The following is a 144,179-nucleotide window of genomic DNA, read 5'->3' as shown; positions in this document are numbered from 1 at the left end:
TATATAGGGTATATGGTGTGTTATAGAGGGTATATGGTGTGTTATATAGCGTATTTGGTGTATTAATGGGTATATGGTGTGTTATAGAGGGTATATGGTGTATTATAAAGGGTATATGGTGTGTTATATAGGGTATATGGTGTGTTATATCGGGTATGTGGTGTGTTATAGAGGGTATATGGTGTGTTATAAAGGGTATATGGTGTGTTATAGAGGGTATATGGTGTGTTATAGAGGTTATATGGTGTGTTATATAGGGCATATGGTGTGTTATAGAGGGTATATGGTGTGATATATATAGGGTATATGGTGTGTTATAAAGGGTATATGGTGTGTTATAGAGGGTATATGGTGTGTTATATAGGGTATGTGGTGTGTTATATAGGGTATATGGTGTGTTATAGAGGGTATGTGGTGTGTTATAGACGGTATGTGGTGTGTTATAGAGGGTATATGGTGTGTTATATAGGGCATATGGTGTGTTATAGAGGGTATATGGTGTGTTATAAAGGGTATATGGTGTGTTATATAGGGTATTTGGTGTGTTATATAGGGTATATGGTGTGTTATACACGGTATATGGTGTGTTATAGAGGGTATGTGGTGTGTTATAGAGGGTATATGGTGTGTTATAGAGGGTATATGGTGTGTTATATAGGGTATGTGGTGTGTTATAGAGGGTATGTGGTGTGTTATAAAGGGTATATGGTGCGTTATATAGGGTATATGGTGTGATATATATAGGGTATATGGTGTGTTATAGAGGGTATGTGGTGTGTTATAGAGGGTATATGGTGTGTTATAGAGGGTATATGGTGTGTTATAGAGGGTATATGGTGTGTTATAGAGGGTATATGGTGTGATATATATAGGGTATATGGTGTGTTATAGAGGGTATGTGGTGTGTTATAGAGGGTATATGGTGTGTTATAGAGGGTATATGGTGTGTTATAGAGGGTATATGGTGTGTTATAGAGGGTATATGGTGTGTTATATAGGGTATATGGTGTGTTATAGAGGGTATATGGTGTGTTATATAAGGGTATATGGTGTGATATATATAGGGTATATGGTGTGTTATAGAGGGTATACGGTGTGTATAGAGGTATATGGTGTGTTATAGAGGGTATATGGTGTGTTAGAAAGGGTAAATGGTGTGTTATAGGGTATATGGTGTGTTATAGAGGGTATATGGTGTGATATATATAGGGGTATATGGTGTGTTATAGAGGGTATATGGTGTGTTATAGAGGGTATATGGTGTGTTATATAGGGTATATGGTGTGTTATAGAGGGTATATGGTGTGTTATATAGGGTATGTGGTGTGTTATAGAGGGTATATGGTGTGTTATATAGGGTATGTGGCGTGTTATATAGGGTATATGGTGTGTTATAGAGGGTATATGGTGTGTTATATAGGGTATTTGGTGTATTAAATGGTATATGGTGTGTTGTATAGGGTATATGATGTGATATATATATATATAGGGTATATGGTGTGTTATATAGGGTATTTGGTGTATTAATGGGTATATGGTGTGTTAAAAAGGGTATATGGTGTATTAATGGGTATATGGTGTGTTAAAAAGGGTATATGGTGTGTTATATAGGGTATGTGGTGTGTTATATAGGGTATATGGTGTGTTATATAGGGTATTTGGTGTATTAATTGGTATATGGTGTGTTATATAGGGTATTTGGTGTATTAATGGGTATATGGTGTGTTAAAAAGGGTATATGGTGTGTTATATAGGGTATGTGGTGTGTTTTTAGGGTATATGGTGTGTTATAGAGGGTATATGGTGTGTTATATAGGGTATTTGGTGTATTAATGGGTATATGGTGTGTTGTATAGGGTATATGATGTGATATACAGGGTATATGGTGTGTTATAGAGGGTATATGGTGTGTTATATAGGGTATTTGGTGTATTAATGGGTATATGGTGTGTTGTATAGGGTATATGGTGTGTTACAAAGGGTATATGGTGTGTTATATAGGGTATATGTTGTGTTATAGAGGTATATGGTGTGTTATATCGGGTATTTGGTGTATTAATGGGTATATGGTGTGTTATATAGGGTATATGGTGTGTTATAGAGGGTATATGGTGTGTTATATAGGGTATTTGGTGTATTAATGGGTATATGGTGTGTTATATCGGGTATGTGGTGTGTTACAAAGGGTATATGGTGTGTTATAGAGGGTATTTGGTGTGTTATAGAGGGTATATGGTGTGTTATATAGGGTATTTGGTGTATTAATGGGCATATGGTGTGTTATATCGGGTATATGGTGTGTTATATAGGGTATATGGTGTGTTATAGAGGGTATATGGTGTGTTATATCGGGTATTTGGTGTATTAATGGGTATATGGTGTGTTATATAGGGTATATGGTGTGTTATAGAGGGTATATGGTGTGTTATATAGGGTATTTGGTGTATTAATGGGTATATGGTGTGTTATAGAGGGTATTTGGTGTATTAATGGGTATATGGTGTGTATATAGGGTATATGGTGTGTTATAGAGGGTATATGGTGTGTTATATAGGGTATTTGGTGTATTAATGGGTATATGGTGTGTTATATAGGGTATATGGTGGTTATAGAGGGTATATGGTGTGTATATAGGGTATTTGGTGTATTAATGGGTATATGGTGTGTTATAGAGGGTATATGGTGTATTATAAAGGGTATATGGTGTGTTATATAGGGTATATGGTGTGTTATATCGGGTATGTGGTGTGTTATAGAGGGTATATGGTGTGTTATAAAGGGTATATGGTGTGTTATAGAGGTATATGGTGTGTTATATAGGGCATATGGTGTGTTATAGAGGGTATATGGTGTGATATATATAGGGTATATGGTGTGTTATAAAGGGTATATGGTGTGTTATAGAGGGTATATGGTGTGTTATATAGGGTATGTGGTGTGTTATATAGGGTATATGGTGTGTTATAGAGGGTATGTGGTGTGTTATAGAGGTATGTGGTGTGTTATAGAGGGTATATGGTGTGTTATATAGGGCATATGGTGTGTTATAGAGGGTATATGGTGTGTTATAAAGGGTATATGGTGTGTTATATAGGGTATTTGGTGTGTTATATAGGGTATATGGTGTGTTATACAGGGTATATGGTGTGTTATAGAGGGTATGTGGTGTGTTATAGAGGGTATATGGTGTGTTATAGAGGGTATATGGTGTGTTATATAGGGTATGGTGTGTTATAAAGGGTATATGGTGTAGTATACAGGGTATATGGTGTGTTATAGAGGGTATGTGGTGTGTTATAAAGGGTATATGGTGTGTTATAGAGGTATATGGTGTGTTATAAGGGTATATGGTGTGTTATAGAGGGTATATGGTGTGATATATATAGGGTATATGGTGTGTTATAGAGGGTATGTGGTGTGTTATAGAGGGTATATGGTGTGTTATAGAGGGTATATGGTGTGTTATAGAGGGTATATGGTGTGTTATAGAGGGTATATGGTGTGTTTATATAGGGTATATGGTGTGTTATAGAGGGTATGTGGTGTGTTATAGAGGGTATATGGTGTGTTATAGAGGGTATATGGTGTGTTATAAAGGGTATATGGTGTGTTATAGAGGGTATATGGTGTGTTATAGAGGGTATATGGTGTGTTATATAGGGTATAGTGGTGTGTTATAGAGGGTATATGGTGTGTTATAAATGGGTATATGGTGTGTTATAGAGGGTATATGGTGTGATTATATAGGGTATATGGTGTGTTATAGAGGGTATATGGTGTGTTATAGAGGGTATATGGTGTGTTATAGAGGGTATAATGGTGTGTTATAAAGGGTATATGGTGTGTTATATAGGGTATATGGTGTGTTATAGAGGGTATATGGTGTGATATATATAGGGTATATGGTGTGTTATAGAGGGTATGTGGTGTGTTATAGAGGGTATATGGTGTGTTATACAGGGTATATGGTGTGTTATATAGGGTATATGGTGTGTTATAAAGGGTATATGGTGTGTTATAGAGGGTATATGGTGTGTTATAGAGGGTATATGGTGTGTTATAGAGGGTATATGGTGTGGTATAGAGGGTATATGGTGTGTTATAAAGGGTATATGGTGTGTTATAGAGGGTATATGGTGTGTTATAGAGGGTATATGGTGTGTTATAGAGGGTATATGGTGTGTTATAAAGGGTATATGGTTTGTTGTATAGGGTATATGATGTGATATATATATATAGGGTATATGGTGTGATATACAGGGTATATGGTGTGTTATAGAGGGTATATGGTGTGTTATAGAGGGTATTTGGTGTATTAATGGGTATATGGTGTGTTATATAGGGTATATGGTGTGTTATAGAGGGTATATGGTGTGTTATAAAGGGTATATGGTGTGTTACAAAGGGTATATGGTGTGTTATATAGGGTATATGGTGTGTTATATAGGGTACTTGGTGTATTAATGGGTATATGGTGTGTTATAGAGGGTATATGGTGTATTATAAAGGGTATATGGTGTGTTATATAGGGTATATGGTGTGTTATATCTGGTATGTGGTGTGTTATAGAGGGTATATGGTGTGTTATAAAGGGTATATGGTGTGTTATAGAGGGTATATGGTGTGTTATAGAGGTTATATGGTGTGTTATATAGGGCATATGGTGTGTTATAGAGGGTATATGGTGTGATATATATAGGGTATATGGTGTGTTATAGAGGGTATATGGTGTGTTATATAGGGTATGTGGTGTGTTATATAGGGTATATGGTGTGTTATATAGGGTATATGGTGTGTTATAGAGGGTATATGGTGTGTTATATAGGGCATATGGGTGTGTTATAGAGGGTATATGGTGTGTTATAAAGGGTATATGGTGTGTTATATAGGGTATTTGGTGTGTTATATAGGGTATATGGTGTGTTATACAGGGTATATGGTGTGTTATAGAGGGTATGTGGTGTGTTATAGAGGGTATATGGTGTGTTATAGAGGGTATATGGTGTGTTATATAGGGTATGTGGTGTGTTATAAAGGGTATATGGTGTAGTATACAGGGTATATGGTGTGTTATAGAGGGTATGTGGTGTGTTATAAAGGGTATATGGTGCGTTATATAGGGTATATGGTGTGATATATATAGGGTATATGGTGTGTTATAGAGGGTATGTGGTGTGTTATAGAGGGTATATGGTGTGTTATAGAGGGTATATGGTGTGTTATAAAGGGTATATGGTGTGTTATAGAGGGTATATGGTGTGTTATAGAGGGTATATGGTGTGTTATAGAGGGTATATGGTGTGATATATATAGGGTATATGGTGTGTTATAGAGGGTATGTGGTGTGTTATAGAGGGTATATGGTGTGTTATAGAGGGTATATGGTGTGTTATAAAGGGTATATGGTGTGTTATAAAGGGTATATGGTGTGTTATAGAGGGTATATGGTGTGTTATAGAGGGTATATGGTGTGTTATATAGGGTATATGGTGTGTTATAAAGGGTATATGGTGTGTTATATAGGGTATATGGTGTGTTATATAGGGCATATGGTGTGTTATAGAGGGTATATGGTGTGATATATATAGGGTATATGGTGTGTTATAAAGGGTATATGGTGTGTTATAGAGGGTATATGGTGTGTTATATAGGATATGTGGTGTGTTATATAGGGTATATGGTGTGTTATAGAGGGTATATGGTGTGTTATAGAGGGTATGTGGTGTGTTATAGAGGGTATATGGTGTGTTATATAGGGCATATGGTGTGTTATAGAGGGTATATGGTGTGTTATAAAGGGTATATGGTGTGTTATTTAGGGTATGTGGTGTGTTATAGAGGGTATTGGTGTGTTATATGGGGCATATGGTGTGTTATAGAGGGTATATGGTGTGTTATAAAGGGTATATGGTGTGTTATTTAGGGTATTTGGTGTGTTATATAGGGTATATGGTGTGTTATAGAGGGTATATGGTGTGTTATATAGGGTATGTGGTGTGTTATAAAGGGTATATGGTGTAGTATACAGGGTATATGGTGTGTTATAGAGGGTATGTGGTGTGTTATAAAGGGTATATGGTGCGTTATATAGGGTATATGGTGTGATATATATAGGGTATATGGTGTGTTATAGAGGGTATGTGGTGTGTTATAGAGGGTATATGGTGTGTTATAAAGGGTATATGGTGTGTTATAGAGGGTATATGGTGTGTTATAGAGGGTATATGGTGTGTTATAGAGGGTATATGGTGTGTATATATAGGGTATATGGTGTGTTATAGAGGGTATGTGGTGTGTTATAGAGGGTATGTGGTGTGTTATAGAGGGTATATGGTGTGTTATAAAGGGTATATGGTGTGTTATAGAGGGGTATATGGTGTGTTATAGAGGGTATATGGTGTGTTATATAGGGTATATGGTGTGTTATAGAGGGTATATGGTGTGTTATAAAGGGTATATGGTGTGTTATACAGGGTATATGGTGTGTTATATAGGGCATATGGTGTGTTATATAGGGTATATGGTGTGTTATAAGGGTATATGGTGTATTATATAGGGTATGTGGTGTGTTATAAAGGGTATATGGTGTTTTATAGAGGGTATATGGTGTGTTATAAAGGGTATATGGTGTGTTATATAGGGTATACGGTGTGTTATAAAGGGTATATGGTGTGTTATAGAGGGTATATAGTGTGTATAGGGTATATGGTGTGTTATAGAGGGTATATGGTGTGTTATAAAGGGTATATGGTGTGTTATACAGGGTATATGGTGTGTTTTATAGGGCATATGGTGTATTATATAGGGTATATGGTGTGTTATAAAGGGTATATGGTGTGTTATATAGGGTATGTGGTGTGTTATAGAGGGTATATGGTGTGTTATACAGGGTATATGGTGTGTTATATAGGGTATATGGTGTGTTATAGAGGGTATATGGTGTGTTATACAGGGTATATGGTGTGTTATATAGGGCATATGGTGTGTTATATAGGGTATATGGTGTGTTATAAAGGGTATATGGTGTGTTATAAAGGGTATATGGTGTGGTATAAAGGGTATATGGTGTGTTATAGAGGGTATTTGGTGTGTTATAAAGGGTATATAGTGTGCATAGGGTATATGGTGTGTTATAGAGGGTATATGGTGTGTTATATAGGGTATATGGTGTGTTATAGAGGGTATGTGGTGTGTTATAGAGGGTATATGGTGTGTTTTATAGGGCATATGGTGTGTTATAGAGGGTATATGGTGTGTTATAAAGGGTATATGGTGTGTTATTTAGGGTATGTGGTGTGTTATAGAGGGTATATGGTGTGTTATATGGGGCATATGGTGTGTTATAGAGGGTATATGGTGTGTTATAAAGGGTATATGGTGTGTTATTTAGGGTATTGGTGTGTTATATAGGGTATATGGTGTGTTATAGAGGGTATATGGTGTGTTATATAGGGTATGTGGTGTGTTATAAAGGGTATATGGTGTAGTATACAGGGTATATGGTGTGTTATAGAGGGTATGTGGTGTGTTATAAAGGGTATATGGTGGTTATATAGGGTATATGGTGTGATATATATAGGGTATATGGTGTGTTATAGAGGGTATGTGGTGTGTTATAGAGGGTATATGGTGTGTTATAAAGGGTATATGGTGTGTTATAGAGGGTATATGGTGTGTTATAGAGGGTATATGGTGTGTTATATAGGGTATATGGTGTGATATTATATAGGGTATATGGTGTGTTATAGAGGGTATGTGGTGTGTTATAGAGGGTATGTGGTGTGTTATAGAGGGTATATGGTGTGTTATAAAGGGTATATGGTGTGTTATAGAGGGTATATGGTGTGTTATAGAGGGTATATGGTGTGTTATATAGGGTATATGGTGTGTTATAGAGGGTATATGGTGTGTTATAAAGGGTATATGGTGTGTTATAAGGGTATATGGTGTGTTATATAGGGCATATGGTGTGTTATATAGGGTATATGGTGTGTTATAAAGGGTATATGGTGTATTATATAGGGTATGTGGTGTGTTATAAAGGGTATATGGTGTATTATAGAGGGTATATGGTGTGTGTTATAAAGGGTATATGGTGTGTTATATAGGGTATAGGTGTGTTATATAGGGTATATGGTGTGTTATAGAGGGGTATATGGTGTGTTATAAAGGGTATATGGTGTGTTATACAGGGTATATGGTGTGTTTTATAGGGCATATGGTGTATTATATAGGGTATATGGTGTGTTATAAAGGGTATATGGTGTGTTATATAGGGTATGTGGTGTGTTATAGAGGGTATATGGTGTGTTATACAGGGTATATGGTGTGTTATATAGGGTATATGGTGTGTTATAGAGGGTATATGGTGTGTTATACAGGGTATATGGTGTGTTATATAGGGCATATGGTGTGTTATATAGGGTATATGGTGTGTTATAAAGGGTATATGGTGTGTTATAAAGGGTATATGGTGTGTTATAAAGGGTATATGGTGTGTTATAGAGGGTATTTGGTGTGTTATAAAGGGTATATAGTGTGCATAGGGTATATGGTGTGTTATAAAGGGTATATGGTGTGTTATAGAGGGTATATGGTGTGTTATATAGGGTATATGGTGTGTTATAAAGGGTATATGGTGTGTTATAGAGGGTATTTGGTGTGTTATAAAGGGTATATGGTGTGTTATAAAGGGTATATGGTGTGTTATAAAGGGTATATGGTGTGTTATATAGGTTATATGGTGTGTTATAAAGGGTATATGGTGTGTTATAAAGGGTATATGGTGTGGTATAGAGGGTATATGGTGTGTTATAAAGGGTATATGGTGTGTTATAAAGGGTATATGGTGTGTTATAGAGGGTATATGGTGTGTTATATAGGGTATATGGTGTGTTATAAAGGGTATATGGTGTGTTATAAAGGGTATATGGTGTGTTATATAGGGTATATGGTGTGTTATATAGGGTATGTGGTGTGTTATAAAGGGTATATGGTGTATTATAGAGGGTATATGGTGTGTTATAAAGGGTATATGGTGTGGTATAAAGGGTATATGGTGTGTTATAGAGGGTATTTGGTGTGTTATAAAGGGTATATAGTGTGCATAGGGTATATGGTGTGTTATAAAGGGTATATGGTGTGTTATAGAGGGTATATGGTGTGTTATATAGGGTATATGGTGTGTTATAAAGGGTATATGGTGTGTTATATAGGGTATTAGGTGTGTTATATCGGGTATGTGGTGTGTTATAGAGGGTATATGGTGTGTTATAAAGGGTATATGGTGTGTTATAGAGGGTATATGGTGTGTTATAGAGGTTATATGTTGTGTTATATAGGGCATATGGTGTGTTATAGAGGGTATATGGTGTGATATATATAGGGTATATGGTGTGTTATAAAGGGTATATGGTGTGTTATAGAGGGTATATGGTGTGTTATATAGGATATGTGGTGTGTTATATAGGGTATATGGTGTGTTATATAGGGTATATGGTGTGTTATAGAGGGTATGTGGTGTGTTATAGAGGGTATATGGTGTTATATAGGGCATATGGTGTGTTATAGAGGGTATATGGTGTGTTATAAAGGGTATATGGTGTGTTATTTAGGGTATTTGGTGTGTTATATAGGGTATATGGTGTGTTATACAGGGTATATGGTGTGTTATAGAGGGTATGTGGTGTGTTATAGAGGGTATATGGTGTGTTATAGAGGGTATATGGTGTAGTATACAGGGTATATGGTGTGTTATAGAGGGTATATGGTGTAGTATACAGGGTATATGGTGTGTTATAGAGGGTATGTGGTGTGTTATAAAGGGTATATGGTGCGTTATATAGGGTATATGGTGTGATATATATAGGGTATATGGTGTGTTATAGAGGGTATGTGGTGTGTTATAGAGGGTATATGGTGTGTTATAGAGGGTATATGGTGTGTTATAAAGGGTATATGGTGTGTTATAGAGGGTATATGGTGTGTTATAGAGGGTATATGGTGTGTTATAGAGGGTATATGGTGTGTTATAGAGGGTATATGGTGTGTTATAAAGGGTATATGGTGTGTTATAGAGGGTATATGGTGTGTTATAGAGGGTATATGGTGTGTTATATAGGGTATATGGTGTGTTATAGAGGGTATATGGTGTGTTATAAAGGGTATATGGTGTGTTATAGAGGGTATATGGTGTGTTATATAGGGCATATGGTGTGTTATATAGGGTATATGGTGTGTTATAAAGGGTATATGGTGTATTATAGAGGGTATATGGTGTGTTGTATAGGGTATATGGTGTGTTATACAGGGTATATGGTGTGTTATACAGGGTATATGGTGTGTTATATAGGGTATATGGTGTGTTATAGAGGGTATATGGTGTGTTATACAGGGTATATGGTGTATTATATAGGGTATGTGGTGTGTTATAAAGGGTATATGGTGTATTATAGAGGGTATATGGTGTGTTATATAGGGTATACGGTGTGTTATAAAGGGTATATGGTGTGTTATAGAGGGTATATGGTGTGTTATAAAGGGTATATAGTGTGTATAGGGTATATGGTGTGTTATAGAGGGTATATGGTGTGTTATATAGGGTATATGGTGTGTTATATAGGGTATATGGTGTGTTATAAAGGGTATATGGTGTGTTATAGAGGGTATTTGGTCTGTTATAAAGGGTATATGGTGTGTTATAAAGGGTATATGGTGTGTTATAAAGGGTATATGGTGTGTTATATAGGTTATATGGTGTGTTATAAAGGGTATATGGTGTGTTATAAAGGGTATATGGTGTGTTATAGAGGGTATATGGTGTGTTATAAAGGGTATATGGTGTGTTATAAAGGGTATATGGTGTGTTATAGAGGGTATATGGTGTGTTATAGAGGGTATATGGTGTGTTATATAGGGTATATGGTGTGTTATAAAGGGTATATGGTGTGTTATAAAGGGTATATGGTGTGTTATATAGGGTATATGGTGTGTTATATAGGGTATGTGGTGTGTTATAAAGGGTATATGGTGTATTATAGAGGATATATGGTGTGTTATAAAGGGTATATGGTGTGTTATAAAGGGTATATGGTGTGGTATAAAGGGTATATGGTGTGTTATAGAGGGTATTTGGTGTGTTATAAAGGGTATATAGTGTGCATAGGGTATGTGGTGTGTTATAAAGGGTATATGGTGTGTTATAGAGGGTATATGGTGTGTTATATAGGGTATATGGTGTGTTATAAAGGGTATATGGTGTGTTATAGAGGGTATTTGGTGTGTTATAAAGGGTATATGGTGTGTTATACAGGGTATATGGTGTGTTATAAAGGGTATATGGTGTGTTATATAGGTTATATGGTGTGTTATAAAGGGTATATGGTGTGTTATAAAGGGTATATGGTGTGTTATAGAGGGTATATGGTGTGTTATAAAGGGTATATGGTGTGTTATAAAGGGTATATGGTGTGTTATAGAGGGCATATGGTGTGTTATAGAGGGTATATGGTGTGTTATATAGGGTATATGGTGTGTTATAAAGGGTATATGGTGTGTTATATAGGGTATATGGTGTGTTATAAAGGGTATATGGTGTGTTATAAAGGGTATATGGAGTGTTATAGAGGGTATATGGTGTGTTATATAGGGTATATGGTGTGTTATAAAGGGTATATGGTGTGTTATAGAGGGTATTTGGTGTGTTATAAAGGGTATATGGTGTGTTATAAAGGGTATATGGTGTGTTATAGAGGGTATTTGGTGTGTTATAAAGGGTATATGGTGTGTTATAAAGGGATATGGTGTGTTATAAAGGGTATATGGTGTGTTATATAGGGTATATGGTGTGTTATAAAGGGTATATGGTGTGTTATAAAGGGTATATGGTGTGTTATATAGGGTATATGGTGTGTTATATATGGTATATGGTGTGTTATAGAGGGTATATGGTGTGTTATATAGGGTATGTGGTGTGTTATAAAGGGTATGTGGTGTGTTATAGAGGGTATATGGTGTGTTATATAGGGTATGTGGTGTGTTATATAGGGTATGTGGTGTGTTATATAGGGTATGTGGTGTGTTATATAGGGTATGTGGTGTGTTATAAAGGGTATATGGTGTGTTATACAGGGTATATGGTGTGTTATAGAGGGTATATGGTGTGTTGTATAGGGTATATGGTGTGTTATAAAGGGTATATGGTGTGTTATAAAGGGTATATGGTGTGTTATAAAGGGTATATGGTGTGTTATAGAGGGTATATAGTGTGTTATATAGGGTATATGGTGTGTTATAAAGGGTATATGGTGTGTTATAAAGGGTATATGGTGTGTTATAAAGGGTATATGGTGTGTTATAAAGGGTATATGGTGTGTTATAAAGGGTATATGGTGTGTTATAAAGGGTATATGGTGTGTTATAGAGGGTATTTGGTGTGTTATATAGGGTATGTGGTGTGTTATAAAGGGTATATGGTGTGTTATATAGGGTATATGGTGTGTTATAAAGGCTATATGGTGTGTTACAAAGGGTATATGGTGTGTTATAAAGGGAATATGGTGTGTTATATAGGGTATATGGTGTGTTATAGAGGGTATATGGTGTGATATATATAGGGTATATGGTGTGTTATAAAGGGTATATGGTGTGTTATAAAGGGTATATGGTGTCTTATAAAGGGTATATGGTGTGTTATAAAGGGTATATGGTGTGTTATAGAGGGTATGTGGTGTGTTATAAAGGGTATATGGTGTGTTATAAAGGGTATATGGTGTGTTATAGAGGGTATATGGTGTGATATATATAGGGTATATGGTGTGTTATAAAGGGTATATGGTGTGTTATAAAGGGTATATGGTGTGTTATAAAGGGTATATGGTGTGTTATAGAGGGTATGTGGTGTGTTATAAAGGGTATATGGTGTGTTATAAAGGGTATATGGTGTGTTATATAGGGTATATGATGTGTTATAGAGGGTATATGGTGTGATATATATATAGGGTATATGGTGTGTTATAAAGGGTATATGGTGTGTTATAGAGGGTATATGGTGTGATATATATAGGGTATATGGTGTGTTATAAAGGGTATATGGTGTATTATAGAGGGTATATGGTGTGTTATAAAGGGTATATGGTGTGTTATAAAGGGTATATGGTGTGTTATAGAGGGTATATGGTGTGTTATAAAGGGTATATGGTGTGTTATAAAGGGTATATGGTGTGTTATAAAGGGTATATGGTGTGTTATATAGGGTATATGGTGTGTTATAGAGGGTATATGGTGTGATATATATAGGGTATATGGTGTGTTATATAGGGTATATGGTGTGATATATATAGGGTATATGGTGTGTTATAAAGGGTATGTGGTGTGTTATAAAGGGTATATGGTGTGTTATAGAGGGTATATAGTGTGTTATAAAGGGTATATGGTGTGTTATAGAGGGTATATGGTGTGTTGTAGAGGGTATATAGTGTGTTATAAAAGGTATATGGTGTGTTATAGAGGGTATATGGTGTGTTATAGAGGGTATATGGTGTGTTATAGAGGGTATATAGTGTGTTATAAAGGGTATATGGTGTGTTATAGAGGGTATATGGTGTGATATATATAGGGTATATGGTGTGTTATAAAGGGTATATGGTGTGTTATATAGGGTATATGGTGTGTTATAGAGGGTATATGGTGTGATATATATAGGGTATATGGTGTGTTATAAAGGGTATATGGTGTGTTATAAAGGGTATATGGTGTGTTATAAAGGGTATATGGTGTGTTATAAAGGGTATATGGTGTGTTATAGAGGGTATGTGGTGTGTTATAAAGGGTATATGGTGTGTTATAAAGGGTATATGGTGTGTTATAGAGGGTATATGGTGTGATATATATAGGGTATATGGTGTGTTATAAAGGGTATATGGTGTGTTATAAAGGGTATATGTTGTGTTATAAAGGGTATATGGTGTGTTATAAAGGGTATATGGTGTGTCATAGAGGGTATGTGGTGTGTTATAAAGGGTATATGGTGTGTTATAAAGGGTATATGTTGTGTTATATAGGGTATATGGTGTGTTATAGAGGGTATATGGTGTGATATATATAGGGTATATGGTGTGTTATAAAGGGTATATGGTGAATAATAGAGGGTATATGGTGTGATATATATAGGGTATATGGTGTGTTATAAAGGGTATATGGTGTATTATAGAGGGTATATGGTGTGTTATAAAGGGTATATGGTGTGTTATAAAGGGTATATGGTGTGTTATAGAGGGTATATGGTGTGTTATATAGGGTATATGGTGTGTTATAGAGGGTATATGGTGTGATATATATATAGGGTATATGGTGTGTTATAAAGGGTATGTGGTGTGTTATAGAGGGTATATGGTGTGTTATAGAGGGTATATGGTGTGATATATATATAGGGTATATGGTGTGTTATAAAGGGTATATGGTGTGTTATAGAGGGTATATGGTGTGTTATAGAGGGTATATAGTGTGTTATAAAGGGTATATGGTGTGTTATAGAGGGTATATGGTGTGTTATAGAGGGTATATAGTGTGTTATAAAGGGTATATGGTGTGTTATAGAGGGTATATGGTGTGTTATAGAGGGTATATAGTGTGTTATAAAGGGTATATGGTGTGTTATAGAGGGTATATGGTGTGTTATAGAGGGTATATAGTGTGTTATAAAGGGTATATGGTGTGTTATATAGGGTATATGGTGTGTTATAGAGGGTATATAGTGTGTTATAAAGGGTATATGGTGTGTTATAGAGGGTATATGGTGTGTTATAGAGGGTATATGGTGTGATATATATAGGGTATATGGTGTGTTATAAAGGGTATATGGTGTGTTATAGAGGGTATATGGTGTGATATATATAGGGTATATGGTGTGTTATAGAGGGTATATAGTGTGTTATAAAGGGTATATGGTGTGTTATAGAGGGTATGTGGTGTGTTATATAGGGTATATGGTGTATTATAGAGGTATATAGTGTGTTATAAAGGGTATATGGTGTGTTATAAAGGGTATATGGTGTGTTATATAGGGTATATGGTGTGTTATATAGGGTATATAGTGTGTTATAGAGGGTATATGGTGTGTTATAGAGGGTATATGGTGTGATATATATAGGGTATATGGTGTGTTATAGAGGGTATATAGTGTGTTATAGAGGGTATATGGTGTGTTATACAGGGTATATGTTAGGACATAGAATCAATATAAAACAGCTGCTGTCACTCAAACCTTTTTCCATTAGCTGATTGGTTGGCTCTAGGGTCTGACAGGTATAAATCAAGGCTCTGGTCACTGACAGCATCAATCAAGGCTCTGGTCACTGACAGCATCAATCAAGGCTCTGGTCACTGACAGCATCAATCAAGGCTCTGGTCACTGACAGCATCAATCAAGGCTCTGGTCACTGACAGCATCAATCAAGGCTCTGGTCAGGATCAATCAAGGCTCTGATCACTGACAGCATCAATCAAGGCTCTGGTCACTGACAGCATCAATCAAGGCTCTGGTCACTGACAGCATCAATCAAGGCTCTGGTCACTGACAGCATCAATCAAGGCTCTGGTCACTGACAGCATCAATCAAGGCTCTGGTCACTGACAGCATCAATTAATGCTCTAGGGTCTGACAGCATCAATCAAGGCTCTGGTCAGCATCAATCAAGGCTCTGGTCAGCATCAATCAAGACTCTGGTCAGCATCAATCAAGGCTCTGGTCAGCATCAATCAAGGCTCTGGTCACTGACAGCATCAATCCAGGTGGGCTCAATTATGAGTTAATCAATATCTTCCATGCCAGCCGCCAAATTATAAAGCTGAACGAGTGTGTATGTGTTTGTGTGTGTGCATTCGTGTGTGTGTGTGTGTGTGTGTGTGTGTGCGTGTGAGTGTGTGTGAGGCCTTCTGCAGTTCAGTGTAGAGATGTATGACTCATCCCCCAATCATGTGACTCATCAATCACTGCAGTTCCTGTCGTTTGCCCAAACTCTCTCATTCTCTCTCGCTTTTCCTCTCTATCTTTCTGACTTCTCTCTCCCTCTTTTTCTCTCTCTTTTCCTCTCTATCTTTCTGACTTCTCTCTCCCTCTTTCTCTCTCTCTTTTCCTCCCTATCTTTCTGACTTCTCTCTCCCTCTTTCTCTCTCTCTTTTCCTCCCTATCTTTCTGACTTCTCTCTCCCTCTTTCTCTCTCTCTTTTCCTCCCTATCTTTCTGACTTCTCTCTCCCTCTTTCTCTCTCTCTTTTCCTCCCTATCTTTCTGACTTCTCTCTCCCTCTTTCTCTCTCTCTTTTCCTCCCTATCTTTCTGACTTCTCTCTCCCTCTTTCTCTCTCTCTTTTCCTCCCTATCTTTCTGACTTCTCTCTCCCTCTTTTCCCCACTCTGTCTTTTGTTTTTCTTCCTCCCTTTATATGATGTTTACATACCCTACATTACTCATCTCATATGTATATACTGCACTCTGTACCATCTACTGCATCTTGTTTACATACCATACATTACTCATCTCATATGTATATACTGTAGTCTGTACCATTTACTGCATCTTGCCTATGCCGTTGGGCCATCGCTCATTCATATATTTTTATCTTTATGTACATATTCTCATTCATTCCTTTACACTTGTGTGTGTATAAGGTAGTTGTTGTGAAATTGTTATGTTAGATTACTCGTTGGATATTACTGCATTGTCGGAACTAGAAGCACAAGCATTTCGCTACACTCGCATTAACATCTGCTAACCATGTGTATGTGACCAATACCATCTGCTAACCCTGTGTATGTGACCAATACCTTCTGCTAACCATGTGTATGTGACCAATACCATCTGCTAACCATGTGTATGTGACCAATACCATCTGCTAACCGTGTGTATGTGACCAATAACATCTGCTAACCATGTGTATGTGACCAATAACATCTGCTAACCATGTGTATGTGACCAATAACATCTGCTAACCATGTGTATGTGACCAATAACATCTGCTAACCATGTGTATGTGACCAATAACATCTGCTAACCATGTGTATGTGACCATTAACATCTGCTAACCATGTGTGTGACCAATAACATCTGCTAACCATGTGTATGTGACCAATAACATCTGCTAACCATGTGTATGTGACCAATACCATCTGCTAACCATGTGTATGTGACCAATACCATCTGCTAACCGTGTGTATGTGACCAATAACATCTGCTAACCATGTGTATGTGACCAATAACATCTGCTAACCATGTGTATGTGACCAATAACATCTGCTAACCATGTGTATGTGACCAATAACATCTGCTAACCATGTGTATGTGACCAATAACATCTGCTAACCATGTGTATGTGACCATTAACATCTGCTAACCATGTGTGTGACCAATAACATCTGCTAACCATGTGTATGTGACCAATAACATCTGCTAACCATGTGTATGTGACCAATAACATCTGCTAACCATGTGTATTTGACCAATAACATCTGCTAACCATGTGTATGTGACCAATAACATCTGCTAACCATGTGTATGTGACCAATAACATCTGCTAGCCATGTGTATGTGACCATTAACATCTGCTAACCATGTGTGTGACCAATAACATCTGCTAACCATGTGTATGTGACCAATAACATCTGCTAACCATGTGTATGTGACCAATAACATCTGCTAACCATGTGTATGTGACCAATAACATCTGCTAACCATGTGTATGTGACCAATAACATCTGCTAACCATGTGACCATTAACATCTGCTAACCATGTGTATGTGACCAATAACATCTGCTAACCATGTGTATGTGACCAATAACATCTGCTAACCATGTGACCATTAACATCTGCTAACCATGTGTATGTGACCAATAACATCTGCTAACCATGTGTATGTGACCAATAACATCTGCTAACCATGTGTATGTGACCAATAACATCTGCTAACCATGTGTATGTGACCATTAACATCTGCTAACCATGTGTGTGACCAATAACATCTGCTAACCATGTGTATGTGACCAATAACATCTGCTAACCATGTGTATGTGACCAATAACATCTGCTAACCATGTGTATGTGACCAATAACATCTGCTAACCATGTGTATGTGACCAATAACATCTGCTAACCATGTGTATGTGACCAATAACATCTGCTAACCATGTGTATGTGACCAATAACATCTGCTTACCATGTGTATGTGACCATTAACATCTGCTAACCATGTGTGTGACCAATAACATCTGCTAACCATGTGTATGTGACCAATAAAATTTGTTTTGAATTGATTTGTTGTCGCTTTCTGATGTTCTCTCTCCCTCTACCTCGTTTTCTTCCTCCTTCTTCAATATTGTCTTTTCTCTGTTTGTTTTTCTTCAGATTCACATATTCTTTCTGAGGATAGATTATGACAACCCCTACTTAGACTGCCTTTACACGGGCAGCCCTGTTCTGGAAGCCAGAAGAACATTCTCCGTTCATATAGTGTTGCATAGGCATACAGATCCTCTGTTCTCAGTTCTATTCCCAGAGGTCTGCAGGACGGATGGTTGTCATTCTTCGTCTCTAATCAGGAACTGATTCAGACCTGATACACCACAGCTGTGTTTAAACGGGGCAGCCCATTTCTGATCTCTCTCTTCCACTAATTTGTCTTTTGAACAAAGAGGAAAGTGTTGGTAACCAGTTTATAATAGCAATAAGGCACCTCGGGGGTTTGTGGTTTGTGGCCAACATACATTGCATCGTGCGCAAGAACAGTCCTTAGTCACATGATTGGGGGATGAGTCATACATCTCTACACTTAACTGCAGAGGGCCTCACACACACACGCACACACACACACACACACACACACACACACACACACACACACACACACACACACACATATTGAACTTTACTGTGCAATACAAAACTCTAATGTGCATCAAACTGTCCAAAAATGCATAAAAAAAACAGAACTTTAATAAAATAGTTGCTTTTATTTTTTCTTCTTAAAGCAAAACTAGGGTCATGCTGTTATGTACACGTTGCACAGAAGGGCATTTATTTCACATGAACTGTACATCTTACAAGCCCGAAGGAGATATGGTCACGACAACACAACAGTCCTTTCACAGGACGGAGCCTTTCTCTGGCCCCCGAGTTTTACATTCTCACTTTTTTTAGATCACAATTGAATCAGAGAAACGAACACGTATTTCCCCTCACTGGATTTTTATTTGTTTTTTTGTAAAAATGAATTTTTTATTTTTATTTTTTATTTTTTAAGTAGAAAGACGTGCAGATTTATCAGGTCAAGCTCTCACTCATCCTCTCCTCCTCTCCCAGCTCACCCTCCCTCCTCCTCTACCCTCTTCCTCTCCTCCTCTCCTCCTCTCCCCTCTTCCTCTCCTAGCTTACCCTCCCTCCTCCTCTCCCTCTTCCTCTCCTCCTCTTCCCTCTTCCTCTCCTCCTCTCCTAGCTCACTCTCCCTCCTCCTCTCCCCTCTTCCTCTCCTCCTCTCCTAGCTCACCCTCCCTCCTCCTCTCCCCTCTTCCTCTCCTCCTCTCCCTCCCTCCTCCTCTCCCCTCTTCCTCTCCTCCTCTTCCCTCTTCCTCTCCTCCTCTCCTAGCTCACTCTCCCTCCTCCTCTCCCCTCTTCCTCTCCTCCTCTCCTAGCTCACTCTCCCTCCTTCTCTCCCCTCTTCCTCTCCTCCTCTCCTCTTCTCCCCTCGTCCTCTCCTCCTTTCCCCTCTTCCTCTCCTCCTCTCCTAGCTCACCCTCCCTCCTCCTCTCCCCTCTTCCTCTCCTCCTCTCCTCCTCTCCCCTCTTCCTCTCCTAGCTCACCCTCCCTCCTCCTCTCCCCTCTTCCTCTCCTCCTCTCCTAGCTCACCCTCCCTCCTCCTCTCCCCTCTTCCTCCCCTCCTCTCCCTCCCTCCTCCTCTCCAAGCTCTCCCTCCTCCTCTCCCCTCTTCCTCTCCTCCTCTCCCTCCCTCCTCCTCTCCCCTCTCCCCTTCCTCCTCTCCCTCCCTCCTCCTCTCCAAGCTCTCCCTCCTCCTCTCCCCTCTTCCTCTCCTCCTCTCCCTCCCTCCTCCTCTCCTAGCTCTCCCTCCTCCTCCTCTCCCCTCTTCCTCTCCTCATCTCCTAGTTCTCCCTCCCTCCTCCTCTCCCCTCTTCCTCTCCTCTTCCTCTCCTCCTCTCCTCCTCTCTCCTCTTCCTCTCCTTCCTCTCCCATCTTCCTCTCCTCCTCTCCTCCTCTCCCCTCTTCCTCTCTTCCTCCCCTCTTCCTCTCCTCCTCTCCTCCTCTCCCCTCTTACTCTCCTCTCCTCTCCTCTCCCTCTCCCCTCTTCCTCAGGGCTCCCGAGTGGCGCAGCGGTCTAAGGCACTGCATCTCAGTGCTTGAGGTGTCACTCCAGACACCCTGGTTTGGCTGTATCACTCCGGCTGTCATTGGAAGTCCCATAGGGCAGCGCACAATTGCCCCGGCGTCGTCCGGGTTTGGCCGGTGTAGTCTGTCTTTAACTGACTTGCCTAGTTAATAAAAAATCCTCCCCCTCTTTCTCAATATCCTTTGGAAATGATATGACATAGTGAGTTCTAGTAGTTGTGAGATGTAGGGTGTGGGTGTGTGTGTGTGTGTGTGTGTGTGTGTGTGTGTGTGTGTGACCTGCCTTATAGCTCCTGAGTAGTGAATAACTGGTCCCTCCATGAAAATCTATCAGGTTGTAACTAAGGAGGCCACATAACAGAGTCGTGCTGTCTCTCTGTGCTCACATCACTATGGACCCACAACAGACTGCTATGGGCCCACAACAGACTGCTATGGGCCCACAACAGACTGCTATGGGCCCACAACAGACTGTTATGGGCCCACAACAGACTGCAATGGGCCCACAACAGACTGCTATGGGCCCACAACAGACTGCTATGGGCCCACAACAGACTGCTATGGGCCCACAACAGACTGCTATGGGACCACAACAGACTGCTATGGGCCCACAACAGACTGCTATGGGACCACAACAGACTGCTATGGGACCACAACAGACTGCTATGGGCCCACAACAGACTGCTATGGGCCCACAACAGACTGCTATGGGCCCACAACAGACTGCTATGGGACCACAACAGACTGCTATGGGCCCACAACAGACTGCTATGGGACCACAACAGACTGCTATGGGCCCACAACAGACTGCCTACTACTGAGTCCACCATCAACAACTCCAGTGCCTAGTTTATGTTAAATAGCTTTGTTATTGTTTTCTTGTTTTAACACAAACCTGAGTCCTAATCTTAACCAGTCTGAATGAATGTCTTAACTGTTAACTGTCAAGGTGTTTCTGATGCAACTCTGTATATATATATATATACTTAACATCATCCCAAACCTGAGTCCTATTCTTAACCAGTCTGAATGAATGTCTTAACTGTTACCTGTCAAGGTGTTTCTGATGCAACTCTGTATATATATATATATATGTATATATGTATATATATATATACTTAACATCATCCCAAACCTTAGTCCTAATCTTAACCAGTCTGAATTAATTTCTTAACTGTTACCTGTCAAGGGTTTTTTGGTTAAACCCTATTACAAAACCTGTAAACACGCGGAATGATCGCGGTCCTAAACAGGACGTTAAAGTCTATTTCCTGTGTCAGTATTATATTGGTATTAGAACAGGTAGAATCATAACACCTCTTTCTAAAGAGTCCTGGAATCGATGACTGTGTTTCTTAGTAAAAGATCCGCTGACGTTTAACAGAAAAACACAACTCATATTCCTGAATCTCTGAAAGAAAAGACACTGTAGACGGGTTGGTTGTTTAGCGACAAAACCGAGGCGTGCGCATCTCTGGGGCAACACAGACGGGGTTGGCATAAACTGTGGACAACATGTCAAGTCTCAAATGTTTACTGAAAACATTAATACATTTGTACAATGAGCACTTGTTGTCTCGCAAATATATTGTTGCAGTTGTTGGTTAGCTAGCTAGCTATTTTGTTTGTTGCCACATTAGCATTGACTTGAAATCAGTCAAACAAAACATGGTATCAACAACATGATAATACGAGCTGAAACGACCTGCGTTTCCCCACATGTCAGATTCTTGTCATCGTTTCGCAACAAAACGTGTATTTCTGGCCCCATTGAAGCACATCCTTTTGGTGACGTTGTCAGCTAACCCGTCTACAGATGATTCTGTAAACATGAGTCTCCTGTTGTCGGCACCATGTTGTTGGTTCTAAACCCCCCTCCGAAACTCTCTGGGATGTGCCCCAACGTCAGAGACAGACCTGAATAAAAGCAGACAGCAAGCAGCTCCCCTGATCAGGATCGACCGGAAGTTCTGACTCACAACGTCAACATCTCCCCTCCCCTCCTCCTCCTCCCTTCCCCTTGTCCCCTCCCCTCCCCTCCCCTCCCTTCCCTCCTCCTCTCCTTCCCCTGGTCACAAATAAACAAACAAAATAAATGTGAAAAACAACAGACAAGCAATCTTTCACCACCACCCTCTCTTTCTTTCTTCTCACTCCTCCAATCCTATCCTTCTCTCTCATCCAATCCTATCCTTCTCTCTCATCCAATCCTATCCTTCTCTCTCCTCCAATCCTATCCTTCTCACTCCTCCAATCCTATCCTTCTCTCTCATCCAATCCTATCCTTCTCTCTCCTCCAATCCTATCCTTCTCTCTCATCCAGCCTATTTACTCCTTCTCATCCCTCCCCCTGTTTGGTCCCTTTGTCCTGCGGTAGTGTCTGTCTGTCCTTCTGTCTCTAGTACATTCTGCGTTTCATGTATATTTTGGATATAAAGTTTTCCAGTTCCTCTTGACTGTCCAGCTGAGGAACCAGCCCATCGTCATCTTCATAGTCCCCTCCCACCCTCCCCCCAGCTACACCCAAGCCCCCAGGCCCAGGTGGGTAGTAGAACGGGGGTTGCCTGCCCCTGTTCTGGGGGGAGAGGGGTTTAGGCAGTGGCTGATATGTCCGGGGGTGTGGCAGGATGTAATTGGAGATGTAGGGAGTGGAGGGAAGACGGGGTGGGAGGGGCTGCTGTCTCCAGCCATGCCTACCTCCACCTCTGGCCCTGCCCCCGGCCCTGTGTCTGCGCCTGGTAGGCCGGAGCTCATAGTCCAAGGGCGGGCTGTGGGGTAGCTCCTCCCCCATGGGAGTATTGTCGTAGTACTGGGGTTTGGGGTAGGGGAAGAACACAGGGTAGTAGGCTCGGTAGGGTTTCTGGTAGTAGGGGTAGGACGGGAAGGCTAGGAACTGTTTCTGGGGTTTGAACCAGACGTCCTGCTTGTAGGCCTTGGCCTTGGCTCTGTCCTTGTTCCACTTGTTCTTGTAGGGCTGGTAGTAAGGGTCCTTCTTGGGGTTGGAGGAGGCTGTGTAGTGGTACATGGGGGCCGTCACTAGGGGAGGGGGAACTAGGGGCCGGTAACGCGGGGCGACCGGGTTGCTAAGCGACGTCAGCTCCTTTCTCTTCTTCTTCTCCTCTACGTTGGAGATGATCTGGACCACGTCGTCGGCCGGCAAGTGCAGCTTGCTGCTGATCTCGATCAGCCTGTCAATCATCTGCTGATCCAGGTCGTCGCCGTCGGTTACCACCTCCTCGGAGCGCTTGTCTTCAGCAGCGTTGGCGCCGGCCTTCTGTCTGGCCATGAGGTAGGGCGCCCCCTGCTGCTTCTGTCTCCCCATGTACTGCAGCAACATGTCCGAGGCGATGTCTGCCAGCCTCTGCTCCTCCTCTCTAGCCCTCTCTGCCTCCTCCTGCTGCCGTTGCACCTCCTGCTGCTCTGCACGCGCACGAGCCTCCTCCTCCTCCACCATCGACAAAGCCGCCTCCTCCTCTGCTTCATTGTCAAAGTCGTCCATGAAGTTGCCCCCCAGGGGTGTGTTGCGTGCCCGCTCCTCCTCCCAGTGCAGCTTTTTCCCAGCTTGTGCCAGCTGGGTGTTGTAGGCCTTATACCCCTTCAGAGGGGGAAGAATCTCGTTGTCTTGGAGACCGAGGTCTATGTTCTGGAAGTAGCCCCGAGCCTTCCGTTGGAGGTCAATAGGCCTCCCCTCCTCTCCTATCCTACTCCCCTCTGCTCTTTTATCCTTTTCACCTCCCCATCTCCCTGCTTCACCTTCCTCCTCCTCCTCTTCCTTCTGCTGTCCTCCCTCCTCACCGCCACCACCAGCTCTATCCCCGTCTTCCTTTAGAAGCCAGCTTCTGTCCTCTGACCTCTTCCTCTCCTCCCTCTCCTCCTCTTCTTCTATCTCTCTTAACTCCTCACCCAGAGCTGCTGCCACTAGTGCTGGTCCTAGCTGTTCCATCCTTCTCTCCCCCACCCTCCTCTCCTCCTCCTCCTCCTCTCTCCTTGTCTCCTCATCCCTTCTTTCCTCCAAAGGGACTGGATCCCCCTCTCCTCTCCCAGTGTGGTCCAGGGCCTCCAGTAGCATAGCGGCTAGAGCCTGGGCAGGGTCCATGTTTGTAGGGCCACCATAGCTCTGTTCCTGGTCCTCTATCCGGTCCTGGGTCTGGTCCAAAGGGTAGCGGAGGGGGCTGGGGCTGATTTCTAGAGGGCTATGGAAGGGGTTGAGGCTGTCCTCTTTAAGGTGTGTCCTAGAGTGCCCTTCCCTCTGCCCATCCCCACCAACAGGGGTGGCGGTCAGCCGTGGAGTGACAGTGAGCAGGACCAATAGAATGAGTCGGGCTGTGGAGGGTGCGTAGTGACTGGTCATGACCATGCAGAACGGGCAGGAGGGGGGGTCCGAGCACCTGTAGGGGAGGGGGGGGGGGGGACATTGAGCAGACTGTTGTAAAATCATTGTTAAGAAGATGGTGACATTTACCATGCTGTATTGTCGTCATAATCTGAGAAGGGAGGGAGCAGGGAGGGGGGAGAGATGGAGTAGGGAGGGAGGGAGCAGGGAAGGGGGAGAGATGGAGTAGGGAGGGAGGGAGCAGGGAGGGGGGAGAGATGGAGTAGGGAGGGAGGGAGCAGGGAGGGGGGAGAGATGGAGTAGGGAGGGAGGGAGCAGGGAGGGAGGAGGGAGGAGGGAGGGGGAGAGATGGAGTAGGGAGGGAGGGAAACAAGGAGGGAGGGAACAAGGGAGGGAGCAGGGAGGGAGGGAGGGAGCAGGGAGGGAGGGAGGGAGGGAGCAGGGAGGGTGGGAGCAGGGAGGGAGCAGGGAGGGAGCAGCGAGGGAGGGAGCATGAAGGGAGGGGGCATGGAGGGAGGGAGCGGGCATGGAGGGAGGGAGCAGAGAGGCAGGGAGCAGGGAGGGAGCAGGGAGGGAGGGAGCAGGGAGGGAGGGAGCATGAAGGGAGGGAGCGGGCATGGAGGGAGGGAGCAGGGAGGCAGGGAGCAGGGAGGGAGGGAGCAGGGAGGGAGGGAGCATGAAGGGAGCAAGGAGGGAGGGAGCATGAAGGGAGCAGAGAGGGAGGGAGCATGAAGGGAGCAGGGAGGGAGGGAGCAGGGAGGGAGGGAGGGAGCAGGGAGGGAGGCAGGAGGGAGGGAGCAGGGAGGGAGCAGGGAGGGAGGGAGCAAGGAGGGAGCAGGGAGGGAGGGAGCAGGGAGGGAGGGAGCAGGGAGGGAGGGAGCAGGGAGGGAGGAGGTAGGGAGGGAGCATGGAGGGAGCAGGAGGGAGGGAGCAGGGAGGGAGGGAGCAAGGAGGATGCAGGGAGGGAGGGAGCAGGGAGGGAGCAGGGAGGGAGGAAGGAGGGAGGGAGCTGGGAGGGAGGGAGCAGGGAGGGAGCAGGGAGGGAGGAGCAGGGAGGGAGCATGGAGGGAGGGAGCATGGAGGGAGGGAGGAGTGAGGGAGCAGGGAGTGAGGGAGCAGGGAGTGAGGGAGCAGGGAGGGAGGGAGCAGGGAGGGAGCAGGAGGGAGGGAGCAGGGAGGGAGCAGGAAGGGAGGGAGCAGGGAAGGAGGGAGCAAGGAGGGAGCAGGGAGGGATGGAGCAGGGAGGGAGCAGGGAGTGAGGGAGCAGGGAGGAGGGAGCAGAGAGGGAGGGAGCAGGGAGAGAGGGAGCAGGGAGGGAGCAGGGGGAGAAGGAGGGGGCGGGGAGAGAGCATGGAGGGAGGGTGGGAGCAGGGAGGAGCAGGGAGGGAGAATCTTGGAGGGAGCAGGGAGGGAGAGAGCAGGGAGGGAGGAGGGAGGGAGCAGGGAGGGATCAGGGAGGGAGGGAGGAGGGAGGAAGCAGGGAGGGAGGGAGCAGGGAGGGAGGGAGGAGCAGGGAGGGAGGAGGGGAGAGCAGGGAGGGAGGAGCAAGGTGGGAGCAGGGAGGGAGGGGCCAGGGAGGGAGGGAGCAGGGGGGGAGGAGGGAGTGAGCAGGGAGGGAGTGAGCAGGGAGGGAGGGAGCAGGGAGGGAGGGAGCAGGGTGGTTGTATATAAACTGTTTCTATAATTTGGACTATAGCCAACTTGTTTAAAAGGGATACTGAGAAATTTGGGCCATTTTCTACTTCCCCAGAATCACTTGTGAATACCATTGGTATGTCTCTGTGTCCAGTGTTAAAGAAGTTAGACTTTAGCTTTCCAAGCCAATGCTTACTTAACGAGTTCTTCTGAAAATGGGATCTATTCTGTTCCTAGTCCAGTACATTGCTCAGCCAAATCCTCAGAGACGATAATATGAACTGCTACGTTGATGATCCCCAGGTCTACATGTACCCCCAGCCAGACAGCATCTCAGCTAAACTTGGCAGCTGCCTAGATGACATCAGGGCATGGATGTAAGAGAACTTCTTCCAGCTGAACAGCAGCACGACTGTGACTATGCTTATTGGGTCAAGTAGGTCAGTACTGCTGGAAACTTCTGACCTAAAATTGACGGTCAAGTCACTGTCCACCCCAACCCGGGAGTCAAGTTTGATATCATTTTTCCCATCTAAGAAACATTGCCCAGGCTCAAAGCATCGCTCTCCCAGCCAGATGCAGAGAAACTCGTCCATGTCTTCATCTTCTCCCGGATTGACAACGGCAAACGCTCTGTTCGGGGGCCTTCCGGCCAAATCACTACAACGTCTCCAGAATTACACGCTCTCCGTTCCAGCAACGTCCCACTGCTTCAAGTCCCCATGACACATCTTCGTACTATGAGGCCTTCTGCTCTCTTGCCCCTCGCCTATGGAATGCCCTCCCTGACCATCTGAGAGGCGCTCCATCACAAGGACCTTTTAAAAACGGGCCATAAAACCCATTTCTACAGACGGTCTTTCTTCAAGTCCTAATCTGTAAAGTCCTTTTAGGATTTAAAACCCATTTCTACAGACGGTCTTTCTTCAAGTCCTAATCTGTAAAGTCCTTTTAGGATTTAAAACCCATTTCTACAGACGGTCTTTCTTCAAGTCCTAATCTGTAAAGTCCTTTTAGGATTTAAAACCCATTTCTACAGACGGTCTTTCTTCAAGTCCTAATCTGTAAAGTCCTTTTAGGATTTAAAACCCATTTCTACAGACGGTCTTTCTTCAAGTCCTAATCTGTAAAGTCCTTTTAGGATTTAAAACCCATTTCTACAGACGGTCTTTCTTCAAGTCCTAATCTGTAAAGTCCTTTTAGGATTTAAAACCCATTTCTACAGACGGTCTTTCTTCAAGTCCTAATCTGTAAAGTCCTTTCAGGATGTATAATTGCTATTTCCTGCCTTGATTCTAAACGTATAATGCTTATATTGCATGTTTTATTTTGTTATCATTATTTATTTATTTTAATGTTTTTATGTAGAGCTTTGAGTTAACACTGTAATGAAAAGCACTATACAAATTAAATGTTATTATTTATTATTTATTATTATAATTGCCAGAATCTCACAGTATCTGTTTAAATGGGTAGGTCCATTTAAATGATGGATGAATAAAATGGCATCAGACAAGCAGGAAATCACATCCCATCTAACAGTGTCAATATAGTACTGTGTATTCCACTGTGTCTGTTCTCTAATTAATGACATCAGAAAAGCAGGAAATCACATCCCATTTAACAGTGTCAATATAATACTGTCTATTCCACTGTGTCTGTTCTCTAATTAATGACATCAGAAAAGCAGCAAATCACATCCCATTTAACAGGGTCAATATAATACTGTGTATTCCACTGTGTCTGTTCTCTAATTAATGACATCAGAAAAGCAGCAAATCACATCCCATTTAACAGTGTCAATATAATACTGTCTATTCCACTGTGTCTGTTCTCTAATTAATGGTGTAGATGTTGTAAAGACCCAGTAGCACGACAAATAATAATAATAATAATTTAATTTCTATAGCATTATTGATTACAGATAAAATAATAAATAAACACATTTTTAAAAATAAATGTTTTATCATATATTTTGGTATAGATGCAGTTTGTATAGAACCTCCCTCTCTCTTGGACTCCCTGTCACGCTGTCCTATTGGATTCCCGCGTGTGTTTCTCTGTTCTTCCTTTCTTTGTTGCTTCCTGTTTTTTAATTTATTACCACAATCATGTTTTTTATTTTCTCTTTTTTTCTTCTTTTTAATATTTTTTTTCTGCAAAGTGTGTTGAGACATGTAAAATGCACAAATAAATCATGATTTGATAAATATCTATATATATAAAAAATAACAAATGAACAATGCATGTGAAAAATATAAAGAGTAGAGAGATGTATTATGTGGTGTAGAAGCTGTGTAGGTGCTTCAACACCTTGCTGTTCAGGGGGTTTTATGCTGGGTTTCTGTACAGCACTTTGTGACATCAGCTGATGTAAGAAAGGCTTTCTAAATAAATTTGATTCGATTTGTATACAGGCCGTAGCAGCAGCAGCAGCGTTAACCCTGCGGAGAGCAGCTGTCGGCAGCTATTAGCCTTATATCTGCTTCCTACTGGCTGTCACAGTCAGCAGATAGCCTAGCGGTGAGAGGCAGACAGACTAGCGGTAAGAGGCAGATAGCCTAGCGGTAAGAGCGTTGGACCAGTAACTCGTCAAGGTCGCCAGTTCAAATCCCCAAGCCAGCAAGGTGAATAATCTGTCAATGTACCTTTTAAACAAGGAACTTCACCCTAATTGGTTCCGTGTGGATCAGTTGGCCAGGGTTGTGGGTTTGATTCCCATGGGGGACCAATGTGAAAATATATGCCTGTGCTCCATGACTGAAATGTAAACGCTCCATAATGACCCCAATCTCCGAACCTGTCTCAGGGGACATTTTACATGTGTGAAAAAGGACACATATAATTACCCCACTCTAAAGGACATTATCTGATGACTAATATTGGCTACCCAGAAGTAAAATGATAATGTGTCATTTTTTGGGGGGGAGGGGGGGGGGCTGCTGCTAACAATTGTGGAAGCGAAGTCTCCCTCCCTCGCAAAGGGAAACTCTCGGCCAAACCCATCCCTTCCACTAATTTCACCGTGTTTATCATGGCCCCCCCAAAAATCATTTTTGTTTTCATTAACCCTACAATGTTGACAATTTCGACATTGTGGCTGGTGGAAACCATTTATCATCCGCACACGGGCTTGAAATCACCTCCCCAGTTTTTAAGCATAGCCTTCGCCGAATCCTGGTTCATAGGCTACAAATAATCAATGATGAAAACCAATAATTCTAGGTGAGCTGTTTACACACAGAATCTGTCCACGAGAGATTATCTGACGAACAACCGTTTTCTACCGAATCCTATCTGACGACCAGCCGTTTTTACCGAATCCTATCTGACGACCAGCCGTTTCTACCGAATCCTATCTGACCAGCCGTTTCTACCGAATCCTATCTGACGGACCAGCCGTTTCTACCGAGTACTATGTGACATTATATGATGACATCAGACGCAATTCCACAGGAGGCTTCTGTTGATTTCTAACAGATGTTAGAGGAGCCTTTAAATCAATACTTTGTGCAGTACTGGTTTTGGTACAGCCGGAGAAAGAGATGGCAAAATGGGTATGTGTAGCCATGTCACCTATGTGCTTCAAATCTATACATTTTTGGAGTACAAAATTGTACATTCAAAACGGTCAAAGTTGGTATCTAAATTGCATTGACATATTCTCCCATATTTTCCCGGAAAAAAAAGCACCGTCCTCAACTCATCCACCAAAACAAGACATACGGATTACCGGCTTCAAAGCGTCATACATGCGGAATAATGACAGCGACCGTACAACACCGACATTATGAAGCTGTTCGTGCTCTGTTTATTTTGTCTAGCGGCAGCAACACGCGCAGCTGCATTCCAATGCTTCCATATGGACACGAGCCCGACTCGTCTGCCTGCGCTGCGCACCAGGACAGCCATGCGTAAAACCGCGAGCCACGTTGTTAATGTTAACCCGCTCTCTGGTTCCGTTCAACTATTCACCGCTGAGTTCGTTATTATGACACCTCACGTCGCTGTCCGAAGTCGTACGGTAAGGTATGTAGAATGTCAGAAAGAGCGTTAATGGTATGTAGATCGTCAGAAAGAACGGTCTCTCTCAATTTTTTCCGGATCTGTGTTTGAAATTATGTCTGTGCTGTTTTTTTTGGGGTGGTCACATTCAGTCGAGGAGCGAGAGAAGAATGCATCTAGATTTTTTCCGCCTATTTAAAAAAGAGCAAATCTGATATATTCACCACGTAGCCAAAATGGTGACGGATAAATGTGTCTATATAGCCAACGTTATAAATGCGCATTTGAATTTTCAAACTAACCGTGACGAGTTGGGCACCAATTGCGAGAGAATTTCGTTCTTGTGAGGAAAGCAAATAATAAATATCCTATACCCAAATATTGTGATATTGTGAAATAAGGCACTACACACCAACAGCAGCAAAGAGACACACATTTAATCCATGGTTCAGTAGGCTATGGCAAAACATTTTTAAGTTTCATCTTTTTTTTTTTTTTTTTTTTACAATAGCCTATATTAATTCGCTAGACCGCTTTAAAATGTGGAGTGTCTTTAGCCTAACCTATAGCCTTTAATATTAGAACTATAATTTGACATTTTAAGGTGTCTAGCCCATTACAGGCGATATTACCTATAATTCTACATGCCCTTTGCCACACCGTCGCTGCGCTTCTTCGGAGTTTCCGACCCAATGAAAACAGAACTTCTTCAACCCTACAGTCTATCCAGATTGTTCAAGATACAATAAAAACGTTCCTTTAATTGCAAACAAATACACAGCAGGGGAAAAACCGAGAGTTGTTTCTCTGACAACCTAATTATGAATGTATTAAAACACAGTGTCATATACGTAGTTCCAGCAGAACATTCCCACACTGACTCCCCCCGTCTTTACGCACTCCTTTAGATGCCTTCAAGTCACTCTGTTCTGTAAACGGCTCCTTTTAGATAAATCAACCGAACATTATTATAGTTCCCAACTATGGAGAGTCCTTTAATACTCCTGACGTGTTCATTCCCCAGAGAGTTTAGTTATAATATCAACAGGCAACCGTTACCGCGCCTGGTGTGGGAGAGAAACAGAGAAAATGAAAGAGAGAGAAAAAGAGAGATAGATAGATTGAAGAAGGAAAGAGAGAGAAAAATATGTTGTAACTCACCTGTATTCCTGCGAGGGAGAAGTGCTGTATCTTGTGCCTCTGGTAGTCTCTCAGCCTACACTTCATAAATGATTAATAAACAGTGTCAACGTCTTCAACCTCTTCTCTCGGGCGACTGGACTATCAACTATGTGGAAAAGTGATATTGGTGTTTTATTTTGGGTCAACAGTTTATGTGATGTGTTTGTTTCTCAACGAACAACTGTCAAAAACACTTTTGGTTTTGTCGCATCTGTGCGTCGTGAGGAGAGTTTTCAGCACCACGGCCAGCGCAACTTTCCTTTATATACCCCCCCGACCTCGTGATGCGGCGCGACTGACGTCAGCTCCATTGATAAGAGGAGATGGAACTCGGAGGGTATGCTGGCCTGCGCGCTGATGAATGAACGGAAATGGCATGAATGAAATAGTACTTTTCCTTCAATGAAAGCAAGGAGAACATTGAAGCTGTGGAAAGTTTGAGGGGCGGCAGCCATTTTGTGACTAGGATGTTGTTGTTAGGTTGGGTTATAGGTACCCCTCCTCCCCAGACATACGTGTGGAGTTAAGGAGGAGCAGGGAAAGGCACAGTGACTCTTACCTTTCTGGTAGCTTATTAATTAGGGTGATTTGATAACCTGCACCAGAGACCGAATTACTTGAGCATCTCCATACCCGGGCTCGTGCAGCGCTATTTCCCGAGCCGATTCTCCTCTCCTGTGCGGCCTAACGGTTATTTTTATATATATATGTCACTGATCCTCCGTGGAAGGGCCGCGCGGGCTGCACACGGTTCAGCTCTGTTCCTCTCAATTTCCTGGGCTCGCTCAATTTTCTGGGCTCGCTCAATTTTCTGGGCTCGCTCAATTTCCTGCTCTTTGTCTCGCACTGTCTCTGGCTCTCCTCCCATCTGTCAGCCACCCTTTCTACTTCTGACGGGTCTTCTGATCACCAGTTATCTCCCTCCCTCACACACGCAAGCACACACACACACACACACACACACACACACACACACACACACACACACACACACACACACACACACACACACACACACACACGCGTGGTGCAGTGAATGGAGGGTGATTAACCCCGGCTCTGAGCGGATCAGTGAGTTGAATGTGTGTCTATTTTCCTTTCTGATTCAGATGTTAATGTGTTAACGGTGCTCTCACTGAGAAACACACTAACCCTACTGGGAACGGTCTTTACTATTCTGTTCTGTTCTATTCTGTTCTATTCTGTTCTGTTCTATTCTGTTCTATTCTATTCTGTTCTATTCTGTTCTGTTCTATTCTGTTCTGTTCTATTCTGTTCTATTCTGTTCTGTTCTATTCTGTTCTATTCTGTTCTATTCTGTTCTATTCTGTTCTGTTCTATTCTGTTCTATTCTGTTCTATTCTGTTCTATTCTGTTCTATTCTGTTCTGTTCTATTCTGTTCTATTCTGTTCTATTCTGTTCTATTCTGTTCTGTTCTATTCTGTTCTATTCTGTTCTATTCTGTTCTATTCTGTTCTATTCTGTTCTATTCTGTTCTATTCTGTTCTATTCTGTTCTGTTCTATTCTGTTCTATTCTGTTCTATTCTGTTCTATTCTGTTCTATTCTGTTCTATTCTGTTCTATTCTGTTCTGTTCTATTCTGTTCTATTCTGTTCTATTCTGTTCTGTTCTATTCTGTTCTATTCTATTCTGTTCTGTTCTGTTCTATTCTGTTCTATTCTGTTCTATTCTGTTCTATTCTATTCTGTTCTATTCTGTTCTATTCTGTTCTATTCTGTTCTATTCTATTCTGTTCTATTCTGTTCTATTCTGTTCTATTCTATTCTGTTCTATTCTGTTCTATTCTGTTCTATTCTGTTCTATTCTGTTCTATTCTGTTCTATTCTATTCTGTTCTATTCTGTTTTATTCTGTTCTGTTCTATTCTGTTCTATTCTGTTCTATTCTGTTCTATTCTATTCTGTTCTATTCTGTTCTATTCTGTTCTATTCTGTTTTATTCTGTTTTATTCTGTTCTATTCTGTTCTATTCTATTCTGTTCTATTCTGTTCTATTCTGTTTTATTCTGTTTTATTCTGTTCTATTCTGTTCTATTCTATTCTGTTCTATTCTGTTCTATTCTGTTTTATTCTGTTTTATTCTGTTCTATTTTATTAAATTCTATTTCATTCTATTATTTTCTACTCTGTTCTGCATTTTATTATACATCATATAATGTATTATAGTGGGAAACATATTGTGGTAATTTATGTATTTGTTCAATCTTGCTTACCACACCACTAATTTATGTTAGATTCATTTGCTTTATTCTATAACTTAATAATTATCAGACATTTTATAATAATAGTATATTTTTCCTAATACTATGTTATACTATTTCAGGTGATCATTTATGGTTTTAGAGACATTAAATTAATACATTTTGCTGCATTTTTAATTAGTTATCAAATGTGTGTGTTAAAAAAATAATAAAACACACATTTGGTAACTACTTGAAAAGGTCATAGTGCAATTAAATAAAATTGTTGTTCTTTGGTAGTTAGGTCAATTGTAAATAGCACTATAAAATATAACCACATTTTAAAATGTGATTGGCTAAAGGGCAAGTTACACAGTGTTTGTCTACTGATGAGAGACAGCAAATGGTGTCAATGAAATATAATTAATTCTGCTGTTAGAAAACACAGCACAACAGAAACAACCAATTTGAGGTGGAAGAGATACTCTATAATTTCTCAGTTTACATTAAAAATGACATTAAAAAAGTGTCTTTATTGTTAAAACGATGGAGAAGTGCATTAGTTTAAATGGAAACCACAGTGACTATATATACTCAGAGTATAATGTTAGGACCACATTCCTAATATTGAGTTGCACCCCTCCCTTCCATTTTTACCTCAGAACTGCCTCAGTTCGATAAGGGCATGGACTCTACCTTGTGTCGATAGCGTTCTACAGGGATGCTGGCCCATGTTGACCCCAATGTTTCCCACAGTTGTGTCAAGTTGGCTGGGCGCCTATTGGGTGGTGGACCATTCTTGATACACAAAGGGACTGTTGAGTGTGAAAAATCCAGCACCGTTGCAGTTCTTGACTCAAACTGGTGCGCTTGGCACCTACTACCATACCCCGTTCAAAGGCACTTAAATATTTTGTCTTCCCCATTCACCCTCTGAATGGCACACACCATGTCTCAAGGCTTACAAATCCTTCTTTAAACCTGTCTCCTCCCCTTCATCTTTAAACCCGTCTCCTCCCCTTCATCTTTAAACCTGTCTCCTCCCCTTCATCTTTAAACCTGTCTCCTCCCCTTCATCTTTAAACCCGTCTCCTCCCCTTCATCTTTAAACCTGTCTCCTCCCCTTCATCTTTAAACCTGTCTCCTCCCCTTCATCTTTAAACCTGTCTCCTCCCCTTCATCTTTAAACCCGTCTCCTCCCCTTCATGTACATTGATTGAAGTGGATTTAACAGGTGACATCGATAAGGGATCACAGCTTTCACCTGGATTCACCTGGTCAGTCTATGTCATGGAAAGAGCAGCTCAGCGTAATATTACAATACTATTAATACTGCAGGTGTTCTTAATGTTTTGTCCACTCAATGTAATATTACAATACTAATATTACTGCAGGTGTTCTTAATGTTTTGTCCACTCAATGTAATATTACAATACTAATATTACTGCAGGTGTTCTTAATGTTTTGTCCACTCAATGTAATATTACAATACTAATATTACTGCAGGTGTTCTTAATGTTTTGTCCACTTAATGTAATATTACAATACCATTAATACTGCAGGTGTTCTTAATGTTTTGTCCACTCAATGTAATATTACAATACTAATATTACTGCAGGTGTTCTTAATGTTTTGTCCACTCAATGTAATATTACAATACTAATATTACTGCAGGTGTTCTTAATGTTTTGTCCACTCAATGTAATATTACAATACTATTATTACTGCAGGTGTTCTTAATGTTTTGTCCACTCAGTGTAATATTACAATACTATTATTACTGCAGGTGTTCTTAATGTTTTGTCCACTCAATGTAATATTACAATACTATTATTACTGCAGGTGTTCTTAATGTTTTGTCCACTCAATGTAATATTACAATACTATTATTACTGCAGGTGTTCTTAATGTTTTGTCCACTCAATGTAATATTACAATACTATTATTACTGCAGGTGTTCTTAATGTTTTGTCCACTCAGTGTAATATTACAATACTAATATTACTGCAGGTGTTCTTAATGTTTTGTCCACTAAGTGTATATTTAATAGAACAATAGTATCAACATATCTATGTTAACTACATCAAAACCCTCCAGAAGGCTAAAAGCTAAAACATATTGGTTCTTAAACCTAACACAAAGACTGTGTGTGTGTGTATACTTGTGTGCGTGTGCGTGTGTGCGTGCGTGTATGTGTGTGTACGTGTGTATACGTGTGTGTGCGTGTGTGTGCGCGTGTGCGTGTGTGTGCGTGTGTGTGTGTGTATACGTGCGTGCGTGTGTGTGTGCGTGTGTGTGTGTGCGTGCGTGCGTATGTGTGTACGTGTGTGTGTGTGTGTGTGTGTGTACGTGCGTGTGTGTGTGCGCGCGTGTGTGTGTGCACGCGTGTGTGTGTGTGTGTGTGTGTGTGTGCGCATGTGTACATACTTCCAGTCTTGATTAAGACCGAGATTCAATCAGATCAAGTGTTAGCAGAAAAACCCCATAGCGGATGTTTTGGTGGTTGTCAAATTGGTGAGCAGCTGCTCTTGTGATCATTGCCACAAAGCCACACCTGCCTCACTCGCGGTAGACGTTCAGAATGAGAAAGTGTAAATAGTCTGGGTGGCCATTCGCTTTATAGAAATAATGACGATTTGAAACATCATTAAAATAAATAACAAGACAGTTTTCTATCATCCTAATCGAGATGTAAACAAAGCTGCATAACATTTCTGTTAATGCGACTCCGTGCAGCCAATGGCGACGTCCGCTTTAGGTGTAATGCCAGGGGGCGATGGTGGATTGGACTCTAAATGCAGTTCCTCCAAACAAATCTGATTGAATAACAAAATATCTGTTTTTAATTTGTAGTGTTTAGGCGATATTGTGGAGCCTGTGGGTGGGATGAAAAGAACGTTAACACTGTGTCAAAAACAAATACATTTGGTTAAATATTGGACAGAACACATTAGGTCGCTTAAATCAAATCCAATGTTATTTGTCACATGCGGCGAATACAACTGTCACGCCCTGGTCGAAGTATTTTGTGTTTATCTTCATTTATTTGGTCAGGCCAGGGTGTGGCATGGGTTTCTTTATGTGGGGTGTTTTGTCTTGGGATTTTCGTACTTATTGGGATTGTGGCTTAGTGGGGTTCTCTAGGTAAGTCTATAGTTGTCTAGAGTGGTTCTCAATCAGAGGCAGGTGTTTATCGTTGTCTCTGATTGGGAACCATATTTAGGCAGCCATATTCTTTGAGCGTTTCGTGGGTAATTGTTCCTGTCTCTGTGTTCACCAGATAGGCTGTATAGGTTTTCACGTTACATTTATTGTTTTTGTATTGTTCGTGTTCCGTCTTTATTAAAGATGTATCGAATCAACCACGCTGCATTTTGGTCCGATCCTTGCTACACCTCTTCGTCTGAGGAGGAGATAGTAGAAAACCGTAACAACAACAGGTGTAGTGAAAGGCTTACAGTGAAATGCTTACTGACAAGCCCTTAACCCACAATGCAGTTCAATAAATAGAGGTAATAAAATATTTACTAAATAAACGAAAGTAAATAAATCGAATCAATCAAAAAGTACTTAAATAACCAACAGCAAGTTGCAGCAGTGTAAAATCAAAGGGGGGGAGGGATCAGTGTAAATAGTCCGGTGGCCATTTGATTAGTTGTTCAGCAGTCTTATGGCTTGGGGGTAGAAGCTGTTAAGGAGCCTCTTGGTCCTAGACTTGGCGCTCCGGTACCGCTTACAGCCTGGTAGCAGAGAGTACTGTCTATGACTTGGGAGCCTGGAGTCTTTGACCATTTTTTGGGCCTTCCTCTCTGTTCCTTTGGATCATGATAGATGTGGACACCAAGGAACTTGAAACTCTCGACCCGCTCCACTACAGTCCCGTCGATGTTAATGGGGGCCTGTTCGGCCCTCGTTTTCCTGTAGTCCACTATCAGCTCCTTTGTCTTTCTCACATTGAGGGAGAGGTTGTTGTCTCTGACCTCCTCCCTATAGGCTGTCTCATCGTTGTTGGTGATCAGGCCTACCACTGTTGTGTCGAAAGCAAACTTAATGATGGTGTTGGAGTCGTGCTTGTCCATGCAGTCGTGGGTGAACAGGGAGTACAGGAGGGGACTAAGCACACACCACTGAGGGGCCCCAGTGTTGAGGATACGCATTGCAGATGTGTTGTTGCCTACCCTTACCACCTGGGGGCGGCCCGTCAGGAAGTCCAGGATCCAGTTGCAGAGGGAGGTGTTTAGTCCCAGGATCCTTCGCTTAGTGATGAGCTTTGAGGGCACTATGGTGTTGAACGCTAAGCTGTAGTCAATGAACAGCCAGGGAGAGTTTGAAAATGTCAGTGAAGACGCTTGCCTGCTCTGAGTTACACGTCCTGGTAATTTGTCTGGCCTCGCGGCTTTGTGAATGTTGACCTGTTTAAAGGTCTTGCTCACAATCGGCTACGGAGAGCATGATCACACAGTCATCCAGAACAGCTGGTGCTCTCATGCATGCCTCAGTGTTGCTTGCCAGAGCCAGGTTGGGTTGTTGATGCTGAGTTATTGATCTACGATCAGAGATGGGCAGAATTTCTATTACAATTATTTGGAAAATACCATTTAAATTGAATTAATAAATTAATTATTTTAATTACTTCTGAGTATTTTGTTATACAATGGGCTGAACTACACCAATATATTTTTTTAACAAGATATTTTTTATAACTGTTATTTTTGATAACAAAATAATTTTCTATACCATTATAGTTGATTCACAATTTTGTGGCTCCCCCTTTTCCTTAAACATCACCTTGAGCCGACAACAATCTCACCCAATCACATTTCCTGGCTGCTTCAATTGGTTTCAAGTTGCTGCTAGGATATTCTAGTCCCACGAGGAACATTAAACGCCTCTAAATATGGAGTGCGTGGCCTCATGCGCCGATGTGACTTTAAGATTGTACCGTTTTAAACATCCGATTAGTTTCAATCGAGGAAGAAACAGTTTCGCTGATGTCACAGTGAAGTATCATTTGAAGGCCTCGGTGGGTAGTTAGATAAGGAAATGTTCTATCAAAGAGAGATCTATAATCTAAAGAAGGAAAGCGCCCACATCTCTACTGACGATGCACTGTGCCGTGTTGATGACGCGCTGATCTGTCTGCCATGGGATTCAGGGGTGAGGGAAATGTTTAAAATGAACCTCTGGGTAGGAAAGATACTTATTCTCCCGGGATAAATTAAAATATTCCTCTTCTGGATAGACTAAAAGATAGCCTATCTATTCTCTCTGGATAGACCTAGTGAGAATAGTTTCCTTCTCCCTGGGGAGTTCAATGTCGAGGCGTCGATGCTATCAGCACTTCATGTTGGAGGCTTTGTTTTGCACTGTGACTCATCTTGGTTGTATTTAGCAGATGTGAACATGAGTTTAGTCTCAAGGTAAAACACGTCTGTGTGCAACAGATCAAATGGAGTTGTAATTTATTGTGATAGGCCTCTGCTGTATTGGATCCACGTGCGCTTGGAGAGACATTTTGGTGTATGTATGTGTGTGTGAGGAAAGCGGAGAGCCACAGGGCAGATGCTGATATAACTGCTTGGCATTATCAACTGCCACTCAGCATTAGACCCCTACCCCCACGCCCGCGCCTGCGCCCGCGCGCTGACTCACGGCCCTCCGCTTGGCCACTCTCACAGATTAGATTACCACCGGGACACTATTTAATGGAACGCATACACACCTCTCTCTCTCTCTCTCTCTCTCTCTCTCTCTCTCTCTCTCCCTCTCTCTCTGTTCTCTCTCTCATTGGTGTACATTAGAGAGGGTAAAACAAAAAGTGCCTGGGTCTGTTAACTGTCTGCCTGCCTGTCTGCCTGTCTGTCTGTCTGTCTGTCTGCCTGCCTGTCTGTCTGCCTGTCTGTCTGTCTGTCTGTCTGTCTGTCTGTCTGTCTGCCTGCCTGCCTGCCTGCCTGCCTGCCTGCCTGTCTGTCTGTCTGTCTGTCTGTCATGCTCTTTTAACTAGCAGGAGAGAGAGAATAGGAGAGAGTGAGAGAGAATAGGGGAGAGTGAGAGAGAGAAAGGGGAGAGTGAGAGAGAATAGGGGAGAGTGAGAGAGAATAGGGGAGAGTGAGAGAGAGAAAGGGGAGAGAGAGAGAATAGGGGAGAGAGAGAGAGAATAGGGGAAAGTGAGAGAGAGAATAGGGGAAAGTGAGAGAGAGAATATGGGAGAGTGAGAGAGAGAATAGGGGAGAGTGAGAGAGAGAATAGGGGAGAGTGAGAGAGAGAATAGGGGAGAGTGAGAGAGAGAATAGGGGAAAGTGAGAGAGAGAATAGGGGAAAGTGAGAGAGAATAGGGGAGAGTGAGAGAGAGAATAGGGGAGAGTGAGAGAGAGAATAGGGGAGAGTGAGAGAGAGAATAGGGGAGAGTGAGAGAGAGAATAGGGGAGAGTGAGAGAGAGAATAGGGGAGAGTGAGAGAGAGAATAGGGGAAAGTGAGAGAGAGAATAGGTGGAGAGTGAGAGAGAGAATAGGGGAGAGTGAGAGAGAGAATAGGGGAGAGTGAGAGACAGAATAGGGGAAAGTGAGAGAGAGAATATGGGAGAGTGAGAGAGAGAATAGGGGAGAGTGAGAGAGAGAATAGGGGAGAGTGAGAGAGAGAATAGGGGAGAGTGAGAGAGAGAATAGGGGAAAGTGAGAGAGAGAATAGGGGAAAGTGAGAGAGAATAGGGGAGAGTGAGAGAGAGAATAGGGGAGAGTGAGAGAGAGAATAGGGGAGAGTGAGAGAGAGAATAGGGGAGAGTGAGAGAGAGAATAGGGGAGAGTGAGAGAGAATAGGGGAGAGTGAGAGAGAGATTGTTCTTCTTCCTGTGCTGCTTCTGCCTCTCTGCTCACGTCTCTAGCCAGCAGTGTTCTAATGGATAACACATAATGTGGACCTCATGAATAAAAGACTCTCCACCAAAATACACACGCAAACCAAGCATAGAAAATAGAAAAACACTTCCTACCAGCTACCGGGTAAGATCCCTGTACACGCCCCCTTCACAGGCCTGCTTAATGGGGTGGGCAGCAGCGCCTGCGCCCACACATGCAACACACAGGTCGAGTGTGTGTGTGTGTGTGTTTGTGTGTATGTGTGTGTGTATGTGTGTGTGTGTGTGTGTCAGAGTAGGCTGGCTGAAAGACCAATAGGAGAACAGGCGCATTATAATGGATGGAACGGAATAAACGGAGGCAAACATGTGATGTTCATATGTTTAATTCATGTGTTTGATACCGTTCCATCCATTACAATAATACGGTCCTCCTGTAGCTCCTCCCACCAGCCTCCGCTGGTGTGTGTGTGTGTGTGTGTGTGTGTGTGTGTGTGTGTGTGTGTGTGTGTGTGTGTGTGTGTGTGTGCATTGAGGCATTTCACTCCAAGCTACAGTAGGTTACCAAGATGACCTGTCCCATTCGGGGAGTGTGTTGGTGGCTAGAGGGAACACCTGTTTACCGGTCGGTAAACATTATGAGAAGAAATAAAATAATACAAAGTTGTGAGGGAAGAAATGTGAGCCTTGGACGTTCAGCATCACGGAGAGTAGCTGGATCAAATTACCACCAAATCTGACGTTCAGCATCGCGGAGAGTAGCTGGATCAAATTACCACCAAATCTGACGTTCAGCATCGCGGAGAGTAGCTGGATCAAATTACCACCAAATCTGACGTTCAGCATCACGGAGAGTAGCTGGATCAAATTACCACCAAATCTGACGTTCAGCATCACGGAGAGTAGCTGGATCAAATTACCACCAAATCTGACGTTCAGCATCACGGAGAGTAGCTGGATCAAATTACCACCAAATCTGACGTTCAGCACCACGGAGAGTAGTTGGATCAAATTACCACCAAATCTGACGTTCAGCATCACGGAGAGTAGTTGGATCAAATTACCACCAAATCTGACGTTCAGCATCGCGGAGAGTAGTTGGATCAAATTACCACCAAATCTGACGTTCAGCATCACGGAGAGTAGTTGGATCAAATTACAACCAAATCTGACATTCAGCATCACGGAGAGTAGTTGGATCAAATTACCATTAAATCTGACGTTCAGCATCACGGAGAGTAGTTGGATCAAATTACCACCAAATCTGACATTCAGCATCACGGAGAGTAATTGGATCAAATTACCACCAAATCTGACGTTCAGCATCACGGAGAGTAGTTGGATCAAATTACCATCAAATCTGACATTCAGCATCACGGAGAGTAGTTGGATCAAATTACCATCAAATCTGACATTCAGCATCACGGAGAGTAGTTGGATCAAATTACCAACAAATCTGACGTTCAGCATCACGGAGAGTAGTTGGATCAAATTACCACCAAATCTGACATTCAGCATCCCGGAGAGTAGTTGGATCAAATTACCACCAAATCTGACATTCAGCATCACGGAGAGTAGTTGGATCAAATTACCATCAAATCTGACGTTCAGCATCACGGAGAGTAGTTGGATCAAATGACCACCAAATCTGACGTTCAGCATCACGGAGAGTCGTTGGATCAAATTACCATCAAATCTGACGTTCGGGTTCACAGAGCAGTGGACACAGCGGATGTGATGTTGCAAGGAGAATCTAATGTTGTAAACGTACATTAACTATTCTACAGGAGTGATGTTACTTTTGATTTAAAAAGCCACCAATTAATAAGGACATTTTGTTCTTCAGTGATACATGGAAACACCCAGCCCTGCACAACTGGGGTTAATAGCCTATAGGTCCATAATCCCCTCCCAGAACGGTTAGGCCTATTCATTCTCATTAGATTATATGACCGTAAATATTACTGTATTGGCTTTAAACAACGTGCCAACATTTTAAAATAACCACTTCCTTATAGGTACACTGTAAAGGGTCACCGATAATTTGACAGTAGCTTACACACAGCTCGGTGGCATGTCCAATTCTGTATGTCATATTACAGCACACCTACTGTAATATAAATACGGTATTAAAGAAAGACCTGTGTAATGACACAGTACAATACTGTAAAATACATTGTACTGTATTACACTGTAAAACACTAAATGCTACTGTAATCGGAATTAATTAATTAATTAATTATCTACTTCCCCAATGAGGCCCTTTACCTACTTCCCCAATGAGGCCCTTTAACTACCTCCCCAATGAGGCCCTTTATCAACTTCCCTAATGAGGACCTTTATCTACTTCCCTAATGAGGCCCTTTATCAACTTCCCTAATGAGGCCCTTTATCTACTTCCCTAATGAGGCCCTTTACCTACTTCCCTAATGAGGCCCTTTACCTACTTCCCCATTAAGGCCCTTTACCTACTTCCCCAATGAGGCCCTTTACCTACTTCCCCAATTGGGCCCTTTATTAACTTCCCCAATGAGGCCCTTTACCTACTTCCTCAATGAGGCCCTTTACCTGCTTCCCCAATGAGGCCCGTTACCTAATTTCCCAATGAGGCCCTTTACCTACTTCCCTAATGAGTCCCTTTACCTACTTCCCTAATGAGGCCCTTTACCTACTTCCCCAATGAGTCCCTTTACCTACTTCCCCAATGAGGCCCTTTACCTACTTCCCCAATGAGGCCCTTTACCTACTTCCCCAATGAGGCCCTTTACCTGCTTCCCCAATGAGGCCCGTTACCTACTTCCCCAATGAGGCCCTTTACCTACTTCCCTAATGAGTCCCTTTACCTACTTCCCTAATGAGGCCCTTTACCTACTTCCCCAATGAGGCCCTTTACCTACTTCCCCAATGAGGCCCGTTACCTACTTCCCCAATGAGGCCCTTTACCTACTTCCCTAATGAGTCCCTTTACCTACTTCCCTAATGAGACCCTTTACCTACTTCCCCAATGAGGCCCTTTACCTACTTCCCCAATGAGGCCCTTTACCTACTTCCCCAATGAGGCCCTTTAACTGCTTTTGGTTCTAGTCAAGATTCTAGCAGACGTGTTTAGCACTAACTGAAGTTTATTTAGTGCTTTATCCGGGTAGCCGGAAATTAGAGCATTGCAATAGTCTAATCTAGAAGTGACAAAAGCACAGATTATATTTTTGGCATCATTTTTAGACAAAATTATCAGATTTTTGTTCAACGTTACGTAGATGGAAAAAAAAGCTGTGCTTGGAAATGTCTTGATCTGTTCGTCAAAAGAGAGATCAGGGTCCAGAGTAACGCCGAGGTCCTTCACAGTTTTATTTGAGACGACTGTACAACCATCAAGATTAATTGTCAGATCTGGATCGTGATCTTCCTGCGGCTTCGTCGCTAGGGGTTACCTGTACCTGTGCCCACTCTTACTCCTTCCCCTGTGATTTGGACGTCGGCAACTTTCAGTCCCTACTCTGGATCGAGCGAGGCTTCTCCATCCGTCGGAGGCCTGCACCGGGCGCCGGAAGCAACGGGCACCATCCCGTGAAGCTTAGGAGTGGGCGGATTTCCTCGTCCTTCTCGCCAGCCGTGATTTTGGGCAGCTCCATGGTAAGAAATGTGACTTGTTCCGGGTGCAAAAACAATGTCCTATCCCGGAGCTCGAGTAAATTACATTACTAAGCTGCTCCTGAATGTACTACGTCAGGACATAAACATTGATTCTATCCTAGTCCATGTGGGTTTTAATGACATTACTAAGCTGCTCCTGAATGTACTACACCAGGACATTGATTCTATCCTAGTCCATGTGGGTTTTAGTGACATTATGAAGGGCATCTCTGAACAGTTGAAACTGGATTTCAAAGAGCTGATTGACTCTCTGCTAGACACTAATAAAGACCCGTCATATCTGGTCCTGATCCCTCTCTATATCGTGGCATTTAATGCTTTAGCAGGATTCTTTCCTGCCTATGTGACATTTGTTGACAATTTCAATACTTTGTGGAAACAAAATACATTTTATAAGGAGGATAAGGATCCATCCAAATCCTATGGGATCCTGGATCCTTTGATCCAGGATCCTGCGTTGACACAATGACTTCAGTGACCCAAGTCCATCTCAGTTAATCCCTACCGTTGTGTCTCTGAGTCATCAAAATGCTTTGGTAAATGCACATTATCCCAGGGGCGTTGGAAGACACAATGGAAGTAATTTAACGTATGTCCCTCTTACTGCCCTGAATCCCTCTGCTATAGACCACCAAGTGTTAACAGTCAGTATCTGGATAATGTTAAATACTGTTGAAGTAATATGGCTACAGATTCATCTGCCTCACCTAAAGCCCATTCTGGTGGGAAGCTGCTATAGACCACCAAGTGCTAACAGTCACTATCTGGATAACATGTGTGAAATGCTTGATAATGTATGTGATATCAATTGAGGTATATTTTCTGGGTGATTTACATATTGACTGGCTTTCATCAACCTGCCCAGTCAAGAAACAGCTTCAAACTGTAACCAGTGCCTGCAACCTGGTTCAGGTTATCAGTCAACCTACCAGAGTAGTTACAAACAGCACAGGAATGAAATCATCAACATGTATGGATTACATCTTTACTAACACTGCAGAAATGAGCTTGAAAGCAGTATCCAGATCCATCGGATGTCGTGATCACAATATAGTTAGGAAAACCAAAGTTCCAAAGGCTGGGCCTAATATACCGTCGTGGCCAAAAGTTTTGAGAATGACACAAATATAAATTTTCACGAAGTTTGCTGCTTCAGTGTCTTTAGATATTTTTGTCAGATGTTACTATGGAATACTGAAGTATAATTACAAGCATTTCATAAGTGGCAAAGACTTTTATTGACAATTACATGAAGTTGATGCAAATAGTCAATATAAGTGTTGACCCTTATTTTTCAAGACCTTTGCAATCCACCCTGGCATGCTGTCAATTAACTTCTGGGCCACATGCTGACTGATGGCAGCCCATTCTTGCATAATCAATGCTTGGAGTTGGTCAGAATTTGTGGGTTTTTGTTTGTCCACCCGCCTCATGAGGTTTGACCACAAGTTCTCAATGGGATTAAGGTCTGGGGAGTTTCCTGGCCATGGACCCAAAATATCTATGTTTTATTCCCCGAGACACTTAGTTATCACTTTTGCCTTATGGTAAGGTGCTCCATCATGCTGGAATAGGCATTGTTCGTCACCAAACTGTTCCTGGATGGTTGGGAGAAGTTGATCTCGGAGGATGTGTTGGTACCATTCTTTATTCATGGCTGTGTTCTTAGGCAAAATTGTGAGTGAGCCCACTCCCTTGGCTGAGAAGCAACCCCACACATGAATGGTCTCAGGATGCTTTACTGTTGGCATGACACAGGACTGATGGTAGCGCTCAATTTGTCTTTTCCGGACAAGCTTTTTTATGGATGCCCCAAACAATTGGAAAGGGGATTCATCAGAGAAAATTACCTTACCCCAGTCCTCAGCAGTCCAATCCCTGTACCTTTTGCAGAATATCAGTCTGTCCCTGATGTTTTTCCTGGAGATAAGTGGCTTTTTTGCTGCCCTTCTTGACACCAGGCCATCCTTCAAAAGTCTTCGCCTCACTGTGCGTGCAGATGCACTCACACCTGCCTGCTTCCATTCCTGAGCAAGCTCTGTACTGGTGGTGCCCCGATCCCGCAGCTGAATCAACTTTAGGAGACGGTCCTGGCATTTGCGGGACTTTCTTGGGCGCCCTGAAGCCTTCTTCAAAACAATTGAACCGCTCTCCTTGAAGTTCTTGATGATCCGATAAATGGTTGATTTAGGTGCAATCTACCTGGCAGCAATATCCTTTCCTGTGAAGCCCTTTTCGTGCAAATCGAGGATGATGGCACGCGTTTCCTTGCAGGTAACCATGGTTGACAGAGGAAGAACATTGATTTCAAGCACCACCCTCCTTTTGAAGCTTCCAGTCTGTTATTCAAACTCAATCAGCATGACAGAGTGATCTCCAGCCTTTTCCTCGTCCACACTCACACCTGTGTGAACGAGAGAATCACTGACATGATGTCAGCTGGTCTTTTTGTGGCAGGGCTGAAATGCAGTGGAAATGTTCAGTTCATTTGCATGGCAAAGAGGGACTTTGCAATTAATTGCAATTCATCTGATCACTCTTCATAACATTCTGGAGTATATGCAAATTGCCATCATACAAACTGAGGCAGCAGACTTTGTGAAAATGTATATTTGTGTCATTCTCAAAACTTTTGGCCACAACTGTAGTGCATACAATAAGATTTATAGTGATTCTGATGTTGTTGATATAAAGAATATTTGTTGGTCCGTGGTGTGTAATGAGGAGCAAACAAACGTTCCACTTGACACATTTATGAAATGTCTTATCCCAGTTACTAATAAGCATGAACCCATTAAGAAAATGACTGTACAAACAGTTAAATACCCGTGCATTGATGAGGAAATTAAAAATGTTATGGTTGAGAGGGATGAGGCAAAAGAAATGGGAAATAAGTCTGGCTGCACAACCGATTGGCAAACATACCGCAAATTGAGAAATCATGTGACTAAACTGAATGAAAAGAAGAAGAAACTACACTATGAAACAAAGATAAATTACATAAAGAATGATAGTAAAAAGCTTTGGAGCACCTTTGTCACGCCCGTAGAGATCCTTTTATTCTCTATGTTTGTTTGGTCAGAGTGTGACTCGGGTGGGAAAGTCTATGCTTTCTGGTTCTTTGTTTTTGGCCGGGTATGATTCTCAATCAGGGACAGCTGTCTATCGTTGTCTCTCATTGGGAATCATACTTAGGCAGCCTTTTTTCCTTTTCTCATTTGTGGGTTGTTGTCTTTGTTAGTGGCAGGTATACAGAGCGTCACGTTCGTTTGGTTGTTTATTGTTTTGTTGGCGACATTTAAAATAAAAGAATGTACGCTTACCACGCTGCACCTTGGTTTCCTTGACGACGTTCGTGACAGAACAACCCACCACAAACGGACCAAGCGACGTGGCCGGGAGGAGCAGACCGAGTGGACATGGGAATACATTCTGGAAGGAAAGGGATCATGGACGTGGGAGGAGATCCTGGCTGGAAAGGATCGCCTGCCGAGGAAGCAGATGGAAGAAGCGAGGAAGGCGGACGCAGAGAGGAAAGGGGACCAGCGTTACACAGGGTCACGGCTGGCAAGGAAGACCGGGAAGCCACTCCCAAAAAATTTGGGGGGGAGCATGTGACCGTGGGGAGCATGTGACTGGTCTGGCACCGTGTTATGCGGTGATGCGCACTATGTTTCCAGTGCACAGTCACAGCCCGGTATTCCAGCTCCTCGCATTGGCCGGGCTAGAGTGGGAGTCCAGCCAGGACGGATGGTGCCGGCTCAGCGCTCCTGGCCTCCAGTGTCTCTTCGGCCCAGGATATCCTGCGCCGGCTCTGCAAACTTTTGTCTCTGGTGCATCTGCACAGACCAGTGCGTCCTGTGCTAGCGCCCCGCATTTGCTAGGCGAAAGTAACCATCCAGCCAGGACGGGTTGTGCAGGCTCTAACGCTTGAGACCTCCAGTGCGCCTCCACGGCCCAGTGTATCCGGTGCCCGCTCCACGCACCAGGCTTCCAGTGAATCTCCCCAGTCCGGTGAGACCTGTTCCGGTTCCACGTACCAGGCCTCCAGTATGTCTCCCCAGCCTGGTAAGTCCTGTGGGAGCTCCACGCATCAGGCTTCCAGTACGTCTCCTCAGTCCGGTGAGACCTGTTCTGGCTCCACATAGGAAAACTCCAGTGATGATTCATGGCACGAAGCCTCCAGTGATGATCCATGGCACGAAGCCTTCAGTGATGATCCATGGCACAAAGCCTTCAGTGAGCATCCAGTCAAGCGTAAAGCCTCCAGCTCCATCATTCATTGAATCAGATGGCTCATTCATTACAAAACCTACTGATATCGCCAAGTACTTTAATGATTTGTTCTTTGGCAAGATTAGAAAACTTAGGCTCGACATGCCAGCAACAAATGCTGACATTACACATCCAAATATATCTGACCAAATTATAAAATACAATAATTGTTATTTTGAATTTCCGTAAAGTGAGTGTGGAAGATGTGAAAAAAATGATTGTTGTCTATCACCAGGTTATGACAACTTGGATGGAAAATGACTGAGGATAATAGCAGATCATTTCCACTCCTATTTCACATTTCTTCAATTTAAGCTACTAGAAAGTGTGTTCCCTCAGGCCAAGAGGGAAGCAAAAGTCATTCCTCTACCTAAGAATAATAAAGCTTTACTGGCTCAAATAGCCGACCAATCAGCCTGTTACCAACTCTTAGTAAAGTTGGAAAAAATGGTGTTTGACCAGATACAATACTATTTTACAGTAAACAAATTGACAACAGACTTTCAGCATGCGTATAGGGAAGGATGCTCAACAAGCACAGCACTTTGACTTTGAGTGCCCCTGTGTAAGAATTTCCACGACACATTCAACAAGCACGGCACTTACAGAAATGACTGATGATTGGCTGAGAGAAATTTATCATAAAAATATTGTGGGGGGCTGTTTTGTTAGACTTCAGTGCGGCTTTTTGACATTATCAATCATAATCTGCTGCTGGAAAAACGTATGTGTTATTAAGGCTTTACACCCCTTGCTATAATGTGGATAAAGAGTTACCTGTCTAACAGAACACAGAGGTTGTTCTTTACTGGAAGTCTGTCCAACATAATCCTGGTAGAATCAGGAATTCCCCAGGGCAGCTGTCTAGGCCCCTTACTTTTTTCAATCTCTACTAACGACATGCCACTGGCTTTGAGTAAAGCCTATGTATGCAGATGATGTATATGTATCCAGATGATTCAACACTATACACATCAAATGAAATGAAAGAAACACTTAACAAAGTGCTGCAGTTAGTTTCAGAACGGGTGGCAACGAATAAGTTAGTCCTAAATATTTCTAAAACTAAAAGCATTGTATTTGGGAGATATCATTCACTAAACCCTAAACCTCAACTAAATCTTGTAATAAATAATGTGTAAATTTAGCAAGTTGAGGTGACTAAACTGCTTGGAGTAACCCTGGATTGTAAACTGTCATGGTCAAAACATTTGGCTAAAACAGTAGCTAAATGGGGATGAGTCTGTCCATAATAAAGCGCTGCTCTGCCTTCTTAACAACACTGTCAACAAGGCAGGTCCCTACAGGCCCTAGTTTCTACCTTCTTAGCAGCACTATCAACAAGGCAGGTCATACAGGCCCTAGTTTCTACCTTCTTAGCAGCACTATCAACAAGGCAGGTCATACAGGCCCTAGTTTCTGCATTCTTAACAACACTATCAACAAGGCAGGTCCTACAGGCTCTAGTTTCTACCTTCTTAACAACACTATCAACAAGGCAGGTCCTACAGGCTCTAGTTTCTACCTTCTTAACAACACTATCAACAAGGCAGGTCCTACAGGCCATAGTTTCTACCTTCTTAACAGCACTATCAACAAGGCAGGTCCTACAGGCCCTAGTTTCTACCTTCTTAACAACACTATCCACAAGGCAGGTCCTACAGGCCCTAGTTTCTACCTTCTTAACAGCACTATCAACAAGGCAGGTCCTACAGAACCTAGTGTCTACCTTCTTAACAACAGTATCAACAAGGCAGATCCTACAGGCCCTAGTTTCTACCTTCTTAACAGCACTATCAACAAGGCAGGTCCTACAGGCCCTAGTTTCTGCATTCTTAACAACACTATTAACAAGGCAGGTCCTACAGGCCCTAGTTTCTACCTTCTTAACAACACTATCAACAAGGCAGGTCCTACAGGCCCTAGTTTCTGCATTCTTAACAACACTATTAACAAGGCAGGTCCTACAGGCCCTAGTTTCTACCTTCTTAACAACACTATCAACAAGGCAGGTCCTACAGGCCCTAGTTTCTACCTTCTTAACAACACTATCAACAAGGCAGGTCCTACAGGCCCTAGTTTCTACCTTCTTAACAGCACTATCAACAAGGCAGGTCCTACAGGCCATAGTTTCTACCTTCCTAACAGCACTATCAACACGGCAGGTCCTACAGGCTCTAGTTTTGTCACACCTGGACTACTGTTCAGTCGGGTGGTCAGGTGCCACAAAGAGGGAATTAGGAAAATTGCAATCGGCTCAAAACAGGGCAGTGGGGCAGTGGGGCTGGCCCTTGGATGTACACCAGGAGCAAACATTTATAATGTGCATGTCAAGCTCTCCTTGCTCAAAGTAGAGGAGAGATTGACTTCATCACTACCTGTATTTGTGAAAGGTCTTGTTGAAAGCACAGAGCTGTCTGTCTAAACTACTGGCACACGGCTCGGACACCCAGACTTACCCCACAAGACATGCCACTGGAGGTCTCTTCACAGTCCCCAAGTCCAAAACAGACTATGAGAAGTGCACAGTACTACATAGAGCCATGACTACATGGAACTCTATTCCACAGTACTACATAGAGCCATGACTACATGGAACTCTATTCCACAGTACTACATAGAGACATGACTACATGGAACTCTATTCCACATCAGGTAACTGATGCAGCAGGAGAATCAGATTTAAAAACAGATAAAAATCCACCTTATGGAACAGCAGGGACTTGGAAGCAACACAAACATAGGCACAGACACATGCATACACACAAAAGATAGCATACGTACACATGGATTTTGCGTTGTAGATACAGTGGGGCAAAAAAGTATTTAGTCAGCCACTAATTGTGCAAGTTCTCCCACTTAAAAAGATGAGAGAGGCAAGGTAATTTTCATCATTTTCATCACTGCAACTATGACTGACAAAATGGAGAAAAAAAATCCAGAAAATCACATTGTAGGATTTTTAATGAATTTATTTGCAAATTATGGTGGAAAATAAGTATTTGGTCACATACAAACAAGCAAGATTTCTGGCTCTCACAGATCTGTAACTTCTTCTTTGAGAGACTCCTCTGTCCTCCACTCGTTACCTGTATTAATGGCACCTGTTTGAACTTGTTATCAGTATAAAAGACACCTGTCCACAACCTCAAACACTCACACTCCAAACTCCACTATGGCCAAGACCAAAGAGCTGTCAAAGGATACCAGAAACAAAATTGTAGACCTGCACCAGGCTGGGAAGACTGAATCTGCAATAGATAAGCAGCTTGGTTTGAAGAAATCTACTGTGGGAGCAATTACAGGCCTCCCTCATCTTTTTAAGTGGGAGAACTTGCACAATTGGTGGCTGACTAAATACTTTTTTGCCCCACTGTACTATATATATAAAGTGATTGAGTTGCATATATTTCATTACTAAAAGCTTAAAAGGACAAAAACACTGTCTTTTTCTTTTGTAAATTGAAATTTGCTGTCGTAAATGTTAGCCTTTGCAGGATGCGCTGGGGATATGGTCACTAGTGTAAGCAGGTGGAGTGACCTCATTTAACACAGTAAATTCATCAGGTTTAAGCTATGTTTCAGTCAGGCCAATCACATCAAGATTATGATCCGTGATTAGTTCATTAACTATAACTGCCTTGGAAGTGAGGGATCTAACATTAAGTAGCCCTATTTTGAGATGTGAGATATCACAATCTCTTTCAATAATGACAGGAATGGATGAGGTCTTTATTCCATTGAGATTGCTAAGGCAAACACCGCCATGTTTAGTTTTGCCCAACCTAGATCGAGGCCCAGATACGGTCTCAATGGGGATAGCTGAGCTGACTACACTGACTGTGCTAGTGGCAGACTCCACTAAGCTGGCAGGCTGGATAACAGCCTGCTGCCTGGCCTGCACCCTATCTCATTGTGGAGCTAGAGGAGTTAGAGCCCTATCTATGTTGATAGATGAGATGAGAGCACCCCTCCAGCTAGGATGGAGTCCGTCACTCCTCAGCGGGCCCGAGACAATTACTCAATGCCGACAAATCTTTCTAGTTAAGTTACACGCTGAAGTTATGTTGCGCTTGGTGACCTTTGACTGATTCATCCTAAGATTGTTGGTGTCGATGTGGATAACAATATCCCTATACCATCTACACTTGCCAGTTTTAGCCTCAGCCAGTGTCATTACACTCAGTGTCATTACACAGTACTTACTTTGATACCGTGTTTATATTATGATCGGTGTACTGTAATATGAAATACAGATTTTCCTTGCCACCGAGCTGCCTGTTAGCTAATGTCAAATTCATGTTAACCCCTTTACAGTGTACCTATAAGGAAGTGGTTATTTTAGAATGTTGGCACACTGCCAAAATCCTGAATACCATACAATTGATTGTATTGTACTGTAAAGATGGCAATGCTATAGCAATGAATGAATGAAATTAATTGAGTGGGAGGGGTTTGTATTTCACAGTATTTTACTGTAGTTATATGGGATTGGTGAAAGCATGTTGGCTGCGAGGTAAAGTGTTTACACATTAAAGCATATTAATGAATATTTGGTGTTTTATATCACTTGGATGACTAGAAGAAAAGCTTCCAAAACATTCCCACAGCATGATGCTGCCACCACCATGCTTCACTGGAGGGATGGTGGCAGGTTTCCTCCAGATGTGACAGTTGGCATTCAGGCCAAAGAGTTCGATCTTGGTTTCATCAGACCAAAGAATCTTGTTTCTCATTTTCTGAGAGTCTTTAGGTGCCTTCTGGCAAACTCCAAGCTGGCTGTCATGTGCTTTTTACTGAGGAGTGGCTTCCATCTGGCCACTCTACCATAAAGCCCTGATTGGTGGAGTGCTGCATAGATGGTTGTCCTTCTGGAAGGTTCTCCCATCTTCACAGAGGAACTCTAAACCTCTATAGAGAATCCAACGGCTCTCTATGGTCTGGGCGTGACATCTATGGACAATTCCTTCGACCTCATGGTTTGGTTTTTGCTCTGACACACACTGTCAAATGTGGGACCTTATATAGACAGGTGTGTGCCTTTCCAAATCATGTGCAATCAATTGAATTTACCACAGGTGGACTCCAATCAAATTGTAGAAACAACTCAAGGATGATCAATGTAAACAGGATGCACCTGAGCTAAATTGGGCAAGGGGTCTGAATAGTTCCCAAATGCACTGTATGTGACAATATTTTGCTGCACTGACCGGGAGTTTTACTGTGCGACTCGGTAAAAAAAGCTCCCAGATAATAATTATTGTAATGATTAGGCTTCGCTGTACCATTGTTTCCGAGTGCCCAAGAGTAAAGGTGAGTGCAGATTCAATAGCATCATGGTTACACCCTGACTACAGTGAAAACACCTTGCTTCTAGCCCAGCCAGGTCAAGAGATCTGACCCATATTACCGGAGCAACATTTTAGAACACATTCTAGAACACCCGCCTAGTCACACCCTGACCTAAACCACTATAGAGAATCCAACGGCTTGCTTCTAGCCCAGTCAGGTCAAGAGATCTGACTCATATTACCGGAGCAACATTTCATCTTCCTATAGTGGATCACTGGGACAAACATTTTACATTAATGCGCTGTTCTAAAACTACTCCTGCGTTGTTAACCATTTGTTCGGTCATGTTACCTCATTAGCTAGCAAAAAACATGGTAACTTCCCCAGTATATCCTCATTAGCTAACTAACAACATGGTAACTTCCCCAGTATATCCTCATTAGCTAGCTAACAACATGGTAACTTCCCCAGTATATCCTCATTAGCTAGCTAACAACATGGTAACTTCACCAGTATATCTTCATTAGCTAACTAACAACATGGTAACTTCCCCAGTATATCCTCATTAGCTAGCTAACAACATGGTAACTTCACCAGTATATCCTCATTAGCTAACTAACAACATGGTAACTTCCCCAGTATATCCTCATTAGCTAGCTAACAACATGGTAACTTCCCCAGTATATCCTCATTAGCTAGCTAACAACATGGTAACTTCACCAGTATATCCTCATTAGCTAACTAACAACATGGTAACTTCCCCAGTATATCCTCATTAGCTAGCTAACAACATGGTAACTTCCCCAGTATATCCTCATTAGCTAGCTAACAACATGGTAACTTCCCCAGTATATCCTCATTAGCTAGCTAACAACATGGTAACTTCCCCAGTATATCCTCATTAGCTAGCTAACAACATGGTAACTTCACCAGTATATCCTCATTAGCTAGCTAACAACATGGTAACTTCCCCAGTATATCCTCATTAGCTAGCAAACAACATGGTAACTTCCCCAGTATATCCTCATTAGCTAGCTAACAACATGGTAACTTCCCCAGTATATCCTCATTAGCTAGCTAACAACATGGTAACTTCACCAGTATATCCTCATTAGCTAGCTAACAACATGGTAACTTCACCAGCATATCCTCATTAGCTAGCTAACAACATGGTAACTTCCCCAGTATATCCTCATTAGCTAACTAACAACATGGTAACTTCACCAGCATATCCTCATTAGCTAGCTAACAACATGGTAACTTCACCAGCATATCCTCATTAGCTAACTAACAACATGGTAACTTCACCAGTATATCCTCATTAGCTAGCTAACAACATGGTAACAATGGTCACAACAATGAATGCCCGATATCTTGCATGTGGCCATCACAAACCTGATGGTTTTAAATAGACAGCGTACAATTTTAAAAGTAATGCATCTCAACAGGAAAATGTTGTTTTTACAACTAACATTCTGCTAATTACACGGAACAAAATGTAAACACAACATGTAAAGTATTGGTTCCATGTTTCATGAGCTGAAATAAAAGATCCCAGAAATGCTCTATACGCACAAAAAGGGTATTTCTCTCAATGTTTGTGCACAAATGTGTTTACATCCCTGTTAGTGAGCATTTCTCCTTTGCCCAAGATAATCCATCCACCTGACAGGTGTGACATATCAAGAAGCTTATTAAACAGCATGATCATTACATAGGTGCACCTTGTGCTGGGGACAATAAAAGGCGACTCTAAATGTGCAGTTTTGCCACACAGCACAATGCCACAGATGCCAGAGCTGTTGTCAGAGAATTTAATGTTGATTTCTTTACCATAAGCCGCCTCTGATGTCAACGTACCTCTGACTGGAACCAGCCACCACGTCATTCAGAAATACTCTGCATGCATCGCACGGGAATGTTGCTCTCAGTCACATTGATTCCTTGAGTCAAAGACCGAGTGATTCTTCCGCCACTCCTCTTCTATCTCCCGTTGTGACAGTTCTCTTTGTCTTCTCTTTGACTGGTACGTATAGCAGAGAGTTATTTTTCCATACATATTCTATTAAAATAGGCCCTGTTTCCTTATATGAGACTGTATAATGTTCTGCTTCAACATCTGACTGACTGCTCCAGTAGGATCTGGACAGATGCCAGGGTTCATTAAATGATAAAATGATTGAATGGGGAAAACGAAGGGAGATGTGGAAATTGAATGGGGACAGCTAATTGGTAATCATAGGGAGACTCCATGTTTTAGCCTCTCAGCTGCTGGTGAGAATAACCACTCTGTCTCCCGGGGTGATTGATAAGTGTGTGTAGCGCGGGGCATTTTCGTACCAACCCTTCTCCTGACGTTGTGTGCGACAGAGCCATATCGATTTATAGATTTGTTTTACCCTTTGAGCGTTTAACCATAAAATGTGCTCCGGAACCTCTGAGAAATGGGCTGTGGCAGAGACGGATTGCGTCACAGGCACGAGGCAGGCAGCGAATTTGGAGTTGATGAGGCGATTCATATCAATGCGTGCAGCATCAGTTCCCGCCATCAATCTCCCCCCTCTCCCTCACGCACCAGTGAACACACAGCATAACAGCAAGGGCCTTTAACATCACGCACACACACACACACACACACACACACACACACGCACACACACACGCACACACACACACAGAGGCACACACACACACGCACACACACACAGAGACACACACACACAGAGAGACACACACACACACACACACACACACACACACACACACACACACACACACACACACACACACACAGACAGCATGAGAACTTGAAGTGTCTCGATTTCAGAGAACAATAGGTTTGTACCCTATTATTTAAAATACTAAGGCCAAAATCAAAAACCTTTTCAATCAATGATGGCTACAGTCTACAGTGCCTTCAGAAAATATTCATACACTTTGACTTATCCTACATTTTGTTGTATTACAGCCTGAATTTAAAAATGGACTAAATCGTACTTTTTTTTTAATCACCCATCTATACACAATACCCCATAATGACAAAATTAAAACATGGTTGTATTTTTACAGATGTATTTACATAAATATCTCATTTACATAAGTATTCACACCACTGAGTCAATACTTTGTAGAAGCACCTTTGATGGCAATTACAGCTGTGAGTCGTTTTGGGCATGTCTGTCAGCTGTGAGTCGTTTTGGGTATGTCTGTCAGCTTTGAGTCGTTTTGGGTATGTCTGTCAGCTTTGAGTCGTTTTGGGTATGTCTGTCAGCTTTGAGTCGTTTTGGGTATGTCTGTCAACTATGAGTAGTTTTGGGTATGTCTGTCAGCTGTGAGTCGTTTTGGGTATGTCTGTCAGCTATGAGTCGTTTTGGGTATGTCTGTCAGCTGTGAGTCGTTTTGGGTATGTCTGTCAGCTGTGAGTCGTTTTGGGTATGTCTGTCAGCTGTGAGTCGTTTTGGGTATTTCTGTCAGCTGTGAGTCGTTTTGGGTATGTCTGTCAGCTGTGAGTCGTTTTGGGTATGTCTGTCAGCTGTGAGTCGTTTTGGGTATGTCTGTCAGCTGTGAGTCGTTTTGGGTATGTCTGTCAGCTGTGAGTCGTTTTGGGTATGTCTGTCAGCTGTGAGTCGTTTTGGGTATGTCTGTCAGCTGTGAGTCGTTTTGGGTATGTCTGTCAGCTGTGAGTCGTTTTGGGTATGTCTGTCAGCTTTGAGTCGTTTTGGGTATGTCTGTCAGCTGTGAGTCGTTTTGGGTATGTCTGTCAGCTGTGAGTCGTTTTGGGTATGTCTGTCAGCTTTGCACGTCTGGATTCTTGGATGTTCTCCCATTCTTCCCTGCAGATTTTCTCAAGCTCTATTAAGTAAGATGAGGAGAGGCAGTGAACAGCAATCCACAAGTCTTTCCACATATTTTCAAAGGAATTTAAGTCTGAGCTGCGGCTGGGCCACTCAAGGACTTTCACATTCTTGTTCTGAAGCCGTTCCAGCATTGCTTTGGCTGTATGCTTGGGGGGTCATTGTCCTGTAGGAATGTAAATCTTCACCCCCCCCAGTCTAAGGTCGTTTGCTCTCTGAAGCAGGTTCTCATCAAGGCGTTTGCCTGTATTTGGCTCCATTCATTGTTCCCTCTACCAGTCTCCCAGTCCCTGCTGCTGAAAAGCATCCCCATAGCATGGTGTTGTCACAGTCATGCTTCATGATAGGGATGGTAATAGTCAAGTAATGAGCTGTGCCTGGTTTTTGCCAAGACACTTTGCATTCAGACCAAACAGTTACATTTGTCTCATCAGACCACAGAATCTTTTGCTGTTTTGCTCTCAGAGTCTTTCAGAGTTTTTTTTTTACATGCCTTTTTGCAAACTCCAGTTGTGCTCTCATGTGCGTTTTTCTCAGTAGTGGCTTCCGTCTGGCCACTCTCCCATGAAGACCCGATTGGTGAAGTGCTGTAGAGACTGTTATGCTTCTGGCAGGTTGTCCCATCTCAGCCAAGGAACTCTGTAGTTCTGTCACCTCCTGGGTCACCTCCTTGACCAAGGTCCTTCCTGACAGTTTGGTCGGGTGGCCAGCTCTAGGCAGAGTCTGAGTAGTTCCATATTCTTTTTCATTTCCAAATGATGGAGAGAACTATGCTCTTGGAAACATTCAGCACTATATAAATGTGTTTAATAACCTTCCCCAGACATATGCCTCATCACAATTCTATCTCAGATACCTACAGACAGCTTCTTGAACTTCGTGGTGTAGTTTTTGCTCTGACATGCACTGTCAACTGCGAGACCTTATATAGACAGGTGTGTTTCTTTCTAAATCATGTCCAATCAACTGAATTGGCCACAGGTGGACTCCAATCAAGTAGTGACATCTCAAGGATGATCAAAGGAAATTGGGTGCACCTGAGCTCAATTTGGAGTGTCATAGCACTTATGTAAATGAGAAATTCAATTTAACACATTTTGAATTCAGGCTGTAACACAATCAAACTTGGAATAAGTCAAGCATTTCTGGAGTGCTGGCCCTCTATAGATCAGGCCTTCCTTCATAGTTCAGGCCTTCCTTCATAGTTCAGGCCTTCCTTCATAGTTTAGACCTTCAGGTCTTCCTTCATAGTTCAGACCTTTTTTCATAGTTCATGCCTTCCTTCATAGTTCAGGCCTTCCTTCATAGTTCAGGCCTTCCTTCATAGTTCAGACCTTCCTTCATAGTTCAGGCCTTCCTTCATAGTTCAGACCTTCCTTCATAGTTCAGACCTTCCTTCATAGTTCAGGCCTTCCTTCATAGATCAGACCTTCCTTCATAGTTCAGGCCTTCCTTCACATTTTAGACCTTCAGGTCTTCCTTCATAGTTCAGGCCTTCATAGTTCAGGACTTCATAGTTCAGGCCTTCATAGTTCAGGCCTTCATAGTTCAGGCCTTCATAGTTCAGGCCTTCCTTCATAGTTCAGGCCTCCCTTCATAGTTCAGGCCTCCCTTCATAGTTCAGGCCTCCCTTCATAGTTCAGGCCTTCATAGTTCAGACCTTCCTTCATAGTTCAGGCCTTCCTTCATAGTTCTGGCCTCCCTTCATAGTTCAGGCCTTCATAGTTCAGACCTTCCTTCATAGTTCAGGCCTTCCTTCATAGTTCAGGCCTCCCTTCATAGTTCAGGCCTTCATAGTTCAGGCCTTCATAGTTCAGGCCTTCCTTCATAGTTCAGGCCTTCATAGTGCAGGCCTCCCTTCATAGTTCAGGCCTTCATAGTTCAGGCCTCCCTTCATAGTTCAGGCCTTCCTTCATAGTTCAGGCCTCCCTTCATTGTTCAGGCCTCCCTTCATAGTTCAGGCCTCCCTTCATAGTTCAGGCCTTCATAGTTCAGGCCTCCCTTCATAGTTCAGGCCTCCCTTCATAGTTCAGGCCTCCCTTCATAGTTCAGGCCTCCCTTCATAGTTCAGGCCTCCCTTCATAGTTCAGGCCTTCATAGTTCAGGCCTCCCTTCATAGTTCAGGCCTTCATAGTTCAGGCCTCCCTTCATAGTTCAGGCCTTCCTTCATAGTTCAGGCCTCCCTTCATAGTTCAGGTCTTCCTTCATAGTTCAGGCCTCCCTTCATAGTTCAGACCTTCCTTCATAGTTCAGGCCTCCCTTCATAGTTCAGGCCTTCCTTCATAGTTCAGGCCTTCCTTCATAGTTCGGGTCTTCCTTTCTGTGCCTATTTATTTCCCAGTTAGATTGTACCTATGGCCAGGTTTCCACTAGATAACAACCCAAAAAGTCAAAGTCAAAAAATTGTATGAAAATCTGATTTTATAAACAGAAATTTTAGAAATAGGCAGGGTTCATGACTTTGTGGCTGTGTTAACTAGTGGTGACCCTGTGGCCAGAAGTTGTTTCAGTCACATTTTATTTGGATAGTCCTGATGTTCCATCCAGATTTTCTCTATTTTAAGTTAGATGGGGAGTGGCAGTGAACAGCAATCTTCAAGTCGTTCTACATATTTTTAATGGAATTCAAGTCTGAGCTTTGGCTGGGCACACTCAAGGACTTACATTATTGAATACTGGTTGTATTCAGTACTTTATGTGGATAGTCCCACATAGATGCTTTACAGATGGTCATACTATCTGTTGATAAGCAACTGCTTGCTAAGGTTAGGGTTAGGATTGGGGTTAGGGTTAGGATTGGGGTTAGGGTTAGGGTTAGGATTGGGGTTAGGGTTAGGGTTAGGGTTATGATTGGGGTTAGGGTTAGGATTGGGTTAGGGTTAGGTTGAGGGTTTAATGTTAGTTAGGAGATAGTTAGTAGATAGTCTGTAGAGCATCTACAGATGGACTATACAAATAAAGTGATATCGTGCTTTTGAAGCTTCTCACTGAAGTTTCTCCTGATGCTCTGAGGTCCCGAACATCAGATTTCTGCCAGCTACTGTCCACAGCGCTGAATCTCCAAATGACCTTTAACCTTCATTTAACTAGGCAAGTCAGTTGAGAACAAACTCTTAATTATAATGACGGCATACTATTGCAGTTATTTGCTTGTTAGTTTCTGTGTGACAAAGTCTGGTCACTAAAGAGTCCTCACACAAGATCATACAGTATCAAAAATAAATTTAGTCTCCTCATTATAAAAGGGTAGAGCGGTAACGGAATAGTATTTTGAGCAGCAAATATTTCAGTGTAATTTCTATGGTCTAGCTAATTAGGCCTAGTTGATGTGTCATTGGCGTGTGACTGTTAGTCTTCAGTGTAGATTGTAATTTAACTCCATTTTGCAGTAGCTTGGAGGTAGTTGAGCTAAATTCAAATCTAGGTAGTGTTTTCAGTTGTGTTTTTTTTGCCATGCAGCTAACTATTGGAACTACACACTACCCTTTTTACAAACATTAATATTGGTGAAATAGGCAACCATTTCCTTTATTTTTCCTCATCATACCTGCCTAATTCTCACTTGAAACTAATCATTTTTTGGTGTAATAAGCTAAATTATACATTCTGATAACATATGACCACAAAGTACATTTTGTCGTCTAACATTTCAGATTTCCATATAATAATTTTTCAAAAAGTATTTAGTTTTCATTGGAACTAAAAGTAAAACTATATTTTTTAAGGGTAGCTTAATGCCTTGAACACCCCGACAGCGTCGTTGCTCAAAATGTATACCGCATGTAGCCTACTACCCGTCTGAAGAAACTAGCATATATTCTCACTTATGCATACTGAGGCATGGAATGCAACAGTTAGAACAGTTTTGGGTACAACATGAAGTTTGTAGGCAACACCAGTGAATAGACAAAAGTGATCAAGGAGGCGGGGACGGAATCAGAACACTCAGCACAGCAGCTACATAGACATCAGACCGGACAGCAGCAGAGTGGACAGCAGCTACATAGACATCAGACCGGACAGCAGCAGAGTGGACAGCAGCTACATAGACATCAGACCGGACAGCAGCAGAGTGGACAGCAGCTACATAGACATCAGACCGGACAGCAGCAGAGTGGAAAGCAGCTACATAGATATCAGAGTGGACAGCAGCAGAGTGGAAAGCAGCTACATAGACATCAGAGTGGACAGCAGCAGAGTGGACAGCAGCTACATAGACATCAGAGTGGACAGCAGCAGAGTGGACAGCAGCTACATAGACATCAGAGTGGACAGCAGCAGAGTGGACAGCAGCTACATAGACATCAGAGTGGACAGCAGCAGAGTGGACAGCAGCTACATAGACATCAGAGTGGACAGCAGCAGAGTGGACAGCAGCTACATAGACATCAGACCAGACAGCAGCAGAGTGGACAGCAGCTACATACACATCAGAGTGGACAGCAGCTACATAGACATCAGAGTGGACAGCACCAGAGTTGACAGCAGCTACATAGACACCAGAGTGGACAGCAGCTACATAGACACCAGAGTGGACAGCAGCAGAGTGGACAGCAGCTACATAGACACCAGAGTGAACAGCAGCAGAGTGGACAGCAGCTACACAGACATCAGACTGGACAGCAGCAGAGTGGACAGCAGCAGAGTGGAAAGCAGCTACATAGACATCAGAGTGGACAGCAGCAGAGTGGACAGCAGCTACATAGACACCAGAATGAACAGCAGCAGAGTTGACAGCAGCTACATAGACACCAGAGTGTACAGCAGCTACATAGACACCAGATTGGACAGCAGCAGAGTGGACAGCAGCTACATAGACACCAGAGTGAACAGCAGCAGAGTGGAAAGCAGCTACATAGATATCAGAGTGGACAGCAGCAGAGTGGACAGCAGCTACATAGACATCAGAGTGGACAGCAGCAGAGTGGACAGCAGCTACATAGACATCAGACCGGACAGCAGCAGAGTGGACAGCAGCTACATAGACATCAGAGTGGACAGCAGCAGAGTGGACACCAGCTACACAGACATCAGACTGGACAGCAGCAGAATGGACAGCAGCAGAGTGGACAGCAGATACATAGACATTGGAGTGGACAGCAGCTACATAGACATCAGAGTGGACAGCAGCAGAGTGGACAGCACCAGAGTGTACAGCAGCTACATAGACATGAGAGTGGACAGCAGCTACATAGACATCAGAGTGGACAGCAGCAGAGTGGACAGCAGCTACATAGACACCAGAGTGTACAGCAGCTACATAAACAACAGAGTGGACAGCAGCAGAGTCGACAGCAGCTACATAGACACCAGAGTGAACAGCAGCTACATAGACATCAGACCGGACAGCAGCAGAGTGGACAGCAGCTACATAGACATCAGACCGGACAGCAGCAGAGTGGACAGCAGCTACATAGACATCAGAGTGGACAGCAGCAGAGTGGACAGCAGCTACATAGGCATCAGAGTGGACAGCAGCAGAGTGGACAGCAGCTACATAGACATCAGAGTGGACAGCAGCAGAGTGGACAGCAGCTACATAGACATCAGACCAGACAGCAGCAGAGTGGACAGCAGCTACATAGGCATCAGACCAGACAGCAGCAGAGTGGACAACAGCTACATAGACATCAGACCGGACAGCAGCAGAGTGGACAGCAGCTACATAGCCATCAGACCGGACAGCAGCAGAGTGGACAGCAGCTACATAGCCATCAGACCGGACAGCAGCAGAGTGGACAGCAGCTACATAGACATCAGACCGGACAGCAGCAGAGTGGACAGCAGCTACATAGACATCAGAGTGGACAGCAGCAGAGTGGACAGCAGCTACATAGACATCAGAGTTGACAGCAGCAGAGTGGACAGCAGCTACATAGACATCAGAGGGGACAGCAGCTACATAGACATCAGAGTGGACAGCAGTTACATAGACATCAGAGTGTACAGCAGCAGAGTTGACAGCAGCTACATAGACACCAGAGTGTACAGCAGCTACATAGACATCAGAGTGGACAGCAGCAGAGTGGACAGCAGCTACATAGACACCCGAGTGGACAGCAGCTACATATACATCAGAGTGGGCAGCAGCAGAGTGGACAGCACCAGAGTTGACAGCAGCTACATAGACATCAGAGTGGACAGCAGCTACATAGACATCAGAGTGGACAGCAGCTACATAGACATCAGAGTGGACAGCAGCAGAGTGGACAGCAACTACATAGACATCGGAGTGGACAGCAGCTACATAGACATCAGAGTGGACAGCAGCAGAGTGGACAGCAACTACATAGACATCGGAGTGGACAGCGGGCTACGTAAAAATACAAAAAAATGAACATGCGCAGATATCACCGTATCTTTAGCCACATTAGAGTAAAGCCACTCTGATAAATAAAATAGTTAACCACTGTCACATCGAGTTTTGGGATTAGTAGATTTTTGGGGATTTGCCCATTATGAAATCTGAGGTGGAAGTCTCTGTAGCCTTATCCCACATACCCAACACTCACAGTCGTCACACAGCATCAACTCACACTACAACACATACCCAGCACTCGCACAACACCACATACCAGCACTCACAGTCCTCACACAGCATCAACTCACACTATACCACATACCCAGCACTCACACTACACCACATACCCAACACTCACTGTCCTCACACAGCATCGACTCACACTACACCACATACCCAACACTCACACTACACCACATACCCAGCACTCACAGTCCTCACACAGCATCAACTCACACAACACCACATACCCAGCACTCACACAACACCACATACCCAACACTCACTGTCCTCACACAGCATCGCCTCACACTACACCACATACCCAACACTCACAGTCCTCACACTCACTGTCCTCACACAGCATTGGCTCACACTACACCACATACCCAACACTCACAGTCCTCACACTCACTGTCCTCACACAGCATTGACTCACACTACACCACATACCCAACACTCACTGTCCTCACACAGCATCAACTCACACTACACCACATACCCAACACTCACAGTCCTCACACTCACTGTCCTCACACAGCATTGGCTCACACTACACCACATACCCAACACTCACACTACACCACATACCCAACACTCACATACCCAGACTCACACTACACCACATACCCAGCACTCACATACCCAGACTCACACTACACCACATACCCAACACTCACATACCCAGACTCACACTACACCACATACCCAACACTCACACTACATACCCAACACTCACAGTCGTCACACAGCATCAACTCACACTAAATCACATACCCAACACTCACAGTCCTCACACAGCATCAACTCACACTACACCACATACCCAGCACTGACAGTCCTCACACAGCATCGACTCACACTACACCACATACCCAACACTCACATACCCAGACTTACACTACACCACATACCCAACACTCACACTACATACCCAACACTCACAGTCGTCACACAGCATCAACTCACACTAAATCACATACCCAGCACTCACTGTCCTCACACAGCATGAACTCACACTACACCACATACCCAACACTCACTGTCCTCACACTCACTGTCCTCACACAACATCAACTCACACTACACCACATACCCAACACTCACACTACACCACATACCCAGCACTCATTGTCCTCACACAGCATTGACTCACACTACACCACATACCCAACACTCACAGTCGTCACACAGCATCAACTCACACTACACCACATACCCAGCACTCACTGTCCTCACACAGTATCTATTCACAGTACACCACATACCCAGCACTCACAGTCCTCGCACATCATTGGCTCACACTACACACTAGCCTCCTAATTTTCAGTTCCGGTCCACTCTTGCCATACAGCAGCATGCTACCTAATGCATGCTTTGTGCTTGCTAGAAAACTCCCCAGCAACAGGACTGTCACTCTTCCTCCTGTCGCCGCTGAGACTTCATAATTTCACTTTTCTAAAACATCAATCAATCCAATAATTCCCCTAGCCAGCTTTACATGAGTGATTATTAGGGCTCTGTGACGTTTCGCTAGTCCCACTAAACAGCCTGTAATTAGAGACAGACAAAGCCAGTCCTACCCGTCCACTGGCTCAAACAGCCATTACGAACCCACTGACATGGCACAACAAGGACTGTGAAGAGAGAGAGAGAGTGAGAGAGAGAGACATACACACACACACACACACATACACACACACACACATACAGACACACAGACACACACACACACACACACACACACACACACACACACACACACACACACACACACACACACACACACAGACACACATAGACACACATACACACACATACACACACACACACACACACAGACACACACACACACATACACACACAATCTGCACAGATCCACACTTTATTATAATTTGTTTTGGCGGTGGATCAGCTGTAATATTGCAGACATGTTGTGGCTTTTATCAATGTAATTGTCTGCATCATTTCCAATCCCCCATATATATTTGTTAGACATAAGATATATACAGTACCAGTCAAAATTTTGAACACACCTACAGTACTCATTCAATGTTTGTTCTTTATTTGTACTATTTTCTACATTGTAGAATAATAGTGAAGACATCAAAATGATGAAATAACACATATGGAATCATGTAGTAACCAAAAAAGTGTGAAACAGATCAAAATATATTTTATATTTTAGGTTCTTCAAAGTAGCCACCCATTGCCTTGATGACAACTTTACACACTCTTGGCATTCTCTCAACCAGCTTCATGAGGTAGTCACCTGGAATGTGTTTGTGTCAATCAGTTGTGTTGTGACAAGTTAGGGGTGGTATACAGAAGATAGCCCTATTTGGTAAAAGACCAAGTCCATATTATGGCAAGAACAGCTCACGTAAGCAAAGAGAAACAACAGTCCATCATTAATTTAAGACATGATGGTCAGTCCATATAGAACATTTCAATAACTTTGAACAGTTCTTCAGGTGCAGTTGTAAAAACCATCAAGCTCCATGATGAAACTGGCTCTCATGAGGACCGCAACAGGAAAGGAAGACCCAGAGTTACCTCTGCTGCAGAGGATAAGTTTATTAGAGTTATCAGCCTCAGAAATTGCAGCCCAAATAAATGCAAGTAACAGTTCTCAACATCAACTGTTCAGAAGAGATTGTGTGAATCTGGCCTTCATGGTCGAATCTCCGCAAAGACACGACTACTAAAGGACACCAGTAAGAAGAAGAGACTTGCTTGGGCCAAGAAACATGAGCAATGGACATTAGACTGGTGGAAATCTGTCCTTTGGTCTGATGAGTCCAAATTTGAGATTTTTGGTTCCAACCACTGTGTCTTTGTGAGACGCAGAGTAGGTGAACGGATGATCTCTGCATGTGTGGTTCCCACCGTGAAGCATGGAAGAGGAGGTGTGATGGTGCTTTGCTTGTGACACTGTCAGTGATTTATTTAGAATTCAAGACACACTTAACCAGCATGGCTACCACAGCATTCTGAAGCGATACGCCATCCCATCTGCTTTGCGCTTAGTGGGACTATCATTTGTTTTTCAAACGGTGTAATGCTCATTTCTTCGACGATAAACACTAATCAGACCATCAGAGACAAAACCGCGATTCGTTCTTGAAGAGTACTTTCGCCAGTCCTGTCTGGTCCAGCGACGGTGGGTTTGTGCCCATAGGCGACGTTGTTGCTGGTGATGTCTGGTGAGGACCTGCCTTACAACAGGCATACAAGCCCTCAGTCCAGCCTCTCTCAGCCTATTGCAGACAGTCTGAGCACTGATGGAGGGATTGTGCGTTCCTGGTGTAACTCGGGCAGTTGTTGTCGCTATCCTGTACCTGTCCCACAGGTGTGATGTTCGGATGTACCCATCCTGTGCCTATCCCGCAGGTGTGATGTTCGGATGTACCCATCCAGTGCAGGTGTTGTTACACGTGGTCTGCCACTGTGAGGACGATCAGCTATCCGTCCTGTCTCCCTGTAGCTCTGTCTTAGGCGTCTCACAGTACGAACATTGCAATATATTGCAATATATATATATTGCCGCATCTGCAGTCCTCATGCAGTCCTCATGCATCCTTGCAGCATTTTTTTTATTTTTATTTATTTCACCTTTATTTAACCAGGTAGGCTAGTTGAGAACACCTTTATTTAACCAGGTAGGCTAGTTGAGAACACCTTTATTTAACCAGGTAGGCTAGTTGAGAACACCTTTATTTAACCAGGTAGGCCAGTTGAGAACACCTTTATTTAACCAGGTAGGCTAGTTGAGAACACCTTTATTTAACCAGGTAGGCTAGTTGAGAACACCTTTATTTAACCAGGTAGGCTAGTTGAGAACACCTTTATTTAACCAGGTAGGCTAGTTGAGAACACCTTTATTTAACCAGGTAGGCAAGTTGAGAACAAGTTCTCATTTACAATTGCGACCTGGCCAAGATAAAGCAAAGCAGTTCGACACATACAACGACACGGAGTTACACATGGAGTAAAACAAACATACAGTCAATAATACAGTATAAACAAGTCTATATACGATGTGAGCAAATGAGGTGAGATAAGGGAGGTAAAGGCAAAAAGGCCATGGTGGCAAAGTGAATACAATATAGCAAGTAAAACACTGGAATGGTAGATTTGCAATGGGAGAATGTGCAAAGTAGAAATAAAAATAATGGGGTGCAAAGGAGCAAAATAAATAAATACATAAAAAACAGTAGGGAAAGAGGTAGTTGTTTGGGCTAAATTATAGGTGGGCTATGTACAGGTGCAGTAATCTGTGAGCTGCTCTGACAGTTGGTGCTTAAAGCTAGTGAGGGAGATAAGTGTTTCCAGTTTCAGAGATTTTTGTAGTTCGTTCCAGTCATTGGCAGCAGAGAACTGGAAGGAGAGGCGGCCAAAGAAATAATTGGTTTTGGGGGTGACTAGAGAGATATACCTGCTGGAGCGTGTGCTACAGGTGGGAGATGCAATGGTGACCAGCGAGCTGAGATAAGGGGGGACTTTACCTAGCAGGGTCTTGTAGATGACATGGAGCCAGTGGGTTTGGCGACGAGTATGAAGCGAGGGCCAGCCAACGAGAGCGTACAGGTCGCAATGGTGGGTAGTATATGGGGCTTTGGTGACAAAACGGATTGCACTGTGATAGACTGCATCCAATTTATTGAGTAGGGTATTGGAGGCTATTTTGTAAATGACATCGCCGAAGTCGAGGATTGGTAGGATGGTCAGTTTTACAAGGGTATGTTTGGCAGCATGAGTGAAGGATGCGTTGTTGCGAAATAGGAAGCCAATTCTAGATTTAACTTTGGATTGGAGATGTTTGATATGGGTCTGGAAGGAGAGTTTACAGTCTAACCAGACACCTAAGTATTTGTAGTTGTCCACGTATTCTAAGTCAGAGCCGTCCAGAGTAGTAATGTTGGACAGGCGGGTAGGTACAGGTAGCGATCGGTTGAAGAGCATGCTTTTAGTTTTACTTGTATTTAAGAGCAATTGGAGGCCACGGAAGGAGAGTTGTATGGCATTGAAGCTTGCCTGGAGGGTTGTTAACACAGTGTCCAAAGAAGGGCCAGAAGTATACAGAATGGTGTCGTCTGCGTAGAGGTGGATCAGAGACTCACCAGCAGCAAGAGCGACCTCATTGATGTATACAGAGAAGAGAGTCGGTCCAAGAATTGAACCCTGTGGCACCCCCATAGAGACTGCCAGAGGTCCGGACAGCAGACCCTCCGATTTGACACACTGAACTCTATCAGAGAAGTAGTTGGTGAACCAGGCGAGGCAATCATTTGAGAAACCAAGGCTGTCGAGTCTGCCGATGAGGATGTGGTGATTGACAGAGTCGAAAGCCTTGGACAGATCAATGAATACGGCTGCACAGTAATGTTTCTTATCGATGGCGGTTAAGATATCATTTAGGACCTTGAGCGTGGCTGAGGTGCACCCATGACCAGCTCTGAGACCAGATTGCATAGCAGAGAAGGTATGGTGAGATTCGAAATGGTCGGTAATCTGTTTGTTGACTTGGCTTTCGAAGACCTTAAAAAGGCATGGTAGGATAGATATAGGTCTGTAGCAGTTTGGGTCAAGAGTGTCACCCCCTTTGAAGAGGGGGATGACCGCAGCTGCTTTCCAATCTTTGGGAATCTCAGACGACACGAAAGAGAGGTTGAACAGGCTAGTAATAGGGGTGGCAACAATTTTGGCAGATAATTTTAGAAAGAAAGGGTCCAGATTGTCTAGCCCGGCTGATTTGTAGGGGTCCAGATTTTGCAGCTCATTCAGAACATCAGCTGAGCAGATTTGGAAGAAGGAGAAATGGGGAAGGCTTGGGCGAGTTTTTGTGGGGGGTGCAGTGCTGTTGACCGGGGTAGGAGTAGCCAGGTGGAAAGCATGGCCAGCCGTAGAAAAATGCTTATTGAAATTCTCAATTATGGTGGATTTATCAGTGGTGACAGTGTTTCCTATCTTCAGTGCAGTGGGCAGCTGGTAGGAGGTGTTCTTATTCTCCATGGACTTTACAGTGTCCCAGAACTTTTTTGAGTTAGTGTTGCAGGAAGCAAATTTCTGCTTGAAAAAGCTAGCCTTGGCTTTTCTAACTGCCTGTGTATAATGGTTTCTAGCTTCCCTGAACAGCTGCATATCACGGGGGCTGTTCGATGCTAATGCAGAACGCCATAGGATGTTTTTGTGTTGGTTAAGGGCAGTCAGGTCTGGGGAGAACCAAGGGCTATATCTGTTCCTGGTTCTAAATTTCTTGAATGGGGCATGTTTATTTAAGATGGTCAGGAAGGCATTTAAAAAAAATATCCAGGCATCCTCTACTGACGGGATGAGATCAATATCCTTCCAGGATACCCCGGCCAGGTCGATTAGAAAGGCCTGCTCGCTGAAGTGTTTCAGGGAGCGTTTTACAGTGATGAGTGGAGGTCGTTTGACCGCTGACCCATTACGGATGCAGGCAATGAGGCAGTGATCGCTGAGATCTTGGTTGAAAACAGCAGAGGTGTATTTAGAGGGCAAGTTGGTTAGGATGATATCTATGAGGGTGCTCGTGTTTAAGGCTTTGGGGAGGTACCTGGTAGGTTCATTGATAATTTGTGTGAGGTTGAGGGCATCAAGTTTAGATTGTAGGATGGCTGGGGTGTTAAGCATGTTCCAGTTTAGGTCGCCTAGCAGCACAAGCTCTGAAGATAGATGGGGGGCAATCAGTTCACATATGGTGTCCAGAGCACAGCTGGGGGCAGAGGGTGGTCTATAGCAGGCGGCAACGGTGAGAGACTTGTTTTTAGAGAGGTGGATTTTTAAAAGTAGAAGTTCAAATTGTTTGGGTACAGACCTGGATAGTAGGACAGAACTCTGCAGGCTATCTTTGCAGTAGATTGCAACACCGCCCCCTTTGGCAGTTCTATCTTGTCTGAAAATGTTGTAGTTTGGAATTAAAATGTCTGAATTTTTGGTGGTCTTCCTAAGCCAGGATTCAGACACAGCTAGAACATCCGGGTTGGCAGAGTGTGCTAAAGCAGTGAATAGAACAAACTTAGGGAGGAGGCTTCTAATGTTAACATGCATGAAACCAAGGCTATTACGGTTACAGAAGTCGTCAAAAGAGAGCGCCTGGGGAATAGGAGTGGAGCTAGGCACTGCAGGGCCTGGATTCACCTCTACATCGCCAGAGGAACAGAGTAGGAGTAGAATAAGGGTGCAGCTAAAAGCAATAAGAATTGGTTGTTTAGAACGTCTGGAACAGAGAGTAAAAGGACGTTTCTGGGGGCAATAAAATAGCATCAAGGTATAATGTACAGACAAAGGTAAGGTAGGATGTGAATACAGTGGAGGTAAACCTAGGTATTGAGTGATGAAGAGAGAGATATTGTCTCTAGAAACATAATTGAAACCAGGAGATGTCATTGCATGTGTGGGTGGTGGAACTAATAGGTTGGATAAGGTATAATGAGCAGGACTAGAGGCTCTACAGTGAAATAAGCCAATAAACACTAACCAGAACAGCAAATGGACAAGGCATATTGACATTAAGGAGAGGCATGCTCAGTCGAGTGATCAAAAGGGTCCAGTGAGTGGAGAGGTTGGTTGGGGGTCACGGCGATTTAGACAGCTAAATCGGTAGCAAGCTAGCATAGGAGCAAGCTAGCATAGAATGGAGGTCTGTTATTAGCCAACTCTTGCGTTCCGTCAGTAGATTAGTGGGTTTCCGTGTGGTAGAGGGGATGAATCCAAATCACACAACAACAACAAAAATAAAAACAATAGATATAGTTATAGAGGCCCAAGAAGAAAAATAAATAAATAAATAAATAAAAATAAAATAAAATAAAAATTGTCCGATTGTCTATTCAGATAGCAGCCGATAAGATAGCCAACGGCTAGCAGGCCGCAGATGGGCGCCCAGGCAACGTTGCGCCGGAGGAGCCAGCCGGACAATTCCCTCGGGTAGACAACGTCGGCAGTCCAACTGTGAAGGCCCGGTGGGGCTCCGCGTAGGCAGCAAAACGGGTCCGGATAGGTGACTGCAGCCCAGGAGTGATTGATGGAACTCTTCAGCTGGCTAGCTCCGGAACAATTGATGTTAGCTCCGGAATCGACGAAAGCCGATAGTCACACGGATAGCAGCTAGCTAGCTGTGAGATCCAGGTATGGATGTCCAGAGCCAGCGGCCGAAATCCGGTATGTTCCGTTCCGAGCCGCGCTGCGCTGCACCGTGCCGTACAAAACTGGCGATAGATTCTCGAGCCAAAGGACAGCCGATGACCACAAACCGTGGTTAGCTGAGTACTAACGATTAGCCAGTAAATAAGCTAACTAGCTTCTGAACCAGCTTCAGAGTAGCTTCTGGACCAGCTTCTGGCTAGCTCCCGGCTAGCTTCTGGCTAATTTCTGGCTAGCCTCTCGGAGGATTACAGATCTGAGGTAAATAATACTTTTTTATATAAATATAAATTGGTGAAGCGGATTGCAGGAGAGTGTTCTGAAGATGAGTTATTGGAACATTTTAAAATGTATGTGAAAAAAAAGTTGTAAATATATCTATATATTTATATACACGACAGGACGAGGACAAAAATACGTCTGAACTGCTATGCCATCTTGGGAATGCCTAAGCATGCCTAAGGCACATTCATGCAGATGAGCAGTGCCCCTGGACATCTTTCTTTTGATGTTTTTCAGAGTCAGTAGAAAGGCCTCTTTAGTGTCCTAAGTTTCATAACTGTGACCTTACTTGTCTACCGTCTGAGAGCTGTTAGTGTCTTAACAACCGTTCCACAGGTGCATGTTCATTAATTGGGTTAGGGTTAGGGTTAGGGTTAGGGATGGGATGGGATGGGATGGTTTTATCCCCCATATATATAACATTCTTGGTTGCAAGAATTTCGTATAATATTATAATATTTTAAATTTTTATTGAATCAGACGTTGTTTTGTGTATCAGTTCATAAACCTGGTGCCATAGAATCGGTACATTGAAAATCTCTTCCTGTCACATTGGTATGAATGATTCGGAAGACAGGTGCAGGAATACGTAATAGTTTTTTTTATTAAGCCCAAATTACGGCGTGCAAAGGCACAGGGACGAAGACCAAATATAAACGTAGCAAAACACCCAAAACAAAAGAGCGAGGAGTCGCTCGAATAAATAACACACGCGCACAATGATCAGCACACGGGACGAGACCCGTAATCATCTGCACAATCCACAATGGCACGAAAGCCCAAAACACACAGCACAGGTACTCACCAACGGACATAGTAACAATAATGGATAGTCCAATGGAAACCACAGGGCACACTTATACAAGTACTAATCAGTGGGAATAGGAGACAGGTGTGCGTAATGAACGTTACGGAGGGATCCGTGACACTTCCCAACTGTTTTGCAATCTGTATGGCCCAGCTGTTCATTTTTTGGTCCTTAAATTAAACTGCTGCAATTAGTTGGTTGTAATTTTGGGTAGAGCAGATATTTTCATATATTTTTGTTTAGTGCAACTCCACCAATCCTATTTGTGATATAATTTACAAAGATTATACCGTTTTTTTTGTTGTTGTTGTTGTAAATAATGTTTTTTTTTTTATTATCAATTTGATTTGATAACCACCATTTTTATTGTAAAATTTGTTCTGTCTTCTCTGGTGGATTAAACTGAAATTGCAACCAATTTTCTATGGCTTGTTTTAAAAATAGCTATATTTTGGAGATTATTTTCAAATGAAACAGTGATAGGTTGTAATTTGAATAAAGTCAAAAAGGCCATTCTTGGGCACGGGATGAGCCATTCTTACTAATCTGCTGGAGAACCAGTTCGGATATAACTAGATTGTATGACTGAGGTGTTTAGTGAGAAGTCTATTGGTTTAATATTTAATCATTTCTGCCCTCTGAGTTCATATTCATTATATATATATATATATATATATATATATATATATATATATATATATATATATAGGGATGTTTAATTTTGTCTGGCTTGCCATTCCAAATAAAATTGAATATTTTTTTGCTCATACAATTTAAAAAAAAAACTTGTTGCTGGGTGTAGGCAGGCCCATAAATGTGGAGGGATCCAAATTGTGGTTTTAAAAGAAAAACATGAATCATCAGCGTACAATGACACATTTGTTTTTCAGCCCTGGATTTCCAGGCCCTTGATATTATTGTTGAATCTGATTTTAATAGCTACCATTTCGATGGAAATAATAAATAGACGTGCCGATAGTGGACAGCCTTGTTTTTCCTCTTTGCAATTTAATACTTTCTAATAAGTAGCCTATATTGAACATTTTACACCTAGGGTTACTATACATAACTTTTACCCTTTATATTGGAGATTATCCAAAATGTAAATATTGCAGACATTTATGTATACATTCCAGTTGTACTTTATCAAAAGCCTTTTCAAAGTCAGCTCTGAATAGGGATTAATAATATTTGACATTCATAATTCTATGCGCGCTGTTCATTTGGCTAGTATTTAGGCATCACAACACTGAAGTGTAAATGGTCTCCAGTTTATTAGGTGGACTGGATCTTTATATCTGTCATGTATTGTCATGTTGTGTCTTGTTTCTGTCCTTTCTCTTCACCCTGTCTCCCTCTGCTGGTCGTATTAGGTTACCTTTTCTTACCCTCCTTCCCCCAGCTGTTCCTTGTCTCCTCTAACTACCTCGTTCACCCCTTTTCCCACCTGTTCCCTTTTTCCCTCTGATTAGGTCTCTATATCTCTCTCTGTTCCTGCTTCTGTCCTTGTCGGATTCTCGTTTGTGTTTCCCATGCCTGAACCAGACTATCGTCGTGTTTGCTGCAACCTTGTCCTGTCCTGTCGGAATCTGCCAGTTCATCTAACCTTGTCCTGTCCTGTCGGAATCTGCCTGTCCATCTGAGCCTACATGTGTTTCCTCATTAAAGAAACGCTGTTTTGTTAATTCGCTTTTGGGTCCTCATTCACGTACCGTAACAGAAGAATCCGACCAAGAATGGACCCAGCGACTTCGGATCCTCTCCACTCAGCCGTCGAGATCCGGGGAGCGATGCTAGGCAGACACGAGCAGGAATTGTCTGCTGCTCGACATGCCGTTGAGACCCTGGCCACCCAAGTCTCCAACCTCACAGAACAAGTTCACCATCTCCGCCTCGATCCACCGGCCACTTCCAGGGCTTTCGAATCTCCGGAGCCCAGAATCAATAACCCGCCGTGTTACTCTGGGGAGCCCACTGAATGCCGCTCGTTCCTCACCCAGTGTGATATTGTGTTTTCTCTCCAGCCCAACACTTACTCCAGGAGCACTGCTCGTATCGCCTACGTCATATCTCTCCTTACTGGACGGGCTCGTGAGTGGGGCACGGCAATCTGGGAGGCAAGGGCTGAGTGTACTAACCAGTATCAGGACTTTAAGGAGGAGATGATACGGGTTTTTGATCGATCTGTTTTTGGGGAGGAGGCTTCCAGGGCCCTGTCTTCCCTATGTCAAGGTAATCGATCCATAACTGACTACTCTATTGAGTTTCGCACTCTTGCTGCCTCCAGTGGCTGGAACGAGCCGGCTTTGCTCGCTCGTTTTCTGGAGGGTCTCCGCGCAGAGGTAAAGGATGAGATTCTCTCCCGGGAGGTTTCTTCCAGCGTGGATTCCTTGATTGAACTCGCTATTCGCATTGAGCGACGGGTTGATCTTCGTCACCGAGCTCGTGGAAAGGAGCTCGCGTTCTCCGTTGCCCCCCTCTCCGCATCACTACCATCTTCCTCTGCCGGCTCGGGTGCTGAGCCTATGCAGCTGGGAGGTATCCGCATCTCGACTAAAGAGAGGGAACGGAGAATCACCAACCGCCTCTGTCTCTATTGCGGTTCCGCTGGTCATTTTGTCACTTCATGTCCAGTAAAAGCCAGAGCTCATCAGTAAGCGGAGGGCTACTGGTGAGCGCTACTACTCCTGTCTCTCCTTCAAGATCCTGCACTACCTTGTCGGTCCATCTACGCTGGACCGGTTCGTCAGCTTCCTGCAGTGCCTTAATAGACTCTGGGGCGGAGGGCTGTTTTATGGACGAGACCTGGGCTCGGGAACATGACATTCCTCTCAGACAGTTAAGGGAGCCCACGGCCTTGTTCGCCTTGGATGGTAGTCCTCTCCCCAGGATTCAGCGTGAGACGCTACCTTTAACCCTCACTGTCTCTGGTAATCATAGCGAAACCATTTATTTTTTAATTTTTCGTTCACCTTTTACACCTGTTGTTTTGGGCCATCCCTGGCTAGTTTGTCATAATCCTTCTATTAATTGGTCTAGTAATTCTATCCTCTCCTGGAACGTCTCTTGTCATGTGAAATGTTTAATGTCTGCTATCCCTCCTGTTTCCTCTGTCTCTTCTTCACAGGAGGAGCCTGGTGATTTGACAGGGGTGCCGGAGGAATATCACGATCTGCGCACGGTGTTCAGTCGGTCCAGGGCCACCTCTCTTCCTCCACACCGGTCGTATGATTGTAGTATTGATCTCCTTCCGGGAACCACTCCCCCCCGGGGTAGACTATACTCTCTGTCGGCTCCCGAACGTAAGGCTCTCGAAGATTATTTGTCTGTAGCTCTTGCCGCCGGTACCATAGTCCCCTCCTCCTCTCCCGCCGGAGCGGGGTTTTTTTTTGTTAAGAAGAAGGACGGGTCCCTGCGCCCCTGCATAGATTATCGAGGGCTGAATGACATAACAGTGAAGAATCGTTATCCGCTTCCTCTTATGTCTTCAGCCTTCGAGATCCTGCAGGGAGCCAGGTTTTTCACTAAGTTGGACCTTCGTAACGCTTACCATCTCGTGCGCATCAGGGAGGGGGACGAGTGGAAGACGGCGTTTAACACTCCGTTAGGGCACTTTGAATACCGGGTTCTTCCTTTCGGCCTCGCTAACGCTCCAGCTGTCTTTCAGGCATTAGTCAATGATGTCCTGAGAGACATGCTGAACATCTTTGTTTTCGTTTACCTTGACGATATCCTGATTTTTTCACCGTCACTCCAGATTCATGTTCAGCACGTTCGACGTGTCCTCCAGCGCCTTTTAGAGAATTGTCTTTTTGTGAAGGCTGAGAAGTGCACTTTTCATGCCTCCTCCGTCACATTTCTCGGTTCTGTTATTTCCGCTGAAGGCATTAAGATGGATCCCGCTAAGGTCCAGGCTGTCATTGATTGGCCCGTCCCTAAGTCACGCGTCGAGCTGCAGCGCTTTCTCGGCTTCGCGAACTTCTATCGTCGTTTCATCCGTAATTTCGGTCAGGTGGCAGCTCCTCTCACAGCCCTTACTTCTGTCAAGACGTGCTTTAAGTGGTCCGTTTCCGCCCAGGGAGCTTTTGATCTCCTCAAGAATCGTTTTACATCCGCTCCTATCCTTGTTACACCTGACGTCTCTAGACAGTTCGTGGTCGAGGTTGACGCGTCAGAGGTGGGCGTGGGAGCCATTCTTTCTCAGCGCTCCCTCTCTGACGACAAGGTCCACCCTTGCGCGTATTTTTCTCATCGCCTGTCGCCGTCGGAACGTAACTATGATGTGGGAAACCGCGAACTGCTCGCCATCCGCTTAGCCCTAGGCGAATGGCGACAGTGGTTGGAGGGGGCGACCGTTCCTTTTGTCGTTTGGACTGACCATAGGAACCTTGAGTACATCCGTTCTGCCAAACGACTTAATGCGCGTCAGGCGCGCTGGGCGCTGTTTTTCGCTTGTTTCGAGTTCGTGATTTCTTATCGTCCGGGCTCTAAGAACACCAAGCCTGATGCTTTATCTCGTCTCTTCAGTTCTTCAGTAGCCTCCACTGACCCCGAGGGGATTCTCCCTGAGGGGCGTGTTGTCGGGTTGACTGTCTGGGGAATTAAGAGGCAGGTAAAGCAAGCACTCACTCAAACTCCGTCGCCGCGCGCTTGTCCCAGGAACCTTCTTTTCGTTCCCGTTCCTACTCGTCTGGCCGTTCTTCAGTGGGCTCACTCTGCCAAGTTAGCCGGCCACCCTGGCGTTCGGGGTACGCTTGCTTCCATTCGCCAGCGTTTTTGGTGGCCCACCCGGGAGCATGACACGCGTCGCTTCGTGGCTGCTTGTTCGGTCTGCGCGCAGACTAAGTCCGGTAACTCCCCTCCTGCCGGCCGTCTCAGGCCGCTTCCCATTCCCTCTCGACCGTGGTCTCACATCGCCTTAGATTTTGTCACCGGACTGCCTTCGTCAGCGGGGAAGACTGTTATTCTTACGGTTGTCGACAGGTTCTCTAAGGCGGCTCATTTTATTCCCCTTGCTAAGCTTCCTTCTGCTAAAGAGACGGCACAAATCATCATCGAGAATGTTTTCAGAATTCATGGCCTTCCGTCAGACGTCGTTTCGGACAGAGGTCCGCAATTCACGTCTCAATTTTGGAGGGAGTTTTGCCGTTTGATTGGGGCTTCCGTCAGTCTCTCTTCCGGCTTTCACCCCCAGTCTAACGGTCAAGCAGAACGGGCCAATCAGACTATTGGTCGCATCTTACGCAGTCTTTCTTTTCGCAACCCTGCGTCTTGGTCAGAACAGCTCCCCTGGGCAGAATACGCCCACAACTCGCTTCCTTCGTCTGCGACCGGGCTATCTCCTTTTCAGAGTAGCCTCGGGTACCAGCCTCCGCTGTTCTCTTCTCAGTTCGCCGAGTCCAGCGTCCCCTCCGCTCAGGCTTTTGTCCAACGTTGCGAGCGCACCTGGAAGAGGGTCAGGTCTGCACTTTGCCGTTATAGGGCGAAGACTGTGAGGGCTGCTAATAAGCGTAGAACTAAGAGTCCTAGATATTGTCGCGGTCAGAGAGTTTGGCTCTCCACTCAGAACCTTCCCCTTAAGACCGCTTCTCGCAAGTTGACCCCGCGGTTCATTGGTCCGTTCCGTATTTCCCAGATCATTAATCCTGTCGCAGTTCGACTTCTTCTTCCGCGATATCTTCGTCGCGTCCACCCGGTCTTCCATGTCTCCTGTGTCAAGCCCGTTCTTCGCGCCCCCGCTCGTCTTCCCCCCCCCCCCCCCATCCTTGTCGAGGGCGCACCCATCTACAGGGTCCGTAGGATTTTGGACATGCGTCCTCGGGGCCGTGGTCATCAGTACCTAGTAGATTGGGAGGGGTACGGTCCTGAGGAGAGGAGTTGGGTTCCCTCTCGGGACGTGCTGGACCGTGCGCTGATCGATGATTTCCTCCGTTGCCGTCAGGTTTCCTCCTCGAGTGCGCCAGGAGGCGCTCGGTGAGTGGGGGGGTACTGTCATGTATTGTCATGTTGTGTCTTGTTTCTGTCCTTTCTCTTCACCCTGTCTCCCTCTGCTGGTCGTATTAGGTTACCTTTTCTTACCCTCCTTCCCCCAGCTGTTCCTTGTCTCCTCTAACTACCTCGTTCACCCCTTTTCCCACCTGTTCCCTTTTTCCCTCTGATTAGGTCTCTATATCTCTCTCTGTTCCTGCTTCTGTCCTTGTCGGATTCTCGTTTGTGTTTCCCATGCCTGAACCAGACTATCGTCGTGTTTGCTGCAACCTTGTCCTGTCCTGTCGGAATCTGCCAGTTCATCTAACCTTGTCCTGTCCTGTCGGAATCTGCCAGTTCATCTAACCTTGTCCTGTCCTGTCGGAATCTGCCAGTTCATCTAACCTTGTCCTGTCCTGTCGGAATCTGCCTGTCCATCTGAGCCTACATGTGTTTCCTCATTAAAGAAACGCTGTTTTGTTAATTCGCTTTTGGGTCCTCATTCACGTACCGTAACAATATCTATATATCTGGGTCCTGTTTCCGTAATAGAGAAATCCGACCTTGTTGCTGAGTCTTACATTTTTATAGGAATGGTTAAAACATGTTAATGTTTTTTGTTATATACCTCAACTGGTATGCCATCCAGCCCCAGAGGTTTCCCGGACTTCTGTATCTTTGCAGTTTCTCCTCTGTAATTCAGCCTTCACATGAGTCTGTAACTGGGTTTATTGTTTGTGTTGTTGTATCTTTATTGTTACGGTTTGAATTTTACATTTTGTATTTTAAAGTTGTTTAAAGTTATCATTTTCTGTTACTTGTTGTTTCTGTTACTGCTGCTTCTGCAAAAAAACTAGCGAGAATCCAAAATAAACAAATAAACTCTCAGACCGTTGGTCCATGAACAGCCTCGTGCCATGCTGCGCGGTGGAGCGTTCGGCAGAGTGGAGATCTAATCAGCTGTTTCTCTCCGAGCGTCACGAGACATTCCGGTTTTGCTTGAGATGGTCACAGTGATGTCATGGCGCCGTGTAGCCTACTACTGTACCAGACTACCTGACATCAAATCAATAAACAATTAAATTATGGAAATAAAGCTCAACTGACCTTCCATCGGTTCACAACAGGCAGCCTAGAGCTGTACATGGATTCCACATGGCTTCCAACAGCATTCTGGGATTATTTCACTACAGTTATTCTAGCAGAATAACTGGCTTCTAAACCCTTCTAAACCCTAAAAATAACATTTTCCCTTGACCATGGCAAAATAAAATAAAATTAACCACATATAATATATTTGAAGGCCAATACTGTATGGGTTTTAATTATATGACACCAATATCTCTCTATAATGTTCAGTCTGGGGAGCCCACTAGGTTATAGTGACATCAGTGTGGAGAACACTAGGTTATAGTGACATCAGTGTGGAGAACACTAGGTTATAGTGACATCAGTGTGGAGAACACTAGGTTATAGTGACATCAGTGTGGAGAACACTAGGTTATAGTGACCTCAGTGTGGAGAACTCTAGGTTATAGTGACCTCAGTGTGGAGAACACTAGGTTATAGTGACATCAGTGTGGAGAACACTAGGTTATAGTGACATCAGTGTGGAGAACACTAGGTTATAGTGACATCAGTGTGGAGAACACTAGGTTATAGTGACATCAGTGTGGAGAACACTAGGTTATAGTCATATCAGTGTGGAGAACACTAGGTTATAGTGACATCAACGTGGAGAACACTAGGTTATAGTGACATCAGTGTGGAGAACACTAGGTTATAGTGACATTAGTGTGGAGAACACTAGGTTATAGTCATATCAGTGTGGAGAACACTAGGTTATAGTGACATCAACGTGGAGAACACTAGGTTATAGTGACATCAGTGTGGAGAACACTAGGTTATAGTGACATCAGTATGGAGAACACTAGGTTATAGTGACATCAGTATGGAGAACACTAGGTTATAGTGACATCAACGTGGAGAACACTAGGTTATAGTGACATCAACGTGGAGAACACTAGGTTATAGTGACATCAGTGTGGAGAACACTAGGTTATAGTGACATCAGTATGGAGAACACTAGGTTATAGTGATATCAATGTGGAGAACACTAGGTTATAGTGACATCAGTGTGGAGAACACTAGGTTATAGTGACATCAGTATGGAGAACACTAGGTTATAGTGACATCAACGTGGAGAACACTAGGTTATAGTGACATCAGTATGGAGAACACTAGGTTGTAGTGACATCAACGTGGAGAACACTCGGTTATAGTGACATCAGTGTGGAGAACACTAGGTTATAGTGACATCAACGTGGAGAACACTAGGTTATAGTGACATCAGTGTGGAGAACACTAGGTTATAGTGACATCAGTGTGGAGAACACAAGGTTATAGTGACATCAACGTGGAGAACACTAGGTTATAGTGACATCAACGTGGAGAACACTAGGTTGTAGTGACATCAACGTGGAGAACACTCGGTTATAGTGACATCAGTGTGGAGAACACTAGGTTATAGTGACATCAACGTGGAGAACACTAGGTTATAGTGACATCAGTGTGGCGAACACTAGGTTATAGTGACATCAGTGTGGAGAACACAAGGTTATAGTGACATCAACGTGGAGAACACAAGGTTATAGTGACATCAACGTGGAGAACACAAGGTTATAGTGACATCAACGTGGAGAACACTAGGTTATAGTGACATCAGTGTGGAGAACACAAGGTTATAGTGACATCAACGTGGAGAACACTAGGTTATAGTGACAGCAAACCAAGTCAAGCTGCAGTAAAAGCTACTAGCCTATCAGGGTCATTTAAGCTAGCAGCCTATCAGGGCAGTAGAATCTACTAGTCTAATAGGACAGTAGAAACTAGCAGCCTATCATTGCATTAGAAGCTACTAGCCTATCAGGGCAGTAGAAGCTACTAGCCTATCAGGGAAGTTGAAGCTAGCAGCATAGCAGGACAGTAGAAGCTACTCGCCTATCAGGGAAGTTGAAGCTAGCAGCATAGCTGGACAGTAGAAGCAACTAGCCTATCAGGGCAGTAGAAGCTACTAATCTATCAGGGCAGTAGAAGCTACTAGTCTATCAGGGCAGTAGAAGCTACTAGTCTATCAGGACAGTAGAAGCTACTAGTCTATCAGGGCAGTAGAAGCTAGCAGCCTATCTTGGCAGTAAAAGATACTAGCCTGTCAAGGCAGTAAAAGCTACTAGCCTATCAGGGTGTTAAAAGCTACTAGCCTATCATGCAAGTAGTAGCTAGCTGCCTGTCAGGGCAGTAGAAGCTAGCTGCCTATTAGTGCAGTAAAAGCTAATAGCCTGTAAGGGCAGTAAAAGCTAATAGCCTGTCAGGGCAGTAAAAGCTAATAGTCTGTCAGGGCAGTAAAAGCTAATAGCCTGTCAGGGCAGTAGAAGCTAATAGCCTGTCAGGGCAGTAAAAGCTAACAGCCTGTCAGGGCAGTAAAAGCTAATAGCCTGTCAGGGCAGTAAAAGCTAATAGCCTGTCAGGGCAGTAAAAGCTAATAGCCTGTCAGGGCAGTAGAAGCTAGCAGCCTACCGGGGCAATAGAATCTAGCAGGCCAGTATTGGAAATGTTTTTCCATTTTATGAATGAAGCTGTTGTGTGTGTTGTGTCTCTCTGGCCACTATGTGCAGACCGGCTAATCGCTCTGGCTGTGACTTGCAGGCCTATCTCTTAGAAACACACACACCGAGAGAGAGAGAGAGAGACAGATGCACACTCACAGATATGCTGTTTGCGTCAAACACAAGGAAGGTGAGATGAGTCCTCCAAAACTCCTTGTAGGAGTGTTATCGGTTATCTTCGAAGCACGGCGCTGCATAGCACCACCCAACTGGAAGGGAAGTAATTTGAAAGCTGTTTGAAACGTGGTAATTTGACGGTGTGACTCATCCTAGACAACCTCTGAGAATACCTGTGATCCTCACAGGGAGGGTGTGTGTGTGTGTGTGTGTGTGTGTGTGTGTGTGTGTGTGTGTGTGTGTGTGTGTATGTGTGCGTGTGTGTGTATGTGTGCGTGTGCGTGTGTGCGTGTGTGTGTGTGTGGGTGTGCGCGTGTTTGTGTGTGTGTGTGTGTGGGTGTGCACGTGTTTGTGTGCGTGTGTGTGTGTGTGTGGGTGTGCGCGTGTTTGTGTGCGTGTGTGTGTGTGTGTGTGCGTGTTTGAAGAAGAAAGGGAAATGTGAAATGAGAGGTTTGAGGAATTCAGTATGGTGACATTACCCGAGGCAGAAAAACATGTTTGTAACAAGACCAATACAGTCACGTTCGTCTGAGACTCCTCGGGGGAGTGACGGCTTTTAAACGCTTCAGTTAACCCCCCACCTCTCTCTCTCTCTCTCTCTCTCTCTCTCTCTCTCTCTCTCTCTCTCTCTCTCTCTCTCTCTCTCTCTCTCTCTCTCTCTCTCTCTCTCTCTCTCTCTCTCTCTCTCTCTCTCTCTCTCTCTCTCTCTCTCTCTCCCTCCCACTCTCTCTCTCTCTCTCTCTCTGATCGTTCTATCCTCTGTAGCTGTAATGGAGAGACTGTGCAACAGAACAGACATCCTCTCTCTCTCTCTCTCTCTCTCTCTCTCTCTCTCTCTCTCTCTCTCTCTCTCTCTCTCTCTCTCTCTCTCTCTCTCTCTCTCTCTCTCTCTCTCTCTCTCTCTCTCTCTCTCTCTCTCTCTCTCTCTCTCTCTCTCTCTGATCGTTCTTTCCTCTGTAGCTGTAATGGAGAGACTGTGCTACAGAACAGACATCCTCCCTCTCTCTCTCTCTCGTCCTCCCTCATATAGCTACGTTCATTTAGTTCATGATATGTTATGACTGGACAGCTCATTTCGCTCAGAACATCATTATGAAAACGAATCCTTATATTTTATGTTGTTCGGTCACACACACGCATGCACAAACACACACACGTTTAAACCTCAACCCTAAACCTAACACCTAAGCCTAAAACAGCCCTTTTCACACATGTAGTCTGGCCCTCTGATTGGTTTTCTACACTATGCGCTTTATTCTGGGGTTTAATAATAAATTACATTGTTTAGACAGTCATGTTATCTAGCTATCTAGCTAGCTAAAAATCTGATAACTTGACCACTCGCTAGGCTATGCACAAATGTGGATATGGACACATCGAGAACCGATAAGGAATAGGCTGCTCAGAGATGTGCTTTGAATGTAGGCTGCGAGAGTGGGGTGTGTGTGTGTGTGTGTGTGTGTGTGTGTGTGTGTGTGTGTGTGTGTGTGTGTGTGTGTGTGTGTGTGTGTGTGTGTGTGTGTGTGTGTGTGTGAAAAAGAGAGAGTGTCTGCTGTAAGTTAGGAACATTGATCAGAGGGAGTAGGTCTACTGAGACATTGATAAGAGGTAGTAGTCCTACTGAAACATTGATAAGAGGTAGTAGTCCTACTGAAACATTGATCAGAGGTAGTAGTCCTACTGAAACATTGATAAGAGGTAGTAGACCTACTGAAACATTGATCATAGGGAGTAGACCTACTGAAACATTGATCAGAGGGAGTAGACCTACTGAAACATTGATCATAGGGAGTAGGCCTACTGAAACATTGATCAGAGGGAGTAGGCCTACTGAGACATTGATAAGAGGTAGTAGTCCTACTGAAACATTGATAAGAGGTAGTAGTCCTACTGAAACATTGATCAGAGGTAGTAGTCCTACTGAAACATTGATAAGAGGTAGTAGACCTACTGAAACATTGATCATAGGGAGTAGACCTACTGAAACATTGATCAGAGGGAGTAGACCTACTGAAACATTGATCATAGGGAGTAGGCCTACTGAAACATTGATCAGAGGGAGTAGGCCTACTGAAACATTGATCATAGGGAGTAGGCCTACTGAAACATTGATCAGAGGGAGTAGACCTACTGAAACATTGATCATAGGGAGTAGGCCTACTGAAACATTGATCAGAGGGAGTAGGCCTACTGAAACATTGATCATAGGGAGTAGGCCTACTGAAACATTGATCAGAGGGAGTAGACCTACAGTGACGTTTGTGTTGTTTAATTATTTAGTGTCTAAGACGTTAGGGGAGGGTCCTAAGCTGACATATGGAATTGTTTTAAGATTATCATACTACAGCTGACACATGGAATTGTTTTAAAATGATCATACTATGGATAGTTTAGCTATTTTATTATTATTTTTAGGACCCTTTTAGGTATAAAAACAATATGCTAAAAAATGATTTGATAAAATATAGATTTTTACTCCCAAAGCCCATAAAAATTCATTCTTAAACAACAAAAATGACAGTTCCAAAAATGTATAATGAGAAACACATTTTTGGAGTGTCTATTTTTTCCACATATTTGTTTTGAGTAGCCACAAACCTGCCTTCATTAATTCCCATCATGTTTTTCAACCGGTACTGGGTACCTTCAGACGTGTCTCGTTTCGTGTTCATCAGAATGACCCCTTTCCACAATGGGACCCTATTAGTTTGAAGCCCAAACGGTTCGTTGGCACATCAACGGCACCAACTTCAGATGACAATTGTAAGGGGTCGTAGAGCAAAAACAGAGAACAACATCATGTTCGTAATAGCTTCCCCTTTCCATAGTAGTTTGTAGATCAAACTGTTTTTTTTTTTTTTTTAGAAGCGTTGAATTTCTGGAAACACCGCTCTAGCCTTGGATGGATTGGGACATAAAAACAAACTCTCTAAACTGATGAGTTTTTATGGGGATTTGTTTTCTTATGTGACTTAGATTGATGCGTTGGTGTGTCAATCGACTCTAGGGGGTGAAAAAGGTGAAAAAGCTATTCAAATATTCAGATATACAGTGCCTTCAGAAAGTATTGAGGTCCTGAGGGCTAAAGAGGTTATATAAAGAGGGTACCTGTACAGAGTCGATGTCCGGGGGCACCAGTTAGTCGAGGTAATATGTAGGTAGAGTTATTAAAGTAGTATAGTCGTATAGTATAGTAGTAGTCTGGTCCATTTGATTAGTTGTTCAGGAGTATTATGGTTTGGGGGGGGTAGCAGCTGTTCTCTTGGATCTTGGACTTGGCGCTCCGGTACCGCTTGCCGTGACAGAGAGAACAGTCTATTTATTTTATATTTTTTATTTCACCTTCATTTAACCAGGTCGTTAAGTTGAGAACAAGTTCTCATTTACAATTGCGACCTGGCCAAGATAAAGCAAAGCAGTTCGACACATACAACGACACAGAGTTACACACGGAGTAAAACAAACATACAGTCAATAATACAGTAGAAAAATAAGTCTATATACAATGTGAGCAAATGAGGTGAGATAAGGGAGGTAAAGGCAAAAAAAAGGCCATGGTGGCGAAGTAAATACAATATAGCAAGTAAAACACTGGAATGGTAGATTTGCAGTGGAAGAATTTGCAAAGTAGAAATAAAAATAATGGGGTGAAAAGGAGCAAAATAAATAAATAAATAAATACAGTAGGGGGAGAGGTAGTTGTTTGGGCTAAATTATAGGAGGGCTATGTACAGGTGCAGTAATCTGTGAGCTGCTCTGACAGTTGGTGCTTAAAGCTAGTGAGGGAGATAAGTGTTTCCAGTTTCAGAGATTTTTATAGTTTGTTCCAGTCATTGGCAGCAGAGAACTGGAAGGAGAGGCGGCCGAAGGAAGAATTGGTTTTGGGGGTGACCAGAGAGATATACCTGCTGGAGCGCGTGCTACAGGTGGGTGCTGCTATGGTGACCAGTGAGCTGAGATAAGGGGGGACTTTACCTAGCACGGTCTTGTAGTTGACCTGGAGCCAGTGGGTTTGGCGACGAGTATGAAGCGAGGGCCTGCCAGCGAGAGCGTACAGGTCGTAGTGGTGGGTAGTATATGGGGCTTTGGTGACAAAACGGATGGCACTGTGATAGACTGCATCCAATTTATTGAGTAGGGTATTGGAGGCTATTTTCTAAATGACATCGCCGAAGTCGAGGATTGGTAGGATGGTCAGTTTTACAAGGGTATGTTTGGCAGCATGAGTGAAGGATGCTTTGTTGCGAAATAGGAAGCCAATTCTAGATTTAACTTTGGATTGGGGATGTTTGATGTGAGTCTGGAAGGAGAGTTTACAGTCTAACCAGACACCTAGATATTTATAGTTGTCCACATCTTCTAAGTCAGAACCGTGCAGAGTAGTGATGCTAGATGGGCGAGTGGGTGCAGGCAGTGATCGGTTGAAGAGCATGCATTTAGTTTTACTTGCATATAAAAGCAATTGGAGGCCACGGAAGGAGAGTTGTATGCCATTGAAGCTCGTCTGGAGGGTTGTTAAAAACTTCTTAGGGCTGAAATCCCGTTAACGGGATCGATATGACAAGGGCTGCAATCCCGTTAACGGGATCGATATGACAACAGCCAGTGAAAGTGCAGGGCGCCAAATTCAAAACATCAAAATTCTCATAATTAAAATTCCTCAAACATACATGTATTTTATACCATTTTAAAGGTTATCTCGTTGTTAATCCCACCACAGTGTCCGATTTCAAATATGCTTTACAGCAAAAGCACCACCAAACGACAATAAACACAGCCATTTTTTTCTAGCCAAAGATAGCAGTCACAAAAATCACAAATAGAGATAAAATTAATCACTAACCTTTGATGATCTTCATCAGATTACACTCATAGGACTTCATGTTACACAATACATGTATGTTTTGTTTGATATAGTTCATATTTATATCAAAATATTGGCTACATTCACTAGTTCCAAAAACATCCAGTGATTTTGCATAGTCACATCATTCAACAGAAAAACTCTAAATTTAGAAGATAATACAAGTTATACACATGGAATTATAGATATACCTCTACTTAACCTCTCTGAACCACCCATCCCGAATCAGTATAATTGTCATCCGCAACGCTGAATAGCATAGTGCCACAGTCAAATAATATTACTAGAAAATATTCATATTCATGAAATCACAAGTGCAATATTGCAAAACACAGCTTAGCCTTTTGTTAATTCACCTGTTGTCTCAGATTTTGTAATTATACTTTAAAGCAAAAGCAATCCATCAAGGATTTGTGCAAGTTTATCGATCGCTATCAAATTAATCGTTTACCTTTGATGATCTTCGGATGTCACGACAACGCAGACAAAAACTCCAAACAGTGTCCCAGAATACAACTTTTTGAACTTTTCGTCCGACGTTCGGCTGGACCTGCACGAGCGTTTGGATTTGTGTACCTAATGCCCTAACAAAAGTAGCTACTTGGACTTAAATAATGGACATGATCGAACAAATCAAACATTTATTGTGGAACTTGGATTCCTGGGAGTGCATTCTGATGAAGATCATCAAAGGTAAGGGAATATTTATAATGTTATTTCTGATTTCTGTTGACTCCAACATGGCGGATAATTATTTATTTTTTGTACCAAGGGACCGTTCTCAGATTATTGCATGGTTTGCTTTTTCCGAAAAGTGTTTTTGAAACCTGACACAGCGGTTGCATTAAGGAGAGGTATATCTATAATTCCATGAGTATAACTTGTATTTTCATCTACATTTATGATGTGTATTTCTGTTGAATTGATGTGGCTATGCAAGATCAGTGGATGTTTTTGGAACTAGTGAACGTAACGCGCCAATGTAAACTCAGATTTTTTGATATAAATATGAACTTCAAACAAAACGTACATGTATTGTGTAACATGAAGTCCTATGAGTGTCATCTGATGAAGATCATCAAGGTTAGTGAACAATTGTATCTCTATTTGTGCTTTTTGTGACTCCTCTCTTTGGCTAGAAAAAAATGGCTGTGTTTTTCTGTGAGTTGGTGGTGACCTAACATAATCGTTTGTGGTGCTTTCGCTGTAAAGCCTATTTGAAATCAGACACTGTGGTGGGATTAACAACGAGATTACCTTTAAAACTGTATAAGATACATGTATGTCTGAGGAATTTTAATTATGAGATTTCTGTTGTTTTGAATTATGCGCCCTGCACTTTCACTGGCTGTTGTCATATCGATCCCGTTAACGGGATTGCAGCCCTAAGAAGTTTTAAGATGGTGAGGAAGGCATTTAAAAAAAATAACCAGGCATCCTCTACTGACGGGATGAGGTCAATATCCTTCCAGGATACCCCGGCCAGGTTGATTAGAAAGGCCTGCTCGCTGAAGCGAGCGTTTGACAGTGATGAGTGGAGGTCGTTTGACCGCTGACCCATTACAGATGCAGGCAATGAGGCAGTGATCGCTGAGATCTTGGTTGAAAACAGCAGAGGTGTATTTAGAGGGCAAGTTGGTTAGGATGATATCTATGAGGGTGCCCGTGTTTACGGCTTTGGGGTGGTACCTGGTAGGTTCATTGATAATTTGTGTGAGGTTGAGGGCATCAAGCTTAAATTGTAGGATGGATGGGGTGTTAAGCATGTTCCAGTTTAGGTCGCCTAGCAGTATGAGCTCTGAAGATAGGGGTGCAATCAGTTCACATATGGTGTCCAGAGCATAGCTGGGGGCAGAGGGTGGTCTATAGCAGGCGGCAACGGTGAGAGACTTGTTTTTAGAGAGGTGGATTTTTAAAAGTAGAAGTTCAAATTGTTTGGGTACAGACCTGGATAGTAGGACAGAACTCTGCTGGCTATCTCTGCAGTAGATTGCAACACCGCCCCCTTTGGCCGTTCTATCTTGTCTGAAAATGTTGTAGTTAGGGATGAAGAATTCAGAATTTTTGGTGGTCTTGCTAAGCCAGCATTCAGACACGGCTAGAACATCCGGTTTGGCAGAGTGTGCTAAAGCAGTGAATAAAACATTACGGGTATTACGGGTACAGAAGTCATCAAAAGAGAGCGCCTGGGGAATAGGAGTGGAGCTAGGCACTGCAGGGCCTGGATTCACCTCTACATCACCAGAGGAAAAGAGGAGGAGTAGGATAAGGGTAGGGTACGGCTAAAAGCAATGATAATTGGTCTTCTAGAACGTCTGGAACAGAGAGTAAAAGGAGGTTTCTGGGGACGATAAAATAGCTTCAAGGTATAATGTACAGACAAAGGTATGGTAGGATGTGAATACAGTGGAGGTAAACCTAGGTATTGAGTGATGATGAGAGAGATATTGTCTCTAGAAACATCATTGAAACCAGGTGATGTCATCGCATGTGTGGGTGGTGGAACTGAAAGGTGGATAAGGTATAATGAGCAGGGCTAGAGGCTCTACAGTGAAATAAGCCAATAAACACTAACCAGAACAGCAATGGACAAGGCATATTGACATTAAGGAGAGGCATGCTTAGCCGAGTGATCATAAGGGTCCAGTGAGTAGTGAGGTTTGTTGGGGTCACGGCGATTCAGACAGCTGAATCGGTAGCAAGCTAGCATAGGATGGAGGTCTGTTTTTAGCCACCTCGTGTGTTTCCATCTGTAGATTAGTGGGGTTCCGTGTGGTAGAGGGGATCAATCCAATTTGCAATATAGATATAGTTATAGTGACCCAGGAAATATTGTGCGATAGACCTATTCAGACAGCAGCCGATAAGACAGCTAACGATTAGCGGGCCGCAGATGGGCGTTCAGGTAACGTCGCGACGGAGGGGCCAGTTGGATAACTCCCCCGAGCAGATAACGTCGGTAGTCCAGTTGTGAAGGCCCGGTGGGGCTCCGCGTTGGCAGTAAAACGGGTCCGGAGAGGTGATTGTAACCCAGGAGTGGCTGATGGAACTCTTCAGCTGGCTAGCTCCGGAATAATTGATGTTTGCTCCGGGATCGACGTAAGCCAATAGTCACACGGATAGCAGCTAGCTAGCTGCGAGATCCAGGTGTAAATGTCCAGAGCTTTCGGTTGAAATCCGGGCAAATGGAGAGAAAAATAGGTCCGGTATGTTCTGGTCTGAGTCGCGTTGTACGAAGCTGGCGATAGCATTTCGAGCTAAAGGATAGCTGATGACCATCAACCATGGATAACTGAATACTAACATAAGCCAGTAAACTGGCTAGCTTCTGGCTAGCTTCTGGTTAGCTTCTGGCTAGCTTCTGGTTAGCTTCTGGTTAGCTTCTGGTTAGCTTCTGGCTAGCTTCTGGTTCGCTTCTGGTTAGCTTCTGGCTAGCTTCTGGCTAACTTCTGACTGGGATTTTTGACCATTTTTAGGGCCTTCCTCTGACACCGCCTGGTATAGAGGTCCTGGATGGCAGGAAGATTGGCCCAAGTGATGTACTGAGCCGTACGCACTACCCTCTGTAGTGCCCTGCGGTCGGAGGCCGAACAGTTGCCATAGTAGGCAGTGATGCAACCTGCTCTCGATGGTGCAGCTGTAGAACCTTTTGAGGATCTGAGGACCCATGACAAATCTTTTCAGTCTCCTGAGGGGAAATAGGTTTTGTCGTGTCCACTTCACGACCGTCATGGTGTGTTTGGACCATGTTAGTTTGTTGGTGATGTGGACACCAAGGAACTTGAAGCTCTCAACTTGCTCCACCTGAGCTTATTTAAGCTTGCCATAACAAAGGGGTCGAACATTTATTGACTCAAGATAATTTGAAAAAACATAATTCCACTTTTGACATTATGGGGTGTTGTGTGTAGGCTAGTGACAATATATATATATTTTTAATACATGTTAAATTCAGGCTGTAACACAACAACATGTGGAAAAAGTCAAGGATTTCTGAATGCCTGGAGTATATTGTAGTATGTGATGGAGTATATTGTAGTATGTGATGGAGTATATTGTAGTATGTGATGGAGTATATTGTAGTAAATGATGGAGTATAGTGTAGTAAGTGATGGAGTATATTGGAGTAATTGATGGAGTATATTGTAGTAAATGATGGAGTATATTGTAGTAAATGATGGAGTATATTGTAGTGTGTGATGGAGTATATTGGAGTAAATGATGGAGTATATTGGAGTAAATGATGGAGTATATTGTAGTGTATGATGGAGTATATTGTAGTAATTGATGGAGTATATTGGAGTAAATGATGGAGTATATTGTAGTAAATTATGGAGTATATTGTAGTATGTGATGGAGTATATTGTAGTGTATGATGGAGTATATTGTAGTAATTGATGGAGTATATTGGAGTAAATGATGGAGTATATTGTAGTAATTGATGGAGTATATTGTAGTATGTGATGGAGTATAGTGTAGTATGTGATGGAGTATAGTGTAGTAAGTGATGGAGTATATTGGAGTAAATGATGGAGTATATTGTAGTAATTGATGGAGTATATTGTAGTATGTGATGGAGTATAGTGTAGTAAGTGATGGAGTATATTGGAGTAATTGATGGAGTATATTGTAGTAATTGATGGAGTATATTGTAGTATGTGATGGAGTATATTGTTGTGTATGGTGGAGTATATTGTAGTAAATGATGGAGTATATTGTAGTAAATGATGGAGTATATTGTAGTAAATGATGGAGTATATTGTAGTAAATGATGGAGTATATTGTAGTATATGATGGAGTAAATTGTAGTATATGATGGAGTATATTGTAGTATGTGATGGAGTATATTGGAGTATATGATGGAGTATATTGTAGTATATGATGGAGTATATTGTAGTATGTGATGGAGTATATTGGAGTATACGATGGAGTATATTGTAGTAAATGATGGAGTATATTGTAGTATGTGATGGAGTATATTGTAGTATGTGATGGAGTATATTGGAGTATACTGGGAAGTTTATTGGAGTATACTGGAGTATACTGGGGAGTATATCGGAGTATACCAGGGTACATTGGGGAGTATATCGGAGTATACTGGAGTATAGCGGGGAGTATACCAGAGTATACAGGAGTATATACCGGAGTACACTGGAGTGTATTGGCGAGTATACTGGAGCATATTGGAGCATACTGGAGTATACTGGAGTATATTGGGGAGTATATCGCAGTATACCGAAGTATATTGGGGAGTATACCGGAGTACCCTGGAGTATATTGGGGAGTATACCGGAGTATATTGGGGAGTATATCGGAGTATCCTGGAGTATATTGGGGAGTATATTGGAGTATACTGGAGTATATTGGGGAGTATATCGGAGTATCCTGGAGTATATTGGGGAGTATAGCGGAGTATCCTGGAGTGTATTGGGGAGTATAACAGAGTATCCTGGAGTATATTGGGGAGTCTATTGGAGTATACCGGAGTATATTGGGGAGTCTATTGGAGTATACTGGAGTATATTGGGGAGTCAATTGGAGTATCCTGGAGTATATTGGGGAGTCTATTGGAGTATACTGGAGTATATTGGGGAGTATATCGGAGTATATTAGAGCATACTGGGGAGTATTTTGGAGCATATTGGGGAGTATACTGAAGTATACTGGGGAGTATATCGGAGTATACTGGAGTATGTTGGAGTACATCAGCTAATAATCCAGTGTACCAAGGGACCAAGGTCTCTCTCTCTCTCTCTCTCTGTCTCTCTCTCTCTCTCTCTCCCTCTCTATCTCTCTCTCTTTCTCTCTCTCTATTTATCTCCCTGACTCTCTTTCCATTTTTCTCTCTCTCTTTCTATTTCTATCCATCTCTCTCTCTCTGTTTCTCCATTTCTTTCAATCTCTTTCTTTCTTTCTCTCTTTCTATTTCTCTCTCTCTCTCACACTGTCTCTCCGTTTCTTTCAATCTCTCTCTCTCTCTCTCTCTCTCTCTCTCTCTCTGTGTCTCTCTCTCTGGGCTGACTCAGTGACGCTAATGGAACAGAGTTGTGGGTTCAACATGTAAATTCATGTTTTGAGTCTCCTGCTACGTCTCTTACTCTCTCTCTTTCTCTCTCCATCTCTTTTTTTAATTCTCTGTCTCTTTCACCATGTGCCTTATCTCTGTCACCCCCCCCCCCCCCCCCCCACACACACACACACGCTCTCTCTGTCTCTGTTGTAAAGAAAAATATGAATGAGTTTGTCAGAGCTGAGGCGGAAAGGGCGAATGATGATTAAATAAACACAAAGCCAGGTGTATCCACCGTGTGTATGTTACCTACAGCAGGGTGTTTGTTACCTACAGCAGGGTATGTGTTACCTACAGCAGAGTGTGTTACCTACAGCAGGGTGTGTTACCTACAGCAGAGTGTGTTACCTACAGCAGAGTGTGTTACCTACAGCAGGGTGTGTTACCTACAGCAGAGTGTGTGTTACCTACAGCAGAGTGTTTGTTACCTACAGCAGGGTGTGTTACCTACAGCAGGGTGTGTTACCTACAGCAGGGTGTGTGTTACCTACAGCAGGGTGTGTTACCTACAGCAGGGTGTGTTACCTACAGCAGGGTGTGTGTTACCTACAGCAGGGTGTGTGTTACCTACAGCAGGGTGTGTTACCTACAGCAGGGTGTGTTACCTACAGCAGCGTGTGTGTTACCTACAGCAGGGTGTGTGTTACCTACAGCATGGTGTGTGTTACCTACAGCAGGGTGTGTTACCTACAGCAGGGTGTGTTACCTACAGCAGGGTGTGTTACCTACAGCAGGGTGTGTGTTACCTACAGCAGGGTGTATGTTACCTACAGCAGGGTGTGTGTGTTACCTACTGCAGGGTGTGTTACCTACAACAGGGTGTGTTACCTACAGCAGGGTGTGTTACCTACAGCAGGGTGTGTGTTACCTACAGCAGGGTGTGTTACCTACAGCAGGGTGTGTTACCTACAGCAGGATGTGTGTTACCTACAGCAGGGTGTGTGTTACCTACAGCAGGGTGTGTTACCTACAGCAGGGTGTGTTACCTACAGCAGGGTGTGTGTTACCTACAGCAGGGTGTGTTACCTACAGCAGGGTGTGTTACCTACAGCAGGGTGTGTTACCTACAGCAGGGTGTGTTACCTACAGCAGGGTGTGTGTTACCTACAGCAGGGTGTATGTTACCTACAGCAGGGTGTGTGTGTTACCTACTGCAGGGTGTGTTACCTACAGCAGGGTGTGTTACCTACAGCAGGGTGTGTTACCTACAGCAGGGTGTGTGTTACCTACAGCAGGGTGTGTTACCTACAGCAGGGTGTGTTACCTACAGCAGGGTGTGTGTTACCTACAGCAGGGTGTGTGTTACCTACAGCAGGGTGTGTTACCTACAGCAGGGTGTGTTACCTACAGCAGGGTGTGTGTTACCTACAGCAGGGTGTGTGCTACCTACAGCAGGGTGTATGTTACCTACAGCAGGGTGTGTGTTACCTACAGCAGGGTGTGTGTTACCTACAGCAGGGTGGGTGTGTGTTACCTACAGCAGGGTGTGTGTGTGTTACCTACAGCAGGGTGTGTGTGTGTTACCTACAGCAGGGTGTGTGTTACCTACAGCAGGGTGTGTGTGTGTGTTACCTACGGCAGGGTGTGTGCGTGTGTTACCTACGGCAGGGTGTGTGTGTTACCTACAGCAGGGTGTGTGTTACCTACAGCAGGGTGTGTGTTACCTACAGCAGGGTGTGTGTGTGTGTGTTACCTACAGCAGGGTGTGTGTGTGTTACCTACAGCAGGGTGTGTGTGTGTTACCTACAGCAGGGTGTGTGTGTGTGTGTTACCTACAGCAGGGTGTGTGTGTGTTACCTACAGCAGGGTGTGTGTGTGTTACCTACGGCAGGGTGTGTGTTACCTACAGCAGGGTGGGTGTGTGTTACCTACAGCAGGGTGGGTGTGTGTTACCTACAGCAGGGTGTGTGTGTGTTACCTACAGCAGGGTGTGTGTTACCTATGGCAGGGTGTGTGTGTTACCTACAGTAGGGTGTGTGTGTGTTACCTACAGCTGGGTGTATGTTACCTACAGCAGGGTGGGTGTATGTTACCTACAGCAGGGGGTGTGTGTATGTTACCTACAGCAAGGTGTGTGTTACCTACAGCAGGGTGTGTGTGTGTGTTACCTACAGCAGGGAGTGTGTTACCTACAGCGGGGTGTGTGTTACCTACAGCAGGGTGTGTTACCTACAGCAGGGTGTGTGTGTATGTTACCTACAGCAGGGTGTGTGTGTGTGTGTTACCTACAGCAGGGTGTGTGTGTATGTTACCTACAGCAGGGTGTGTGTGTGTGTTACCTACAGCAGGGTGTGTGTGTGTTACCTACAGCAGGGTGTGTGTGTGTGTGTGTTACCTACAGCAGGGTGTGTGTGTGTGTGTGTTACCTACAGCAGGGTGTGTGTGTGTGTGTTACCTACAGCTGGGTGTGTGTGTGTGTTACCTACAGCAGGGTGTGTGTGTGTGTGTTACCTTTGGCAGGGTGAGTGTGTGCTGTTAGCGATTTTTGTAATTTTTTCAGTAACTTAATGTATTAATCAATATAATCATACTGAATAAACTGTAAATTATCGTAAATACATTTATGCATTTTGGACATTGCTGTAAAATAAAACAGCCTGTCCATCAGAGCTGTTGCCAGCTAATTGATTGTTCATTTCTCTACCATAAGCCACAATACTAAGGGTTGGTAACAGGCTGATTGGTCGGATATTTGAGCCAGTTAGGGGGGCTTTACTATTCTTAGGTAGCAGAATGACTTTAGCTTCCATCCAGGGCTCCCGTCTGGCACAGCGGTCTAAGGCACTGCATCACAATGCTAGAGGTGTCACTACAGAACCTGGTTCAATTCCAGGCTGTATCACATCCAGATCTACACAATTGGCCCAGCGTCGTCTGGGTTAAGGTTTGGCCGGGTTAGGTCATCAATGTAAATAAGAATTTGCTCTTAACTGTCTTGCCTGGTTAAATATAAAAGGCTTGGGGACACACACTTTCTAGTTCAAATGGCAAATAGGACTGGCAATATTATCCTCAGTCATTTTCCATCCAAGTTGTCATCATTCTTTATGTCATTTATCTTTGTTTCATAGTGTACTTTCTTCTTCTTTTAATTCAGTTTAGTCACATGATTAATCCATTTGTAGCGCGTTTGCCAATCGGTATTTGCCTCATCCCTCTCAAACGTACAACTTTTCAATTTTCTTAATGGATGTGTGCTTATTAGTAACTGGGATAAGCAATTTCATAAATATGTCAAGTGCAACATCTGGTTGCTCCTCATTACACACCACAGACCAGCAAATATTCTTTACATCAACAACATATGAATCACGACAAAACTTATTGTATGACCTCTTATACACTATATTAGGCCCAGCCTTAGGAACTTTGGTTTTCCTAGATATGGATATTATACAGTGATCACTACATCCGATGGATTTGGATACTGTTTTAAAGCAAATATCTGAAGCATTAATTAAGATGTGACCAATACATGTTAATGATTTCATTTCTGTGCTGTTTGTAAAGTATCCCTGGTAGGTTGACTGATAACCTGAACCAGGTTGGAGGCACTGGTTACAGTTTGAATCTTTTTCTTGAGTGGGCAGCTTGATGAAAGCCAGTCAATATTTAAATCACCCAGAAAATATACCTCTCTGTTGATATCACATACATTATCAGGCATTTCACACATGTTATCCAGATACTGACTATTAGCACTCGGTGGTCTATAGCAGCTTCCCACCAGAATGGGCTTTAGGTGAGGCAGATGAACCTGTAGCCATATTAGTTCAACAGTATTTAACCATCTAATCTTTACAGGAATGTGGTTCTGAATAGAAACAGCAACACCTCCACCATTGGCATTTCTGTCTTTTCTGTAGATGTTATAACCTTGTATTTCTACCACTATATCATCAAAGGTATTATCTAAGTGAGTTACAGAGATAGTCAGAATATGAATGTCATCTGTTACTAACAAATTATTTATTATTTATTTAATGAACCTTGTTTCTTAGGCTACATATGTTAATGTAATCTAATTTGAGCACTTTTCTTCTGGTAAGCTTACTTGTTTTAATTTCTTAAATGCCCCTGGGATAATACACATTTGCTGAAGCATCATGACAACTCAGCGTCACAATGGTAGGGATTAACTGAGCTGGACTTGGGTCATTGATAAGTCATTGTGTCAACACAGCCTTATAATGCTGTGAAAGGATCCAGGAACCCAAATGATTTGGGTGGATCCCATCCTTCTTATAAAATGTGTTTTGTTTCCAAAAGGTATCGAAATTGTCAACAAAAGTTACACCCATTGAGCTGCAATTTTCACGTAGCCAGTTGTGAAGAGAGAGAATCCTGTTGAAGCGTACAATGCCACGATTCAGAGAGGGATCAGGGCCAGATATGATGGGTCTTTTATTAGTGTCTAGCAGAGAGTCAATCAGCTCTTTGAAATCCAGTTTCAACTGTTCAGAGCTGCCCTTCATAATGTCATTAAAACCCTCATGGACTAGGCTAGAATCAATGTCCTGGTGTAGTACATTTAGGAGCAGCTTAGTAATGTCATTAAAACCCACATGGACTAGGATAAAATCAATGTCCTGGTGTAGTACATTCAGGAGCAGCTTAGTAATGTCATTAAAACCCACATGGACTAGGATAGAATCGATGTCCATGTCCTGACGTAGTACATTCAGGAGCAGCTTAGTAATGTCATTAAAACCCACATGGACTAGGATAGAATCAATGTCCTGGTGTAGTACATTCAGGAGCAGCTTAGTAATGTCGTTAAAACCCACATGGACTAGGATGGAATCAATGTCCTGGTGTAGTACATTCAGGAGCAGCTTAGTAATGAAATTTACTCCAGCTCCGGGATAGGACATTGTTTTTGAACCAGGAAAGTTCCCAATTCTTACCATGGAGCTGCCCAAAATCACAGCTGGCTAGAAGAAATCCGCCGATGGATGGACGTGCGAGAGGCAGGATAACTTGAGCCCGTAGCTCTCGGGTCGCCTCTTGCAGACCTCCGACAGAGGTGTCATGTCGGAAGTGTCATGTCTGTCTGTTGGTCTCTCTGATAGGATGCAGACGAGTGTCTGCGGTCGCAGTGCCCACTCCTATGATTTCTAAGTCGACGTCGGCAACCTCCCGTACCTGCTCTGGATTGAACGCCCCGTTCAATCCAGAGCAGGTACGGGAGGTTGCCGACGTCGACTTAGAAATCGTAGGAGTGGGCACTGCGACCGCAGACACTCGTACCCCCATCGACGAAGGTGCAGGAAGATCAGGCTCCAGGGCAGCGAAACTATTTGTTGTTTGCATCCACTCCGGGTCTTTCATTGGGAGTGTAGACTGCTTTGCGGGAGGCCAATGTTTTCGTCTTCCACGGCTCGTGACATGCGACCATAGTTGATTGTCATGCTCCTCTTGCTGTGCTCCTTCCACTCCGCTACCAGATGGGGGAGCTCCGGGAAACACCGGCAAGTTGCATAACGTCAAACAACAAGGCGGAGATGCATCCAACAAGCGCGAACGCCGTCCTGCCACGGGCTTAGAAAAGGTCAACATTCCACTCTTAAGTCATTTAGCTGGCATCCTATCAGAGAGACCAACAGACAGACACCTACAGAGACCCACAGAGAGAGACCTACAGAGACCTACAGATAGAGATCTAGAGACAGAGACCTAGAGACAGAGACCTACATACAGAGAGACCTACAGAAACCTACAGACAGAGACCTACAGAGACCTACAGATAGAGATCTAGAGACAGAGACCTAGAGACAGAGACGTACAGACAGAGAGACCTACAGAGACCTACATATAGAGATCTAGAGACAGAGACTAGAGACAGAGACCTACAGAAACCTACAGACAGAGACACCTACAGACAGAGAGAACTAGGGGGGGGTAGCAAGTTTTAAGTTCCTCGGCATACACATCACAGACAAACTGAATTGGTCCACTCACACAGACAGCATCGTGAAGAAGGCGCAGCAGCGCCTCTTCAACCTCAGGAGGCTGAAGAAATTCGGCTTGTCACCAAAAGCACTCACAAACTTCTACAGATGCACAATCGAGAGCATCCTGGCGGGCTGTATCACCGCCTGGTATGGCAACTGCACCGCCCTCAACCGTAAGGCTCTCCAGAGGGTAGTGAGGTCTGCACAACGCATCACCGGGGGCAAACTACCTGCCCTCCAGGACACCTACACCACCCGATGTCACAGGAAGGCCATAAAGATCATCAAGGACATCAACCACCCGAGCCACTGCCTGTTCACCCCGCTATCATCCAGAAGGCGAGGTCAGTACAGGTGCATCAAAGCTGGGACCGAGAGACTGAAAAACAGCTTCTATCTCAAGGCCATCAGACTGTTAAACAGCCACCACTAACACTGAGTGGCTGCTGCCAACACACTGACACTGACTCAACTCCAGCCACTTTAATAATGGGAATTGATGGGAAATGATGTAAATATATCACTAGCCACTTTAAACAATGCTACCTTATATAAATGTTACTTACCCTACATTATTCATCTCATATGCATACGTATATACTGTACTCTATATCATCGACGGTATCCTTATGTAATACATGTATCACTAGCCACTTTATACTATACTATGCCACTTTGTTTACATACTCATCTCATTTGTACATACTGTACCCGATACCATCTACTGTATCTTGCCTATGCTGCTCTGTACCATCACTCATTCATATATCCTTATGTACATATTCTTTATCCCCTTACACTGTGTACAAGACAGTAGTTTTGGAATTGTTAGTTAGATTACTTGTTATTACTGCATTGTCGGAACTAGAAGCACAAGCATTTCGCTACACTCGCATTAACATCTGCTAACCATGTGTATGTGACAAATAAAATTTGATTTGATTTGATTTGATTTGATTTGATTTGATTTGAACTACAGACAGAGACCTACAGACAGAGAGACCTACAGACAGAATTAACATGACACTACCCCATTAACATGACACTACAACATTCTATAACAGCGATGTTAGAACTTCATTAACATGACACTACAACATTCTATAACAGCCATGTTAGAACCCCATTAACATGACACTACAACATTATATTACAGCGATGTTAGAACTTCATTAACATGACACTACAACATTCTATAACAGCCATGTTAGAACTCCATTAACATGACACTACAACATTCTATAACAGCCATGTTAGAACCCCATTAACATGACACTACAACATTCTATAACAGCCATGTTAGAACCCCATTAACATGACACTACAACATTCTATAACAGCCATGTTAGAACCCCATTAATATGACACTACAACATTCTATAACAGCCATGTTAGAACCCCATTAACATGACACTACAACATTCTATAACAGCCATGTTAGAACCCCATTAACATGACACTACAACATTCTATAACAGCCATGTTAAAACCCCATTAACATGACACTACAACATTCTATAACAGCCATGTTAGAACCCCATTAACATGACACTACAACATTATATAACAGCCATGTTAGAACCCCATTAACATGACACTACAACATTCTATAACAGCCATGTTAGAACCCCATTAACATGACACTACAACATTCTATAACAGCCATGTTAGAACCCCATTAACATGACACTACAACATTCTATAACAGCTATGTTAGAACCCCATTAACATGACACTACAACATTCTATGGGGAGGAGATACTATGGGGAAGAGATACCATGGGGAGGAGATACTATGGGGAGGAGATACTATGGGGAGGAGATACTATGGGGAAGAGATACTATGGGGAGGAGACTATGTGGAGGAGACTATGTGGACGAGATACTATGGGGAGGAGATACTATGGGGAAGAGATACTATGGGGAGGAGATACTATGGGGAAGAGATACTATGGGCAGGAGACTATGTGGACGAGATACTATGGGGAAGAGCTACTATGGGGAGGAGATCCTATGGGGAGGAGCTACTATGGGGAAGAGATACTATGGGGAAGAGATACTATGGGGAGGAGATACTATGGGGAGGAGATACTATGGAGAGGAGACTATGTGGAGGAGATAGATACTATGGAGAGGAGATACTATGAGGAAGAGATACTATGGGGAGGAGATACTATGGGGAGTAGATACTATGGGAAGAGATACTATGTGGAGGAGATACTATGGGGAGTAGATACTATGGAGAGGAGATACTATGAGGAAGAGATACTATGGGGAAGAGATACTATGGGGAGGAGATACTATGGGGAGGAGATACTATGGGGAGGAGATACTATGGGGAGGAGATACTATGGAGAGGAGATACTATGGGGAGGAGATACTATGGGCAGGAGATACTATGGGGAGGAGATACTATGGAGAGGAGATACTATGGGGAGGAGATACTATGGGGCGGAGGGGTCTGAACATGTCTGTAAATATCATAATAATAACAAGACAATAGATATGGTATGCTCTGTGTTGAAGACTTGTTGAACAGAAATACATCTCCAACGTTAATATTATGTCTGTTTTATGACTTCTATCTCTCAGGGGATGACACACACAGCATATTGTCCCTCCTCTTCCCTGCTGCAGTTTTTTGTGTGTAACTAATGGGATAACCACACCAAGCAATGCCTAAAATTGACTTTTGTTTTCCTGCAGCAGATGCAGTGTGTCTGTGTACACAGAGTGCTGGTGGTGTGGAGGTTGGGCACACAATTATATGAGTCATAAATGTGATGCTCTCTCTCTCTTCCCACTCGTATCATAAACGAAAAGAGCAATGAACATGAAATATTACCCTTTTCTCTCTATCTCACTCTTCACAGTCTCTGCTCTCTACACCTGCTTAACTGCCCATCTCTTATTCTCTCTCTCTCTATCTGTCCATCTCTCCTTCTTCTCCCTTTGTCTGGCCATCTCTTCTTCTTCTCTATCTGCCCACCTCTTCTTCTCTCTGTATGTCCATCTCTTCTTCTTCTCTATCTGTCCATCTCTCCTTCTTCTCCATTTGTCTGGCCATCTCTTCTTCTCTCTGTATGTCCATCTCTTCTTCTCTCTCTGTCTGTCTATCTCTTCTCTCTCTCTCTATCTGCCCACCTCTTCTTCTTCTCTATCTGCCCATCTATTCTTCTTCATCTCTATCTGCCCACCTCTTCTTCTGCTCTATCTGCCCACCTCTTCTTCTTCTCTATCTGTCCATCTCTCCTTCTTCTCCATTTGTCTGGCCATCTCTTCTTCTCTCTGTATGTCCATCTCTTCTTCTCTCTCTGTCTGTCTATCTCTTCTCTCTCTCTCTATCTGCCCACCTCTTCTTCTTCTCTATCTGCCCATCTATTCTTCTTCATCTCTATCTGCCCACCTCTTCTTCTGCTCTATCTGCCCACCTCTTCTTCTTCTCTATCTGTCCATCTCTCCTTCTTCTCCATTTGTCTGGCCATCTCTTCTTCTCTCTGTATGTCCATCTCTTCTTCTCTCTCTGTCTGTCTATCTCTTCTCTCTCTCTCTCTATCTGCCCACCTCTTCTTCTTCTCTATCTGCCCATCTCTTCTTCTTCTCTATTTGCCCACCTCTTCTTCTTCTCTATCTGCCCACCTCTAATTCTTCTCTATCTGCCCACCTCTTCTTCTTCTCTATCTGCCCATCTCTTCTTCTCTCTCTTGTTCTTAATAAACAAATAAAGTGCAAGAAAACTGAAAGCTTGTATACCTAACTCCGTAGAGACCAAGCGATTTTCAGAATTAAGACCGGGGGTGGTAACTTGTATATCTATAGTTTAGTAAAGATCTTAGGAACAGAGGGACTTTTTATAAAAGGGCTTTAGAAATGAAAACATAATAATGTACAGCATCAACCTGACATAAGCGAGAGGCAGGAACAAATTTCTATTGAAGAAGCCCATTTTTATTGTCAGCTTTTTGACTAATTCATCAATCTGATATTTAAAAGACAGCTTTCGGTCCAGATCCCCATTTGTAAGCAAGGACACGGTCCAAATTTCATGGAGTTGAAGTGGGATGTTTACGTCCACTCAGGTTGGAGTCATTAAAACTAGTTTTTCAACCACTCCACAAATCTTGTTAACAAACTATATTTTTGGCAAGTCGGTTAAGACATCTACTTTGTTCATGACACAAACAATTTTTTGAACAATTGTTAACAGACAGATTATTTCACTTATAATTAATTGTATTACAATTCCAGAGGGTCAGAAGTTTACATACACTAAGTTGACTGTGCCTTTAAACAGCTTGGAAAGATCCAGAAAATGTCATGGCTTTAGAAGCTTCTGATAGGCTAATTGACATGATTTGAGTCAATTGGAGGTTTACCTGTGGATGTATTTCAACGCCTACCTTCAAACTCAGGGCCTCTTTGCTTGACATCATGAGAAAATCAAAAGAAATCAGCCAAGTCCTCAGAAAAAAATTGTAGACCTCGACAAGTCTGGTTCATCCTTGGGAGCAATTTCCAAATGCCTGAAGGTACCACATTCATCTGTACAAACAATAGTACGCAAGTTTAAACACCATGGGACCACGCAGCCGTCATACCGCTCAGGAAGGAGACGCGTTCTGTCTCCTAGAGATGAACGTACTTTGGTGCAAAAAGTGCAAATCAATCCCAGAACAACAGCAAAGGACCTTGTGAAGATGCTGGAGGAAACAGGTACAAAATTATCTATATCCACAGTAAAACAAGTCCTATATCGACATAACCTGAAAGGCCGATCAGCAAGGAAGAAGCCACTGCTCCAAAACCGCCATAAAAAAGCCAGACTACGGTTTGCAACTGCACATGGGGACTAAGATCGTACTTTTTGGAGAAATGTCCTCTGGTCTGATGAAACAAAAATAGAACTGTATGGCCATAATGACCATCGTTATGTTTGGAGGAAAAAGGGGGAGGCTTTTAAGCCGAAGAACACCATCCCAACCCTGAAGCACGGGGGTGGCAGCATCATGTTGTGGGGGTGCATTGCTGCAGGAGGGACTGGTGCACTGAAAAGGTGTGTGAAAACAAGGGAGCCTACAAACCTGACTCAGTTACACCAGCTCTGTCAGGAGGAATGGGTCAAAATTCACCCATCTTATTGTGGGATGCAAAGCGTTTGACCCAAGTTAAACCTCTTTGGGACAGGGGGCATTATTTTCACATCTGGATAAAAAGCGTACCCAAAGTAAACTGCCTGCTACTCAGGCCCTGTATCAAGGATATGCATATAATTGGTAGATTTGGATAGAAAACACTCCAAAGTTTCTAATACTGCTAACATTATGTCTGTGAGTATAACAGAACTTATTTGGCAGGCGAAACTCCGAGGGCAAACCATCCAGGAAAACAAATTGAGGTGACTGTGTTTTCTATACGGTTTCTATGGGGAACTAGATTTTTGAGCCACCTGGTTGCAGTTCCTATGACTTCCACTAGATGTCAACAGTCTTTAGAAATTGGATGATGTTTTTCCTTTGAGAAATGAAGAAGTAGCCCTTTCCTTTCTGAGTGTCAAGCCAAGTGTACTCTTTTGTTTTTTGCGCGCTCCAGGTCACGTTGATTTTATCGGCTATTCAAATCAAATTTATTTATATAGCCCTTCGTACATCAGCTGATATCTCAAAGTGCTGTACAGAAACCCAGCCTAAAACCCCAAACAGCAAGCAATGCAGGTGTAGAAGCACGCTATTCAACACAGTATATTCCGTCTGAAATTTTATAGATTATTTACGTTTTAGGATACCTAAAGTTGGATTACGAAAGTTGTTTGAAATGTTTGGACCAAGTTTATAGGTAACTTATTAGATCATTTGTAGTCATGTTGGGCGAGTTGGAACCAACGTATTTCTGAATCAAACACACCAAATAAATGGACATTTTGGGGATATAAAGATGGAGTTTATCGAAAAAAAGGACCATTTGTGATGTTTCTGGGACATATTGGAGTACCAACAGAAGAAGATATTCATAGGTAAAGGCATTAATTATAATTATAGCACCTGCTTGATTGAAATGTGATTTCATGTGTTTGTATGGTGAGGTGCTGTCTTCAGATAATCGCATGCTTTGCTTTCGCTTTCGCCGTAAAGCCTTTTTGAAATCTGACACGGTGGCTGGATTAACAAGAAGGTGGCAACAAGAACTCTCTGGGTTATGTGGGACGGATTGGGATACGTGTCAGATTTCAAAAAGGCTTTTCGGCGAAAGCAAACTATGCTATTATCTGAGGATAGCACCACAGTAAACAAAAGAGAGAAAACATATTTCAACCCTGCAGGCGCGACACAAAACCTAGAAATAAAAATAGAAATCATGCCTTTGACGAGCTTCTTCTGATCTGTGTTCAATACAGGAAGACAACAAACTGACGCATGCTTTCTGGTCATGCTCCTCTATCAAACAGTACACATGAAGTGACCCTCGTTCAACATGGCCGTACTTCTTCATTACACAAAGGAATAACCTCAACCAATTTCTAAAGACTGGTGACATCCAGTGGAAGCGGTAGGAACTGCAAGTCCCTTAGAAATCCAGATTCCCAAATAAAATCCATTGAAAAGAGAGTGACCTCAACAACAAAAAAATCTCAATGGTTTGTCCTCTGGTTTGTCCTCTGGGTTTTGCCTGCTACATAAGTTCTGTTATACTCACAGACATGATTCAAACAGTTTAGAAATTTCAGAGTGTTTTCTATCCAAATCTACTAGTAATATGCATATCTTATCTTCAAGTAGCAGGCAGTTGAATTTGCTTTTCATCCAAAATTCAAAATGCTGTCCTCTATCCTAGAGAAGCTTTAATTTGGTGTATTGCATTTGTGATTTAATGAAAGTTAAATATTTCTAATAATTTTTTTGAATTTGGCTCTCTGCCATTTCATCGGATGTTGTCTAGCCGTAACAGGTTAACTATCCATATTTTGTAACAAGTGCCATATTGTGTTAGTCTGCTAGGGACCTATTTTCATCATATTCAATGTCTAATTAATAACCAATACTGTGCGTGTGTGTGTATCCTGTGTTATCATTTAGTTAGTTATTAAATAAATAATCAAATCAATTTGTGTTGTATGGAATGATCAGTAAGGCTGGGGTTTCTGCAGATTCAAGAAGTCTGCTCTCTGTAATTTCACCGGATGTTGTCAAAGCGTTCTGCTAACGGAACGTCTAGCCGTAATTAAACAATTTAAAGGCAATGCTACCAAATACTAATTGAGTGTATGTGAACTTCTGACTCACTGGGTGATGAAAGTGCTGAAAGAAATAAAAGCTGAAATAAATCATTCTCTCTACTATTATTCTGACATTTCACATTCTTAAAATAAAGTGGTGATCCAAACTGACCTAAGACAGGACATTTTTACTAGGATTAATTGTCAGCAATTGTGAAAAACTGACTTTAAATGTATTTGGCTAAGGTGTATGTAAACTTCCAAATTCAATGGTATGATTAAATCATCTGAGTTATTGTTATACGTTCTAGAGAACAACATGCAGTGCCTTTGGAAAGTTTTCAAATACCTGTTCCTCATTTTGTTACGTTACAGCCTAAATATAGTCTACACCATCACAATAAATCCATGTAATATAGTCTACCTACACCATCACAATAAATCCATGTAATATAGTCTACCTACACCATCACAATAAATCCATGTAATATAGTCTACACCATCACAATAAATCCATGTAATATAGTCTACACCATCACAATAAATCCATGTAATATAGTCTACACCATCACAATAAATCCATGTAATATAGTCTACCTACACCATCACAATAAATCCATGTAATATAGTCTACACCATCACAATAAATCCATGTAATATAGTCTACCTACACCATCACAATAAATCCATGTAATATAGTCTACACCATCACAATAAATCCATGTAATATAGTCTACACCATCACAATAAATCCATGTAATATAGTCTACACCATCACAATAAATCCATGTAATATAGTCTACCTACACCGTCACAATAAATCCATGTAATATAGTCTACACCATCACAATAAATCCATGTAATATAGTCTACCTACACCATCACAATAAATCCATGTAATATAGTCTACACCATCACAATAAATCCATGTAATATAGTCTACACCATCACAATAAATCCATGTAATTTAGTCTACACCTCCACAATAAATCCATTATTTATTTTAGACAGGTCTAAAGAAACACGATATGAAGAAAATGTAATCTATTTCAGAAGAACAGACTCTGAGTTGTCCTTGTGTTAGGTCCTGATCTGGCTATGCCAAATGGCTGTGGGCTACAGACTCTGAGTTATCCTTGTGTTAGGTCCTGATCTGGCTATGCCAAATGGCTGTGGGCTACAGACTCTGAGTTATCCTTGTGTTAGGTCCTGATCTGGCTATGCCAAATGGCTGTGTTCATTTAACAGACAAGATTTGATTCCATGGCATTATTTTATATTATTTTATAGTATGAGGAATAGAATTGAACTAAGATGAATAAAATAGAGAGGATATTTTCTCCAAATGATTTGAGGGCTATTGACATGCAGCTATTCTGTGTTGAGCGATTAACAAGCAGGTAGGTCTTATATGCTTCATGTAGAGTTATTAATGTAACTTTAGATACAAACGTTGGGCTCTATGGCTTTGATATGTTTTGAATATCAAATCAATTGATATTTGTCACATTGCGCCAAAAAACAACAACATGTGACAAACATTTCACCTTACAGTGAAACGCTTACTTACAAGCCCTTAACCCGCAATGCATTTCAAAGAAATAAAGGTCATAAAATATTTACTAAATACACTAAAGTAAATAAATCTAATCAATCAAAAAGTAACACAATACATTTACATAACTATAATGAGCCTTTATACAGGGTGTTACGGTACAGAGTCAATGTGGAGGCTATATACAGGGTGTTACGGTACAGAGTCAATGTGGAGGCTATATACAGGGTGTTACGGTACCGAGTCATTGTGGAGACTATATACAGGGGGTACCGGTACAGAGTCAATGTGGAGGCTATATACAGGGGGTACCAGTACAGAGTCAATGTGGAGGCTATATACAGGGTATTACGGTACAGAGTCATTGTGGAGGCTATATACAGGGTGTTACGGTACCGAGTCATTGTGGAGACTATATACAGGGGGTACCGGTACAGAGTCAATGTGGAGGCTATATACAGGGGGTACCAGTACAGAGTCAATGTGGAGGCTATATACAGGGTGTTACGGTACCGAGTCATTGTGGAGACTATATACAGGGTGTTACGGTACCGAGTCATTGTGGAGGCTATATACAGGGGGTACCGGTACCGAGTCATTGTGGAGGCTATATACAGGGTATTACGGTACAGAGTCATTGTGGAGGCTATATACAGGGTGTTACGGTACAGAGTCATTGTGGAGGCTATATACAGGGTGTTACGGTACAGAGTCAATGTGGAGGCTATATACAGGGTGTTACGGTACCGAGTCATTGTGGAGACTATATACAGGGTGTTACGGTACAGAGTCAATGTGGAGGCTAAATACAGGGTGTTACAGTACAGAGTCATTGTGGAGACTATATACAGGGTGTTACGGTACAGAGACAATGTGGAGGCTATATACAGGGTGTTACGGTACCGAGTCATTGTGGAGGCTATATACAGGTTGTACCGGTACCGAGTCATTGTGGAGGCTATATACAGGGTGTTACGGTACAGAGTCATTGTGGAGACTATATACAGGGTGTTACGGTACCGAGTCATTGTGGAGACTATATACAGGGTGTTACGGTACAGAGTCAATGTGGAGGCTATATACAGGGGGTACCAGTACAGAGTCAATGTGGAGGCTATATACAGGGTGTTACGGTACCGAGTCATTGTGGAGACTATATACAGGGTGTTACGGTACCGAGTCATTGTGGAGGCTATATACAGGGGGTACCGGTACCGAGTCATTGTGGAGGCTATATACAGGGTATTACGGTACAGAGTCATTGTGGAGGCTATATACAGGGTGTTACGGTACCGAGTCATTGTGGAGGCTATATACAGGTTGTACCGGCACCGAGTCATTGTGGAGGCTATATACAGGGTGTTACGGTACAGAGTCATTGTGGAGACTATATACAGGGTGTTACGGTACCGAGTCATTGTGGAGACTATATACAGGGTGTTACGGTACAGAGTCAATGTGGAGGCTATATACAGGGGGTACCAGTACAGAGTCAATGTGGAGGCTATATACAGGGTGTTACGGTACCGAGTCATTGTGGAGACTATATACAGGGTGTTACGGTACCGAGTCATTGTGGAGGCTATATACAGGGTATTACAGTACAGAGTCATTGTGGAGGCTATATACAGGGTGTTACGGTACAGAGTCATTGTGGAGGCTATATACAGGGTGTTACGGTACAGAGTCAATGTGGAGGCTATATACAGGGTGTTACGGTACCGAGTCATTGTGGAGACTATATACAGGGTGTTACGGTACAGAGTCAATGTGGAGGCTATATACAGGGTGTTACAGTACAGAGTCATTGTGGAGACTATATACAGGGTGTTACGGTACAGAGTCAATGTGGAGGCTATATACAGGGTGTTACGGTACCGAGTCATTGTGGAGGCTATATACAGGGTGTTACGGTACCGAGTCATTGTGGAGGCTATATACAGGGTGTTACGGTACAGAGTCATTGTGGAGACTATATACAGGGTGTTACGGTACCGAGTCATTGTGGAGACTATATACAGGGTGTTACGGTACAGAGTCAATGTGGAGGCTATATACAGGGGGTACCAGTACAGAGTCAATGTGGAGGCTATATACAGGGTGTTACGGTACAGAGTCAATGTGGAGGCTATATACAGGGTGTTACGGTACAGAGTCATTGTGGAGACTATATACAGGGTGTTACGGTACCGAGTCATTGTTTTTTTTTATTTATTTTTTTTTATTTCACCTTTATTTAACCAGGTAGGCTAGTTGAGAACAAGTTCTCATTTGCAACTGCGACCTGGCCAAGATAAGGCATAGCAGTGTGAACAGACAACACAAAGTTACACATGGAGTAAACAATTAACAAGTCAATAACACAGTAGAAAAAAGGGGAGTCTATATATACATTGTGTGCAAAAGGCATGAGAAGGTATGCAAATAATTACAATTATGCAGATTAACACTGGAGTGATAAATGATCAGATGGTTATGTAAAGGTAGAGATAGAGATATTGGTGTGCAAAAGAGCAGAAAAATAAATAAATAAAAACAGTATGGGGATGAGGTAGGTGAAAATGGGTGGGCTATTTACCAATAGACTATGTACAGCTGCAGCGATCGGTTAGCTGCTCAGATAGCAGATGTTTGAAGTTGGTGAGGGAGATAAAAGTCTCCAACTTCAGCGATTTTTGCAATTCGTTCCAATCACAGGCAGCAGAGAACTGGAACGAAAGGCGGCCAAATGAGGTGTTGGCTTTAGGGATGATCAGTGAGATACACCTGCTGGAGCGCGTGCTACGGATGGGTGTTGCCATCGTAACCAGTGAACTGAGATAAGGCGGAGCTTTACCTAGCATGGACTTGTAGATGACCTGGAGCCAGTGGGTCTGGCGACGAATATGTAGCGAGGGCCAGCCGACTAGAGCATACAAGTCGCAGTGGTGGGTGGTACAAGGTGCTTTAGTGACAAAACGGATGGCACTGTGATAAACTGCATCCAGTTTGCTGAGTAGAGTGTTGGAAGCAATTTTGTAGATGACATCGCCGAAGTCGAGGATCGGTAGGATAGTCAGTTTTACTAGGGTAAGTTTGGCGGCGTGAGTGAAGGAGGCTTTGTTGCGGAATAGAAAGCCGACTCTTGATTTGATTTTCGATTGGAGATGTTTGATATGGGTCTGGAAGGAGAGTTTAGAGTCTAGCCAGACACCTAGGTACTTATAGATGTCCACATATTCAAGGTCGGAACCATCCAGGGTGGTGATGCTGGTCAGGCGTGCGGGTGCAGGCAGCGAACGGTTGAAAAGCATGCATTTGGTTTTACTAGCGTTTAAGAGCAGTTGGAGGCCACGGAAGGAGTGCTGTATGGCATTGAAGCTCGTTTGGAGGTTAGATAGCACAGTGTCCAAGGACGGGCCGGAAGTATATAGAATGGTGTCGTCTGCGTAGAGGTGGATCAGGGAATCGCCCGCAGCATGAGAAACATCATTGATATATACAGAGAAAAGAGTCGGCCCGAGAATTGAACCCTGTGGCACCCCCATAGAGACTGCCAGAGGACCGGACAGCATGCCCTCCGATTTGACACACTGAACTCTGTCTGCAAAGTAATTGGTGAACCAGGCAAGGCAGTCATCCGAAAAACCGAGGCTACTGAGTCTGCCGATAAGAATGCGGTGATTGACAGAGTCGAAAGCCTTGGCAAGGTCTATGAAGACGGCTGCACAGTACTGTCTTTTATCGATGGCGGTTATGATATCGTTTAGTACCTTGAGCGTGGCTGAGGTACACCCGTGACCGGTGTGGAGACTATATACAGGGTGTTACGGTACCGAGTCATTGTGGAGGCTATATACAGGGGGTACCGGTACCGAGTCATTGTGGAGGCTATATACAGGGTATTACGGTACAGAGTCATTGTGGAGGCTATATACAGGGTGTTACGGTACAGAGTCATTATGGAGACTATATACAGGGTGTTACGGTACAGAGTCAATGTGGAGGCTATATACAGGGTGTTACGGTACCGAGTCATTGTGGAGACTATATACAGGGTGTTACGGTACAGAGTCAATGTGGAGGCTATATACAGGGTGTTACAGTACAGAGTCATTGTGGAGACTATATACAGGGTGTTACGGTACAGAGTCAATGTGGAGGCTATATACAGGGTGTTACGGTACCGAGTCATTGTGGAGGCTATATACAGGGGGTACCGGTACCGAGTCATTGTGGAGGCTATATACAGGGTGTTACGGTACAGAGTCATTGTGGAGACTATATACAGGGTGTTACGGTACAGAGTCAATGTGGAGGCTATATACAGGGTGTTACGGTACCGAGTCATTGTGGAGGCTATATACAGGGTATTACGGTACAGAGTCATTGTGGAGACTATATACAGGGTGTTACGGTACAGAGTCAATGTGGAGGCTATATACAGGGTGTTACGGTACCGAGTCATTGTGGAGGCTATATACAGGGTGTTACGGTACAGAGTCATTGTGGAGACTATATACAGGGTGTTACGGTACAGAGTCAATGTGGAGGCTATATACAGGGTGTTACGGTACCGAGTCATTGTGGAGGCTATATACAGGGTGTTACGGTACAGAGTCATTGTGGAGACTATATACAGGGTGTTACGGTACAGAGTCAATGTGGAGGCTATATACAGGGTGTTACGGTACAGAGTCAATGTGGAGGCTATATACAGGCGGTACCGGTACAGAGTCAATGTAGAGGCTATGTACAGGGGGTACCGGTACAGAGTCAATGTGGAGGTTATATACAGGGTATTATGGTACAGAGTCAATGTGGAGGCTATATACAGGGGATACCGGTACAGAGTCAATGTGGAGGCTATATACAGGGTGTTACGGTACAGAGTCAATGTGGAGGAATATACAGGGTGTACCGGTACAGAGTCAATGTGGAGGCTATATACAGGGTGTTACGGTACAGAGTCAATGTGGAGGCTATATACAGGGTGTTACGGTACAGAGTCAATGTGGAGAATATATACAGGGGGTACCGGTACAGAGTCAATGTGGAGGCTATATACAGGGGTACCGGTACAGAGTCAATGTGGAGCCTATATACAGGGTGTTACGGTACCGAGTCAATGTCGAGCCTATATACAGGGTGTTACGGTACCGAGTCAATGTGGAGGCTATAAACAGGGGCTACCGGTACCGAGTCAATCTGCGGGGGTGCAGGTTAGTCGAGGTAATTTGTAAAGTGACTATGCATAGATAATAAACAGCGAATAGCAGCAGTGTTTGTCCGGGTGGCCATTTGATTGGTTTAGTTGTTCAGCAGTCTAATGGCTTGGAGGTAGACGCTGTTCAGCAGTCTGATGGCTTGGGGGTAGAAGCTGTTCAGCAGTCTGATGGCTTGGGGGTAGAAGCTGTTCAGCAGTCTGATGGCTTGGGGGTAGAAGCTGTCCAGCAGTCTGATGGTTTGGGGGTAGAAGCTGTTCAGCAGTCTGATGGCTTGGAGGTAGAAGCTGTTCAGCAGTCTGATGGCTTGGAGGTAGAAGCTGGTCAGCAGTCTGATGGCTTGGGGGTAGAAGCTGTTCAGCAGTCTGATGGCTTGGGGGTAGAAGCTGTCCAGCAGTCTGATGGTTTGGGGGTAGAAGCTGTTCAGCAGTCTGATGGCTTGGAGGTAGAAGCTGTTCAGCAGTCTGATGGCTTGGAGGTAGAAGCTGTTCAGCAGTCTGATGGCTTGGGGGTAGAAGCTGTTCAGCAGTCTTATGGCTTGGGGGTAGAAGCTGTTCAGAAGTCTGATGGCTTGGGGGTAGAAACTGTTCAGCAGTCTGATGGCGTTGGGGTAGAAGCTGTTCAGCAGTCTAATGGCTTGGGGGTAGAAGCTGTTCATCAGTCTGATGGCTTGGGGGTAGACGCTGTTCAGCAGTCTGGTGGCTTGGGGGTAGAAGCTGTTCAGCAGTCTGATGGCTTGGGGGTAGAAGGTGTTCAGCAGTCTGATGGTTTGTGGGTAGAAGCTGTTCAGCAGTCTGATGGCTTGGGGGTAGAAGTTGTTCAGCAGTCTGATGGCTTGGGGGTAGATGCTGTTCAGCAGTCTTATGGCTTGTGGGTAGAAGCTGTTCAGCAGTCTGATGGCTTGGGGGTAGAAGTTGTTATGCAGTCTGATGGCTGGGGGTAGAAGATGTTCAGCAGTCTGATGGCTTGGGGGTAGAAGGTGTTCAGCAGTCTGATGGCTTGGGGGTAGAAGGTGTTCAGCAGTCTGATGGCTTGGAGGTAGAAGGTGTTCAGCAGTCTGATGGCTTGGGGGTAGAAGCTGTTCAGCAGTCTGATGGCTTGGGGGTAGAAGTTGTTCAGCAGTCTGATGGCTTGGGGGTAGAAGTTGTTCATCAGTCTGATGGCTTGGGGGTAGAAGCTGTTCAGCAGCCTGATGGCTTGGGGGTAGAAGCTGTTCAGCAGTCTGATGGCTTGGGGGTAGAAGCTGTTCAGCAGTCTGATGGCTTGGGGGTAGAAGTTGTTCATCAGTCTGATGGCTTGGGGGTAGAAGCTGTTCAGCAGCCTGATGGCTTGGGGGTAGAAGCTGTTCAGCAGTCTGATGGCTTGGGGGTAGAAGCTGTTCAGCAGTCTGATGGCTTGGGGGTAGAAGCTGTTCAGCAGTCTGATGGCTTGGGGGTAGAAGCTGTTCAGCAGTCTTATGGCTTGGGGGTAGAAGCTGTTCAGAAGTCTGATGGCTTGGGGGTAGAAACTGTTCAGCAGTCTGATGGCGTTGGGGTAGAAGCTGTTCAGCAGTCTAATGGCTTGGGGGTAGAAGCTGTTCATCAGTCTGATGGCTTGGGGGTAGACGCTGTTCAGCAGTCTGGTGGCTTGGGGGTAGAAGCTGTTCAGCAGTCTGATGGCTTGGGGGTAGAAGGTGTTCAGCAGTCTGATGGTTTGTGGGTAGAAGCTGTTCAGCAGTCTGATGGCTTGGGGGTAGAAGTTGTTCAGCAGTCTGATGGCTTGGGGGTAGATGCTGTTCAGCAGTCTTATGGCTTGTGGGTAGAAGCTGTTCAGCAGTCTGATGGCTTGGGGGTAGAAGTTGTTATGCAGTCTGATGGCTGGGGGTAGAAGATGTTCAGCAGTCTGATGGCTTGGGGGTAGAAGGTGTTCAGCAGTCTGATGGCTTGGGGGTAGAAGGTGTTCAGCAGTCTGATGGCTTGGAGGTAGAAGGTGTTCAGCAGTCTGATGGCTTGGGGGTAGAAGCTGTTCAGCAGTCTGATGGCTTGGGGGTAGAAGTTGTTCAGCAGTCTGATGGCTTGGGGGTAGAAGTTGTTCATCAGTCTGATGGCTTGGGGGTAGAAGCTGTTCAGCAGCCTGATGGCTTGGGGGTAGAAGCTGTTCAGCAGTCTGATGGCTTGGGGGTAGAAGCTGTTCAGCAGTCTGATGGCTTGGGGGTAGAAGTTGTTCATCAGTCTGATGGCTTGGGGGTAGAAGCTGTTCAGCAGCCTGATGGCTTGGGGGTAGAAGCTGTTCAGCAGTCTGATGGCTTGGGGGTAGAAGCTGTTCAGCAGTCTGATGGCTTGGGGGTAGAAGCTGTTCAGCAGTCTGATGGCTTGGGGTAGAAGCTGTTCATCAGTCTGCTGGCTTGGGGGTAGAAGCTGTTCAGCAGTCTGATGGCTTGGGGGTAGAAGCTGTTCAGCAGTCTGATGGCTTTGGGGTAGAAGCTGTTCATCAGTCTGATGGCTTGGGGGTAGAAGTTGTTCATCAGTCTGCTGGCTTGGGGGTAGAAGCTGTTCAGCAGTCTGATGGCTTGGGGGTAGACGCTGTTCAGCAGTCTGATGGCTTGGGGGTAGACGCTGTTCAGCAGTCTTATGGCTTGGTGGTAGAAGCTGTTCAGCAGTCTGATGGCTTGGGGGTAGAAGCTGTTCAGCAGTCTGATGGCTTGGGGGTAGAAGCTGTTCAGCAGTCTTATGGCTTGGGGGTAGAAGCTGTTCAGCAGTCTGATGGCTTGGGGGTAGAAGCTGTTCAGCAGTCTGATGGCTTGGGGGTAGAAGTTGTTCAGCAGTCTTATGGCTTGGTGGGTAGAAGCTGTTCAGCAGTCTGATGGCTTGGGGGTAGAAGCTGTTAAGGTGCCTTTAAGTCCTAGACTTGGTGCTCTGGTACCACTGCTGTGCGGCAGCAGAGAGAACAGTCTATGACTTGGGTGACTGGTCTTTTACCATACATTGTAAGGCTGCATGATGCGACTCTAATGATGATTTGAAAAAAGTCTCTTGAAAGGCATGAAGCTCTGCTTTGTTTTTTTGTGCATGCGGAACACATTTCATCAGTCTCTCATTCACAAATTGACAAGCACTTGATAATGCTTCGAATTTCCCAGCGGTATCCCCTTTGTGTGGCTATAATGCATCCTAAAAAAAAAATCCATGCCTTTTGTGGCCAGTTCCTGTTGTTCCCTTCTCCCTGATTGCTGCATTTGCTTTGAACGACCTCTCACTCATACGGCTCTCCGTCACATGATCAAGTCTTTCTCACAGGCTACAAGTGAAGACAGACTCTCCGGGGACACAACTGCTCACGCCCTTATTCCCGAGCTGCACATTGAAGACATTGGAAGAACTGTCCGCATTTACTTTTCGTCAGCCCATAAGATGATTGGGCCTAACGAACAGCAAAAGCACTAGCCGATGTCAATATACTATCCCCCATAGTTCAAACATCTACCTGTTCTATTCCGTGCGAGAAATACATTTTCCAAACATAGTCTGGGACAGTTGTGGGATATGATAGATCCCAAATGAATACAACCACTAGCATCAAACTATTAGTCTGTTTCTTCACATTATAAGCTCAGCAATGTGCACAAGGCAGTAAGTGTTCCATCAGCGGAAAAACACCATTATCAAAAGTGACCACAAATGCAATTATTCATTTTTTATAGTGAAAATTATCTCTCCCAAAACTTGAAACTCACATGCAGCTTATGTTTGCCAGATAGGCTCTATACACCCCTTGAAAAAGCAGATTAATGTGCTTAATTTTAAGATTTTATTTGGCCACTTTAGTTGTGATACAAACCTTATCAAAATATATAGGCCTATGGGCCTATGGGTTAAATGAGGTGTGCGACTATGATTAGAAAAAAGTTGCAAAAAAAAGGCATTGTTTCTTTACTTCAACTGGGCATCATTCACAAGTGATGGGCTAATATTGTCACCCATTGATTTTATCTGGTCTTTACATATACATATGAAATCACTTTTGATTTAGAATGGACCATTATCATGCACCTGTATCGAATCAGGGGCAGCTCCAAAAACAACAAAAACACAAAAAAAATGAGAGCCCTTAATAAATAGCGAATGGAGGACGATTATCCCGTGGTTCCTTTTCAGGGCAGCCAGGCAGGCTATACTCCAGTCGTAAAGACAAGCAATAGGCCTAGCCTATAGAAAGCTGACGGGATCCTCCTCTTTTTAATAGAGGCCAATAGAGGCCGTTTCCTCTCGCAATTGCATAGCCTATAGAAATGTTGCGCCACATGAGCTCATGGGCTCTCATGAAGTGTTTGATTTAGATTTCCGATTAGATTTGCATTGATGTCAGAGTGATTACAGGGACAATAGAGTGCTGAGTACCAGGCAGTTAGGAAGTTTGGTAGGTTACTAATGACCATCAGCAGCGTCAGAGCTTGAAGAAACCTAATTACTAAATGGTCACATGGAATTTGACTGCCTTGTGACCGCCGGTGTGGCGGTAATACGGTCACCGCAACAGCCCTAGGTCTGAATACAATATTAGGAAGGTGTTCCTAATGTTTGCCTTAATCAGTGTATATACATACAATGTACTTCTAACAATGCTCATGACCAACTGCTAAAAACATGAAGTAGTTTGCCGGAAGCAGAACGCCGTGAACCTTTGTTTTATGACGTTGTGCAGGTATGCTATAAAGAAGTTGAAAGGAGAGAGAGGGACAGAGGGGACAGCGTGGCGGAGGGAGAGGGACAGAGGGGACAGAGGGGACAGAGGGGACAGAGGGGACAGAGGGGACAGAGGGGACAGAGTGGCGGAGAGAGAGGGACAGAAGGGACAGAGGGGACAGAGTGGCAGAGAGAGAGGGACAGAGTGGCGGAGAGAGAGGGACAGAGGGGACAATGTGGCGGAGGGAGAGGGACAGAGGGGACAGAGGGGACAGAGTGGCGGAGAGAGGAACAGAGGGGACAGAGAGAGAGGGACAGAGGGGACAGAGTGGTGGAGAGAGAGAGACAGAGTGGTGGAGAGAGGAACAGAGGGGACAGAGAGAGAGGAACAGAGGGGACAGAGTGGTGGAGAGAGAGGGACAGAGTGGTGGAGAGAGGAACAGAGGGGACAGAGAGAGAGGGACAGAGGGGACAGAGTGGTGGAGAGAGAGGGACAGAGGGGACAGAGAGAGAGGGACAGAGGGGACAGAGTGGTGGAGAGAGAGGGACAGAGTGGTGGAGAGAGGAACAGAGGGGACAGAGAGAGAGGAACAGAGGGGACAGAGTGGTGGAGAGAGAGGGACAGAGGGGACAGAGAGAGAGGGACAGAGGGGACAGAGTTGCGGAGAGAGGAACAGAGGGGACAGAGAGAGAGGGACAGAGGGGACAGAGTGGTGGAGAGAGAGGGACAGAGAGGTGGAGAGAGGAACAGAGGGGACAGAGAGAGAGGAACAGAGCGGACAGAGTGGCGGAGAGAGGAACAGAGGGGACAGAGAGAGAGGGACAGAGGGGACAGAGTGGCGGAGAGAGGAACAGAGGGGACAGAGAGAGAGGGACAGAGGGGACAGAGTGGTGTAGAGAGAGGGACAGAGTGGTGGAGAGAGGAACAGAGGGGACAGAGAGAGAGGAACAGAGGGGACAGAGTGGTGGAGAGTGAGGGACAGAGGGGACAGAGGGGACAGAGAGGTGGAGAGAGAGGGACAGAGGGGACAGAGGGGACAGAGTGGCAGAGAGAGAGGGACAGAGTGGCGGAGAGAGAGGGACAGAGGGGACAGAGGGGACAGAGTGGCAGAAAGAGAAGGATGGGGAGAGCAGGGAAGAGGGGGTTGGAGCGAGAGAGGGAGGGAGTGAGTGAGAGATGGAGGGAGTGAAGGAGGGGTGATCCTGGGGGTTGGGTGACTCATCGGTGTGTGTGTGTGTGTGTGTGTGTGTGTGTGTGTGTGTGTGTGTGTGTGTGTGTGTGTGTGTGTGTGTGTGTGTGTGCGTCACTGCTACTGCTGGAGGAGGAGATAGTGGAGAGGTCTACGCATTTAATTACTACCTAGCACACATAGAAACACACACACAGACATAAACACACACACACACACACACACACACAGACATAAACACACACACACACACACACAGACATAAACACACACACACACACGCACACACACACAGACATAAACACACACACACACACACACACAGACATAAACACACTAGCATTGCAAATACAAGTAAACTCTCTAACCCCAAAATACCAAATGGTAGCCCCTGACCAGAATGATGTCACCACCAAAGGTTACCAAAGCAAAATAGATATTTAGATATTACTGGGTAATATTACTGGGTGATATTACTGGGTAATATTACTGGGTGATATTACTGGGTAATATTACTGGGTGATATTACTGGGTGATATTACTGGGTGATATTACTGGGTGATATTACTGAGTGAAAATACTGGGTGATATTACTGAGTTATATTACTGGGTGATATTACTGGGTGATATTACTGGGTGATATTACTGAGTGAAAATACTGGGTGATATTACTGAGTTATATTACTGGGTGATATTACTGGGTGATATTACTGGGTGATATTACTGGGTGATATTACTGAGTTCTATTACAGGGTGATATTACTGAGTGATACTACTGGGTGATATTACTGAGTGATATTACTGAGTGATACTACTGGGTGATATTACTGAGTGATATTACTGGGTGATATTACTGAGTTATATTACTGGGTGATATTACTGGGTGATATTACTGAGTGATATTACTGAGTGATATTACTGGGTGATATTACTGGGTGATATTACAGGTTGATATTACTGAGTGATAATACTGGGTGATATTACTGGGTGTTATTACTGGGTGATATTACTGAGTGATATTACTGGGTGCTATTACTGAGTGATATTACTGGGTGATATTACTGGGTGATATTACTGAGTGATATTACTGGGTGATATTACTGGGTGATATTACTGGTTGATATTACTGAGTGATATTACTGGGTGATATTACTGGGTGATATTACTGGGTGATATTACTGAGTTATATTACAGAGTGATATTACAGAGTGATATTACTGTGTGATATTACTGAGTGATATTACTGAGTGATATTACTGAGTGATATTACTAAGTGATATTACTGGGTGATATTCCTGGGTGATATTACTGGGTGATATTACTGGGTGATATTACTGAGTGATATTACTGGGTGATATTACTGAGTGATATTACTGAGTGATATTACTGAGTGATATTACTGAGTGATATTACTGGGTGATATTACAGGGTGATATTACTGGGTGATATTACTGAGTGATATTACTGGGTGATATTACTGGGTGATATTACTGGTTGATATTACTGAGTGATATTACTGGGTGATATTACTGGGTGATATTACTGGGTGATATTACTGAGTTATATTACAGAGTGATATTACAGAGTGATATTACTGTGTGATATTACTGAGTGATATTACTGAGTGATATTACTGAGTGATATTACTAAGTGATATTACTGGGTGATATTCCTGGGTGATATTACTGGGTGATATTACTGGGTGATATTACTGAGTGATATTACTGGGTGATATTACTGAGTGATATTACTGAGTGATATTACTGAGTGATATTACTGAGTGATATTACTGGGTGATATTACAGGGTGATATTACTGGTTGATATTACTGAGTGATATTACTGGGTGATATTACAGGGTGATACTACTGGGTGATATTACTGAGTGATATTACTGGGTGATATTACTGGGTGATATTACTGGGTGATATTACTGAGTGATATTACTGGGTGATATTACTGAGTGATATTACTGAGTGATATTACTGGGTGATATTACTGGGTGATATTACTGGTTGATATTACTGAGTGATAATACTGGGTGAAATTACTGGGTGATATTACTGGGTGATATTACTGAGTGATGTTAATGAGTGATATTCATAGTATGGTGATCTGGAGTGATGTTAATGAGTGATATTCATAGTATGGTGATCTGGAGTGATGTTAATGAGTGATATTCATAGTATGGTGATATGGAGTGATGTTAATGAGTGATATTCATAGTATGGTGATATGGAGTGATGTTAATGAGTGATATTCATAGTATGGTGATATGGAGTGATGTTAATGAGTGACATTCATAGTATTGTGATCTGGAGTGATGTTTAGCAACAAAAGAAACATAATTATTTATTATTAAATACAAAACATACAGGTCTTACTCAGGAAAGGTCGAGGAGGAAATTATCAAACAGTAGAAACACTACCTGTCACATCTGTGAACCCCATTATTAAGGCTGGGATTCATTCAAACCCACCATAGCAATGTTTACAGTGTCTTTATTTACAAATGTCATCCTGTGTCCGTAATCTTCTAATTCGGTAAAGTGAAAGCATATCTGTGAGGGGTATCAGCTCTTCTAGTAAGTCTAGATTTTTATACAGTACCCAAGACCAGTCTGTAGTTGTAGTTTATATACAGTACCCTAGACCAGTCTGTAGTTGTAGTTTATATACAGTACCCTAGACCAGTCTGTAGTTGTAGTTTATATACAGTACCCTAGACCAGTCTGTAGTTGTAGTTTATATACAGTACCCTAGACCGGTCTGTAGTTGTAGTTTTTATACAGTACCCTAGACCGGTCTGTAGTTGTAGTTTATATACAGTACCCTAGACCAGTCTGTAGTTGTAGTTTATATACAGTACCCTAGACCAGTCTGTAGTTGTAGTTTATATACAGTACCCTAGACCGGTCTGTAGTTGTAGTTTATATACAGTACCCTAGACCAGTCTGTAGTTTTTATACAGTACCCTAGACCGGTCTGTAGTTGTAGTTTATATACAGTAACCTAGACCAGTCTGTAGTTGTAGTTTATATACAGTACCCTAGACCAGTCTGTAGTTGTAGTTTATATACAGTACCCTAGACCAGTCTGTAGTTGTAGTTTATATACAGTACCCTAGACCGGTCTGTAGTTGTAGTTTATATACAGTACCCTAGACCAGTCTGTAGTTTATATACAGTACCCTAGACCGGTCTGTGGTTGTAGTTTATATACAGTACCCTAGACCAGTCTGTAGTTTTTATACAGTACCCTAGACCGGTCTGTAGTTGTAGTTTATATACAGTACCCTAGACCAGTCTGTAGTTGTAGTTTATATACAGTACCCTAGACCAGTCTGTAGTTGTAGTTTATATACAGTACCCTAGACCGGTCTGTAGTTGTAGTTTATATACAGTACCCTAGACCAGTCTGTAGTTTTTATACAGTACCCTAGACCGGTCTGTAGTTGTAGTTTATAAACAGTACCCTAGACCAGTCTGTAGTTGTAGTTTATATACAGTACCCTAGACCAGTCTGTAGTTGTAGTTTATATACAGTACCCTAGACCAGTCTGTGGTTGTAGTTTATATACAGTACCCTAGACCGGTCTGTAGTTGTAGTTTATATACAGTACCCTAGACCAGTCTGTAGTTTATATACAGTACCCTAGACCGGTCTGTGGTTGTAGTTTATATACAGTACCCTAGACCAGTCTGTAGTTTTTATACAGTACCCTAGACCGGTCTGTGGTTGTAGTTTATATACAGTACCCTAGACCAGTCTGTAGTTGTAGTTTATATACAGTACCCTAGACCAGTCTGTAGTTTTTATACAGTACCCTAGACCGGTCTGTAGTTGTAGTTTATATACAGTACCCTAGACCAGTCTGTAGTTTATATACAGTACCCTAGACCAGTCTGTAGTTTATATACAGTACCCAAGACCAGTCTGTAGTTGTAGTATTTATACAGTACCCTAGACCAGTCTGTAGTTGTAGTTTTTATACAGTACCCTAGACCAGTCTGTAGTTGTAGTTTATATACAGTACCCTAGACCGGTCTGTAGTTGTAGTTTATATACAGTACCCTAGACCGGTCTGTAGTTGTAGTTTTTATACAGTACCCTAGACCGGTCTGTAGTTGTAGTTTTTATACAGTACCCTAGACCAGTCTGTAGTTTATATACAGTACCCTAGACCAGTCTGTAGTTGTAGTTTATATACAGTACCCTAGACCAGTCTGTAGTTGTAGTTTATATACAGTACTCTAGACCAGTCTGTAGTTGTAGTTTTTATACAATACCCTAGACCAGTCTGTAGTTTTTATACAGTACCCTAGACCAGTCTGTAGTTTATATACAGTACCCTAGACCAGTCAGTAGTTGTAGTTTATATACAGTACCCTAGACCAGTCTGTAGTTTATATACAGTACCCTAGACCAGTCTGTAGTTGTAGTTTTTATACAGTACCCTAGACCAGTCTGTAGTTTATATACAGTACCCTAGACCAGTCTGTAGTTGTAGTTTATATACAGTACCCTAGACCAGTCTGTAGTTTATATACAGTACCCTAGACCAGTCTGTAGTTGTAGTTTTTATACAGTACCCTAGACCAGTCTGTAGTTTATATACAGTACCCTAGACCAGTCTGTAGTTGTAGTTTATATACAGTACCCTAGACCAGTCTGTTGTTGTAGTTTATATACAGTACCCTAGACCGGTCTGTAGTTGTAGTTTATATACAGTACCCAAGACCAGTCTGTAGTTGTAGTTTATATACAGTACCCAAGACCAGTCTGTAGTTGTAGTTTATATACAGTACCCTAGACCGGTCTGTAGTTGTAGTTTATATACAGTACCCTAGACCAGTCTGTAGTTGTAGTTTATATACAGTACCCAAGACCAGTCTGTAGTTGTAGTTTATATACAGTACCCTAGACCAGTCTGTAGTTGTAGTTTATATACAGTACCCTAGACCAGTCTGTAGTTGTAGTTTATATACAGTACCCTAGACCAGTCTGTAGTTTATATACAGTACCCTAGACCGGTCTGTAGTTGTAGTTTATATACAGTACCCTAGACCAGTCTGTAGTTTATATACAGTACCCTAGACCGGTCTGTAGTTGTAGTTTATATACAGTACCCTAGACCAGTCTGTAGTTGTAGTTTATATACTGTACCCTAGACCGGTCTGTAGTTGTAGTTTATATACAGTACCCTAGACCAGTCTGTAGTTGTAGTTTATATACTGTACTCTAGACCGGTCTGTAGTTGTAGTTTATATACAGTACCCTAGACCAGTCTGTAGTTGTAGTTTATATACAGTACCCTAGACCGGTCTGTAGTTGTAGTTTATATACAGTACCCTAGACCAGTCTGTAGTTGTAGTTTATATACAGTACCCTAGACCAGTCTGTAGTTGTAGTTTATATACAGTACCCTAGACCAGTCTGTAGTTGTAGTTTATATACAGTACCCTAGACCAGTCTGTAGTTGTAGTTTATATACAGTACCCTAGACCAGTCTGTAGTTTTTATACAGTACCCTAGACCGGTCTGTAGTTTATATACAGTACCCTAGACCAGTCTGTAGTTTTTATACAGTACCCTAGACCAGTCTGTAGTTTATATACAGTACCCTAGACCAGTCTGTAGTTTATATACAGTACCCTAGACCGGTCTGTAGTTGTAGTTTATATACAGTACCCTAGACCGGTCAGTAGTTGTAGTTTATATACAGTACCCTAGACCGGTCTGTAGTTGTAGTTTATATACAGTACCCTAGACCGGTCTGTAGTTGTAGTTTATATACAGTACCCTAGACCGGTCTGTAGTTGTAGTTTATATACAGTACCCTAGACCAGTCTGTAGTTGTAGTTTATGTACAGTACCCTAGACCGGTCTGTAGTTGTAGTTTATATACAGTACCCTAGACCAGTCTGTAGTTGTAGTTTATATACAGTACCCTAGACCAGTCTGTAGTTTATATACAGTACCCTAGACCAGTCTGTAGTTTATATACAGTACCCTAGACCAGTCTGTAGTTGTAGTTTATATACAGTACCCTAGACCAGTCTGTAGTTGTAGTTTTTATACAGTACCCTAGACCAGTCTGTAGTTGTAGTATTTATACAGTACCCTAGACCAGTCTGTAGTTGTAGTTTATATACAGTACCCTAGACCAGTCTGTAGTTTATATACAGTACCCTAGACCAGTCTGTAGTTTATATACAGTACCCTAGACCAGTCTGTAGTTTATATACAGTACCCTAGACCAGTCTGTAGTTGTAGTTTTTATACAGTACCCTAGACCAGTCTGTAGTTGTAGTTTTTATACAGTACCCTAGACCAGTCTTTAGTTGTAGTTTATATACAGTACCCTAGACCAGTCTGTAGTTGTAGTTTATATACAGTACCCTAGACCGGTCTGTAGTTGTAGTTTTTATACAGTACCCTAGACCAGTCTGTAGTTGTAGTTTATATACAATACCCTAGACCAGTCTGTAGTTGTAGTATTTATACAGTACCCAAGACCAGTCTGTAGTTGTAGTTTATATACAGTACCCTAGACCAGTCTGTAGTTGTAGTTTATATACAGTACCCTAGACCAGTCTGTAGTTGTAGTTTATATACAATACCCTAGACCAGTCTGTAGTTGTAGTATTTATACAGTACCCAGGACCAGTCTGTAGTTGTAGTTTATATACAGTACCCTAGACCAGTCTGTAGTTTATATACAGTACCCAAGACCAGTCTGTAGTTGTAGTATTTATACAGTACCCAAGACCAGTCTGTAGTTGTAGTTTATATACAGTACCCTAGACCAGTCTGTAGTTGTAGTTTATATACAGTACCCTAGACCAGTCTGTAGTTGTAGTTTATATACAGTACCCTAGACCAGTCTGTAGTTGTAGTTTATATACAGTACCCTAGACCAGTCTGTAGTTGTAGTATTTATACAGTACCCTAGACCAGTCTGTAGTTGTAGTTTATATACAGTACCCTAGACCGGTCTGTAGTTGTAGTTTATATACAGTACCCTAGACCGGTCTGTGGTTGTAGTTTATATACAGTACCCTAGACCAGTCTGTAGTTTATATACAGTACCCTAGACCAGTCTGTAGTTGTAGTTTATATACAGTACCCTAGACCGGTCTGTAGTTCTAGTTGATATACAGTACCCTAGACCAGTCTGTAGTTGTAGTTTTTATACAGTACCCTAGACCAGTCTGTAGTTGTAGTTTTTATACAGTACCCAAGACCAGTCTGTAGTTGTAGTTTATATACAGTACCCTAGACCAGTCTGTAGTTGTAGTTTATATACAGTACCCTAGACCAGTCTGTAGTTTATATACAGTACCCTAGACCAGTCTGTAGTTGTAGTTTTTATACAGTACCCTAGACCAGTCTGTAGTTGTAGTTTATATACAGTACCCTAGACCAGTCTGTAGTTGTAGTTTATATACAGTACCCTAGACCGGTCTTTAGTTGTAGTTTATATACAGTACCCTAGACCGGTCTGTAGTTGTAGTTTATATACAGTACCCTAGACCAGTCTGTAGTTTATATACAGTACCCTAGACCGGTCTGTAGTTGTAGTTTATATACAGTACCCTAGACCGGTCAGTAGTTGTAGTTTATATACAGTACCCTAGACCGGTCTGTAGTTGTAGTTTATATACAGTACCCTAGACCGGTCTGTAGTTGTAGTTTATATACAGTACCCTAGACCGGTCTGTAGTTGTAGTTTATATACAGTACCCTAGACCAGTCTGTAGTTGTAGTTTATGTACAGTACCCTAGACCGGTCTGTAGTTGTAGTTTATATACAGTACCCTAGACCAGTCTGTAGTTGTAGTTTATATACAGTACCCTAGACCAGTCTGTAGTTTATATACAGTACCCTAGACCAGTCTGTAGTTTATATACAGTACCCTAGACCAGTCTGTAGTTGTAGTTTATATACAGTACCCTAGACCAGTCTGTAGTTGTAGTTTTTATACAGTACCCTAGACCAGTCTGTAGTTGTAGTATTTATACAGTACCCTAGACCAGTCTGTAGTTGTAGTTTATATACAGTACCCTAGACCAGTCTGTAGTTTATATACAGTACCCTAGACCAGTCTGTAGTTTATATACAGTACCCTAGACCAGTCTGTAGTTTATATACAGTACCCTAGACCAGTCTGTAGTTGTAGTTTTTATACAGTACCCTAGACCAGTCTGTAGTTGTAGTTTTTATACAGTACCCTAGACCAGTCTTTAGTTGTAGTTTATATACAGTACCCTAGACCAGTCTGTAGTTGTAGTTTATATACAGTACCCTAGACCGGTCTGTAGTTGTAGTTTTTATACAGTACCCTAGACCAGTCTGTAGTTGTAGTTTATATACAATACCCTAGACCAGTCTGTAGTTGTAGTATTTATACAGTACCCAAGACCAGTCTGTAGTTGTAGTTTATATACAGTACCCTAGACCAGTCTGTAGTTGTAGTTTATATACAGTACCCTAGACCAGTCTGTAGTTGTAGTTTATATACAATACCCTAGACCAGTCTGTAGTTGTAGTATTTATACAGTACCCAGGACCAGTCTGTAGTTGTAGTTTATATACAGTACCCTAGACCAGTCTGTAGTTTATATACAGTACCCAAGACCAGTCTGTAGTTGTAGTATTTATACAGTACCCAAGACCAGTCTGTAGTTGTAGTTTATATACAGTACCCTAGACCAGTCTGTAGTTGTAGTTTATATACAGTACCCTAGACCAGTCTGTAGTTGTAGTTTATATACAGTACCCTAGACCAGTCTGTAGTTGTAGTTTATATACAGTACCCTAGACCAGTCTGTAGTTGTAGTATTTATACAGTACCCTAGACCAGTCTGTAGTTGTAGTTTATATACAGTACCCTAGACCGGTCTGTAGTTGTAGTTTATATACAGTACCCTAGACCGGTCTGTGGTTGTAGTTTATATACAGTACCCTAGACCAGTCTGTAGTTTATATACAGTACCCTAGACCAGTCTGTAGTTGTAGTTTATATACAGTACCCTAGACCGGTCTGTAGTTCTAGTTGATATACAGTACCCTAGACCAGTCTGTAGTTGTAGTTTTTATACAGTACCCTAGACCAGTCTGTAGTTGTAGTTTTTATACAGTACCCAAGACCAGTCTGTAGTTGTAGTTTATATACAGTACCCTAGACCAGTCTGTAGTTGTAGTTTATATACAGTACCCTAGACCAGTCTGTAGTTTATATACAGTACCCTAGACCAGTCTGTAGTTGTAGTTTTTATACAGTACCCTAGACCAGTCTGTAGTTGTAGTTTATATACAGTACCCTAGACCAGTCTGTAGTTGTAGTTTATATACAGTACCCTAGACCGGTCTTTAGTTGTAGTTTATATACAGTACCCTAGACCGGTCTGTAGTTGTAGTTTATATACAGTACCCTAGACCAGTCTGTAGTTGTAGTTTATATACAGTACCCTAGACCAGTCTGTAGTTGTAGTTTATATACAGTACCCTAGACCGGTCTGTGGTTGTAGTTTATATACAGTACCCTAGACCGGTCTGTGGTTGTAGTTTATATACAGTACCCTAGACCAGTCTGTAGTTGTAGTTTATATACAGTACCCTAGACCGGTCTGTGGTTGTAGTTTATATACAGTACCCTAGACCGGTCTGTAGTTCTAGTTGATATACAGTACCCTAGACCGGTCTGTGGTTGTAGTTTATATACAGTACCCTAGACCGGTCTGTGGTTGTAGTTTATATACAGTACCCTAGACCGGTCTGTGGTTGTAGTTTATATACAGTACCCTAGACCAGTCTGTAGTTGTAGTTTATATACAGTACCCTAGACCGGTCTGTGGTTGTAGTTTATATACAGTACCCTAGACCAGTCTGTAGTTGTAGTTTATATACAGTACCCTAGACCGGTCTGTAGTTGTAGTTTATATACAGTACCCTAGACCAGTCTGTAGTTGTAGTTTATATACAGTACCCTAGACCAGTCTGTAGTTGTAGTTTATATACAGTACCCTAGACCAGTCTGTAGTTGTAGTTTATATACAGTACCCAAGACCAGTCTGTATGTCACGCCCTGGTCGAAGTATTTTGTGTTTATCTTCATTTATTTGGTCAGGCCAGGGTGTGACATGGGTTTTTTTATGTGGGGTGTTTTGTTTTGGGATTTTCGTACGTATTGGGATTGTGGCTTAGTGGGGTTTTCTAGGTAAGTCTATGGCTGTCTGAATTGGTTCTCAATTAGAGGCAGGTGATTATCGTTGTCTCTGATTGGGAACCATATTTAGGCAGCCATATTCTTTGAGCGTTTTGTGGGTGATTGTTCCTGTCTCTGTGTTTGTTGTCACCAGATAGGCTGTATAGGTTTTCACGGTACGTTTGTTATTTTTGTATTGTTCGTGTTTCATCATTCATTAAAGATGTATCGAATCAACCACGCTGCATTTTGGTCCGACTCTCCTTCAACCGAAGAAAACCGTAACACTGTAGTTGTAGTTTATATACAGTACCCTAGACCGGTCTGTAGTTCTAGTTGATATACAGTACCCTAGACCAGTCTGTAGTTGTAGTTTATATACAGTACCCTAGACCGGTCTGTAGTTCTAGTTGATATACAGTACCCTAGACCGGTCTGTAGTTCTAGTTGATATACAGTACCCTAGACCGGTCTGTAGTTCTAGTTGATATACAGTACCCTAGACCGGTCTGTAGTTCTAGTTTATATACAGTACCCTAGACCGGTCTATAGTTGTAGTTTATATACAGTACCCTAGACCGGTCTGTAGTTGTAGTTTATATACAGTACCCTAGACCAGTCTGTAGTTTTTATACAGTACCCTAGACCGGTCTGTAGTTTATATACAGTACCCTAGACCAGTCTGTAGTTTTTATACAGTACCCTAGACCAGTCTGTAGTTTATATACAGTACCCTAGACCAGTCTGTAGTTTATATACAGTACCCTAGACCGGTCTGTAGTTGTAGTTTATATACAGTACCCTAGACCGGTCTGTAGTTGTAGTTTATATACAGTACCCTAGACCGGTCTGTAGTTGTAGTTTATATACAGTACCCTAGACCGGTCTGTAGTTGTAGTTTATATACAGTACCCTAGACCGGTCTGTAGTTGTAGTTTATATACAGTACCCTAGACCAGTCTGTAGTTGTAGTTTATATACAGTACCCTAGACCGGTCTGTAGTTGTAGTTTATATACAGTACCCTAGACCAGTCTGTAGTTGTAGTTTATATACAGTACCCTAGACCAGTCTGTAGTTTATATACAGTACCCTAGACCAGTCTGTAGTTTATATACAGTACCCTAGACCAGTCTGTAGTTGTAGTTTATATACAGTACCCTAGACCAGTCTGTAGTTGTAGTTTTTATACAGTACCCTAGACCAGTCTGTAGTTGTAGTATTTATACAGTACCCTAGACCAGTCTGTAGTTGTAGTTTATATACAGTACCCTAGACCAGTCTGTAGTTTATATACAGTACCCTAGACCAGTCTGTAGTTTATATACAGTACCCTAGACCAGTCTGTAGTTCTGGTTTATATACAGTACCCTAGACCAGTCTGTAGTTGTAGTTTTTATACAGTACCCTAGACCAGTCTGTAGTTGTAGTTTATATACAGTACCCTAGACCGGTCTGTAGTTGTAGTTTTTATACAGTACCCTAGACCAGTCTGTAGTTGTAGTTTATATACAATACCCTAGACCAGTCTGTAGTTGTAGTATTTATACAGTACCCAAGACCAGTCTGTAGTTGTAGTTTATATACAGTACCCTAGACCAGTCTGTAGTTTATATACAGTACCCAAGACCAGTCTGTAGTTGTAGTATTTATACAGTACCCAAGACCAGTCTGTAGTTGTAGTTTATATACAGTACCCTAGACCAGTCTGTAGTTGTAGTTTATATACAGTACCCTAGACCAGTCTGTAGTTGTAGTTTATATACAGTACCCTAGACCGGTCTGTAGTTGTAGTTTATATACAGTACCCTAGACCAGTCTGTAGTTGTAGTTTATATACAGTACCCTAGACCAGTCTGTAGTTGTAGTTTATATACAGTACCCTAGACCAGTCTGTAGTTGTAGTTTATATACAGTACCCTAGACCGGTCTGTAGTTGTAGTTTTTATACAGTACCCTAGACCAGTCTGTAGTTCATATACAGTACCCTAGACCAGTCTGTAGTTTATATACAGTATCCTAGACCGGTCTGTGATTTAATTTGACCATGGGAAAAAGAGCTACTGCGTAAATACAGAAATGCGGGTTTGATTTAATTGAGCCTTTAATAACTGACAAACAGTTGTTTTGAAACAGAATTTTAAAGTATTTAATTTCAAACCTGAATCTGAATTTGTACTGGAGAAATCGAAAAAAAAACATTTTGGTTAAACTTCAACTTCTTATTATAAAAATGAATCAAAGTTTGTAAAGTTTATACACAAGGTATTAATTGAATATCTACCTAATTGAAATTGAGAATATACATTTATAGATATTTATAGCTGAATTCAATATTATGTCAATGTATTTAACACTTCTATATATGCCAATAAAACTTTATCTAAATATTGAATCAAAATGCAGGTTCTGTTGGCACTAATATAGCTCCATAAATTATTTCCTGTTTCTTAAAGGATTGGACCCTTTTTTTCCATTTTCACCTAAAATGACATACCCAAATCTAACTTCCTGTAGCTCAGGACCTAAAATGACATACCCAAATCTAACTTCCTGTAGCTCAGGACCTAAAATGTCATACCCAAATCTAACTGCCTGTAGCTCAGGACCTAAAATGACATACCCAAATCTAACTGCCTGTAGATCAGGACCTAAAATGACGTACCCAAATCTAACTTCCTGTAGCTCAGGACCTAAAATGACATACCCAAATCTAACTTCCTGTAGCTCAGGACCTAAAATGACATACCCAAATCTAACTTCCTGTAGCTCAGGACCTAAAATGTCATACCCAAATCTAACTGCCTGTAGCTCAGGACCTAAAATGACATACCCAAATCTGACTGCCTGTAGATCAGGACCTAAAATGACGTACCCAAATCTAACTTCCTGTAGCTCAGGACCTAAAATGACATACCCAAATCTAACTGCCTGTAGCTCAGGACCTAAAATGTCATACCCAAATCTAACTTCCTGTAGCTCAGGACCTAAAATGTCATACCCAAATCTAACTGCCTGTAGCTCAGGACCTAAAATGTCATACCCAAATCTAACTGCCTGTAGCTCAGGACCTAAAATGTCATACCCAAATCTAACTGCCTGTAGCTCAGGACCTAAAATGTCATACCCAAATCTAACTGCCTGTAGTTTAGAACCTGAAGCAAGGATATGCATATTGTTGGTACCATTTGAAAGGAAATACTTTGACGTTTGTAGAAATGTGAAATGAATATAGGAGAATATAACACATTAGATCTGGTAAAATATAATACATTTTTGAGAGAAAGGCCATACATTCAGATAGGAGTCTAGGTGTAACTTCGATTGTGGCCAACAGATGGCAGCAGTGTGTGTGCAATGCTTCAGACTGATCAAGTGAAGAATTACATGACTACACAATATGTTGTATTAAGTCTGCCAGGAGTTTGCCCAAATGTGCCGAATAGGTCAATTTATATATTTTCAAGTACATAACTATAAAGAACATGCAAAAATGATATGGTAATGAAAATGTTTAGTTTACACACTCCCAGGAATGTCATACATGATGGATCATTAGCTTATACACTAATTTTCACGCATCTAGAGGGCCGGTAGGGGTGGGTGTGTAGTCAGAGACAGCAATAGGGTCAAACTGCAGACCCCAGTTCCTACATTTAAATATACAAATTAATTTTATAAAACAAAACTATGCTACATTTTATCTCTGGGACCCTCAGGATGATAATCAGAGCAAGATTACTGAATGTAAGTACATTATTTACCTTCATAGGTGAATCTATCAAACCAGTTGTCGTGATATAAGTTTTTTGTTCTTGCGCACTCTCCTCAAACAATAGCATGGTATTTATTTAGCTGTAATCGCAACTGTAAATTGGATACTGCAGTTAGATTAACAATAATTTAAGCTTTCTGCCCATATAAGACATGTCTATGTCCCGGAATGTTGGCTTTTGTATACAACATCATTCTAGTCACATTAGCTCACATTAGCAACAACTGTCCCGGTTTAGGGACACCAATCCTGTAGTTAAATTGGTTGTCATTCCAAAGGTTTGAAATATAAACAATAATACAAGACTTGACGTCCTGGCAGTGGACTAAGAGTAGGAATAATTAAGAAGAAGAGGTCAGAAAGTAGAACTATGTCATTTCTATGCTAGAAGTACTAGGCTAAACATCCTATAGATGTTTCCAAGCCATGTTCTTGAAAAGCCAGGAGGAAAATCCAAACGTGGATATATTGTTGCACATTCAACCTTACACAGGTCTAACTTGACATGTGGCTAAAGCAGGGGATTCAAACTGACACAAATGACAGACATCACATGGAACTGCACTGGACTTGTAGATCGTTGAATCTGCAGGAACAGCAGTCACACCACCAACCTACTACAGTCACAGCCGTCACACCACCAACCTACTACAGTCACACCACCAGCCTACTACAGTCACAGCACCAACCTACCACAGTCACAGCCGTCACACTACCAACCTACTACAGTCACAGCCGTCACACCACCAACCTACAACAGTCACAGCCGTCACACCACCAACCTACTACAGTCACAGCCGTCACACAACCAACCTACTACAGTCACAGCCATCACACCACCAACCTACTACAGTCACAGCCGTCACAACACTAACCTACTACAGTCACAGCCATCACACCACCAACCTTCTACAGTCACACCACCAGCCTACTACAGTCACACCACCAACATACTACAGTCACAGCCATCACACCATCAACCTACTACAGTCACAGCCATCACACCACCAACCTACTACAGTCACGCCACCAACCTACTACAGTCACACGTCACACTACCCACATACTACAGTCACAGCCATCACACCACCAACCTACTACAGTCACAGCAATCACATCACCAACCTACTAGAGTCACAGCCATCACACCACCAACCTACTACAGTCACACCCCCAACCTACTACAGTCACACCACCAACCTACCACAGTCACACCACCAACCTACTACAGTCACAACCATCACACCACCAACCTACTACAGTCACAGCCATCACACCACCAGCCTACTACAGTCACAGCCGTCACACCACCAACCTACAACAGTCACAGCCATCACACCACCAACCTACTACAGTCACACCACCAACCTACTACAGTCACAGCCATCACACCACCAACCTACTACAGTCACAGCCATCACACCACCAACCTACTACAGTCACAGCCGTCACACCACCAACCTACTACAGTCACAGCCATCACACCACCAACCTACTACAGTCACAGCCATCACACCACCAACCTACTACTGTCACAGCCGTCACACCACCAGCCTACTACAGTCACAGCCGTCACACCACCAACCTACTACAGTCACAGCCATCACACCACCAACATACTACAGTCACACCACCATCACACCACCAACCTACTACAGTCACAGCACCAGCCTACTACAGTCACACCACCAACCTACTACAGTCACAGCCATCACACCACCAACCTACTACAGTCACAGCCATCACACCACCAACCTACTACAGTCACGCCACCAACCTACTACAGTCACACGTCACACTACCCACATACTACAGTCACAGCCATCACACCACCAACCTACTACAGCAACAGCACCAGCCTACTACAGTCACACCACCAACCTACTACAGTCACAGCCATCACACCACCAACCTACTACAGTCACAGCCATCACACCACCAACCTACTACAGTCACGCCACCAACCTACTACAGTCACACGTCACACTACCCACATACTACAGTCACAGCCATCACACCACCAACCTACTACAGTAACAGCACCAGCCTACTACAGTCACACCACCAACCTACTACAGTCACAGCCATCACACCACCAACCTACTACAGTCACAGCCATCACACCACCAACCTACTACAGTCACAGCCATCACACCACCAACCTACACAGCCATCATAGCACCAGCCTACACAGCCGTCACACCACCAACCTACTACAGTCACAGCACCAGCCTACACAGCTGTCACACCACCAACCTACTACAGTCACAGCACCAGCCTACACAGCCGTCACACCACCAACCTACTACAGTCACAGCACCAGCCTACACAGCCGTCACACCACCAACCTACTACAGTCACAGCACCAGCCTACACAGCCGTCACACCACCAACCTACTACAGTCACAGCACCAGTGTGTGTGTGAACTATGTGTGTGAGTGCGTGCGTGTATTTCTCTTCTCTGAGCTCAAAATCTAACTCATTCACAAAAAGCTTTATAGTCTCTCTCTCTCTCTCTCTCTCTCTCTCTCTCTCTCTCTCACTCACAGCCGTCACACTACCAACCTACTACAGTCACAACCATCACACCACCAACCTACTACAGTCACAGCCATCACACCACCAACCTACTACAGTCACACCACCAACCTACTGCAGTCAGACCACCAACCTACCACAGTCACACCACCAACCTACTACAGTCACAGCCATCACACCACCAACCAACTACAGTCACAGCCGTCACACCACCAACCTACTACAGTCACAGCCGTCACACCACCAACCTACTACAGTCACACCACCAACCTACTACAGTCACGCCACCAACCTACTACAGTCACACCACCAACCTACTACAGTCACAGCCATCACACCACCAACCTACTACAGTCACACCACCAACCTACTTCAGTCACACCACCAACCTACTACAGTCACAGCCGTCACACCACCAACCTACTACAGTCACAGCCGTCACACCACCAACCTACTACAGTCACAGCCGTCACACCACCAACCTACAACAGTCACAGCCGTCATACTACCAACCTACTACAGTCACAGCCATCACACCACCAATCTACTACAGTCACAGCCGTCACACCACCAACCTACTACAGTCACAGCACCAGCCTACACAGCCGTCACACCACCAACCTACTACAGTCACAGCCATCACACCACCAACCTACTACAGTCACAGCCGTCACACCACCAGCCTACTACAGCCACAGCACCAGCCTACACAGCCATCATAGCACCAGCCTACACAGCCATCATAGCACCAGCCTACACAGCTGTCACACCACCAACCTACACAGCCGTCACACCACCAACCTACACAGCCATCATAGCACCAGCCTACACAGCCGTCACACCACCAACCTACTACAGTCACAGCACCAGCCTACACAGCCGTCACACCACCAACCTACTACAGTCACAGCACCAGCCTACACAGCCGTCACACCACCAACCTACTACAGTCACAGCACCAGTGTGTGTGTGAACTTTGTGTGTGAGTGCGTGCGTGTATTTCTCTTCTCTGAGCTCAAAATCTAACTCATTCACAAAAAGCTTTATAGTCTCTCTCTCCCTCTCTCTCTCTCTCTCTCTCTCTCTCACTCACAGCCGTCACACTACCAACCTACTACAGTCACAGCCATCACACCACCAACCTACTACAGTCACAGCCATCACACCACCAACCTACTACAGTCACAGCCATCACACCACCAACCTACTACAGTCACACCACCAACCTACTACAGTCACACCACCAACCTACCACAGTCACACCACCAACCTACTACAGTCACAGCCATCACACCACCAACTAACTACAGTCACAGCCGTCACACCACCAACCTACTACAGTCACAGCCGTCACACCACCAACCTACTACAGTCACACCACCAACCTACTACAGTCACGCCACCAACCTACTACAGTCACACCACCAACCTACTACAGTCACAGCCATCACACCACCAACCTACTACAGTCACAGCCATCACACCCCCAACCTACTAGAGTCACCTCCATCACACCACCAACCAACTACAGTCACAGCCATCACACCACCAACTAACTACAGTCACAGCCGTCACACCACCAACCTACTACAGTCACAGCCATCACACCACCAACCTACTACAGTCACACCACCAACCTACTACAGTCACGCCACCAACCTACTACAGTCACACCACCAACCTACTACAGTCACAGCCATCACACCACCAACCTACTACAGTCACAGCCATCACACCCCCAACCTACTAGAGTCACCTCCATCACACCACCAACCAACTACAGTCACAGCCATCACACCACCAACTAACTACAGTCACAGCCGTCACACCACCAACCTACTACAGTCACAGCCATCACACCACCAACCTACTACAGTCACACCACCAACCTACTACAGTCACGCCACCAACCTACTACAGTCACACCACCAACCTACTACAGTCACAGCCATCACACCACCAACCTACTACAGTCACAGCCATCACACCCCCAACCTACTAGAGTCACCTCCATCACACCACCAACCTACTACAGTCACACTACCAACCTACCACAGTCACACCACCAACCTACCACAGTCACACCACCAACCTACTACAGTCACAGCCATCACACCACCAACCTACTACAGTCACAGCCGTCACACCACCAGCCTACTACAGTCACACCACCAACCTACTACAGTCACAGCCGTCACACCACTAACCTACTACAGTCACAGCCGTCACACCACCAACCTACTACAGTCACACCACCAACCTACTTCAGTCACACCACCAACCTACTACAGTCACAGCCGTCACACCACCAACCTACTACAGTCACAGCCGTCACACCACCAACCTACTACTGTCACAGCCGTCACACCACCAACCTACAACAGTCACAGCCGTCACACTACCAACCTACTACAGTCACAGCCATCACACCACCAATCTACTACAGTCACAGCCGTCACACCACCAACCTACTACAGTCACGCCACCAACCTACTACAGTCACACCACCAACCTACTACAGTCACAGCCATCACACCACCAACCTACTACAGTCACACCACCAACCTACTTCAGTCACACCACCAACCTACTACAGTCACAGCCGTCACACCACCAACCTACTACAGTCACAGCCGTCACACCACCAACCTACTACTGTCACAGCCGTCACACCACCAACCTACAACAGTCACAGCCGTCACACTACCAACCTACTACAGTCACAGCCATCACACCACCAATCTACTACAGTCACAGCCGTCACACCACCAACCTACTACAGTCACAGCACCAGCCTACACAGCCGTCACACCACCAACCTACTACAGTCACAGCCATCACACCACCAACTTACTACAGTCACAGCCGTCACACCACCAGCCTACTACAGCCACAGCACCAGCTTACACAGCCATCATAGCACCAGCCTACACAGCCATCATAGCACCAGCCTACACAGCTGTCACACCACCAACCTACACAGCCGTCACACCACCAACCTACACAGCCATCATAGCACCAGCCTACACAGCCGTCACACCACCAACCTACTACAGTCACAGCACCAGCCTACACAGCCGTCACACCACCAACCTACTACAGTCACAGCACCAGCCTACACAGCCGTCACACCACCAACCTACTACAGTCACAGCACCAGCCTACACAGCCGTCACACCACCAACCTACTACAGTCACAGCACCAGCCTACACAGCCGTCACACCACCAACCTACTACAGTCACAGCACCAGCCTACACAGCCGTCACACCACCAACCTACTACAGTCACAGCACCAGCCTACACAGCCGTCACACCACCAACCTACTACAGTCACAGCACCAGCCTACACAGCCGTCACACCACCAACCTACTACAGTCACAGCACCAGCCTACACAGCCGTCACACCACCAACCTACTACAGTCACAGCACCAGCCTACACAGCCGTCACACCACCAACCTACTACAGTCACAGCACCAGCCTACACAGCCGTCACACCACCAACCTACTACAGTCACAGCACCAGCCTACACAGCCGTCACACCACCAACCTACTACAGTCACAGCACCAGCCTACACAGCCGTCACACCACCAACCTACTACAGTCACAGCACCAGCCTACACAGCCGTCACACCACCAACCTACTACAGTCACAGCACCAGCCTACACAGCCGTCACACCACCAACCTACTACAGTCACAGCACCAGCCTACACAGCCGTCACACCACCAACCTACTACAGTCACAGCACCAGCCTACACAGCCGTCACACCACCAACCTACTACAGTCACAGCACCAGCCTACACAGCCGTCACACCACCAACCTACTACAGTCACAGCACCAGCCTACACAGCCGTCACACCACCAACCTACTACAGTCACAGCACCAGCCTACACAGCCGTCACACCACCAACCTACTACAGTCACAGCACCAGCCTACACAGCCGTCACACCACCAACCTACTACAGTCACAGCACCAGCCTACACAGCCGTCACACCACCAACCTACTACAGTCACAGCACCAGCCTACACAGCCGTCACACCACCAACCTACTACAGTCACAGCACCAGCCTACACAGCCGTCACACCACCAACCTACTACAGTCACAGCACCAGCCTACACAGCCGTCACACCACCAACCTACTACAGTCACAGCACCAGACTACACAGCCGTCACACCACCAACCTACTACAGTCACAGCACCAGCCTACACAGCCGTCACACCACCAACCTACTACAGTCACAGCACCAGCCTACACAGCCGTCACACCACCAACCTACTACAGTCACAGCACCAGCCTACACAGCCGTCACACCACCAACCTACTACAGTCACAGCACCAGCCTACACAGCCGTCACACCACCAACCTACTACAGTCACAGCACCAGCCTACACAGCCGTCACACCACCAACCTACTACAGTCACAGCACCAGCCTACACAGCCGTCACACCACCAACCTACTACAGTCACAGCACCAGCCTACACAGCCGTCACACCACCAACCTACTACAGTCACAGCACCAGCCTACACAGCCGTCACACCACCAACCTACTACAGTCACAGCACCAGCCTACACAGCCGTCACACCACCAACCTACTACAGTCACAGCACCAGCCTACACAGCCGTCACACCACCAACCTACTACAGTCACAGCACCAGCCTACACAGCCGTCACACCACCAACCTACTACAGTCACAGCACCAGCCTACACAGCCGTCACACCACCAACCTACTACAGTCACAGCACCAGCCTACACAGCCGTCACACCACCAACCTACTACAGTCACAGCACCAGCCTACACAGCCGTCACACCACCAACCTACTACAGTCACAGCACCAGCCTACACAGCCGTCACACCACCAACCTACTACAGTCACAGCACCAGTGTGTGTGTGAACTATGTGTGTGAGTGCGTGCGTGTATTTCTCTTCTCTGAGCTCAAAATCTAACTCATTCACAAAAAGCTTTATAGTCTCTCTCTCTCTCTCTCTCTCTCTCTCTCGCACAGCCCTCCTTGTGTGCCAATTATCCTCTCAGTGGCTTAGAGCCTCCATCTCTAGACAATAGCAGCAATCACAGCCCCCCCCCCCCCCCCTTTCTCTCCTCCAATCTCTTTCTTCCGCCACCCGGGATCCAGGAGAGGGTAATTTTCCCAAACAACGGTGTGCATCGCAGGAAACGGCAAAGACAGAGAGAGAGGGGGGAGAGAGAGAGAGGGGGGGAGAGAGAGGGAGGAGAGAGAGAGAGGGGGGAGAGAGAGTGAGGGAGGAGAGAGAGAGAGGGAGGAGAGAGATAGGGGGGAGAGAGAGAGGGGGAGAGAGAGAGGGGGGAGAGAGAGAGAGGGAGGAGAGAGAGAGAGGGAGGAGAGAGAGAGAGGGGGGAGAGAGAGAGAGAGGGGAGAGAGAGAGAGGGAGGAGAGAGAGAGAGGGAGGAGAGAGAGAGAGGGGGAGAGAGAGAGAGGGAGGAGAGAGAGGACTCGCTGGGGGAGTGATTTCTCAGGTTACTGGCCCTCTCGGAGATCAGAGAGGCTGATCTGTATACAACACACATACACAAACACAGAAATCATACACACACCCTAAAACACACAACCTTAAACACACACTGGCACCTTTAAAGGAATAGTTTTTTTAATGTAATTAGAATTGTAATGATGTGCGGAAAGCCCTGTGTACAAAACAATGCATAGAATGAAGTACACAAACGGTTGAAACCTGTTCTACAGTGGCTTGTGAAAGTATTCACCCCCTTGGCATTTCTCCTATTTTGTTGCCTTACAACCTGGAATTAAAATAGATTTTTGGAGGGGGGAGTGTATCATTTGATTTACACAACATGCCTACCACTTTGAAGATGCAAAATGTTTTTTTATTGTGAAACAAACAAGAAATAAGACAAAAAAAACTGAAAACTTGAGCGTGCTTAAACTTCTTATGGCTGGGGGCAGTATTGAGTAGCTTGGATGAATAAGGTGCCTAGAGTAAACTGCCTGTTACTCAGGCCCAGTTGCTAATATATTTATATTATTAGTAGATTTTGATAGAAAACACACTGAAGTTTCTAAAACTGTTTGAATGATGACTGTGAGTATAATAGAACTCATATGGCAGGCAAAAACCGTGAGCACGTGTGATCAGAAAAAATCCAACCAGGAAGTGGGAAATCTGAGGTTTGTAGTTTTTCATATTCATATTGTCATATTGCACTTCCTAAGGCTTCCACCTGATGTCAACAGTCTTTAGAACCTTGTTTGATGCTTCTACTGTGAAGGAGGGGGAAATGAGAGCTGTTTGTGAGTCAGGGGTCTGGCAGAGTGCTATGAGCTCAGTCTCATGCGCTCACGTGAGAGTTAGCTTGCGTTCCATTGCTTTTCTACAGACAAAGGAATTCTCCGGTTGGAACATTATTGAAGATTTCTGATAAAAGCATCCTAAAGATTGATTCTATACTTCGTTTGACATGTTTCTACGAACTGTAATATTACTTTTCATCTGAACTTTCGCCTGGACTTGCCCGCGCCTCGTGAGTTTGGATTGTGTGCTAAATGCACAAACAAAAAGGAGGTATTTGGACATAAATGATGGCCTTTATCATCACATCAAACATTTATTGTGGAACTGGGATTCCTGGGAGTGCATTCTGATGAAGATCATCAAGGGTAAGTGAATATTTATAATGCTATTTCTGATTTTGTTGACTCCACAACATGGCAGACATCTGTATGGCTTGTTTTGTTGTCTGAGCGCTGTACTCAGATTATTACCTGGTGTGCTTTTTCGGTAAAGCTTTTTTGAAATCTGACACAGCGATTGCATTAACTCTTTGGGATAGGGGGCAGCATTTTCACTTTTGGATAAATAGCATGCCTAATTTCAACTTCCTGCTACTCATGCCAAGAATATAAGATATGCATATTATTAGTAGATTTGGATAGAAAACACTCTGAAGTTTCTAAAATTGTTTGAATCATGTCTGTGAGTATAACAGAACTGATGTAGCAGAAAAAACCCCGAGGACTAACCATTCAAAACAAATTGATGTCACTCTCGTTTCATTGGATTTCATTGGGAATACAGATTTCTAAGGGACCTTCTTGCAGTTCCTATCGCTTCCACTGGATGTCCCCAGTCTTTAGAAATTGGTTGAGGTTTTTCCTTTGTGTAATGAAGAAGTATGGCCATATTGAACGAGGGTCACTTGAAGTGTACTGTTAGATAGAGGCGCGTGACCAGAAAGCTAGCTTCAGTTTGTTTTCCTCCTGTATTGAACACAGATCATCCCGTCTTCAATTTTATCGATTATTAAATCTAAATACTTTCTGTCATATGAGTTCTGTTATACTCACAGACATGATTCAAACAGTTTTAGAAACTTCAGAGTGTTTTCTATCCAAATATATCTACTAATAATATGCATATCTTATCTTCTGGGGATGAGTAGCAGGCAGTTGAATTGGGCATGCATTTCATCCGTTTGTGAAAATACTGCCCCCTGTCACCAAGAAGTTAAACAGGTCAACATGGAGCAAGATGGATTACTCAGAGCATACGCAGACCAACTGGAAAATGTCTTCACTGACATTTTCAACCTCTCCCTGACTGTGCCTCATGAAAGCGAAGGTAACATGCCTAAACGATTACCACCCCGTAGTACTCACGTTTATGAAGGAAGTGCTTTGAAAGGCTGGTCATGGCTCACATAAAAACCATCAGGCCGGAAACCCTAC

At 43.5% G+C, this 144,179-nt stretch overlaps 1 protein-coding gene across 2 annotated transcripts; it reads right to left on the bottom strand.

The window, feature by feature from the left end:
• Positions 1 to 22,536: 22,536 nt before the first annotated feature.
• On the bottom strand, positions 22,537 to 83,331 carry si:dkey-175g6.2 (uncharacterized). 2 transcript variants are annotated; one of them, XM_090226307.1, is made up of 2 exons: positions 83,182 to 83,331; positions 22,537 to 24,774 (listed from the first exon to the last, which is right to left on the bottom strand). In XM_090226307.1, the coding sequence occupies exons 1-2, from the start codon at positions 83,277 to 83,279 to the stop codon at positions 22,785 to 22,787; spliced, it is 2,088 nt and encodes a 695-aa protein (XP_090082433.1). In that variant the 5' UTR covers positions 83,280 to 83,331; the 3' UTR covers positions 22,537 to 22,784. The 2 variants fall into 2 exon arrangements, with proteins under 2 accessions (XP_090082433.1, XP_021447368.1); XM_021591693.3 differs by lacking the exon at positions 83,182 to 83,331 and adding an exon at positions 31,521 to 32,168.
• Between the last annotated feature and the right edge of the window lie 60,848 nt (positions 83,332 to 144,179).

Source organism: Oncorhynchus mykiss, chromosome 29 (assembly GCF_057628025.1).
Source record: "Oncorhynchus mykiss isolate SJ-2025 chromosome 29, ASM5762802v1, whole genome shotgun sequence".
Taxonomy (NCBI): Eukaryota; Metazoa; Chordata; class Actinopteri; order Salmoniformes; family Salmonidae; genus Oncorhynchus; species Oncorhynchus mykiss.
The sequence above is the reverse complement of the archived record's forward strand: the minus strand, read 5'-3'. Positions and strand labels throughout refer to the sequence as shown.

Excerpts from the sequence above, each read along its gene's own strand:
- si:dkey-175g6.2 (XM_090226307.1), bottom strand. The coding sequence starts at position 83,279 with ATGCAGCGCCGTGCTTCGAAGATAACCGATAACACTCCTACAAGGAGT. Across the intron at positions 24,775-83,181 it reads TTGACGCAAACAGCATATCT|GTGCTCGGACCCCCCCTCCT; the intron begins GTGAGTGTGCAT and ends CCTCCCCTACAG.